Here is a 102,380-nt window from a genome sequence, read left to right as displayed (position 1 = left end):
TCAGAGATTCAACTCTGGGTGTGATGTTGCCGCCACACGTCTCCTCCTCTCGAAGGAGAGATGGTTGAGATGGTTGTGTGAGCTTGACCTTCAAGCTTGTTAGCCAGCTGGCTCTTGCTACCTGCGCCGCCCGTTTGCCAGACCTGTAGGTGTTTTTGCTATTTAATTTCTGCATCATCGGTGGACTCCTGTTTGGAAAGACCCAGACAAGCTCAATGTTGAATGGAGTTGAGCCGTTCAATGGCCAAGCATGGAGGTTCGCCAAGGCCTCAGGAGGTTCGCCAAGGTTAAAGCAACTCAAATCGCCCTCTGTCATGAAACTACATCAAAAAATTTATATTCTAAATTAGCAACAAGCTAACAGTTGAAAAGCTGTGAGGATAAATCACATTCATTTAATATAGTTCAGCAAGAATATCTGCTTATGTCTGTTGGATGTTATTAGGGGAAATACTTTTTTTATTTTAACTGTGAACGATTCTTCTTGCACAAAGCAGCAAGCAGTACATTTTTGCATAAAACCGATTATTTGAAATCTTTTTGCACAAGAAAACATGCTAAAACACAACAGCAGACGCAATAATGGCAAGTTTCTGCTCTGCGTGAATAAAGGGCGTCGGGAGGCTGGAGCGCCGTCATCTGAAATATGATTTCCTTCAACTTTAAATGCGGATCGAACCCAGAATTGTAATTATCCAGACTTGGGAATCAAAAGTGACAGAAGCGCCATCTGTTTGAGAGTCAGTTTCTGCCCATGCATCTGTTTTCTCTATCAGCAGCGACGCCTCGCTGCGCTGCTGCTTTTGTTATGCTTGTTGACTTTTTCGGGCTTGTTTTGCCCAGCAACTTTTACAAGATGACTCACCGGAGGCAGCTGTTACGCATGACAAAATATACATAAAAAAGAAAAAGCCAAAGACTAAGGTGGAGCGAGCAGATGGCAGAAGTCAGATAAAAGGTGTTTGCGCGGGGGGGAGAGGCTATTTGAGACGTGCGAAGCTCCAAACGATGGCGCACACCGGCACCGCGCAGAGCTCCAGAGCGCTCCTCTGCGCACTGCTGCTGCTGCTCTCCAGCATCACCGGGGCACAAGTCTTGGTCACCGACTCCGAAGAAGAGCTGAGCCCAAGAGCCCTGCGGGACTTTTACCCTAAAGGTCCGAACCTGACCAGCGAGAAACAACTGGTAAGGTTTGCTCCTGGCACTTCTGGGTAAGCCTTTGATTTTAGATGCAGCTTCAGCAAACCCACGTGCGTATTAACGAACGTTTGTTGTGATAATGTCGATTAGATGAACTGCGTAAAAATCTCTCATCTGCAATTAAACAAAACTCGACAAGCCCGTTTTTTCTGGCTGACGTCCGGAATATTTATATCTTTACACGGAAGATTACATTTCTGAGATTTAAAAATAATAATAATAATAATCCACACTGCGATGTTTCCTTAAGCTCGGAGCTCTCCAAGAAGTTCTGGAAAAGCTTCAGGCTAAACGTCTGCCAATGTGGGAAAGGAAGTACGGCCAAGTCCCGACGGTATTGCACCCGGAGGGGTTTTAAAAGCACATATCTGGTGTTTTGTCTGTGTATTAAACTAATCCGGTGCTGTCGTCTCTGTCTCAGTGTGATGTCGGGGAGCAGTGCGCCGTGAGAAAAGGCGCTCGGATCGGGAAGATGTGCGACTGCCCCCGCGGAGCTTTCTGCAACTTTTTCCTGCTCAAGTGCTTATGAGCCTCTCCGAAGGCGAATGTAGAGGGTTGAGACGGAGGAGAAAAGAACTTGTCACTCGATTATTTTGTGATCAATGTCATATTTTTGTAGAGACGCGGCTTGAGGAGCGGAGCGCAGCGGTGCGGCGTCCACTCCACAAACGCAGGTTTGCTCTCGTGCTGTGAAGGACAGAGAAAGATTCTACCACAAAGTCCCTGTAAATATTTAAAAATCATTCCGTGTAAGGTTATAAATCAGCTCCGTCGGCTCCCACAAACACGCCGCAGATTCTTACCAGCAACTCCTCTGGTTTATGTTTCAGGTGAACGTTTGTTTGTGGTTTATGGACATGAATAAAGTGCTGATCATCTTTTATAAAGCAGCAGAGTGGCCGTGTCTTCTTTCTGTTCTGTTCTAATTGGCACTAGCTTAAAGACTGAAATAACACTAGTAGCTCAGACAATAGCTGCAGATTCACTGACGTGGGTCCCTCATTGGGGACTTGGTTGGGGTCCAGTGAGGCTGCATATGGACTTCATGCACCTCCAGTACCACGTAAGGAGATTTCTGACGTCACGAACTGGTCCTCGTGGCCACTGGTGTGTATGGAAAGTGTAAAAAGAGATGTTATGGAGGGTCCAGTACATCTATTTTTAATTAGCATCTATTAGCTGCAGAGTTCGATAAGTTACCTGGCTCTTTAGCCAACCTTACAGGAGTCAAAGCCAGCTCCACAACCCCTGACTGTGGCCCTAGAAGCCATCTGATGGTTGATGATGATCCTCTTCTCCCTGAGTCAATGAAGAAGAGAACAATGATTTACTGAATTATTCGCTTGTTTCTAAGACATTGTGTGGCTGCATTAGTGTAAAGGCATGTTCGGAACTTGTTTAATTTTACTGAAGCAAAGGGTCGAAATACCTCTTAGTTAGAATTATGACATTAATTTGGTGAGAAAACCCTCAGATTTGCCTAATTGATCATCTCCTCACGGATCGTCTGATCGCTACTGCTTTGTTGGACTCCTCACTGATGTTCCAGACTCTTTAGTCCACTCAGCAATGTCATGTTCTACATCGCTCTGCTTTTCTTTACATTCCCTGTTTGATCAATTATGGATCAAGCGGATAAAGTGTTGATGTGTGTCAGGGTGTGTGTATGTGTGTGTGTGTGTGTGTGTGTGTGTGTGTGTGTGTGTGTGTGTGTGTGTGTGTGTGTGTGTTCCTGCATTTGTGACATATTGAGTACCAAAATATATATTCTACTGGCAAACTGAGGACATTTTTGCTGGTCCTAACTGCTTCAGAGGACTGTTTTTAGGACTTGGTTTTAAGGTTGAGGTTAGACTTGGGTTATGATTAAGGAGCTACTTGTGATGGTTCGGGTTATGCTCAGGAGCTTAGGAAATGCATCACATCTATGAAAGTCCTCACAAATATACCATACAAGCGCGTGTGTGTGTGGGAAGAGTATTTTAATTAGATGAGATTAGCAATCAGAGCATGTCTGTATTTGCTATGACCTCAACGGCACCTTACCGTCTGGATCAGGTCAACTATTCAAAGCTGCACACACACACACAAACACACACACACACACACACACACACACACACACACACGCACACACACTCAGTGAGATTATGACTCATCCGTTCACCTTCTCGTCTCTCTACCCACTCCTTTCTTTCCACTTCACCAAACTCCTAAATTGAGCCCTTGAATGTTCAATAATCTTCCTTCTGAATGCTGTAATTTATTTTCTTCTACATGCAACTTCAGACTATCACTGATGTTTGTGCTTGATTTTTGAGGACTGCACTAATTAATTCATTGTTTTAATGTAAAACATGCTGAGTTGAAATATGCTCCATAAAGAAATTTGGCCTACAGAGTTAGGAAAGAGATTCTTGCTCTCCCCTTTGAAGCGATTCACTCTGCTGACGTAAATATTTCTAATCTGTTTTGAGCAAAAGGGGCTGAAAGAGCAAACACAGATCAACGAGACCGTTTTGTCGTAAGTCAAACTTTGTAAAAAAGAGAAACCCACTGGGCAACCAGGAACACGGCTGTTCATCTCGAGCAGCAATACTTTCTCCAGACAGGCAGGATTTACCACCAGCTCCTGTGGGAACGGCCTCCAATATTGAGAGAGATTGCACGCATGGATACCAGCCCCCCCCCCAAAAAAAACAACACATTGTGACAGCTCAGACCTGCAGCGATATGTCCGTCAGGAACGGTTCGTTGGGGTGTGATGATTTGACCATGAAGGGGGGAAATAGTGAGTGAAGGAGGAGAAAGAGGAAGAGGAGAGTGATGGATGGAGGTGCGGAGCAGGTGAAATGACACAATTTGGAGTACGACTGGTGAACGTTGACTCTTCCGAAAACCAGGGCAGCAAAGATTGGTGTGTGAATACATCTGCTTGATTGGTGAAGTGACAAATTTCATCACTGCTACAGCTAAAGAAATGAAAATGAAAACAGCCTGTTTGGGAACAACCCGCCTGCTGCTAAGGACTGATGATAGAATGAACCAGCAAAATAAACCAAAGAACTACCAATAATTATTAGGTGTCAGAAGGAATCATAAAAAAAAAAAGTGTCTGAAGAAGAGTATTGTCACAAAATGGGCCACAAGTGGACCAAATGCCACATAACGCATGAATTTGAACCCATAAAATGGTCCTATATGAGTTTCCCCAGATATTTTCTCCAAAGAATGTAAATTAAATGCCCTCATGGATGTACTTGAATTTTCCTTTAGCACCTCCCGCCAACAAAGGTGGTGTCGCAGCGGTGACCTCCGACCTCCAAAAAAATCTAACTTTGGCTCATGTATGCGCCTATTTAAAAAGAAAATAAAGAAATCATTCCTAGATCGTTCTGCATTTGTTCAGTGCGTCTTCGATTCAGAGGGAGACTCCGAAACCATGCTTTACTGCCGTATTATCATCTTGGGTCCAGAAACTCCAAACTACCAACTGGCCAATTACATTTACGTATCAGAACTGATGCAGGGCGCCTCGCCACGACTTCACTCTTTATTTCTAAACGAACCAGCCACTTGACATGTATAAAGAGAAATAATTGGTATTGAAAATTTAAAACATCATCGCCATCTAGCGGTGACAGTTGGGACCGCCAAGCCCGTCATTGGGAAACATGAAAATCCATGAAATGAAACCAATTTAACTTTTATTTCTTTTATTGTGTCAACAATAGCCAATGTGTTCTAAACATGACATTGAGGAAAATATCAGAGACATTTTTAATCCAGATATTTCACAATTTCAAGCCGATGAAGAAAAAAAATCAAATTGGGTGATATCTTTGAACATTTTAAGCCTTGGCCAAGAACAAGATGTGTTGAAAATGTGCTCCTACGACTGTCATTTCAGTATGAAAACCAACAAATGAGGATTTCTTACGTTAAGCATTTGTATATTTCTACAAGCGCCACCCTCTTTCTCCCCAGCTCAGGAACAGATTTTTCTGGCATTGAGAACGTCGGAGATCATCTCAGTTCAGCAGCAAGAGATTCAACCATCATTAACAAAGGAGCGGGTCGTTCAGTTGGCCTCAACTGGCACCGCTAACGAGAGCCAGAGTCATGTCGACGCGCTTCAACATCTGCCTTTGTCCTCCAGCATTGGGAGCTGGCGAGAGGTGACAGATCTCATTAAGCTGTGCAGGTGGAGACAAACTTTACTCAACTGAATAACGTTCCTTAAGAAACAGGAAAAAACAGGAGCAGTGATGAAAACACACAGGAACCGGGAGGGGTGGATGATAGCTCTTCAACACAAACTGGTTCTGTTTCAATCAGACCAGAAAAGGGGACAAAAGAAAGTTCCCAAACATGAAGCATCTCTTCCATTCAAAAACATCAGATGAAATAATGAAACCCTGAAAAAGAAAAAAACAACAAAAAACTGAGAAAAAAAAAATCAATTTTCAGTCCTGTCCAGAGCAACTAATGTCATAAAAAATACACTTCCATCAATGTTAAGGGCCATAAAATGTGAGCTTTATTGGATGCTATTAAAAATTAAAAAGGGTTTTTATGGCAAACACACAAGCCTGGCAGGGATTGCTGAGACTGTCAAACAGGCACCGCAGGTTGTCAACATTCTTTCAAGTACTGAATTAAAAAAAAAATTATAATAATAATAATAATAATAATAATAAGGTTTTCAACCTTTAAACCACCACAAAAGTCAAAGGTTTGTCCGTGGGAAGTTTTCTTTTTTAACCGATGAACAATATAAAGGAGAGGATGAAGAACAGATGGACTCAGGTGACGACAGGAATGGACAGAGGAAGGTACACACGGTAATCCTGATAAGACGACTGTAATGCCACCGATTCTTCTACAGTACCAGAACTATGACGCCTTTATTGGTGCGGTCAAAGTGCAGATTTAGGAGTCCTGCCTCACACTGAGGGATACGCTGATGGGTCAGGTAGCAAACACATTTCTAGGCTCCGTCTAATTCTGTTTACTTTTGGTCTGAACATTGTGTTTTCCAGCTGTATCTGTTCATCTTTTCCTCATCCAGAAAGCGTGGGTTCAGGAAAAGATGCTTTCTTCCCGATGCCTCCCAGAAACGAACCCACAGTGTGGCCATTCTGGGAAGTGCAGTGATGGATGTGGTCCCGATGTGGTCTTCAGTAGTTCAACATGTCTGTGCTCTCAGCAGGCAACCCAGCAGGTCAAAGGTCAGCATCAGTCAGGATTAGGAAGAAGCGTCAAGCTGCTCGTCCTGGAAAGGGTAGCTGATGGCGGGAGGAAAGCCCTGGCTCCGGGGCTGTTCATCCAGCAGCATGAGGTCTTCCACGTCCCTCCCTCTGTACCTCCGCCGGCAGATCTTTACAGTCACTTTCCTCCCCTGAAACACTTTTAAGGCCTCTTTTGAAGCCATGGCTTTAGCGGCAGACTCGTCCCACCCGTATCCGGTGCCCATGTACACAGTCTGACAGCGGATCTCGCACACGTGGCCGTCCCTCTGTGTTTTGCCAGTGGGGAGGCCCGCGATGTCCTTCAGTGGCACAAACACACAGGTCAAGGTCTGTTTACACGACTCTACGCAGCTACGGAGGATTTCGAAATGGTCCAGGTTGGGCCCGAAGCCTCCTGCCGACACCAGCTTCCAGGCCACGGCCTTGTAGAGGCGGTTAAAGAAGGGCTGGTGCTCGGCTGGGGCCTGCGGAGGAGGTCCCCACTTCTGAGCAGTAGGACGTGGAGTCACCTTCCCCGCAGGGCGACCCTCGGCCTCGTTAGGGTCACTTCTGGCTTTTTTCACGTTGCCTTCAACATTACTGTCTGAAACGGACAACAGATGGTAGAACAGCGGTGAGCGGCCAAAGAAACATCTGATGAGGGATACGGACTCTGAAGCAAGAGTGGGCGAGTGAAGCACACAGAACAAGGCGGTGATTACAGAGCAACCCTGAAATAAACTACTGCTGCTCAATAACAAGCAAGAGCACATAGTCCCACCTGGTTCGGCTCTCACACAGCTCGGAAGGAAGCACTTCACATGTGAAGGTTATTCCAGGTAAAGCTAAGCTACGAAAATGATGTGGCTCAATGCCAACATTCAAAACAAGGCTGAAACCAGTCACCAACTGGATCAACAAACCCGACACATTCAGCGAAGGTGCTGTGGCTAATGAGTGAGAGATTACCACTATCACAAATCTGACAGACCTGCTGGCAGCAGGACAAAGTCAAGATTGAACTACAGCTTCAGAGCCCAAACATCTGGCCAAAGTTACCGATTACTGAATTTAAAACCTCTGTTGTCAGAGATTTATATGCTGTAGTAACATTCATGGGCACCATTTATACATACATATACATCAGCCCATATGTTTTACTAAAACAAAAGCAGCATTGAATATATTTTAATGCTTTAGTCTTATTTCGGCAATGAAATGATTAGCACAGTCACTGGATGAAGAATCAGCGGTTTACTACAAATGCCGAGGGATGAAAATATTGGGGTGCAATAAAGCTTCAACATAATCACCGCAACCTCAAGATTCAATTATTCTGTGCTGGGGTGATGTTGGCATATGAGAGAACATAGACTCTTTTCTGTGCTTGTATCACAGAAAGTGGTATTTTCAGGGGGAATCAATTTATTTTAAGATTAAGGTGTACTTTATTCATCCCCGTGAGGAAATTGAATTTTTACCCAACATTATAGTTATAAATTAGAATCCTCCCCAGTGGGATGATATTACAGGACACAGTTCCAGGTTAAATAGTCAGAAATCCTGTTAGAGACATGTTTATTTTTTGGATGGAGCGGGACTGGAGAATTTCACTGTCATTGAGTGCTGCTGTAATTATTATGTACCGGTAATGACTATCACCAAACCATGAATTCTGAGTAAAGTTGAGAATTTTATAGTTTCTTGCTTATGATCACACGCATTCTACAACATATCACACATACAAATACTAAGTCACTTTCTTTTAACAGCAACATGTCAAAATATGCCTGTTAATTCATCTTCTTTAACTTATGCAGCATTTCTGTCCAATTCAAACTATTTTATCCATTCAATCACTTACAAGCAAAAAGAAAGCAACAGTTTTATAAAGCCCGAACAATGGTGTACCATTTGTGGCTGTCCGCTTTCCCTTGCCCATGACTCCATCGATGGTTGTTCTGTGGTCTGGGGCATCTTTGACCACGATCCCCTCGCCCATCTCCTTGATTTTAGCCATCACAGCTGGAGGATAGCTGAGAAAACAAGGACCCATTATCTTCATACTCTGACCTCTGCTGCATGGAGGTTATAACTGAGCTCTGATTGTGTGTCTCACCTGCAGCCCAGGAACACGTGATTGGTCCACACCATGGACAGAGACAGCAGCCTGTCCAGACTGTTGCTGGGCGCTCCTGGCTTCACAGTCGGGAAGTTCTCCATGTTTCTCAAGATAAACTCTCTCCGGGCAGACCACTGTTTGCTGGTTTCGCAGTAGCCCCTGAAGGTGTCAACCCATTGGGCCAGCTGCGGGTTCTGGGCCAAATATTCGGAAACAATGTCTTTATCGCTCCCCTCCCTCGCCATCCCTGCAATTATAAAGAGAATGTGCGTTCGATGAGGCGCAGTAGTTATTCAACGAGAGTGGCACCGAAGTTAGCTTGAATCAAGGCTTCTACTCCAACAAACTCCTTAGATACATTTGTGTAGTTGTAGGCAAACGCATCGGTGGTTTAACATCTAAGACTTGTGTAGTGGACTTGGCTTTAAATTAGAACATCGAAGCAAAAGAGTTGGATAATTATTCCAAAAATGCCATACACACATTAACTTTAGCAACTACCGTGAAGTGAAACAAACCAAATCTAATCGACTGGCGTTGTTAGCAATTATATCAGGCGATCATCACCACATCTGTTCAATACTAACGTCATAGCCATTTCGAAAAATGCCAATTAAAATGAAATTTAACTACTGTCAACGACATACCAGGCTGTCTTCGTTGCGATGTGTTCCTAGCTAACTACATGGTCGTCAGATGACGCACAAGAGACGATACATTGTTACGACTACATTTCCCAGAAGCGCAGTGGAACTGGACTGGCATGCTAACTTTCACTCGCTTCTGCTTGCATGTGCTCTACAGGCAATTGTATCCAGATAGAATACGTGAGATACATATAACATATAAATTATTGCAAAATTAAAATGAGTATAACTTTTAATTCCGTTACATTCCAAAGCAAAAGCAGCTGCCTCGTTTAGCAACTAATGCTCATCCCGTGATGCATTGCGTAAAAACGTAGTCAAAGTGCGACCTCAAGAGCGGTAATTTGTTTTGGTCGATGAATGGCGTCAAGTACGCTGTATTTTCCAATTACCGCTCCTAAATAATCCTCAATATGATTCATGAGCTGTTGCTGGCGTTAAGCGGATACCCTGGGACGATTTTCACATGGAACAAGCGAACAGGTTTGCAGGTAAAACAACCATTCAGCGCCACACTGACGCCCGCATTTTAACATTATTTTGCGAGATCTTACACAGGCTATGCTCTTAATGATGCATTTGTAAGAGTACCTTTTATCTATGTAGCGACTTAATTTAAAGTTTTACATTTTGCCTTCAAACTGAATATAATTCTGAGCTTTTACACATATAATTACTCCCACTGGATGGATTGTAGCTAATGTACAATGTCACAAACATTAAAAAATAAAAAGTACTGTATTTGAATAACCCTAACCCTAAAAAACCCCACATGTAACTAGTAACTAAAAGAAGATAAAATGAGGGCTGATAGTTTGGTTCCAGTATTTGTTGCCCATTTGATTCTGTTTACCACAGAAAAAGAGACATAACTGGAATAATATCACACATTTATTTAGTTTGAGTGTTGAACATTTTGTTTTCCCCACAGGTTTCCCAGGACTTGCCTTTTCTTCACCCCAGTGAGACCAGTGTCCTTAACAGGCTCTCTAAACTGGGTTCTGATTACATGCGCTTTACCGAGTTCATTGAACAACACACTGGCCATGTGCATCAACAAGTGAGTGGCTGTTGGAAGCTCTGGAAGTCAACATTTTAAATTCTAAACACAAGATAGGATTTATCTTTCCTACGTTTGAGTTTTCATGATATGCCCCCATTGAGACTGTTTTGCTCTCCACTGTCACACTGCAGGAACATCACATGAACCAGCAAAATCAGACGGTACTTCATGGGATTTATTTGCGGGCTTTCTGCACCGGTCTGGACTCCATGCTGCAACCATATAGGCAAGCCCTGCTGGACCTTGAGCGAGAGGTGAAAAGATGGTGTCGCTCACAGGGAACAATGCTGAAGCATGTAGAATAATCCTAACTAAAGGCTTGTGTATGTTTCAGTTCCTTGGAGATCCACATCTGACAATATCTCATGTGAATTACAAGCTTGATCAGGTAAAAGAGAATAGACAACAGCTGAAAGTCTTTACATGTTGATCTCACGCTTTCTTTTGTTTTAAGTTTCAGCTGCTGTTTCCTTCAGTAATGATGGTCGTAGAAACGATTAAATCTCAGAAGGTAATCATGGAATTCATTTTGCAAATACTACAATAAAGTCTAAGAAGGATAATGAGTGAATCTTTAAAAACTGTTATTGGTTTGAAAATTGGTCTGGAGTGAGACAGATCCACTGTTCAGCCATACTGATGCCACAGGTGTTGAGCACAGATGTGTCTGCTACATTAAGTAGATTAATACTGATCCCCTGCTGCTGAGAGGGGGATCTGTCCGAGACAAGAATCATGTCTGCAGTGAATTACAAGCCACTGACGTCAAGATATTGATTTTTATCATTTCCGAGTGTTTTCATCACCAGGAGCACAGAGGCTCCTGTCCAGCACTCCTCATCCAGATGTTAAACCACAAAGCTTCAATTACGTGTGCTGCTGATTACTCAGACAAAAAAAGACAGGAACATGAAAGAGTGTTGCAGAGGATGACACAGAGTTTCACTTTGTTTTCCTGTTAGATCCATGGATGTCAGATCCTGGAGACGGTGTACAAGCACAGTTGTGGAGGGCTTCCGCCTGTACGCATGGCTTTAGAGAAGTAAGTAACATTATGTTCACATTCTGAGAATTAGACTATGTGAGATCTGCCCTCGTCTCACTTTCCACGTTACAAAAGTGAGTGTGTGTTGTGTTTAGTGTGCAAACCTGGCCTGGAACAACTGAAACACTTTTTGGCGACTCATCATTATTGTTATTTATATGTTATTTTCTTTGTTTTGTATTTTGCAGGATTCTCGCTGTATGTCATGGCGTGATGTATAAGCAGCTGGCAGCATGGATGCTGCACGGGTTGCTGCTTGACCAGAACGAGGAGTTCTTTGTGAAGCAGGGGCCAAGCGCCGGAGGAGCTGCTGCCAACCAGGAGGAGGAGGAAGAGGACCTGGGGCTGGGAGGCCTGAGTGGGAAGCAGCTCAGAGAACTGCAGGACCTGGTGAGCATCCTGAGGGGGGCGCCGGCTGCATCGGGGGCTGTCCGTATCTTGACACGTGTTGTTGTGTTGTGGTGCAGAGGCTGATTGAGGAGGAGAACATGTTGGCACCATCTCTGCAGCAGTTCTCCCTGCGTACTGAGATGCTGCCTTCTTACATCCCAATCAGAGTGGCCGAGAAGATCTTGTTTGTTGGAGAATCGGTCCAGATGTTTGAGAACCATACCCACGGCCCATCTCGAGCCGGTAACCTAGTCTAGCACGAGTTAGGACTGTTTAACCGTCTGTTTATTCAAAGTTATTCTTAGCAAGATATCACAAATGTAGTTATGTAGTATAAAATTTGATTTCTTTTAAACTTTTTAATTCAAATGGTGTCCTTATTACATAGATTTTGATCTGAGTACCAAAGGCACCATGATGCTACAGCATCTGCATCATGAAAGAATTAAATGCATTGTTTATTTTAGGCTCCATACTGAAGCACCAGGAGGACACATTTGCCACAGAGCTGCACAAACTCAAACAGCAGCCTCTGTTCAGCCTGGTGGATTTCGAAAACTTGATTGATCGCATTAGGAGTACGGTGGCAGAGGTGAGCTCATGTGCTTTTTTTAAAACTATTTTACATAGCTTGCATTAGCAGTCAGCTAAAGTGAGACTTCCCACTCTTCCTGACATACAGCATCTCTGGACCTTGATGGTGGAGGAGTCTGATCTGCTCGAACAGCTCAAGGTTTTGCCACTGACCATTCTGTTCATAGGCAAATCAAGAGTAGCAAAATGTGTGAATTGAATGTTTCAACTCCTGACAGATCATTAAAGACTTTTACTTGCTGGGAAGAGGAGAGCTCTACCAGGTCTTCATCGACCTTGCGCAGCACATGCTGAAGACTCCTCCAACAGCCGTCACTGAGCACGGTCAGTCACGTTCTTATCCGTACTGAAAGTTTATAGAGCCAGAAGTATTTTTTACCATGTAAACTGATGTGATATCTCTGTTGTGCTGCTGGAGAGTTTACATTTGCCTATGAAAATCAGTAACTTCCAGTCATTCAAACATTCTGACCTGATTTATCTGTGATTTCGCCCCTTATGCAGATGTATGTTGACATTCTCACCTGTGCTTTGCATTTCCAGATGTAAACGTGGCATTTCAGCAGGCGGCTCATAAGGTTCTCCTGGACGATGACAACCTCCTTCCTCTGTTGCACCTCACCATAGACTACCAGGGCAAAGACTGCAAAGGTAAGAACTAAACGAGACGTTCATCTTTAGGTGGGTCGACCGCCACCTGGTGGATCTGTAGTGTAACTGAAACGACAACGCCACTATGTTCTGGTTAAAAAGAAATGTCGTTAATGGTTCCTCAAAATTGAAGATTTATTTCAGAATTTTCATTTACTTACTGTGCATGCAATGGACCAACAATTTTTGGAACGGTTCCTAAGATGTATATAGAGCTTTTAACACTGACTTGCATCAATATCAAAATTGCTGTTGGAATTTTAAACTTATAAGTCACAATTGTTGAGTTTAGAACCAGATGTCACAGATTTCCACCTGTGTTCTGGTGATCTTCTGCACATTGTGGGTTTGTTGTTGTTGCATTGCTAGAGGCAACAGGTCCCAGAGATGGAGCAACTCCACCACAGGACACATCTCCTCGTGAAGTCCCCCCCACAGGCTGGGCAGCCCTTGGCCTCACCTACAAGGTCCAGTGGCCACTGCACATCCTCTTCACACCTGCTGTCCTGGAGAAGTATGTCCTCGCCATCATATGCTCCGTCCAGTCAGGCGTTTTGGCTGTGCACGTCACCTGCTCTCTGCTCGTTGCTGCAGGTACAATGTTGTGTTCAGGTACCTGTTGAGCGTTCGTCGAGTGCAGTCTCAACTTCAGCACTGCTGGGCTCTCCAGATGCAAAGGAAACACTTGAAATCCACCCAGATGGACGCCGTGAAGTGGAGACTACGCAACCACATGGCCTTCCTGATTGATAACCTGCAGTATTACCTACAGGTAAGACTTTCTGGGTTTGCCAAAACATAGATCCTGTACAACAGCAATTGTGCATAGCCGTGTTAACAACCAACCAAAAACCAATAGATGGCTCCACATTGAACCTTTTGAAGACCTATTTATAGATGTCACTCTCATTTAATCAGCAACAGCTTTTAAAATCAGGACAACTCTTTGAAATCTCTCCACGATTTGAGTTCATCAGACAGGCGTCTGTTTGGAAGAGTCACTGAGGTGATCTGCTGCTGTTTATGTGCAGGTTGACGTGTTGGAGTCTCAGTTCTCTCAGCTGCTTCAGCAGATCAACTCCACCAGAGATTTTGAGAGCATCAGACTGGCTCATGACCACTTCCTGAGCAACCTGCTGGCCCAGTCCTTCATCCTCCTGAAGCCAGTAGGCTCCCTCCTCACCTGTTACACCTTACTGCTAAAGCTGCCGTTTGTCTTTCTGGACTTAATGAATTCTTCTCTACCCAGGTTTTCCACTGCCTGAATGAGATCCTTGAGCTGTGTCAAAGTTTCTGCTCCATGGTCAGCCAGAGCATGGCGCCACTCGATGAGAGGGGAACTGCTCAGCTGGACCTCCTGGTCAAGGTGGAGCCGCTCGCCTCCTCACCTACTTTAGAAAACACGAATGAGTATTTTTATCCGCAACTGTGCATTTCTAATTCCAGGGCTTCAGACGTCAGTCTTCATTGCTGTTCAAAATCCTCTCGAGTGTCAGGAACCATCAAATTAACTCAGATCTGGCTCAGCTGCTTCTGCGGTTGGACTACAACAAATACTATACACAGGCCGGAGGGACCCTGGGCAGGTAGGTCTCAGGTTATCAGAATCTAGAAGAACATTCTGATTATTTGGCACCACATATACAAAAAAAACCCAGCTTGAAACTGTTTAGCTAATAGAAGGTTCCTCTTTTTCAGCATTTAACAAGAGCACAAAGAAAAGAAGCAAAACCCCATCTTTCTTTCTGCCTTTCAGATGTTACAGTTGTACTTTAGTTGGTTCACTTGAAGTTCTCGTGCCTCACTTTCAGAATGCAGCTCATTAGGCATTTAGGGCAGAAATGAAGCTGATCTTGTATTAACTTGAACAAAGTTAATGATTTCAGCATTTTGAGTGTAACCAACAGTCAGAATTGCATGCAGATGCTATTAGCTTAGCATAATTGTGTTAATGTACAGCTACAGTAGTCGTTTCCATGTTGAAGTGGAAGATCTTTTGGGTGAAACTGACAGTTTCCTTGTAAAAAATCTGTAAATATTAAACCATTTTACAAATGCAGAGACAATAAAGAAACAAGTTAAAATGAAACAAGAGTCACAGTTTATTATCCATAAAAACAGACAGGATAAAGGTATGTACAGCAGAGGCATGCAACAGAACTAACGCGTGGAACATTTAACATGATTGAAGGCATTTTTGCAAACGTGGTATTGGATTATGACGCGTAGTTGTGGCGATACCGAGGCAGGCTATGGAAACCCAGGCACTCCCCACAGATCACACTCTGGATGAGCCACTCGGGAGACACCAGCGGCACTTCCTGTGATGCCATGTTCTTCTCCACTAGTGGGGAGCAGGTGTGGTCCGTCACCACAACGTCAAACTTGCCGGCAGGAATGTCTGAAAAGGAATAGAGGGACAGCTGTCAGAAATGTAGCATGTCATGAGGTGGAGCTGTGGGTCTGTACCTGAGGCGTCGGGCTGGAAGTGTCGTACGGATGAAGCTCCACCCATGGTGATGAGCTGGGCCCAAAGCTCGGTTGGTTTCTCAAAAACCAGAAGGATCCGCAGAGCCTTGAATGGGGTGCTGCGTGGGTGCCTGGTGAAAGACAAATTTGATCATCTCTCCAGAAGGAGGCCGACCACGGGATGATTTTCACAGCTTCACCAGCGTGTTTTTAAATCAAAGATGAAGGCGACTTCAACCTTAACTCATTAGATGGAGCCACCAACTTACCATTCTACAATGGCATCATCGGGTCCAATGCCAGCGGGCAACAGGTAGTTCCTGTAGTTGAGCAGCTTATTGTCTTTGCAGCAGTCTCGAACCCACAAGTGTGACACACAGGGAACGCCGCTGGCCAAACACAGCAGGTACTTCTGTGTACGACAGTGCTGGTCTGCAATCAGCAAGCTCTGATATGCTGCTTTACACTAGGGAGAACAAGAGGCATCTATTAATTGGCTTTTCAGCAGGTCCGGAAATAACCTGACATTTAAACACCCTTTGGTTGAGTTGACAGTTTCTCAAAGTCCTAGAAATAAATCACCCTCATATCTATGCAATCAAATAACAACCCCTTCCCAGTGCTTCAGGAGGGCAGATGTAATGCTCGGAAGATTGGATTCTGTCTTTTTCCAGGGTTTAATCATTTGGTTTCCAACTTTAAAATTACAATGCAAGAAAGATCTGATGTAAAACTAACTACCCAAATGCATCTCTTAAAAATATCTGAGCCAATTTTTTTCCTAGTTATCAGGTTCCTTCAGTCCACCTACTTGTTCTTCATTGAAATCTGGTAGGATGAAGCCTCCACCAGCCTGCAGCTGGGACTCGGTGTAGGTTTTGTTATATGGCCCCGTCTGCACATACTCTGTAAAAGAAGATACAATAATAATAATAATGCAGACATTAAAGGGAAGCTGCTCTGCGTGCACGACGTTGCGAACCTTCGTCTTCATCGCTGCTGAGCTTGTTGCTCAGACGGTCGCTCTCGCACGACGCCGTCATCATGAAGGCAAAACCCATGAACAGAGATGCATTCTGGGGCAGCGGGCCGTGAGTCTCCATCACATCGCTGGACTGATCGGGAAGATCTGTTCCGCTGCCAGAGGTGTTGCATATGCCGACCCGCTGCTGAGCTGGGGGGAGGGAGACTGGTGTTAAAATTTCCTGATGCGACCGTTAGAGCGTCCAGCCGAGCGCACCGACACCACACACCCGTGATGTTCCCTCCACCCGTGGACCAACAACACCGTGATTCTGGTGTTGAATAGTTATTTACCGAGTCGTCTCAGCAGCGGTCGTGACAGCAGAACAATGACCACACGACTGTCAAAACGTCTCAGATGTTTTCAGCCAAACAAACAAACAAACAAAACAAACAAGGATTCTGATGGATGATCGGCTGCGGTGCGTTCAAGAACACAAACAAATACGAGTTGTGAAAATGGACAATTTTTAAAAACATTTTTATAAAGTGACCAACAGAGAAGCAAATTTCATGTCACAGTTGAAATTAATTAAATAAAAGTTTACATGTTTGAAAAATGTTCCCTTGTTAAATGTGTAAAATCAGAATTAAAAACTATATTAGCTTCCTAATTCTAAAAGCTCTAAAAGTCTAGTCATAATACCGTTGCACAATAAAATTCAGTAATGGGTTCTAAAATATGCCCCCCCCCCATCCCTCCCCCCCACTAAGATGACATCATGGTTTTGGGGAGCAGGTCTCCGTACCGGCTCTGGCCCCCCTGCGGCCTCTCTTTGCTGGTGTCCTGCAGCCCTCCGAGGTCATCAGCTTTCTCTTGCCAGAGGGGCCGGGGGTGCGGGGGCTGCTGGAGGAGCTGCGGTTGGGGATGTTCTCAGATGCTCCGCTGCGCCTCCTCTTCCCCTCCACCAGGTTGTCTATCAAAAATAAAAACCACCACATTAATGAACCAAACCTGGATCCTTCTGCTCACGTGATCCAGGAACTCACCCAGGCTGATGTCAGAGGCCTTGGCCAGGGGGGTGGAGGGCTCGTAGGGGCCCAGGCTGTGCTGCTCCCTCAGCTTGTTGCCCTGCTCTAGAGACAAGATGACAGCCTTCCTGTTGTACCACTGTCTCTGACCATCCTTCTCCACGCTGTAAAACAGCTCCTGGCCCTCAGTTTTATGGCCCCTCACAACACCTACACACACAGAGACACGCTCTCGGTTAGAAACTCCGGCTGAATTGACCTTTTTTTTACAAATGGTGGCCTATATTTGAGGTTTGACTTGCAGCGAGAGGCTCGTGTTCCTCACCTATGCTGAAGTACTCGTCCTCCAGCAGAGCTGTGACCTCCGTCTCCAGCGGAATGGGGTCACACAGGAGGATATCCTTCCCGGCCACCTCACACTCGTAGCCATCATCGAATCTCAGACGGAACCTCCCCTCGCCAGCATCTTTCATGATGCGGCCTGAGTAGAAGTAACCGTTAGATGACCACTTGGCCACCACCCGCAGGCCAACAAAGCTGCTCCCGGGAGGGCTCCCCACCTCCTCTTCCTCCTCCTCCTCCTCTTCCGCTGACCTAAGGGAGTCAGATTGGCCCTGGGGTTCTGTGTCAGCGGGGCTTTGAGGGGGCAGCACACGGGTGTAGAGCTCATCATCTGAGGACGATGGCAGCTGAGCGCTGACCCTCTGCAGCGAATGCCCACCACCTCTGCTGACAGGGAAACACACACCCTGTTTAGGGAAACTCCTCTCAGCATCCACACTGGATAATTACCTCAGGTTCCACTTTTTTATGCAGTTGCAATAAATGGACTTCAGTATCGTTGATTATTTGAATCGCTTTAGACACCAAAATACTAATTAATAATGTTAAACGGATCAATCGATAATAACAGACCTGCCATTCTGGTGCAGGCCTGCTGGTAAGAGGAAGGGGTATAGCCCACTACAGCATTGGGTTGTTTAGGTGATTAGAAGTTAGAAAATGTGTTAAATGGGTGAAGAGTTATCAGATAGTTGTGATTGCCCATAGTTACGACTGCCTGGTCAGCCTCGAAGAGGACTCACCTGGACAGGCGGGAGCGGGAAGGGGGTCGACCCCTTCGAGCCCTTCCCCTGGGTCTCAGAGGGATGGAGGCCTGGGACCCCGATGTGCTGTGGCCTCTGCCCGCTATGACCACTGACCCCACCCTGTGAGCCCTGGGACCCCTCTGTGGGTGCCCACCTCCCCGTCTGGGACTGCAGACACACAGAGGGGACCAACAGAGCTGGTCAGGCCGTGCAGACACTAATCTGAGGTTACTGTCAAATCCAAACTACAGGAATGGAGATCAGACCTGAGGAGGCCAAGACCCAGTTTAGCCAACATATACTAAACAATTCAACATTTGACCTTAAAGATATGGTTCTTTAATTTAGTATAAACCTTGATCAAATCTTTTTCTACCAGTAACAGGTCAAATGTTTGCTCTGTTTTAGACTCAGATCATTAGAGTCCTAATGATTTTCATTATTCATCTATCTCCATCCCTAATGTGCATATGAATGGAGACGAACTAGCCTCAGATTTGTGTCTGTGAGGAGCCTGATGCAGGGAGGAAATCAGGCAGTCACAGAGAAATTAAGATGTTAGAAAGTCAGAGCGGAAAAACAGGAATCAGCATGCACCTACAGAGAGCTGATGGGGAAAGACTCATTGACCTGGACGTGAGGGGAAGGGAGGGGAGCGTTGATTCTCTGGAGGAAGCGGCGGTACCTGCTAGATTTGGCTCCTCGACTGGATGGCCTGATGAAATCTGGCCTGGTGAGGCCGGTGCTGCTGCTGGTTCCTCCTGAGCTGTGCTGCAGGCTGGAGGCCTTCGAGGACAGCGAGCTGATGTCACCCAGGTCACCCGACGTCAAAGAGCTGCTGCCTGTACGACACGGGGACATGTCACTGTCCAGCACCTGACAGTCCACCACAGGGTCCTCGCTCTCCTAGAAACACAAATATAACAATTTTAGGCTTGAATTTAGACTGAAAACGGTTAAATTTACATAACTGTGCGTGTGTGTGTGTCTGCTACCTCTGAAACTTTGCGCTCCACCTCTTTGCCATCCTCATAATAAACATCTGTAATGATGCGCGTGATGGTGGTCCGCACCTCCTTGATGGTGCGCACGTGCCTGTGGTGGGAAGGGCCGGGGATTCTTCTGGATGACGGAGACTCCGCTTCAGACTTCAAAGACAGAACAGGGGCGTTAACAGGACTCGTGGGGGAGGGTGGAACTTACACCTGAATGTTCATACCCTGGCAGCTGGTGAGCGCAGCCCCGGGGCGCTGAAGTTGGTCCGGTGACGGAGCTGAGATGGACACAGAAGTGATCAGCATCACTGAACTCCACGTCAGCACTCCGTTACATGTGATCAGAGGACTGACCTTGATGGGTGGACTGGAGGTGTTGGACTGGTCCAATGTCTGTCTGGCATTGGCTTTGGCCGGAGCCGTTTCTGGAGGTCTGAGTGGGCCCTGTCCATCCTCCGACGTTTCCACTGGGTCAGGAGGATCCTTCTGGATCTCCTGAGGCGATGCCAACACTTCCTGTTGTAAGACCTCTAACTGGCTGTTAGGCAGGCTGTTGCATCCCAGTGAGGAAGCCTGAGAACTCCTCTGTGGTGAAGCAAACAGCTCCCCTCTGCAATGATGAAAGATTCAGCCAATAGGAACACAGCAAAACTAGATGATGGAATATTGAAACCACACAATCAATATTTTGAATTAAAACTGCAAGCTACAATTTTTTATTGATTACGCGGTAAAGAACAGAATAACCATATAAACTATATGCTGGTGCAAGGAAATATTCACCCCAGCTTGGGACTAAAAAATAAGTCTCCTTTTGAATGCAGATGCAGTTTAGTGGACAATATCAGCTTCTGTCTACTGTAATAGGTTTGCTGAACACACCATTCATGCAGTTCAGACCAAAATACACACAAATGTAAAGAGAAAAATGTGTTTGTGTAACAAATGCTGCTGTCACTTGTGCACAGGATGTTAACATTTATTTGTAATTATAATTATAATTTTACTGACAAGAGGAGCTTGACAGTCATCTAGTTACTTAACTGATAAAGTTCAACTGATTATTGGATCACTGTACATCTTCACATTCAGCCATTTCCAATAAAGAGCCACATTTATTGCAATGATGAATTTTAATATGGAGCAGTATCTCTTTTAATGTGCAGAAATAATATCAAATGTTAATGTGGTTACCTGACAGACATGGCTTCATCCTCTTCCTCTTTCTGTCTGTGGACCTGTCTGACCCGGCTGAACACTGACGGACTGAAAGCCACAAGCGACAACACATCAAACCGAAAGGCTACATTCAAAAATATTTCAAGTTGTGGAGTGTTTGAAGTGTTTCAGGTTACCTGGTTACAGCACTAGCAACTGTGCTTTCCTTCACCGGGGCTCCATCTTCTTCTTGTAGGGACGGTTCTGGAAAAAGGTTATTGTCTGAGCATCAAGTGACAATCATGATGCACACACTGTGAAATGGCATAAAAAGTTGAGGCATTCAGGCATGTAGCTCTTACTCTGAAGGCTGAAGCGGTCCGAGTTGACCTCATCCACAGGGGTCACCAGCTTCATCCTTAAACTCAGCTTCCCATCTCCCTTATCTGCCGTGTTCTCCCCACTGTCTCCAGGCACAATGGCACTGGCTGCCATCACTACATCTGCGGAGACATCGCCTGCTGTGTCTGACTTTTCATCAAAGGGTGAAATCTCTGTAGAAGAATGTCATACAGATAAACAGGTTAGGCTGGAAAGGTTTTTTTGAAAATGATTTTGGGAAGCACACTTGACCCACCAATGGGAGTGCTGTGTCTCACTGTCTGTTTCAGCTGGGTGATTAGAGGGGGCGTGGCCCCAGTGCCAGGACCAATCAGATCCCCTTCTTTAGGAAGTGTGAAGTTAAAGGATATATCTACAGCAGAAAAGCAGTTACAATTAGATTTTAACCAATTTGATGAATTAAATGAAACGCTGGAGTTGTGTTTTGAAACCCATGTTCTTACCTCCTGAGCTCTCACTCAGACTCTTGTCCTTGAGCCCCTCTGATTCAGGCCCTGCCCCCTCACCCTGGGACAGCCTACTTGAAGCCATCTGCACCTTTGTGGTTGGAACCTGAGGTTCGTGGCCATTTGTGGAGATGAGCGCGTTGCCTCTGACTGGCTGGGAGGTGCTGGTCGTGACCTGCAAAGCAGCATCATTCTGCAGAATCTCTGGGTCTTGCTCACTGTCTGTAACCACGACAACACTGTCATCCTCCATTGGCTCAGGAGTCAAGAGCTGGCTCTGGGACAAAGCCAGAGCCACTCCTAAACTCTCTCCGCCCACTGTGCACTCCTCCTCCATCACCTCTTCCTCGCACTCAGCCATTACTCCCTGGTCATTGCCCTTCTGAGCGCCATCGACCGGCACACTAATTTGCGATGATGACTCCACAGACAGTCTCTCTGCTGGCTTTTCTCCTCTCAGTGCAGAACTTTTCATTGCATCCACAGTTACTGTCAGGGGGATCACAGACTGAGAGGCGAGACTGCGGGGAGGCGTGTTTGCTGACGTCTCCTGCACGCGGCTCTTCACAGTCACATCACAAGAGTCCTTCATCTCAGAGCAGGACACTACCTCAGCAGAGCTCCTCTCCTTCACATCTACTTGTTGTACATTCATACAGGTCTTCTCGGCACTTTCACTGTCAACTTTATCTTCCTCCGCAGAGGAAACTTTGGAGCTGGTGTTGGTTTGCAATTTTGGGACAGCACTGGTCTTGTTTGCCTGTTGGTGATGTGGTGCAACAGAATCACTGGTGTCAACTGCAGGAGGCTCCTCCGGTTCTTCAATCTGTGTGGCCTGGCTGTCCTCTTCAGCATGCTGGGAGTTCTGCAGGGCTGTGCTGCAACTCTCAGTGTTCACAGAAAGCTGCAAAGGCAATGAGAATGGACACGAGTCCAGACACTGAGATTCTGAAGCTGGTTTTTGATCACACCGTGAAGGTGCCTCCTGGCTCTGTGTCGGGACAAACACATTCTGAAAAAAACAAAAACACCAATAGAACATGGAACATTACAAAGTACTGTAACTATGGGCTGTGATAGATTGAGCTCCATCTACTTTCATGATAAAGAAGAACGTTTGAAAGATATTTAAGGTGAATAACAGCACACTGTATTTATATAGAACATTGAAACCTTGCTATTTATAACTGTATAGCAGCTATGCATCAACACTTAAACCCCTCTTTGATGCAGCTTTATGTAGTTTTACTAGAAGAAATGTTTTCTATCCCATCTGTTCAAGTATCGGTCAGTAGGGGGCGATAGAGCTGATCTTACCTTTATACAATTTATTAATAATACAGATTAAAAATGAGTACAAAGAAAATGCTGCAAATAAGCCAACAGATATAGTCATGAGTGACGAGTATGAGCAAATTCATTGAATGATTACCTGTTTAAAATATATACATTATAAGATTATTAATTAATTAATGCTATCACGGTTATCAGTTATAACTCAAGATGTGAGCTCCATCTTACTTAAATAGTTAAAATTAAAAATTGAAAAAAGGTACATACCTGAGAAAACTCAGGCTGGGAGGGCACAGAGGGGGTTTTCTCCAATGTGAAACCAGGGGAATTCTGGAATACAGGAGTGGAGGTGGACGGTTGGGGCTTGGAGACAGTCTCTGTGTCCATTGGTTCTTCCTTTTCTCTCACTTTCTCTTCTGGGGGCAGCGAGGTATCCATTGGTTCATCAATGCCTGTCAAAGCACATGAACTTCATCAGCTGCTCAGCGGTAAACTGAAAAAGTTCAAGAAACTCACTGTTTTCGTTCTCTTGTCCAGTAGGTGAGCTGGGAACAATGAATGGGGTGTTGGTGAAACTGTTTTGGCTTGGCGCAACAAACTCAATAGAGCTCCTCAAAACAAAAACAAGGAAAATATGGATTATTGGTGATGTCCTCTACACACATGTGCAACAGAACCAGCTCCAGAAAGTGCTGAAACTCACTGGGACAGACTTTCCTGCACCAATGTTCCCTGTCCTGACAGATGCAGCAGTCGCAGGCTTTGGCCCGGAGTCAGAGTAGGCTGACCCTCCTGCTCAGGCTCAGAAACGGTGCTGTCTACTGCAGCGCCTGAAAGACAAGAGTGTGAGAAGTGCACACAGAAAACACCACCAAACCAAAACGGATCCATTTTGAGGGGCACAACATTGAATTAACTGTTGTTGTGTTTCTATTTTTAGAGTGAAAGGAGCACTAAATTAGCTATTATTGGTAGGTAACCATGGAAACAAGAGTCGTCCTGAAGTAGTCTCACTTTGGCATATTTCATGTGGAGCTCAGCTGCTGGGTGTAGCAACGGTCAGACTGAGTTACGATCATCGCTAACAACAGATAATAGAAGGGGCAGCGAAAAAAGAAAGTGATGCAGTGTAGAGTGAAAAAAATAGCCCGGCATGAGTATGTTTGCATGCATTCACCTGTTTTGTCAGTTTCAAACAGGTCCTGTTGAGAAGACAGGATCTCACAGTCCCGCTGGTCCTGCTCAGACGTCTGGAGGCACTGAGAGTGTAGCAAAACCTGGACGCTCACCTGCTGAGCAGACTGAACTGGAGAGTCCAAGGAGCTGCTGGAGCTCACCTCTGCCCTGGAGGAGAAAAACAGACTGTTGCCAGACAAGCAGGAGATGATCCTGGACGCTGCCACCTTCTTCATTTCACCTCCTCTATAGGAACAGCTCATGCTGACATACCTAGCTGCTTTGTTGTTCTGACTTCCTGAAGTCCTGGAGTCAGAGTTCTGACCTGCAGGTGAGGAAAAAACACTTAAACAATAGCCAACCTAATAATCCCCACAGCTGAAATTCTTTACCATTTTAGCTTCTCTTATATAAAGATCATTGTTACTTTCAGGTGGTCTTTTAGATGATATATTAAATGTTAAAGCACAGAATACAATCTACAAACCTTTGAAAGTGATAGCAAAAAATACGGAGCATCTTCACTGAGCCATTAACTTGGAATCTCAGGTTTGGCTTTTAAGGATGTGCCTCCTAAAGCGTCTGAATTCACCTGACCCATAATGAGAATGACAAAAGCATGCGAGGAGCATTTATAATTACCTAATTTGGCATGTTTTTCACTATCTGGAGGAGGGATATTGTCTTCTTGGTCCTGGCAATTTGTCACTTCCCCTCCCAAGTCTTGACTCTGTGATAGCTCTAGAAAGTTAAACTGAGAAGTTCCACCTAAGACCAACAAAACCCACAGATCAGAAATGAATTCTGTTTAACTTGATGGTGCGGATGTCCGTTACCTTCGGCCTGGACACAGTGTGTTGTGGAATCGGCTGTAGATTCCATGTCCTCTGGTGCACACCTGAAAAAAAAAAAACAGCACTGTAAAAACATGATCACCAATGCAACGGCTTTACGTTGGCACATACTTTTTGTTGAGAGGAGGGCAAATGTTGAGAACTTGACTCTCCTGCTGAGATTCTGAGTTGGGATCATTCAGAGTGTCTGAATACAGAGAAAAAGATTATTCTTATTCTGGGCTGATTCTTATCAGTGTAGCTAATGCGAAAATAACCTGACCAGGTTTCTCTTGGGAGCTCTCTGACTGGCTGTCCCTCTGAGAGTTTTTGCTTCCAGGTGGAGAGGATATGAGTTCCTGACAAAAAGGAAAAATTCAGTTGCATTCAATTCAACAGAGTTACTGTCTTTAGCCAGGTTATGGAAAGATACATGATTTCAGGCAAAAATATTTTCAAGCAAACTATAAAATAATGCGAATAAAAATGTATACAGTGTATTATTAATGCAGTTTTCTTCAAATGGGAACAGTGCCTCCTTGCTAATCTCGACATGCAATTTAGGAGGTTGAATGCAAACTAGGATTATACGAGAAAAGTGCACCAATATATGCAGAAATCCTGCAAATTCTAAGATGCATGTTGATTTTCCTATGCAGCCTAATTTGAATTACGTTACTATTCCCTTTTTAGTACGACATTGATAATAAACCTTGGAAGCTCACCAGGACGGGGCTGCGGGAGGTGGGCTGCAGGCTGGACAATCGACGGGCCAGCAGAGCTCGGTAGCTGCTCTCGGGATCGTCCTCCAGAGCGACGCTGTCCGGCTGGGAGTCCTCTACAATCAGACACGGGTTCTCAGAATGAGGCAAGCTTGATTCGAGTTCACTTGCTCCAGGGTCCATGGCGTCAGGCCGCGGGAAAGAGCTGGGCTGTTGTGAGACAGCCAAGCAGCAGCAACATACCGCAGGCAGACATGTGAGCCGAGGATTGTTAGCTACCTGGAACTAGCAAGTGTTAGCATGTTAGCTAAAGTGTTCGACGCTCCGCCCCAAAACAAAGCACGTAGCTGGTGCACCGAAGCGCCGGAGAAAATACGAATGGCAGTCGGCAGAAACAGCACGTCGCTCGGCCAAAGACTTAAGTCAAGAAGTCAGTGTTTGTTAAAATCATCTAAAAGGGCAACTTTCCCTGAAATTACTGACACACTTTCGACGGCTCCATTCGGCCACTGGCGGCAAAACACGCCGGACGTGACATCATTTGTCAGGATGACGTAGAACGTGTTGCCTCCAATTCTTAAGAGCTGATGATTTATTTATTTATTTATTTATTAAATGAGGGATATGTAAAGGGCAACCTAAATACAATTATTTACAACAAATACTCATAAGGCACCTTGCATTTACTGTACAAAGTGTAAGGTGGACATTTTATTTCTTAAGTAAAACATATAAATGTTGCAGAAAAATATGCAGAAAATGAAAATTACATTTCACTTTGAAGTGAAAATGTCTATTTGCTTTTCTTCGATTAATTGAAGAAACCAAATTAGCATATCATACGTTTCATATTTTATTAATGCAATTATTAGTAATGAATTTTCTGAAATTCTATTCATAACTTCAGGCTTTCTTTTTAAAATGTTACAGTCTATATTAGTATTCAGTACTACGTTAATTACATAATAACTAAATTACTGTACCCTTTAATCATCAATGTGTAACTATAGTTAACACAGGTTTGTATTTTGCATATACTACAGAGAAGGACTACTCGAATTGGTGATGATGGACCAGGGGAAAGAGATAAATGTAGGCCAGCAGGTCCCACACTGGGATTTCGAAGACCTCCAAAGGTCCTTGAGGGGCTTCCTGAGACGCTAGAAAACTATAAATATAAATATACAGAAGGTTCACATCATTCCCTCAAGCTGAGTCAATTTTTATGTTCTTCTGTATTTTATCTCAAAGAGACAGTTTACAATATGGATCTTACAGAAATCTGAAAGATATATATATAATAATCAACCCCCTTGTGAGCAGGATAATCAGTAAGAATTGAATCAAATGTGCACACAGACTCCATTTTGTAATGATCTTCAAATGGGGTGATGCGAGCAACATCACTTTGTCATCATCATTTGACAACTTCAGTTTCCATGGAGACACCACGTTTCCTCTAACAGTGCAGTCTATGCAAATGCACATCACAGTAAAAATGTGTGGAGCAACAAAGCACCAATCATGTCCTGATGGAAGCTGCTGGGGGAGGAAAAATAGGGTTTCCTGCACAGAGAGACAGCAGAACCTGGCTGGAGCAAATATGGCTTTCAAGGTCCAGAAGGCCACATCCTTCACTTAAAACCATAAAACACTACAGACAGATGAGACTAAATTAAAAGCCACAATTAGGATTCTGGTAATTCATTTTGCAGTGGTAGCAGAATTCTGTTTTTCTTTTTGTTCCCAGTGCGACCTGTGTTTATTTGTGCATGGAAGAGGAGCCTGGCAGGCCTGGTACCGGCTCTGCTCAGGAGAGCAGCTTTGTGGTGGGGACATGCCGGCTGCATGGGGAACAATGCCATACCTGAGTGGATGAGCAACCGTGCAGATCTCAGTGTTCTGACGGCCAGTTACCTCTCACAGCGGCTACCACCGCAAAGTTCAGTCGTCATTTTTTTGCTGCCACAATAAAAAAAAAAGAACCTGCGCAGCTACAATTCTCCAAATCTTTCATCTTTAATCGCCTGAGACGACGCTGACAGACGCAGAAACGCACCATGACCGCGCACCGCACCGCTATTTTCACCGCAACGCAAGAGAAACAATAAAGAGCTTTACCTTTAATGGATCAGTTCTGGAGGTGTTCCAATTTGGTTTCACCGTCCAGCCGGATGCAGAAGGAGCGCGTCCAACATCGCCCGGTCCGTCCTCACCTCTGTTTTACCGAGAGTAAAGGGTGTGGAACGCACACGCGTGGCGCGTCAAGATGCAAAGGCATTTTTGTAATTTACAATCTCCTACCTCTCTCTCTCTCACACACACACACACATGCCTGTACACGCTAAGACACGCGCGCGACTGGATAAATACTAATTTAACATTTTTGGGGGGCAATTTTTTTTTGAAAAGTGAAAACAAACAAGCAGAAAACATCAACCCTCAAATAGTGCAGCACCAAAACGAGTCCGTGGAAGATCCACAACACCGTGAAGAGAGCTGAACTTAGGTGGTGGTGGTAAAGGGGGGGGGGGTCAAATAAAATTCACGCCACTGCCTCTTTTAAAGAGCCAGATCAGTTTTAAAAGTCAAACACGAGTTGACGAAGGAGATTCTTTTTCACTAAACTGACCCCTGATACCCCTGAATGTATGTTCGGGTTCTGCATCTGTTGAATCAGTCAGAGCAGAGTTCTTGAGTGCTCACAGGAAAATGCTTGACACATTTCTGGATTCTCCACTTTAAATATGGACACGAGTGCATGCCCTCCGTGGCCATAACAAAAAACGTTATTTAAAAAAAACCAAGCGGTTTTTATTGTGGCATGATTGTACATCACACCCTCCTGGTGTGTTTCTCTGTTGCGCGAGTTCACGTTTTTGGTTTTTGAACGGAGCCTTTTGAACGGAGCCTTGTGCAAAGTTAATAACGGAATCAGAGTTTGAAATGAGGGGCCCCTGCTGCTCTCCGCCCTGCCAACAGGGGGCAGGAGACTCCCTGGCCTCAGTAACAGTGCTGACTCACTCACTCACCCTCCTCATCCTCCAGAGGAGCATCATTACAGGCTGTAGTGGGAGATCACAGAGGCAGGATAACAGTCGCGACGCTGACATACAGTTAGTTTGATATCAAGCTGTGAGACTCAGAAGTTCGTCCAGCAATGAACCCTCTCATCCAAGATCTAAATTCTAATGTTCCGTCCGTGCCCATCACAGGCTGAGGGTCTTCCTAATTGACCCTGCAGCAGAGTCACATCAGCACTGCTGTTTTATACTGGTTTTAAGAACAGGAGAGGACATTTTAGCTGATTAAAATGAAGGTTTGGAAGTCTGAGATATCAATCCAACAGGTGAAAACTTCCGATGTCACCGTGTGGGAAAGGTTCCACACAAAAATGATTTATTTTCACACCATTGATGATTTTTGAGGTCAGTTTATCAAACTAAAAACTCCTTCTACGGGTGATTGAAGCAGCTGGTCTGTGTTGAGCAGTCGCGTCAGTCTCATCAGTGTCTCCATCGACACCCGATTAGTGTTAAAATGAATAAATTAAGAAGTTTGTCTTAAAAATGGGAGCACAAGTGAAAAGTATTTTTGTCCCGGGTCAATTTTTAGCTGCGTGTTGTCAAAATAAATCTGTACTCTGCAGAATGAGCTCAGCCAGAAGTGTTGTTGTCTAAAATAATGCTCGATTCCCTTTGTTTTCGGCCTCTTTTGGTGCGGTTGGTGCTTCTTTTTTTGGTCTTAATGGGAACAAAGAGCTGTCAGTTTAAGAAAAGGAGCATGCTGCCTGGTACGTGCTGTCACGGCGGTATAAATAGCAGCTTTGTTGTGCCACAGAAGTCTAATTTTTGTCTGTGGGGTTTGAACAGAAGGCTGGCGTGAGTGGCACAGATAAGACTTAGCCAACATAACGACGCTTTAAACCATTATAAGTGCTCATGCTTTCAAATCAGACGCTGCTTTTGTAATAAAATATCCTTGCTTTTCACTCTGGTCTCAGTGTAGTTCAGGAACTATGACAGGTGCTCCCAACCCTCTTTTCCTCACATCCAATAATGCTCTGCAACATCGACTCCTCTCAACACCTGCCAGCCAATCGCTGTCAGGGAAGCCACGCCCACCAGTCCTTCCAGCTCGTCCTGCACCGTCACGCTGCCATGGAGGCAGTTGTCATGGAGACAGGGGAGAGCGCAGCAGCCGCTGATGGCACTGTTACCATGGAAATCGCAGCAGCTGCCCCGGTGGAGCGAGCCGATACGGAGGTTCAGCGCTCCGGAGCTGCGTTCCCAGACAGAAACTATCGGATGCTGATTGTAATTGGCGAGCTCTGCAACAGCCATCACCTCGACGCTGTCAGGAACCAGATCGCTCAAGGTAAAACGTCTAAGGGGGCTCTGATGACCCGTCACTCAACCTTTTTAGGCATTTTCTTTCATCACAGAATATTCTCATCCACCCTCGTGTTGGAGTCTTTGAATCAAAAGTTAAAGAACTGATTGTGTTGAAGATTTATGTTTCTTTGTGTATCTTTTACATATATGTCCGCCCATTATTCTAATTTGGCGTTTCATGAATTTGACATTATGATTTTTCCAATCAAACCTTCTCATGCAGAGTCCAAACAGTTCTCTCTCCCAACATATACAAACTATTGGTTTTATAAGTTCTTCAACTATACCATAAAATTGGCATTCAATCATAAAAGTCTCATAAGGAAGAAAGATTTGCTCACTGATAATAGCAGAAGTATCATCAGGTTTATGATCTGTGTCTGCATTTGAGATGTTTATTGGATCAGTTTTTAGTTCTCCTCCTCGACGTGTTGGCTCTCCTCACCCAACATTTGTTTCCTGCATGTAGGAAAAGACAAAAGATAAAGCTGGAAAAAACCTTCAAACTGCTCAACAGTCAATGACGATGTTCTTCCACCAACAGCTTTGCTCTCCTGGAATGTTGATCTGACAGTGTGTGACCTGGACAAGGAGCTTCAGGTGTTTAAGGCCAAACACACTGCTCAGTTCTCCGCACAGGTTAAAGGTCAGTCCAATCGGCACACACAAACTCTCCATGTGCTCGTTCTCCTGTTGCTTGGAGACGATGTCACCGTGGTTCCTCAGCAGAGGGTCTGCGGGGATTTTGTGTGTCCGTGGAGCGTTTGAACACTTGTGTCCATCATCTGTTGAACCTCAGTCCTCAGCCTCCACATAAACAATCCTTCTGCAGGAGAGCTGACCTGTCAGTGTGTGTGTGTGTGTGTTTGTGTGTGTGTGTGTGGTCGGGGGAGGGAGGGGGGTCAATGAGGGCTGGTGAGAAACCTGTGACTGGGATGTTCCCACTAAATCATCTCGTTTTTACTTCTGTCCAGGTTGGACAAACCATTCCCAGAGGTTTCAAATCAGGCAGATCTCTGTGTGCTTGTTTCCGCCCCCACGGTGTTATGTAAAAAATAAAAACAGCGCAGAGTCTTTGAGTCTTATGATATATATTTTGAAAGGCACAATCAATCTGAGAAAGAGCAAATTTCAGTTAGGGAACCTCAGGGTACTGCTACAGCAGGATTTGGCTCATTATTCTCATATTTGACCACAAAAGCTGTAAAAAAAAAAACCAGCTTGTAGCCACTAGAGGGCAGAAGAGCAGGTTGAGTGAAGTAAAAGTAAATTTCGTCCATTTTCTGTCAAAATTAGGGCACATCCTTGAATTTTTGAATATCTACGTTCCTCTCAGATGGATTTATGCAGTTATTCAGAATACCAATTGCATATTTGGGACCGGAATTATATGAATAAGAATCTAAAACTTGTCTTTTGCCGTTTGTGACGGATTTGATAAACCCAATGTTGACTGTCAGAATGTGCTGGATCACACATTCCCCTCACACCAGCACGCGGCACACGTTTCCCTGCCGATCGGATGATTTCATGAATAAATCATGAGTAATTATCCATTTGGCTGATATATAACAACAATTATCACCAGGTATTTCTGACATTTCCGTTGTCTCACCCTCACCCCTCTATCACCCTGTTGTGTTTCTCTCCTCCTGCCCTCTCTGAAGTGCAGGAGGAGGTGGCTGAGTGCAGCTTGAACACTTTCTAAATGAGTCATATTCACTATTCTGTACTAAACATTAATTAAAAGAACATCAAAACCAGGCAATTATCTTTACAATAGTGGATTACATCCATTCTCCAAAGCTTTGTGGAGCTGCAACATGGCCCTGGCTAACATTGTATCGTTATGGTAACCATTCTGTTGAGGTCGGAGTTGATGACACTTATTTCTAATAGAGTCGTTGGGGGAGGGGTCACCAGTCCATCACTGGGGTCGATTCAGTCTCGGTGTCCCTGATATGCCTGTTTGGAGGAAACTGGAGTAACCAGAGAAAACTCACATGGAAAATAAACATGAAAACTAGGCCCAGAGAAACACCAGAAAAGACAAATAAAGGACAAGTTCTGACTTTGGGTGACTCGAGCACCAACGACTCCTTTTCCAATGGTTTTTCCTTTAAAAACCTTCGTCCAGCATAAGTCCAGTATTGATGGTGCCTTCACTAATGTGGATTTACACATGTGATCCCGCAAATGAACCAAAAGAGAAACAATGGAATGTAAATTGGGGGAGAACTCCGCCTTTGTCGCAGACGTGAGACATTTATTGTCTCCTAACGCATCTGAAATGACGATCGTCCCACGTCTCTGTTTAGTTTCAAATAAAAGTCCAACTGTGAGATCTTTGGCCATGATTACCTCAGCAGTTTATGGATGGTTGTATGTTGTTTTAATAGGATCCACCTTAGCTGCAGTAAGATAGAGTTGGTACTGTCTAACATGCAAATGGAGGCTGTTTTAGGAGTTGGGATTAATACTTCCAATGAATTATGATTACGTAATTATAATAATATAATTATGATTATGTTCATGTCAGAGGAACTGTATCGATCAGCAAAGGAATAATTAATGAAGCACATGCAGGAAGCCATATAAAACCAATGACTCAGCACTCAGGGTATTTTTTATATAAATATCGTTAAATGAAAGAGCAAAAGTTTGATTTGGTGCAATATGGATGTTGGATATGTTTGATTGCAACTTGGGGATAATTTGCGTTAGTGTTTCAGTGTAAATCAGAGGCAGCAGAACAAACAATAGCTGTGATCCTCAAGCAGTGCTGTCACGTTTGCTTTGTGTTGACGTGTTAGTGGAATAAAACTGAGGGAGGTGTGGCAGCTCTCAATTAACATTTTGAAGCTGGAGGCAGAACAAAAAGGCATATTTACATTTCAGGAAAGCGGAGGAACAGGCTGCAGTGATAGTTTGGCTCCTCTGTGTCCGTGTTGGGAAGCTGCTGAGAGCTGCTGAAAGAGTGCACAGTCATCCTGACCGGCAGAACAAGCATGATGAAAGGCATTTATGATCAAATAAGACCTTCAGACGTCCATCTCGCCGATGGTTCAGCATAGGAAATACGCTTACTCGTTTAGTCTGAATACACAGAGCTGAAAATAGAAACCTGTGAGCACCACATTTACAGTCAGGGCTGTTGAGTTAAATAAGATCCACCACTAGAACCACCCTCCCCGATTCAGAGGAATTCAGGCAGCCAAAACGACAGCGACCTCCCTGGTGAGGACATATGAGCTGAGGGATGGCCAACGTCCTCCGGCCTTCCTGAAGGATCTGCTCTGCTCCTCAGAGTGGCTCGCCGAACAATAACAGATGCAGCTCAGACACGCAGCATATGGGCGAGGCGGTTCAGGGGACACGGTGGCTGATTTCATCTGACAGTGGAACAGTTAAAGAAAAAAAAGCTTTTCTGTCAGTTTCAATGATTTACAGAACGCATCAGTGGATTCAGCCTGATAAATGCTGATAAAGACTCCTGTAAATATAAAAATAGAGGAAAGACAACCACACAGATAATGTATAAAATGAACAGTATAAGCAAATGAGTTGATGTATGAACCCTGAAGCCGGGGGTGTGGGAAGGCTCTTCATCAAGTCTTCTTGATAATTTAATGTTTGTGATTGTGAATTTTTGCATCTTAAACCAAATCCAGACTCATGTTCTTTGTTTTGGGCTACAGCAGCCTCATTATGCTCCCCTGACTGGCTCAGAGCCAGACGTTTGCCTGATAGCGTCTGATCACAATCACAATTCAGACGAGGAGAGGTGGTGGAGGAGGAGGAGGAGGAGGAGGAGGAGGAGTGAAGGTGTCCATGAATGCTGCTGCCAGTGGGTTTAGACTGCAGACAGCACTGAAAAGCCCAGTATCACCACAAAACACCTCGAGGAAAAGTGGTCAGTGGCTCAAAAGAGCAACGCTGTTACTGAGATGGAATCACAACCATTTTGATTCAGTATTTAATCTAATTAGCTTCACTGGGTGTGGAAACGCAATCATATGAGACACCATTAATTCCTGAATTATCCATAATTACAGTGTTGAGAAGATAATTTTGCATTCTAAATCAGATGCATTTTAAGCCACATGCTCTGTTCCAATTCTGAAAGAAATCCCTGTAGCAAAAGTGGGGCCGACACATTGCTGGTGCCCCCTGTTGGTTGGCTGCAGCATTCATATATTCGTACATTCGTCAGTTTGAATTAAAGCAAGATAAATTATTTTTAGACTAACCAGTGTTATATCCAGCTGGGTCCATAGATTAGCACCGCAACCCCCCCTCACATCTGTCCCCACATGGATCTGTGTCTGTTAATGGCAGGCGTGTGTGGGACCCACCCGCAGGCTTTACACATCTACAGAAAACAGATGATTGCAGAATGCGACACTGTCAAGCCTTGGAAGCTTTTAAATGAGTAAATGTGCATATTTTCCACTGTTGGGTTTGGTTTCTACGAGAATGCGAGCCGTTTAAAAATTCAGGAGGCAAGTATTGATCTGAACCAGCACTCCTCTGCAATAAGGGCCGGGCATCAGAGCCAGGAGAGCCCCTCTGCTCCAGTCCTTCATGTCACAGAGTAACGATAAAAGAAACAAATTAAAAACTCGTCTACGTTTCTGTCACACAGATTTGAGCTTTAAGATGAGACTTTTGATGATTCGCTGCTTTCAAGCTCATCGTCTGCGGGAAATTTCTGCTTTATTCTGGTTTATTCTCAGTGGTGACTGACAAACTCCAAAGAATTTCAAGCCTAGTTCAGCAGAATAATTCAAAGATGATTGAGGAAGATGGATTTCCTTTAAATCCTGTAGTTTCGGGTTCACAGAGGCGGGAGAGCTGTAGGGGCCTTTGGAACACTTCAGCCGTCGTCATGCTGTTTACCTTCCATCCAGGCCTCCTGCAGCCTCACAGGTTGTTAATCAGACTTAAATGGTTGTGGAGGTTTAGGTAAAACCAGCACACAGGTCAGGAAGAACAGAGTTGTCCTGAACGCAATTCTGCTCCTTCCCATCCATCTACGGAACCACCATGTGACCCTGCCCAGCTGCTGGGCGAGCCAGTGAGGATGACGTAATGGGTGGAGAAGGGAGGAGACATTCAAGGGAAAAATGACCAGCATGTCTGGACTGGGGGTAGGATGTGTGTGTGTGGGGGGGGGGGGGGGGATCAGGCGCCTTGAGAAGTGTGTGGCAGGCTGGTGTTGGATGGGCTGCCTGAATACATGATGTTGCATCACTGCTGCTCCAGAGATTATTAACAGATTTATTTAAAAATCTCCCCATAGGAAATTCTTCTGCTTCTGCACAATCTTCTCATTTGCTCTTTCCTGATATTTCTGTATTAAAGGCAATGGGATGTTCTTATGTCTCTCCCTTTTATGTTAAAGTTCTGATTCACAGTTTGTATTAGTCAGGCTGGCAGAGTTCAGGGTCTATTTCAGTTCGTCCCACCCAGGAGCAGCTGTTTGAAAAGTCCCTTTCTCAGAAACCACAATCCACATGTGAAATATTCCTAGATAATCCTTCTGATCCACATCCTCTCCGAGCTGCCCAAGTCAGACTTGAGTCAGAATCGTATGCGGTGCAGTGAGAGAAAGTTTTATTTTTGGTTTGTATGTTTTGTCTTAGTTCATGTTTAACCTGTTATTTTAGATTTTGTGAACAAAACACCCCGGCCTCACCTGTCTAATAATCCCAATATCCCACTAGTCTGCCTCCCTCCTATGCCAGATTGACTTCTGTACAACAGTCATTAAATAGAAATAAAGCAAGGGCAGTGTTCAAATTTAAAAAAGCTTTCAAGTTACGATTACAAACTCCAAAAGAACTATTTACTCAATCCCTTTGAAATAAACTTAAGTTCCACTATGCTGGATATGTGGCAGCTTTTGTGATTGATTGAACGTGAATGTTTAATTTATTTTAATTTTAATAGGAGTGGTGTATATGTAACATATGCATTTTGGCACCTTTAGATTTTATTTATTTTTTAATTATTTAGAGAATGTATCTACAAGAGTAAAAACATTGGGAAGATGCTATAAGCCTATTTTTGAGTAGACTCATCAAATCAGCCATTACATAATCTCGAGTTATTGCTTGACTGGGGCTCTTTTCTGATTGACTGGAATGCAGCTGAAGTCTACCACAGGTCCGTGAACGCATCTCGCCGGGCTGCTAGTGTAGGTGTGGATGAGGAGCAGGCCGATTCTCTCCTTCATCCTTCCTCCGCAGCATCCCCGCCCCTCCCTCAGCTCCAGGAGCGGCTATTCTCGGCTCAGAGCAGCCCTGCTCGTCTGCTCCTCTTCGGCCTCTCTCGTTTGCGCCGCCGATGAAGTAGACGGTCAAAATCTGCAGATCCGGAGTGCGTTGATCCCGTTTTGTAACCGCGCATCGTTAATCTGGAGTCAGTCTGCACGCAGATGCTCACCGGAGGAATCTGACCGCAGAGGACGTTTGTGCGGACTGAATATGTGAGTAGACTCATGACAGCCGGTTCACCGCATTCTTGTGATCATGACAGACCTGCAAGTGTGAGCAAATATAAACTAAAATATCTCTGCGAATTGAAACAGCACAGACATTTCACGCATACTGATCGTTTTTCCAGATATGTGGAGGTCATTACAGGTCCTGTTCCACCACAAGGAGGTCTATATTCATTCCACCTTCCTTTGATGTTGTTGTGTTTTTTTTAGTATTTTAAAATATAAAACTGCTCTGATAATCCAGGGCTGTTTTCATGTGGAATGTGCTGGAACCTGCAGCCTTGTCTTTAAATGATCTTAAGGAATGTGACTTTATTGTGACACTGGAGATATTTATGATCATAAAATCATAAAAAGGTCATAAAAATGAGGAGCTTTGAACCAAAAATGACGGCGGTGGCTGTGTGGTGGATGACTGGTGTTGTGGATGAGTGGTGTTGTGACAGCTACGAAGGCCCTCGGCTGCTCCAACTCATCTTTGTGTCAACAGTTTCTGCTCATTTCTTTCTCTCATTTCAGTCGAGTAAATTTTGGTGACCTGATTCTTTTATTGTGGGTTAAAAAAGCAGCATTCTGCACTGAAGTTATCAATAGGAGGCCTGTTGTGTATGAATCTGTGGTGTGATGAGGCTGCAGGACGGACAGGGATCAGATCTAAATTACCCCAAACTTATGCAACTGGCTAGACGGAATTTGTGTGTTTTGGAGGGGGGAAGGCACCAAAAGCTGTTCATCCAGAGCCAGATTTTTTTCATGTCTACTAACCTAATAGGCATTATTCTTTACACTGAATATCAATGAAATACTCTAAAATCATTAAGTCCAGCATTCCAAAGCTATTTAAATTTACTGCCACACTTTTTTTTTTGTGGCTTTATGATTTGGCTCAGCCCATTTTTCAGATATTTAGGGGGATGAGGCTAGTGAGATATGCTGCAACTGGCCATAGGGGGAGGGTGCATTCAGATGTTTTGTTGCAATATCAGAAACATTTTTAATGATAATCTAATTTATTTATTCTCCAGCATTGCCAAAAACTGGCAGATTTCATATCTAGCGGATCAGTAATTTGGCTCTTAGTTGCTGAAACTGAGACCTCAGACTGTGTCTTTACCCCTCAGTTTAGCCTGCTGGGCTTAATAAATGCCCCCCGCACCTCCCAGTTCAGCTCGGTGAACTCCCATGATGCCACAGGGCGGGTGAGGCAGAATGCTGAGCTCAGCGGGATGAGCCTGGTGGAGAAACTCCTGAATGATGGAGGCGGTCTTGTCTTTATTGTGTACCTGACTGGTGGGGGTGTTCATCCTTACTGGTGTCACACTGGAGATGAGAACAATATTACATTTGCATAAATGCTCAGCCAGCACCGGCGAGCCACACCACGTTGTGTTGGTTCTAAAATAACCTTTAATTCTGCTGCCCCACATGCTCATTAGAGCAGCAAATGCAAATTAATCCACCTCAGAAACTAGTCCTAATCAAATGTGTATTTTTCCTGCTGTAGATGAAGGGTTGTTTCTGGAAACAAGCCGTAGTGTCTCAGTGGATATGTGGGGGGGTCTACACCAGACTTGTCTGATGGGGACCAGTAACAGGATCTAGGTGGCGTAGACACACTGCAGTCCATTGATAGGTCAGCAGAGACACCTCACCTCTGTGTGACATGTGAATCTGTCCTGGAGGAAGAGGATGGAACAGAGAGAGAGATTACTGGGCGGTGTTCATGTTTCTATTTTTAGATTTAGCTTGAATGTCAGCCTGATGTGGCAACGCCATGCAGCCGTGGAGGCGCAGACCTTCTTTGGTGTCATGTTCCTGCTCTGTGTTAAGGCTGATGCTCCATCGCCCTTCTACCCATTTTCTGGTAATCCTTGCGTATTCCTTCCCATGAGGTTTGCTTTAACCTCTCCCAGCAGTAACTGGGCAAGAGAGAATGTCCAATTAATCATGTTTCTTGTCTGTACCTGGAGGTACCTCACAGTAGCCATGCCAGCAGGTCGTGTTTACTAGATTTTGTGCCCACAGGTATGGATTTTTGATTAACTGACTCAGAAACTGCTGCTGCTTTAAGAGATCTGATGTCCACAACATCAGATACAGTTTACCCTTATTTGTTTGGAGTCTTGAGTTAATGTCCCCCAGCAGCACCTTCAGGTTTCTCGACTTAGACCAGGGCCTAAGTGAGGAACCAGGATGCAGAGGTAAATTACCTGTGGACCAAAGACTCTAATACGTTTCACATCGGGTCCATCAAACAGCGGTGAAGAGATTTCTCATGAAAGAATGATTCTAAGGACCATTGCACCATTGATAGGACATAAACCTTTAGCTCCCGACAAGATGATGCTTCAGCAACAGTATCCCATCATCCCCTGAAATGGAAGGGCTCTACTTGAGCTGCTCGCCGGCGCTGATCCATTGAAACATACGATCACTGTACAGCCTGTTTCAGCTAAGTGGGTCAGTGAGCCACAAAAATGTCCAGTCTTTGCCGAGCACAGTGTAATTTATCAGAAGTAATCAGCAGTCGGATGGTAGCGTGTTAATAAAACAGCAGTGCTGGAGTTGCTGGTTTGATTTTAAGGCATCTGAGGACAGGCTGAATCATTCCACCGCTGCTGCTTTAATGTTATGCTAACATCTGCAGGAAAAAAGGAACATGTGTAGCACTCAGCAGCAACGTTAGATGAAAACAGAATGTTGCAGCCAGGATGTGAGAATCACAGTGATGTCCTTTCTGATTATCTCCTGGTCTCAGCGGGGCAGCCGTCATGACACCCCCAAGGAGTTTTGTTACACTCGGTGGAAGTGATTCATGGCCACGGGCCTCGTTCATGAGGTATTTTTATCCTCTGAATAAGCATGAAGAGAGTTGTTCCATGCAATAGAATGACACATCTGGAACACAGTCTGCTTCTTCCAGGAAGATCCTCAACGAACACAGAGTTGATCTCCTGCACTGGTGGCATCTGACGCTGGTTGACAGTGGGCTGACTGCCCTTTGAATTTATTATCTAATTAAACATCCTCTCATAGGTAAAGGTCACATTTTTTCAAGTGCCAAAGCTTTTTGTTTGGAACTTCTTTTTCAGCTCACTGACTGATAACATCAGTTTCAGATGCAAAGATTTGCATAAATTTGGGTTCACGTGATTAAATATTGGATTCATGTACAATCTAGCGCCACAAACAAAGAGGACTCGGATCCTGAGGCCTTAAAAAATCAGATCTATGTGATGTTTTTATAGGCATCTGGGTCATGATGCAAATGTTGTCCCCAAGCTGCTGTCACGACTCGTCTGTCGATTAAATGTTCATTAAATTTTCATTTCAGTGGTAAAATCAAATGAACGCTGGGTTTCTTCTGAGATGGAGGAACTATAGTGCATGTATTTTCACATATTTGTGAAGGTAAAGATGAGGTAAATATAGCTTTTTTGATGAAGGATGCTGCTGCTGCTGCTGCTGTTTCACCTCTTGTACCATATGAGCCTCCCCTCCCTCTTGCAGAAATGCTGCAATGCGTCTCCCTCAGCCAAGACTGGGTCAGCGTAACTCAGTCAGCAGCATCAGCCAAAGAAGCATCACCATAGCAACAGCCAACCAGGCTTGTGATTGCAGGATTAAAATTTTGCCTGTTATTGTTGAGATTGTGCGCGATTCTGTGATTATATTCATCAGGGGGTCTCTGGTTCAGGCCTGTGAGTAAATAAGATGGCACCAGAGGAAACCTGAGGATTGGGGTGGGGTTAGTATTTTACAGCTGCGTGTGTGATGGGAGATGTTCGGATCGGCCTGTTAAAGGTGAAAAATCAAACATCTGAAATACACAGTATTTAACAGAAAACACATTTAACTAATGGCATCTTTATAACCGTTCAACCGTATTTTTAATGCTTTTAAGCAAAAACCATTTTGGGTATATGTCAAAGGTTTATACATTTATAGGTTTGTACATTTCATACAAATTCCTCTCCTAAACCTTAAACCACACCGTCCCCACAATAAAATGGTTGATAATCTCTTTCCTCTGGGCTAAACAGAAAATTGTGATTTACATTAGCTATGATTCTGAATAAGTGAGGCTGAACATCCGTCTAGACATTAACGACACCTTCAATGGGTCAGGAGATCCACAGGTACAAACTGCTCACTTTTAATCATATTATTGTGCTGTGGACAGACATTGCATGTTTAGAGCTAAAACCAGCTAATCAGAAGAATCACCGATGTCGTCCTGATGTCATTATTGGTCCTCGGTGTCGTCTTATGGCCTGTTTGTGACCGCTTTTCTCCTGTAGGCCAGCGGGTTCTTCAGTATCAGAGTGATGTTCTGGAGACAGTGGTGTTGGTGAACCCGTCAGAGGAGACCGCTGCTTCAGAAGTGAGTCACGCCCAAACGTCACAAAGACCGACTCTGGGAAGTCCGTAGTTTAAATGATCTTCAGCTGCAGCCTGTTTGGGTTTACACCTGTCGGACTGCGCGTGATTTCAGCTATGGATTAATGATTGTCGCGACAGATCTAAAATTCAATTCGAATCAAATATGAGATATTTAGTCTCAGTTTGCTCTAACCTGTGTTTAAACATACTTTCTTCACTCAGATTCGCTCGCTGATTACAGACCTTTCTGGGAATAAGTTGCTGATACTGAGTGGACAAAGTTCTGAACAAGGTGGTGACATCTTACTCCAAGGTGGATCTCTGACCTGGCAACACTTCTATGATATCATTTCTGACCCTCAAGTGAGCAGATTGTGCAGCACTCCACATATCTTTACCATTCTGTTTGGGGGTGATAAAACTTGCCATGGCAATAACTATAGGTTCTTTCTTTTGTAGGTGATTGAAGTTGTTTCTGGGGCATCTTCATTGCAGCCATCCAGGCTAACATTATCCTGTCAGGGGGACGGAGGCTGGAGCTCTCTGGTCCAACTCCAGGAGCAGCAGTCAATCTACAACCTTCTGGAATATTGCCTGAATCCTGATCCCCACCTACCCAAAATGGACGGAATCACAGAGTTCACCGAGTACGTCTCTGAGACAGTGGACATTCCATCTTCCTTTGAACTCCTGGAGCCACCAACCTCCGGAGGTTTCCTCAAGCTGTCCAAACCATGCTGTTACATTTTCCCCGGAGGCCGGGGAGACTCTGCTCTGTTTGCTGTTAATGGATTCAACATCTTAGTGGATGGAGGATCTGATCGGAAGTCTTGTTTCTGGAAGCTGGTTCGCCACCTTGACAGGATCGACTCAATTCTGCTGACCCACATTGGTGCGGATAACCTCCCTGGCATTAATGGTTTGTTTCAGAGGAAGATTGCGGAGCAAGAGGAGGAGCAGAACCAGGGATCTGGCTCCAGTGGCAATGGTGACTGGATGAAGAACCTGATCTCTCCTGAGATAGGAATTGTATTTATCAATGTACCAGAGAAGCTTCGGATGCCGGAGTCCACTCTAAAAGTCAAGCGAAGCATTGAGGAAGCATCCCTGACGCTGCAGTACCTTAATAAGCTCGGTATCACACCAGAACCCCTCCACAGGGTGGTCAGCAACACCATTGAACCTCTCACACTGTTCCACAAACTGGGGGTTGGAAAGCTAGACATGTACGTCTTGAACCCAGTGAAAGAAAGCAAAGAGATGCAATTTCTGATGCAAAAGTGGGCCGGAAACAGCAAAGCCAAGACAGGAGTCACGATGTCCAATGGGAAAGAAGGCGAAATATCTGTCCCCTATCTAACATCTATCACTGCTCTCATTGTTTGGATTCCTCACCGCCCAACTGAAAAGATAGTCAGGGTGCTCTTTCCTGGAAATGCGCCGCAAAACAAAATTTTTGAGGGTCTTGAGAAACTGAAACACCTAGACTTCCTGCGATACCCAGTGGCTACGCAAAAAGATATATCATCTGGTGCGCCTCCTCCCATCATCAAGCAGACCAAATTACGATCAAGAACTGACAGCAAAGAGAGTCTCAAGTCTTCACCCAAACCCCACTCAAAATCAACTAAAAAAGAAAGCAGTGGACAAGAGGAAGAGGCCAAGGGTGACATCCTCAAAGAGAACAAACCTGAAAAGAAAGAAGAGAAGAAGCTCAAAAGTGAAAATCTAAAAGCCACCAAGCAACAGAAAAACAGCGAGGTTGCCCCTGCAACTGAGAAAAAGTTAGAGAAAAAGAAAATATCCAAGGAGAAAACAGTCAAACAAGAAAAAACATCCAAGATGGAGGAGAAGAAAGACAAAGAGAAGAAGGAAAAGAAACAGAGCCGCGAAGGAAAAAAAGATGAAAACATAAGAAAGGAGGAGAAAAAAGAAACAAAAGCCAAAGATGACAAAAAGAAGGACCCAAGTAAAATAGAGTTGAGAAAAATGACTAAACCTGACCTAAAGCCCCTCACCCCAGAAGTGAGGAAAACTCTACATAAGGCTAAGACTCAGTCCAAGCCCAAGACAGACAAGAATAAAGTCAGTAAAGAGGAAACTGTGGAGAAAAAAACAGCTCAAACCAACAACAATGTCCCTGAACAAGCTGCAGCGGCTTTGGCAGATAGGTCAACAGTTTCCTCTCCAGAGGATCTCACTGATGATTTTGAGGCTCTGAAAACAGAAGAGATGTCCAAAATGAAGAATATTCCTCCCCAGAACGACGTGCTACCTGAGCATTCAGAAGCTACGGCCACATCTTTAGTTTTCCCTGATAAAAAAGTAACATCTGCAGCCACCATTTTAACATCTGCTTCACCTAAATCCCCAGTCACACTGGAGGATGAGAATAAAGCCAAAGGAGCATCAGAACAGGTGGCAGCGAAAGAAAAGATGGAAGCCAGCGAGAGCTTTGACAAGAAATATGAAGAGGAGAAAATGGAGAAATATAACAGATACCCTGCAAAGGATGATGTAAAAGACAGATCAAAAAAGAGTGATAGCTCAGAGGAGGAGGGTGACGTAATTGAAAAGGCTGACCTGGAAGGGACCGAAGATGACGAGGTCCTGAAATATAAAACAGATGAAACCAAAAAAGAAAAAAATGCAAAAGACTGGGATGCAAAGCCAGTGGAACAAAAACGATTATTCTCGGAAGCCCCGCTAGGGCAAGGGCCAGTCACGGCCTCAGAGCAATTCTCCTTCATCCAAGATGAGACCATTCCCGGATACTCAGAAACTGAACAGACCATCTCCGATGAGGAGATCCACGAGGAAACAGAAGACAGGATCCCGCAACTACGCTACGATGTCGCTTCATACGACATCTCTGTCCCTGATGTTCCCGGAACATTTGACCCCATGCGTGGAATAACAGAAATGAAGCCCTCTGTCCTAGAAGATGTCATGGATGTCAAAACCAAAACCTTTGTGGGAGGTCAAGACCCTGAGCTTGCTCCTTACCCTGCCGTTATTGCCGCCCCACTTGCAGAGGAGGAACACATTTCCTCAGCAACATCCATTACAGATTATGACAAAATGTCATCTTTTGCCACATCTGTAGCTGAAGACCAATCTGTAGCTTCTGTAACTGCACCCCAGACAGAGGAAGCCGGGAGAAACACTCTTTTCCTTGATGCCGGTAACAGTGGTCCATTGCGCCCAGAGACCATACATGGGAAGGATTACCTTCACTCAGCAGGAACCATTTCACCCACCTCCTCTCTGGAGGATGATAAGTGCTTCAAGTCCCCTTCCTCTGATGAGTACCAGCCCAATGTTATGGAGATGGAGAGTGAGGCAAAGATCAAGTCAGCCCACGAAGAAGAGGAAGACGAGGAAGAGGAAGATGAAGACCAGACTCCAAATGTTGACATCCCTCTAGGTAAACTCCAAGAAGGCTATGAACATGCCACCTCCATCATGCTCCAGGAGAAGGAGAAGTCTCCTCCCGCCATTTTCTCTCCCCCACCCATCTCTACCGGTCAATACTCCCCAACACAGGCTGTCAAGGAAGAGCATCCCCTCGTGAGCACTGAGGGAGTGAAGGCCAGTGCTGACATAAAGCTTGTTTCACCTCCTCCATCCTTTTCACTTTGTTTAGACTCCCAATCCAGGCAGGAAAGTGAGGAACGATGCTTAAGTCCAGATGACAGTACCATGAAACTGGCTTCACCCACACAGTCTGTGCCCACCAGCAGCGGCTACTCGCCTACAGAGGAGAAACCCATTAAGATGGAAGAGAGAGAGGAGGTGGGTAGAGACGCTCAAGTCGATTTGCAGAAAACAGATAAATCAGTCACTATCTCAGACAACACATCATTCATCAACCTGCAAGCTGACAAGACGACATTTGATGAGTCTGAAGACTCCGCTGAGGAGAGCGAGGGTGAAGATAAACCTTACGTCAAAAAGGATCTGCAACCCACCATCAAGGCAAAGCTGATGGAAGCCAACGAGGGCTGCTTTTTGGATGACTACTCATTTGAGGCCAAGTCTGATAAAACAGAATCAAAAGTAAAGGAACCAGACACAACACAGGTTTCTTTTGGTGTGGAAACAAAATCACCACCTCACGTGATATTCTCAGATGATGAAGAAGAAGAAGAAGAAGAAGATGATGATGATGATAATGAGGAGAAAAGTGATGATTTCCCATGTGAGTTCAATTCCAAACCTTCACCTACAGATCAGAGCAAAGCCGACACGAAAATTGAAAGCACGGAGAGCAAAGATGCCACCTTTCAAGAGCCGGACAAAAGTGTTCATTTCAGCCTCTACGAATTTCCCGAGAAAGAAAGCCGAGAAAAAGCCATGTACATACGGCAAGACACGCCCTACGTGCACGGCAAAACATTCTCCTACGGTGACATTTACGACAGCAAGACAAGCTCAGTGGACTCAGACTCATATCATCAAGAGTCTGTAGATAAAACAGAGAAGGAGCTTAAAAAAGGTGAAGTGGGTTTGCAGAAACAAGAGCCCCGGTCCCCAGTAATGACCAGCGTGTCTACAAAAGATGGAGTTTCCGTCCCCGTTGAGAAAGAGTCCTCTAGCTCACTACTGCTTCAGTCTGGGAGCTCTTCTGCTGCGCCACAACTTGAAAAAGATGTTAAAGTAAAGGAGTTGTTTGAGTACAGCGCACTCAGCCACTTACCTTCATTGGCTGACAGACCAGAGGCCTCGTCTGTCAATTTATCATCAGAAAAAGAGGCTCTTAAAAACCAGGGTGGCGGAACAGCTGCCCAGCTGTGCACCTCGAAGGAAGCAGTCAATGTAGCTCAACCTGCTCCCACAAGATACAGCGATGAAGGGACGTGTCTGGAGGTGGACATGAGAAATCTGACAGCAAGGGATGAGGAGGACTATGATGATGATGAAGTTACTGAAGAAGAGGATGAGGAAGATGAGGAGGAAGATGAGGAGGAGGGCGATGAGGTTGCCCTTGATTCTGATATAGAGAAAGGTGCCAAGGAGAAATCTGAAAAGGAAGTAAAAAGTCCAGTCACTGAAATGTTTGTGTCAAATAGGGCTGAATTCATGGGTTCGATGCCAGGATGTGAGAGTCAGGGGAAGATCGGCGTTAAAGAAACCTCTGTTTCACTCATACACATGGAAGACAAGACAAACAGTGGCTCCTTGCCTGTCATGAAAAAGTCAGCTGAGCTAGGAGCTACTGGCTTCTCTGGCTTCTCCTCTGGGTTTGAGTACTCATGTGGAAGTGGTGAGAAAGACTCCTTTTTAACAAGTCAGACCACGGAGAAGCACAAAGAGGATGTCACTTTTAAATCAACGCAGGACACCTTTTACAAGGACGACGGAGCTGATCCAGATTTTGAAAAGCAAAATCCAGCAGAGCTTTTCAGTAAGACATCACCAGACGCTGGCCTTCAGTACACCACCACAGCCGCCACTGGGTTCTCGTCCTCTTCGGCGTACAGCTACTCCTCCTCGACCTCTGGCTCCTTCTCTACCAGCCGTCAGTTTGGAGAAGACTTGGAGACCCCTGCTGAGCATCTCTTTGAATATTCCAGCTTCAAAGATGAACCCTCCCTCATCTCTCCCCTTTCCAGTTCTGCTGCAGCTAAAGATGACTATCTCGAAGTGTCTGAAAAACAACTGACCACCAAAACCACACATGATTCCACCTCCAATATAACTCGCTTCTCACCTGTTAGCCCCTTCGAGGAGGTGAAACACTTCCCATCGTCCACTGCTTTTGTTGAGACCAAGATGGAGACCAGTACAGCTTCTTTAGGTGGAGTCGTGGACAAAAGCCCACAGCAGGGCTGCTTCTATAAGCCTGCCTGGTCTGAAGAATCAAAGTTGGACACGGCTGTTGGGTTTGCGGCCTCTGCAGGACCAGACTTCTTCAAGGATAACGAAGCAGCCAGTGCTGCTCTCTTTGGGGTGACATCCTCACCACGGCCAGACGTAGAGGGAAAGCACTACTTTGAGGAAACGGACAGCAGCGAGGAAGAAGACGAGGAGGCTTATATGCGTGAGATGTCGCGGAGGTCGCCGTCCAGTGCTCTAGCTGGTAGCCTATCATTTTCAGAAAAGCCTGGGATTCCAAATGTGAGTGAGAAGAAAAGTGGTGGCTTCCCTGACGTTCTTGGTTCATACACTCCTTCACCACTCCTGACAGGCAAGATGGATACCACCAATGGACCCACAGAGGTGGCCTCAAACACTGCTTCCCTGGCTGGAGCAGTAGCCAGTGGTGTATGTTCAGGTGCATCTAAAGTGGAGTCCAGGGATGGAGCAGCAGGTTACCAGAGCTCTTATGAATGGGAAATGTCAAAGAGTCAGATGAGTATGGTACCTGGAGACTCCCCTCCACATTACCGTCATGATGATGAGTTTGAGGAGGAGTGTGAGACAGAGCCGGAGCACCCCACTCGCCCACTTTCACTAACTTCTGCCGATCAGCCGTTCCGTTCGTCATTCTACGCTGAAGAGTGCAGCCGCGGGGCCCAGGATGACGACGACGATGATGACGATGGCGCTCAGGACTTTGCTGGTCATGTACCTGGGGGTGCAACCTCGTCTTATGCCAGCCGGACCTCTCCTGGATATTCCTCTTCCAAGAGTCTGCAGCGCAAAGACGACCTCTCGCCGTCCTTCATAAACCCGTGCATGGGGCAGGTGTCCAGCGATGAAGACTACGATGAGCAAGGAAACCACAGCGACCAGTCGCAGGGTGACGAGCATGATCTGTCGGTCAAACGGAGGGCTCAAACAGATCAGATCAGCCTGCACAAATATCCCAGCAAGGACAGCAGCTCTGTGCACCAAGCTGGTGGGATGTCAGCAGGACTGGGTCTGGCCGTTGAGGATACTCCACCCACCTCCGTCAGTGATTCTTTAGCCTCTCAGTCAGACTCCGAAATGCCTCCAGGTACTGAAGGATACCCATCTGCCACTGGTAAGGGCAACTTTGACTCAGATGAAGATGCAGAGTACATGCCAGTTGACAAACTATCTGCCACCGGCGTAAGCAGTCACCAGTCTTCTCAGAGGTATCACGACCCTCCTCCAGCTCCTAAAATGGACCCCTACCCTCATCCACCACACCCCGACGTTTGCATGGTTGATCCAGAGTCTTTAGATCGGGGCTCTATTAAGAAAGAGGCAAAAGCCAAAACCTTAAAGAAAACGTCTGGGAAAACAAAATCAGCGTCTCCCGCTAGGCACAAGAAGTCTGCCATGCCCGCGAAACAGACGGCATCGCCTCGCAGCGCCTCACTGAAGAAGAAGGAGGCAGACAAGATCTCACTCATGTCACGTCTGTCCGACGGACAGGGATCAAAAGACGATGACCTTTCCCGATCGAGCTATAACCCTGGCAAGGGCCTGACAAATGGAGTCAAGAGCAGTTCAGGTGAGACCCTTTTCTTTATAAACCACTTTAATTTCTAAGGAAACATGTAGTCGATCCCTTCTTGCATACGCTGACACTTCTTTTTCTGCCCTTCACGCTCAGGTTCTCAGAAGTCTGGCTCCTCGGCCTCGTCTCCTATTTATGTGGACTTGGCTTACATTCCAAACCACTGCAGTGCCAAGAACGTGGACCAGGAATTTTTCAAACGCATTCGATCCGCGTACTACGTGGTGAGCGGTAATGATGCCGCAAGCAGTGAACCGAGCAGAGCCGTCCTTGATGCGCTGTTGGATGGCAAAGCTCAGTGGGGCTCAAACCTACAGGTAGAAGCGGGTCACGTCTTGGGTTTTAGCATTTCACTTGGCTCTTCTGTTGTGTGTTGTGTTAAAACCTTGGGAAGAAATGAAACATTCTCGCAGCTACAAAATAAGACTTCTAACCTGCCTCTTCTCCAGGTGACCCTCATACCAACCCACGACACCGAGGTGACCCGCGACTGGTACCAGCAGACACACGAGAAGCAGCAGGAGCTCAACATCATGGTCCTGGCCTCCAGCAGCACCGTCGTCATGCAGGATGAGTCATTCCCTGCCTGCAAGATTGAGTTTTAGGATCCTATCCTGCCTGTTTTACTGTCAATCTGTTTTTAATCTCTCTTCTCTAGTCTGATGTGTCAATCTTCTGTCTGCTTACTCTACGCGAGACTGACTTTTTATTTTTACAGTGGTCATCCACATTTGTATTCCCCGTCAGCTGTGTCTCTACATTTGACAACATTATTATTATTCACCTCCTTGTTATTTCTCTCGTGATATATTTTTTTCCCCTTCAATTCCAATCATACTGTAGAAAAAGGCAAAAGAACAGATGAGATGGGGAGCAATATAAAAGCGAATCGTGCGATTCCGCGTCAAATTGACCTGATTCTGAGCACAAGTCTTGGGCACTTTACCGTCAGCTTCGATCCTTCCATTGAAACAAACACGCTCAAAGTGGAGGTGATCAGTAGGAAACGGTGATCGTTTTTACCTTTCTGTCTTGTAATTGTGACCTCCTGATGACCTTGTGACGTAGATTGCGGTGTAGACTCCAGTGGTCCTTTCGACTCGTCCATTGACTATATTTGCTGTAGCGTAGAGAGAACCATACTCAACAATACGTATTGTAGTGATTAACGACGCTTCTACAACGAGAATCAGTGGCTCGAGTAAATATTTCTTTGTGGCTGTTACTTCTTTCGGGTGAATCCGTTTCTTTAGAATCGAGTATCAAGTCTTTATCGTGTGTTTGTTGGTTTTTTTTCCCAGTATAATTCCAGTTAGAGTATCGTGGAGGATAAACTGAAGAGGACGTGGTTATATACAAATTAAAAAACAAAGCAACCTGATCTTTAGATCAGATGCTCGATGTGTCCGAAATTCTCTTTACACAAATGCAGAGCTGAAGATCGAAGAATGTACTTGTACAACAGGAACATGTGGTTGTGAGTGGAGATTTGCGTATGTTGACGTGGGTTGGTTGGAACGATGCGGTGAGATCCACATGTGCCTTTCTTTGTGAGACTTGTGTTCGTTCAGTCCGTTGGAGTTTTCCGGCGAGCTTGCGTCGTCTTGTGTTGTGACCTTTGTTTTAGACTGCGCACAGGTGGTCTGAGTTGTACGCGTTGAGTGTAAAACGGCACTTTTAAAGCATCGATTTGATGCTTTTCTTTTTTTAAAAGAGATTTCTGCCACTGAAAGAAGCACAAATGACGGCCAGTGTGCTGAAACAAATTTACACTTCACACCTTCTTTCTGGTTCATTTCGACATTGGGAAAGTTCTCTCCAGTCACCTCAACATAAAGAGACAGGTCACCTCTAATGAAAACTACAGCACATGTCCTCAAAGGGAACTCCCTCATATCTACATCCTACATCCTTTATTTTAGAAGAAATACAGCAGAATCGCTGAAACACACAAACTGCCGTCTTAAAAACAACAGAACTCTTTGGGGGGTATTTTCCAACCTCGCAGCCGTCCTGTGGTTCCATTATTCTGTAAAGGTCAGAAACTGAGCGACGCCAATAACAGATAAGGCAAAAACCTTCAACTTTATCCTTTCTGCATTTTATTTACCTTCAGCGTGGTGACAAATGTGGACGTCTTATCGTTCGATATCAGTAATTTTATACTTTGATAACTACGAGTAACACAAGTATCCAGATGATGACAGTATTCCAAGGATCCACAAGAAAACAAACAGCTGTTTCCTTCATCAGTTCACCTGCAGATGCATGTTCATACAGGTGCTGAGGGATGTCAAGTACAGGTAGAACTGGGCCGCAGCCCACACTTCACATGAATGTGATGCAGAATACCTTTACGTTCTCCGTGGAGGACTTAGATCTCCTGGTTGCCTTGGTTACTGTGCATCATTAGGTGGCTCATGGGTCACACTGGCATCAACCACACACGCGACACATCCGGGCAGGTTAAATCCAGCACAACATCTTTCTAAGACAGGAAACACTTTGATGATGTGCCGATTCCTTCGGGTCGGAGAATAGAGACTGGACTCTCAGCTTCTCTAATCAGACAGGGTTGACCTTGCTGGGTCCGCCTCCAGTTTTCCAGTTTAATCTGCAGACATATAAAACTGCCTCACACTAATAGTAACTACTTCAGCACTTCTCACATATATGCACCCAAAATCCAAACTGCCAGACACAACAGACTCCGTACGTTGTTCTATAGAGGATCTCCTATTCACAACATCCCCACCATTGCTGTATTTTATCCAAAAATGATTAAAAACCTACAAAAAAAAAAAATAAATAATACAATATCTGTGATGAAACAAACCATCATAATGTTCTCTGGTTTTCAGTTAGCCCTGCTTCTATGTGCATGTGTGCTGTAATTTTGAGTTAGATCATAATAGCTGGCTGACTTATAGAAATGCTATTTTAACAGCTGTTAAACATGTGGCGGGACTGTAACCTGACTGCGCTGTGCTGTAAGGAGGCATTGTGACTGTTTTGGGTTTTCTCTCTGCTCCTTTCTGCTTCATGGTTCTTCATCCCTTGTTTTAGTGCAATATTCTCTTTCTCTCTTTAAATACTTTAAAAAAAGGTAAAGTAGGAAAGCATATTTATGGATAAAAGGGGGAAAGTGTGAAGATATAATAAAACATTTACTGAAGACAAACATCTCCATTTCTTGTGCGTTGCATTAATAATAATAGCTGATAATGCTGCTTTCATGGTTGATATGTGTTTCCCATCTTGACTGGGGTTATAGAAACCTGTCTTATTTACAGTCTTTTATAAATGTACTCTTCTGTAATCAGTGATAGCTGGTTGTTGTGTTGGGTGCAGGTGTCACGCCAATAGGTGGCAACACTGAGCAAAACAAAGTCTACGGGTGACTGGACTTGAGGAGTTTCACCTCTCAACTACTAGTCTTCCTCAGGTCTCCATTCAAATAAGGGATAGAAAACAGGCAATCTAGTCACTGCGATGATGTACTGATGGATAACAAAAACACCCAAACAGAAAAGCCTAGAATATATTTTAAATTTCTTAAGGTTGACTCTTTTATTGACCTGGTTCATTTAACAGGACATAAATGGTTTAAACAAACCAGAGGAGAACCACAAATTTACATTACATCAGCTGATTTTGGTAGTTCACTAGTATGCATTACAGTAGTTTGCTGCTACACGCCACACCCCAGATCCCAGAAAAAAAAAAAAAAAAACCCAGAAATAAATGATTTAGTTTCACCTGTGGAGAAACAAAAAGATGCTCTGCTGCGTTTTAATGTAACTAAAGTAAATATAAAGGCAGAAAAGGTAACGCTGTAATTTCACCCATCAAGTCAAAAATGCACTTTAAGCAAAAAATGTATTGGAATAAAAACAAGACTGAAAATAACCCCCTTAAGGGGGGTTGCAGTATAAGACAGAAATGCCTCCTCCCTCTGTCAGCAGAGGGAAAATAAGCCAGTTTATGTCACTTCTTCACCTCTGCCCTACAAACATGTAACAAGTCAGGCCCACGTCAGCAGGAATTAGCCCGCAACGTGGCACCAAAATGGCTGCTGTCCAAATAAACTACTCCCCACCTGATATTTATGTACACTTGCTGCTCAGTTTGTTCAGTGATGCCATGAGTTTAGCTTTGAGCGTCCCAAATTTTGAGTTGAGTTTACAAAAATAGACACGAGTTTGTGTGGTACAACGACATCGTCCGTCACGAGGGTATAAAAATACCAGGTTTTCTTTTTAAATGGCAAGATATCGTTTCAAAATAAATATTACCTCATATATTGATTCTCAGTGATTATATTAAATCTTCAACAAGGCTTCACGACTTTTTTAAGCAAAGTAAAGCACAGACTATATTTTTCTGTCAGTATATTTTTAAAGCAGGGCTGACACAGACACGTGACGAGCTTTGACGCAGCAGCTTAACAGCGTCTGTATCCTGTAACAAACACAAGAGGGTGACTTCAGCGTCCCGATCACCTGATCTTGCCTATTGGCATCACTTCACACCTTGTTAAATACTTGTTGGCCACAAATGTATGAAAGATTTTCCTATCAAATAGCTGATGGTGGATGATTTTTGATTTGAAATATTGAAGTATTCTTTCACATATATTTTATGTCGCAGCTACATCCCATTCGATAATTAACCCCTAACTCGGTCTGACAGGAACAGCGATTTACTGGTGCTGGTGTTCTTCGCAGTGATTTGACGAAAAACAGCTTAAAATAAAAGGGACCAGTAGACAAACACACACTCCATCAGGAGGATAAATTCATAACAGCTTTCTCAAGTAACAAAGTTAGGCTGCGGTTATAACAGCTTGAAGACAAGGACTTGTGTAACAGCTGTTAAGTGACAGTAACAGACCTGGTAAATGTCACCTTGCAACTTTTAAAAAACACTGAAGAAGTCTGTCAGGAGGTCACGGTACTGATAAAGGCACCAAGCAGCCACTGAGGGTGGGATTGTCCGATTGGCCAGCGTTCCTACTCCTGCGGCTGTGCTGTACCAGCGTCTTTGACCTCTGATGGTGCTTCAGGACAGGAGGGGCCCTCTGGGCTGTCCAACCACACTTCCATTGATTCCTGAGTATCAAAGAACTCGTCGGGCCCGTCAGGAGACTGGGGTGTCTGGGAGCTGGATCCTGCCTCGCTGCTGCTCTCCCGGAGCTCCAGAAGTACGGGCAACGAGCCTGGGAGACAGTATCCCTCCATTCGTCCCAGCGTGAGCTCCGCCAATGCCGAGCAGGGTGCTCGGAGAGTGGGATCATCTGCAGGAGCAGGAGACACCTCTGGCACTTCCTGTGGGCCGTGAGGGCCATCGCCAGGCTGGTCAAAGGCGACGGCGCCGTGCTCTACATCGTCATCTGGTGAGTTATTGGGGGTCAGGGGGATGACAGCCAGACAGGCTGAGTCCTGAGGAGCCGACACATTCAGGGGCTGAGAGGATGTGTTGAGAACGGAGTGAGTTTCCTCGCTGCTCTGAGGAGTGAGAGACATTTTATCGCTGAAGCTGAAGCGTGGCGAAGTGTCGGCCGTGGTTGGGGAGGACGGTCCTGCGCTGGACACGGTGCTGGATGGCCCGCTGCTGTCTGCAGAACCAAAAACAAACAAGCCCCCAGCACCAGGATTAGAGGGGGTAACAAGACATATGGAGATAAAATAAACCTCATTTAGGGATACCAGCAACAGGACACGAGCTACCGAGTTCTGGGCTTTGCCTAATACGATCAGGGACGGGACAGTTCTGACTCTGCTTTATTCAGCGGCTACTTTATTGTTAAATTAACACAACAAACCAGTCGGTTTACCGGATTCTGCAGAATAATGCGTCTGAAAACATGACGCAGCAAACAGCATCATCAGAGAAAGAACTGAGGGAGACCAACCCAGAAACGTCCTGTCTGAGCAGGAGCGCGGAGATGAAAGCATACTCACACCATGGAGGTCTGTCAGAGCGAGATCTGAGGGAGGATGAGAGGACCTTCTGAGGGATGTACGAGTCCACTGACGGATGGTTGTGGGAGGCAAACATGGCGGTCAGGGCTGCAGGCAAGAGAGTCACTTGATTATTGTGCTTTATTTGTTTCTTCCTTGTTTCCTAGGGTCTGCTGTCCGTTTGTAACTGTCAGAACACCCACAGGCTGAATTAAGCTACTGATTTTTTTTCTTGCCTCTGGTAGTCCTGGTGTGTTGATCTCCTGCACTCTCACACACGGCGCTGAGGAACTCGTTGACCTGTTTCAGGGACAGCGAGTTGTGCAGCGTCTCCAGTGGGTAAATTGAGGGCACCATAGAGCAGCCTTCAAATCCTGCAGCAGAGCAGAGGGAACACGATGCCCAGAGGCACATCAGATGAGGCTTCGAGCAGCAGGAAGCACCCAGGAATCCAACATCCCAAAGCCAGCCAGCTTCTACACGTCTACACCTCATCGGGATGCTCTCGCAGCCTTCTCCTGCTCCTACAACTGCCACAACCTTCTTGCAAGTCTCTACCACATGTTTCCAAGCAGGCAAGGCAGAAACCATGCTGGACACCAAGACGTCATAACGCCCACCGCCAAGTGCCGCCAAGTTCACACGGCGTAGACGTTCCCAAACCACACAACTACAATAATCACATCTAATTGTAAAAATATTATTAAATCTATGGCCTTTTATCTTGGTGAATCCCAACACATATAGAAGCGCCGACGGCAGCACAGTGTCTCGGACTGCAGCTCCGCTTCAGTTAGACAGTTTAGTTCACGGCTGTTACAGGCGTCGTTTAGGGGTCAACGCCTTCCGATGTTTTCACATCTGTAGTCACCAGCTGGAGCAGAATGTGAGAATATGAGAATGTACAGCAAACAGGCAGGAGTCACATGCTGGTTATAGTCAGGGGAGAGTTAAACATTCAAGACAGCGCAGACATGACATGATGGAAGGACACCAAAGTCTTCATGTGGGAGACAAAGCCAGGCTGGCAGCGATCTGAACAACAACAGGACAGTTTCAGTACACACAGGTGCACAGTGTTAATGTTGATAGACGATGAAGCAATGAGGAAATATTACAAATACAGGTTTTACCTCAAAATTACCACCCCCCCCTCATATGTTTTAAGAGCTTTTAAAAACAGGTTGTAATCGTGCAGAAATAACTCTGAGCTTCTTAATTTAGATCAGCAAAACTCTGATCAAAAGAAGAAAGAGACTTTTAAAGTGTCCCCTCGGATGGTCCAGAGCCGTGTTGTGATTTCTGATGCCATTTGCCTCTATCGCGACTTTAACGAGGTGAAACTGTCATTGTGCCGCGTGCTATCATTTCCTTTATCTTCAGCCTTTCACTTTAGAAGATCACAACATAAATAGCACAGATGTTCGAGTTGGGCTGATTTTAATTCCACAAAACAGAGCATTTGCTCATTTTCATGGTAGGAATGTAGATATTCTGAAAAACTTAGCAACCCCGTCCCTACGAGGTACAAGCGGACGACACCAAGCGCCCCTATGATGATCGTCTGCTGTGGACTACTTTGCCACAACGTGCACTGCTAGATGTCCCTGGATGTCCTAACTCCTCCACTGCCAGGAGATCAGCAACATCACCCTAAATGCCCACACGCTGCTCCTGAGGACCTCCTACTGGATTTAGACTGGTTGCACGAAGCACGCACACACACACACACGCACACACACACACGCACACACACACACGCACACACACACACACACACACACACACACACACACACACACACACACACGCACGCACGCACACAACTCCTTTAGCTCACTTTACCCACAGTATTCAAACAACAAAGAAAATCTGAAATATTTCTGTGATGAGACAGGTGGACACGTGTTCCAATGAATCACTGTATTGTGTATTAAAATATATGCTGAATGAACCATTATCTCAATTTCTTTTATTTTCTTCCCCCGCACATTCTCGGTCTTTTATACCGTATCCAACCAACGGAGGAATTGTTTCAGATTCTGTGTTTAAATGTCCTACCTTTTTTGCATTTGTTTTTGCTTTGACGTGAAAAGGGTCAGAAATGGCCACGATAGTGCACAGCACTCCAGCGTGCAATCTGCATGACCAGAGAAACAGGCGCGCATGCAGACACATCAAGAAAGCAAAGCGGGAATCAGCTAAAGAACAAGCACAAGTCCAACTGAGCCAGTGACTGAGCAGGGTGAGAGGATGAGGGCGTGAGGGGCGGAGCCAAGCAGGCTAACCGTAGCGGTATTCTAGGGGGTCCTGGCCGGAGATGAGCCAGTTTCGGAAGAGACGGAGGTGGTAGGAGCACTGGTGGAGGTGGTGGGCCAGGGCCCCGTCCAGACAGAGGTCGCAGCCCAGGCTGAGGTCGGTGGAGAAACACCTCAACAACTGGGCCACATGATGCTCCTCCAGGGGCTCTGAGGAAGAAGAGGGAGGAAGGACAGGGCAGTGGAGGAGGAGGAGGAGGAGGAGGAGGAGGAGCAGCAGCACAGAAGACATGAAACGACTGAACAGGAGTGGAGGTGAAGCAAGAGCTAAAGGTGGCTGCACAATCACACAGATGAGGAAGGAGAACAGGGAGGCTTGGGTGGTTAAAAAAGAAACTGCAAGTCATCATGAGAGTTTTAGCTTCTGATCTTAAACTCGTGTCACAAAACAGCCCTCATTTTTTTACCTTTAGTTATTCATCTTGAATTTCATTGACACGGAAAACAAACTAACCAGAATAACAAGTTGGTAGCAGATTAGCTATTCTGTAATGACTTACAGGAACTTTTGTCACACAGCGGAAATGGTAAAAATCAAAGTTTGGAGGCAAAGAAAAGGGTACAGAGGGTGGAAATGGAAGGAATAGATTGTTCTGCCCACCAACCAGCCCCTCCCAAAAGCGCCACTTTCTCCAAACGTTGTCACTTTAGCGCATTTCCCTGCCAATCTAGGAGCGTTTTTGGAGTGATGATGTCATTTCCCAACCCGCCAAGCTGCTGGAGGGACGTGTTGACCGTAGGCAGCTGCCGCCTCTCCAATGTGCTGATTCACAGAAACAAACAGACCATCGTCTTCCTGCAGCATTTGAGCTAAAAGCGGCATCAGTGATGGTCCTGAACCGCCTGCATCAGGGGCAAATCAGGGGCAAATCAGGGGCAAATCCTGTATGATGGGATAAGACTGATGTCTGGGGCAGAAACGTTTACCTCGCCTGATGACTGGAATTACTCTAGTGACTCATGGTCATTTACCGACGCACAATAACCTCATCAGGCAACACAGACAGTCACAACTGTCTCAGTGAGCTTTAAAAGGTCACGACTGGCACGGTTTCCTTTATTAACTAACAAAAGAATGACAAATAAAAGCAGCAGATCTCCTAAAAATAACTTCCTATGTTTCTATTCTCCCAGAAATCCTGTTATGAAAGAAAAAGGTCAAATTTTGAGGTCACGCTGAGGGTTAAGGTTCAAGAAACATGTTATACAACTTTTAGAACCGACTGATTAGTCAATGAGAGTCGAAGGAAAATCATCATTCTTCTGAATGCTTGAACAGACCGGACACCAGCACAGAGACAGACAACAGACGAGTGTTTGTGCTCATGAGCCAAAGCCAGAAGAACAAATGTTTTGGTCTGAACAGATGGAGATGAGGTGACCTTAGAAAGCTTTAACCCTTCTCCAGGTGGTTCGCTCACAGTTGCCTGAACCACCTTCATCTGTCAGAAGGATTCATTCATCTGCTTCTGATGGGAGTCTGACACACACACACACACACACACACACACACACACACACACACACACACACACACACACACACACACACACACACACACACACACACACCCTTGTGGATAAAGGCTACATTATTGGGTAATAGTGATCAAATTGGGAAGTGTGTGTGTGGTGCGCTAACAGGGTTCCCACCCTTTCTTCACACGTCTGCTGCTTTCATTTTGAACCTTCTTTATTTGTTGCAAGTCTCCAAACTTTTGCAGTGTAAAAATAAATTTAAAGGGATATCAACATCCAAAAGTTCATTTTCCAACAGGCAACAGAAAAGCTATTTCTCCAGGTTTTCTTTCAATTTGGGTCTTAGATGGTTTGCATGGGTTGCTGGTTTCTTGCATCATTTTGAGAAGTAAACAAGAAACCATAGTCGACATTGGATCTTTTATTTGGAAAAGTGGCCCTTCCTGTCTTCTCAGTAGTGCCCTGACCAGTTTGATGAGTTGAAATTGAAAAACCTCGCATTTTAGAAACGGGACTAAAGGGGAGAATAGGACTAAATAAATTAAACTTAAAATATACAACACAGAAAAAACCTCAACAGTAATGAGACATGTACATAAACATGGTTTGGTGCACGGCACGTGGACCAAAAAATACTGATCTACAGGAACACAGACATGAAATATAACCGTTCATATGGAACTGAACTCTTTGGGTTCACTGACGTCTCTGAAAACACAGACAGGTTTATGAAATATGCTGTAGTTGCTTTGACTGAACTACAAAACTTCTAAGCTTCATTGGGGCCGGGTCAAAGGGCACATTGTTAATCTGGTGTGAAAAAAGTGGACCTCTGCATAATTGGACAATGGAAATGACCGATCAGTGTACGTTAAACGTTTGAATATGAAAATGTCCTTCCACAACAAGCGTGGGTAAAAGAATGCCGTCATTTTTCCACCTGCTCTTTTCTAACATATGACAAGTGGGAACCCTGGTTAGAGATGCAGTGTTAGAAAAGTAAGAATCCAAAAGCATATGGATAAACAAACACAAGAAATGATTAACTGATTAGAAAAAAATATATATATGTAAAACTGGAATGCTGGAGGGCCATGTGGGGGGAAAAAATAACCCTAAATTAAATGAATAAAAGTTTGAAGACATGCAGAACAAAGGGAGGTGAAGTGGAAGAATACTTGAAAGAAGCAGACGTACCATTAGTCGGATGCTTTGCAAACGACACAGAAAACCGTTTTACTGCCGGCATAGACAACAACTCTGAGGAAATAAAACAAAAATTCACTAGAGTTACTTCGAGCCACACTTTGGGGTTTATCATGTTTCAACAAATCACTGTTCTGTAACACCAGAATCAGAATTATCTGATCCAGCTCATGAGGGAACCCTGACTCAAACTAGTGTCTCTGACAGTTGATGTCTGAAGATGTCTGACATGAGGCAACGCTGGATGGAACATCTTCTGATGAGATGGATAAGTGCTTTCAACTTAGGAGGTGAAGGCAGCACACAAATATAAATGAAATCCCAATCTTTGTCCTTTGCTGTCACCTGACCACAACAACCTAAACAACAGAAGCACTGCGCTGTAGTAAATATTGATCATCGTCGTCGTCAGTCCCAAGACCACACTGGAATGCAGCAAAAGGTGGACACGATGAAGAGGATCAATATGTGCTGTATATTACTACCGGTAAACAAAACCCTGCTTTCAGGGGTGGAGGGTGTATGAAATGGCGGGGGTCACATGAATTCAACGGCATTGAGATAAAGATGCTTTAGCCGAGTCCTGAAATGAGGTGGAACAAGATGGATGACACAAGACCAACAAAGCTGCATGAGAGGCAGCCAGCAGAGGACTGCAGTGGTACCACAGGGACACCTACTGGACACCATGATGCCAGACAGGGACACAGCATGAGCCATCATCACAGACGGTTCTAAATTTACCTCCATTTAAATCTGTGCACATTCACAGCTCTGGACACATTTATGCAAATAAATGGCTGACGAAAAGAAAAATGTGTGTTTCTATCAAAAGCCCCTGTTCTTTCTAAAATTAGGGCTCTTTTTTCATGCAACAGTCCTGCAAGTGGGATTCATCTGCAATTATTCAAAGGTTGTTCCACTCTGAGTAATAAGACACAATGAGGGTGTGTTAATAAAGGCTGGATTTCATTTCTATCTGTCTCTAATGAACAAAACTTGAAATGTTAGAAATTGCGTAGGAGCCGTGCATTGTTCAGGTCAGCTCATCTTTATTTGCTTTGCCTTTTTCACCCCACTAACTCCACTCTGGTTTGGTGATGCTAACGGGAGCGAGTGGAGCTGATCTGACTGGCAATGAACTGAAGCAGCTGTGAAAACCTCTTCAGGTTTATTTCGCCCCCCTTGCTGTTATGCTAAATCTGCGTTAAAATTGATATAATCCAGTTTGAATTTCTACAAAATGAACAAAACAAATGGTCTGGCAACAAACATACCAACTGATCCACAAGGGAAAATCCCCAGTAATTCTTAGAAAAATGATTGAAATGATCGTGTTGAATTATGTAAAACTCTGACAATGAACAGACCGTAGAGCGAAGTCATTTATGGATGATGCATAAATGGGAACCTGACTTTCATTTTTCAAATATTAACCCCAACTCTCAAAGACATACTGATGATGAACAGCTGCACCATACATGCAGAACTTTTAATGTAAACCCAAACTAGAAATGAGTCACTAAACCTTTTGCTCCATTACCTAAAAATGACTTCAGGGAAACAGCCAAGCTCTATTTCATTAAATGTAACATCTCTTCATACCGAGTTTGGAGGATCGCCTATGTGAGCTTCAGTCAACTGTTTAGCTTTAAACTCAACCATCTTTTCATATCAAATATTGATGACAGAGGTGTGAAGAAAACAAAGAAACAGATGGTAAAATTCAGTAATGATTTATGTGAACGTGGAGTCAAAATTAACTGTATGGCAGGAATGCAGACATGATGTTCCTAAATTCTCACTTTTCCCACCAAGTACAAGCTAAACTAGTATAAATATACTCTGCACTCTACATTTCTACCTCTAAACATTTCTACTGGATAAGACCTCTAACAGCTTTGGGGCTTTAAACATGTGAGCAGTACATGTGTGAGACACTGATCTGCTGGCACCCAGTACAGGAGCGCCATCTCGAACACATACCGTCTTTGTAGGACAGACTGCCAGAGGAGAATTTTTTGCGATGCGCACGTGCGTAGTCCTGCAGGTTAGGGGCACTAGAGGACCCACCTAGGACAGTGGTGCTGAAGAGCCCGGCACACTGAGAGCCTGCGAGGGGGGGGGGGGGGGGGGGGGGGGGGGTGTGTGGTGGATTAGTTACCACTACACATCATGCTGCTGCTCAAAAAAGAATAATTTAAAATTTACTAACTTAAAAGCAAAAGGTGGGGGAAAGAGACAAAGAAAGGAGGACAGAAAAAACAACAGCCAGACACAACAGACCAGACGTCTCCTCGAAAGTTAAAAATAAACTACTGCGTCATTTTATGCGGCTGAAAGGAAAAATCCACCCTGGAGTTCAGGTCAATTTCTGAAACAAGTCCAGAACAGAGTCGACATAAAAGAAGAAGAAAAAAGCAAGCAAAATAATAGTTTGGATGTTGAAGCTTCCCGATACCGTCTCACCCCATCTGCTGCAAACTCAAATGCACCCTGGGGTGGATTTTTCTTTTCAGAGCCATATTATCAAAATCACTTAATATCTGCTGGAAAGAAAAGGGCAGGAAGACATTAATGATCACATAGCAGAAGACCTCTGACATGTACAGCACATGCCAGAGATGCAGAAAGGATGACCTTCAATGCCTGGTTGGAATGAATATCTGACCTCCACAAGAAAAGCGTGACTAAATACTTTTTTAAACTCTTGGAGCTTTCTACTAACAATTTGCTTCTCCCTGAGGAGAAATCAGTTATCTGGGTGGGCACAAATAGATTCCTGTTGCATTAATAATTATATCCTCCAGAACAAAAAGGCAATGAAATTCTTTACGCCCTTCCCATCCTCACCCGAGCAGTTTCTTTTTTAAGCACAGTTTCCATGGTAACAGAATTAAAACACCTACCTAATCCACTTTGTTTCATCTCGGGAGACTGACGTGAGCAGAGGGAGAAGAGCCGATAGCTGCCAGCCTTGAAGGACGAAGATTCTGACAGAACCTGGTGGAAAAACCACAAACACAAATCTCAAGGAAAAACTTCAGCGCAGCTCGAGAGAGAAGCTCTGAAGACCATGATGAAAGATTGTAGGACGGAAAAAACAACAAATTAGTGGCGATAAACGACTGGAGGCAGGATGTTCCAGAAATGTAAAATCACTCAGCTTTACCTCCATGGAGCCAGTCTTGTGATTGCGTATCAGCGGGGACCTCCTCTGAATGGTGATGGGTTCGGACAGAGGCACGGCGCGGTCCGTCTCATCTCTGGACAGGTCCTCCAAGCTGCCGGGGTCCGTCTGTTTCTGCCCGTTCTGGGCGAGAACATGAGGAGGGAGAAAGAAAAGTGCGCGCTGCTCTCCATCAGAAGAAAACACACATCCGACGCTGCTACCGTGCTACTACCTCTGCAGAAGCTGGCCTGAACCCAAAGCCAGTCGGAGCATTCTCCTCCTCCTCCACACCTTTGACGCCCGGGCTGAAGTGAAGCTCCACGTGGAAGCGTTCCTCTGACGAGAGGTCCTGTGAGGAGATGCCACAAAGTATTTCCAGAGAGGGAAAACAAACTGTTGTTGACAAGGGTTTCAAAATTACATTCACAATGTTGTGTCCAAATGTTTCTGATTAGACGAGACTGTGCATCACCACATATTATAAAAAATGAAAAAGAAACCTTATTGTTGTCCTCATAGAGCATGATAACAATCTGAGTCATGTAGTTGAGCTCAGAGACGGCGCTGAGATAGTCCATAGCTCGCTTCCATTGAGGATCCTTCTCTTCCTGTTGCAAAACCGCCACACAGAAAAACATGAATGCAACCACACTACTGGGTCTGCAGTCTGTTGCTCTTTAGAACGTCTGATTAGTCACTCACATCCAGCAACCCTCCGTAGCGGAAAATGCTGAGCAGCGAGTGGACGTGACTTTCGCTGGTGAAATACAAACGGGTCCTGACGTGGCGTCCAGGGGACATGACTCCTCGAGAGTATCTGGAAATGAGTCTTGATTATCATGATGCTCTGTCCCATCGGCACCGCTGGGCTTTATTACACATCTACTGTTGAAACTCACAGAGGGTGCAGCTTGTTGACAGACTCGTCCTCGTGGGTCCTCTGCAGGTCCATCTGGATCTTTCTAACCAGTGGGAGACAGTAGCCATATGCTATGTCTAATTTCTCCACGTTATTTATGCCATATTCCTGTTAACAAATAAAGAAAACCAAAAAATACCAAAATGTGCCTAAAATACAAGAGAACAACTCAACAGGACAAACTCTTGTTCATGCTAATGGGCTTAAAATCAAAAAGACAGAAAATTTTAAACAGGTGGGTTAAGTTTTGGGCCTTTTGTCTATAAATACATAAACTGAATCATTCTTTGACATCACATATATTTCTTTACAGTACAGTATCAGAAAATCTTTGACAAAGGAAAACAAAAACTGAATCTTAGCCTTTGCTTAAATATAGTAATGCTCTCTTGCTGTGTTTGAAAACACCGTCCATTTCTTTGCCCCGTCTTTTTAAAACTCACCTGAGGGATAACGATGTCTGCCAAAGCTCGAGACAGTCGGAACAACTCCAGCGTGTCCTCCAGGCCCAGAGTGGCGTTGTGAATGACGTCGTACTTCACACAGTCATAAATGTCTGGAACCTTACTGATGTCATACCGGCCATTCTTCATGCGGAAGTCTCTCTCCAGTTTGGACCAGCGCTGCAGCATCAGCTCCAGCGTCTCACTGTGGTACAGCTGCAGGTCTGGTGAGAAGAGTTAGACACAAAAGATCTTTTGCCAGTTCCAGAAAAGGGTGGTTTCATCTTAAAAACGAAGGACGGAAAAATATTGAATACCTGCAGACCAACACACTGAACTTCTGTTTTAATTCAAATAGATAAATAAACTCGTATATCCTTGCAATGTTCTGACAGCTGACTTTTTTTGCTTACCGGCGGACTTTGGGTCCTCCATCCTCTTACGGATTTGGGAAGTGAGACTCTGAATAAGAGTGTAGACCAGGTCACAAGTGGCCACTGGGTTCTGGACTATCTTCATTGAATTCACCAAAGAGGCACTTTGTGATGGTGCCAGCTGTCACAAGCATTGAAAAACAGGTGAGCATTCACAATTCTTTTTTTTCCCCCTTATCTCTATTAGAAAATGTTAATAACTTATTAACTGCATTTTATGACCTTTCAGACATTAGAGGGTCAGTTTTCAGCTTTGATTTATTCTTCAGATATTCACCCTGTCGTAGTCTTCGTCGATGAACTCCCTGTCTGTCTGCAGAATCTCGTGGAGTCGAGCCTTCACGCGGTGTTGGCAGCTGCTCAGAGAGTCGCTGTCGTTGTCCAGCAGTCCGTTCATATTGGCGCTCTTCACCATCTGCACCAGGATGGGCGTCAGCTCGCCCTCCAGAGCGAGCAAGCCCTACAAAATGACAGGGTGATGTGACAGACGCCTCACAAACAAGCATGTGGAAAGATGCATGATGGATGGAGGAAACTGCCAACCTTGGCGAAGGCTGCAGCTGTCATCTGAACCCTGCCTTCGTCAGACGCATATATCTTCAGGTCATGTCTGTAGGTGCTGTGCAGCCGTAGTAAACCACAGCCTGGAAAGCCAGCATAGTCTCCTACAACAAAAACGGTACACATCTGATAACCAGAATCAAACAAGCTTCCAAGTTTTTGACTGCACGAAAACTGACTGTGAAATCTGCGGGATGCTAGACTATGCTAATCTGCTTCTCACCTTGTCCTCCGGGGTACATGCAGCGGAAGGCTCTTCCCAGTTCCTCTGCCTGCACCCGGCCAGCAGGGGTCAACTCTCCCCCCCACTTCAACACCAGCAGCAAAGACGGACCCTCCTTACGTGTGTCTGAAAACAGTCCACATGAGTTCAGCTATGCTGGACTTGCAGCCATGTTTGGAAAGATGAATATCTCCTACCTTCCTCCTCACTTGAGGTTTTGGGCTGCCCATGGGGCAGGTATGTGAGCTGCACTTTCCTGTTGATCCCAGAGAAGTGGCCATACCTGTATTAGAAAAATGAAATTGAAAAATTAGGGAAAAAACAGAAAAGAAAATTCATCTCCCACCTCTGATAGTGGTAGTGCTCACTGAACTCAGTGGAAGCACTTGCAGTTTAAAACATTATTCGCCTACTTTATCTCACAAAATATCACAGATAGTTCCACCTAACAACCAAGAAATCCTTTAAAAAGGATGAGTTTGGGGACGGCAAGTTTGCTAAGTGGGTCAGTTTATTTGAAACTCACATTTCCAGAACAGTTTTTAGCTGCTCCAGTTTGGACTTCTTCTCTTCTATCTCACAGTCATTGTGCTGTCCCAGTTCTGCCAAAAGCTGTCGGGTGATGTCCAGCACCTCCTAATGAGGTTCACAGGAACAGACCATCAATAAATTACAGACACACACACACACACACACATGCACACACACACACACACACACCCACACACACACACACACACACCTCCTGTCTGGGTAAAGTTACCTGCAGTTGTTTTGGCTTCTTTAGCTTAAGTTTCCCTGTTTTGTATCCACCGTATTTTTCAAACAAATCAAAGAACCTGTTTGAAAGAGAAAATTCACTTGAAATAAACATGTTGCAGTAAAGAAAGATGTTAGTGGAAGAGAGAAAACGCACATGGGGTTGCGAACTTCCATCTTCATCTTCTGCTTAGGCGTTCTGTCTCCGTGACGGATGACCGCAATGACGCAGCGCAGCTCCATCCTGAATAGAAAAGGAGGAAGTTAACAACAGCAGCAGCTCATAACTCAAAGCTTCTGCCATCAATCAACAATGTCTCAACTGCTGATGACAGAAAGTTCAATATAGTAAGACCACAACAGCAACAAAACACTCCGAAGGCAGAGCTACACCTGACTTCATCTGTACAGTGAACTGGTTTGACTGTTTAGACTCACATGGTCCCTGAAGTGGTGGGAACAATGGGGATGTCCTCTGCCTCAGTAGGGATGGACCACGGAATCTGAAACTGTGGTGCCAGCTCACGCATCACAATGTTCCTGAAGAGAGCCACACGCTCAGTGAGCAGATGTAAAATAGGCACAAATGCAGAGGGTTCAGGGATGGCTTATAAGAAACAAACGCGGTACCCGAGGATCTTGGCACAGTCATCGTAGTACTTCATCGAGTTCTTTACGAAGCTGAAGCCATTGACGTCACAGACATAGGAATGACCGTTGGCCCGGAGAAGATCGAACCCACAGACAGTTTGCTGCGGCGAAAGGGGGCCGTCAGAGGTCATGCACATCAACAATTCAGAACCAGATGTTACGAAGTGAATACCTTGAAAGCCAAGCAGACCTTCCGGGCTACCAGCTTCTCCATGGCAGAGAGCATGACAGGGTAACGCACTTCTTTCCCCTCACTGTCGCGCTCCACCTTCCCATCCAGAGCTGGAGACTTTCGGGCCTCAGCGTGCGCATAGTCAGGCCCGACAGTGTAGACCTGAGGCACATGCACACGTTTTCAGGCTAGAAGACTGTGTTATGGGCTGGACTAACACTATCTGATCATCAATAACTTGTTAAAAGGCTTCAGCATTTACAAATATATATATATATATTTTTATTAACCTTAACATCGGTGCCATCTGTTGGCATGAACTCTTCATATATGTAAGAGCCTGTCTTCCTCACACTGCTCTCTGGTGAGTACACACTGCTCCGGCTCCCAATCTATACAAGACAATCAAGGGAATGATTTTTTTTTTTTACTAAAATGATGACGAGTTGACTGGAAACACAATAATGGAACGGTCAAAGATTGGACCTTCCTGAAGAGTCTCTGGCTGCCACCTCCAGCAGAGGTGGGGTAGTAGATGTAGACATTGTGGTCCTCAGCACAAACAGGCTTCTCAACGAAAGGTTTCTGGAAGATCTCCCCATTCACCTCCACGTGATCTTCCCCCTCCACCAGGTTACACTCTGAGACCCACAGAGAGCAAACAAAGCCCAGCGTCATTGCCTTCAATGATGCACACGGCTCCGCACCATGTGACCTTCATCGAGGCCGACAAACGCGCTCATGACTTCATGCACCATGTTACTGTAAAGGTGCTACATACGCAGCTGTTGCAGAAGGCTTACTAAAAGTATTCAGAAGAATCTAAAGCAAATTTCAGTCACCAGGTTTTTGAATCTGGTGAGATTTATTACTTTGTGCCAATTCTAACAAAATGAATTTAAAAAAAACAGGACATTTTTGGACTTGGATAATTTTTCAAGGATCTGCAGTCAGGGTGATGATAGTTTCACGTGGATTTGTAGCTGTAAAGACAAAGAATGACAACTATTGACTCCTGGCAGACAGGCTGACCGTCTGGCTTATCTGGGTCACGGTTCAGGACTGCATAGCGTGGCAGATCTATGCCCTCCTCCTGCAGAATTCGATACACCTCTCTCCTGTGAAAACAAGAGCAGACCCATGAACTCTTGTTTTTGTTGACCTCTCACTCTGCTTTTAGCAGATACTGGAAACACATGTATAGCTATGGTACCTGTCCTGGATGTAGTACTGCATGTTGAGGTCATTGATGAGCAGAGGGTTTCTCAGTGTGGCGTAGCTGACAGCCTTATCCAGTGGGAATCCTGGTGCACATGAAAAAAATGATTATTACACAGAAATTCGTGGAAATTTTTTAACAGAAAAATGGAAGACAAGTTCAGCGTCACAACTTGCTGAGATGCTGTTAGCTAAAACAACACCCCAATGAAAACCTGGGAGTGTGAACAAGAGTGGGGTTCTTTCATTTGTAAATAACTTACTCAGATGAGGGATAAGCCTGGCTTTACAGAGGTCCACAGAGTGTGCAGTGAACATATCAGATAACAGAAGCACAGTCACCTTTGGAGTGGAAAGAGATGAGGCAGTCACACAGAGGCCATTTGTCTACGGGCTCGTTGAGGATGACATCCTCTGGGAAGATGACCACAGTGATGTACTCGAACCTGCACAGCCTCTCCAGAATCTGGGTCATTGGCTTTGACTTGGATTTCTTCATCATGCAGCAGATCCCCACCACAATCTGTCGCTCTGCGGGCTGAACAAAGAGGAGAACAAAGAAGTGTAATTCTGTGTCACGCTAACACATAATTTATAAAGAAACAACATCAATTATTTTGACCCATTTATAACAGAATAAGTGTAATAAGGGTGTGGTGGGTTAGGAAATAAGGCTCCCACCGAGTCTGTGTCTTCGTCGTCCTCATACAGCTCCATGTCTGTCCTCATGCTATCATCCAGGGCCTCGCTCTCATCGTCCTCGTAGCCCACGAAGAATCTGGGAGCGCCACGCCGGCTCTCGCCCGGGCTGTTGGTCTCTGACATCACAGTCCCCCACGGCAGCCCTCAGCTTCCCACCGCGCCATCGTACACCTACACACTGCCAGAGCGGGCTGCCGATGGGGAGGCAGTGAGCATAGGGAGAGGGATGGGTCCTCTCTGCCCGGGCTGGACGGCAGAGCTCCAAAACAACGATGCAAGAGGAAGAAGAGCACAGCAAGACCGACGGCGCACTGCTCAACAGTGAAAGGTTTTAGAAAACCTGATGGAGCTCATGAGCCCTCTGTCATTGTTTGCATTTCTCATCATCTGGTCGCAGTTTTTTGCCCATCTATATGCAAGACAATAGGAAGAAGAAGAAAGAGTGGCATCCTTGAGAAATAATTACCACTTATTTTACTGTGTAATTGTGGTGATACAGAAGAACAGCAGTTCTGCTCCGTGATTCCGTAATTACATATTAGCCAGAATTGTGGGCTGTCGGAGTGGTGTTACATGTCTCCCTGCTCATCCTGTCATGACAGGTTTATTGTTTCCTGGCACGCTATGATTCCCATCTGAACAACTACTTTACCACCAGGCACAGTCAATCGAGGATAAGAATGAGGATGAGCAGCCAGAGCTTGATGCATTTAACTTAAAACACGTGCCTCACATACAAACACACCTCTGGATCTCTCTTGCACCAGCTTTTGCGTTCTTGTTTTTTTTGTCCTATCTCACAAATTCCATCTTTCAACCCCACCTGAACCCATAAGTGCCACAGTGTAGAGCTCTCGACAAACATACTGTATTGTCACTCATGTGTGTCAGAACTTGTTTTAATAAGGCTATTTCTGCCTTTAATCTAACTGGCGTGACAACCTTGATTACTTGAAGTTTATTAATAAACTTCGAGTAAACACTTTATAGCCATAATCATGGCTATAAAGTTTTAACTATCTTTCACCTTGACAGATGCTAAATAACGTGTAGACAGTGTGTGGAACAAGTAGGATTTTGCGCAAAATCCTGATTTAAATTGCCGAATGCATTTACTAATGTGCAGTCAGTGATGGAAATAAAAGTGTAATGTATAGGTGGCAATAAGAAAACTCAGCAAATATTACATGACCGTTAAAAAAATCGCTAGCAAAAGGGACTTTTAAAAGCAAACTCTTAGTAGTTAAACGGTAACTCGAGCAGGTCAATCTGGTAATACAGGGGGTTGTTGACATCGTTAGTGCAGCAGACGAAAGATATACAGTAACCGTCTTAAAAGCAATTTAACTTTTGTGAAAGAAAAGCTCTCTGCCCAATAATGTGTGACTGTAAGATATAAAGGAGGACTGTGCGGAAATCCGAAAATAAAATCAGCGATCTCTCGATTTTTAGCAAGAGAACATTTGGCTACATTTCGGCTAAACTAGCGTACAGCAGTCAGCCGTTCGTTCACGAATGTAAACAAGTCTGATGGTGAAATTCAAAATTGGCAGCAAACAATTGTGCACGAAAATGTTCCTATTGAAGCCGGAGACGTCTCTGTATATGTTAAACCAGCTAACAATAAAAGTGTAAACTCACAGTGCAGCTAGAAGGTCTGCATCGCAATCTTCAATCTACTCTTGACAGCTTGCGAGTGAAACCAACCTTAGTTTTACATTTATGACGCAAACGGAAAGTAACCAATAGCAAAAGGGGATATTCCGAAAGGGGCGAGACAAACGCGATGTCAACCAATGGCAGACGAGGAGGGCTTTGTGACGAAAGAGCGACGTCTAGTGGAAATTTCCATCATTGCTGCGCTTCGGCTATTAAAGTACATTTACTTGATTAGGTTTAGTCTAAAATCTTTAAAGTATTGTTTAAAATTCTTCCCTCAAATATCGTATTTTATATATTTGTTTTTGAAAAAAGTAAACAGAAAAATTTAATCAAAATAACTTTGCTATGACGTTTATAGACTATGGAGGTTCTAAAAAGACATCACTTATCTCCAGAACCACAGTTGGAAAATGAATTTGAACTTTCAGATTACAAGTAGCCTATGATAAAAGAGATCACGAACTATCAGGACAAAATCTACTCATGCAGAACTACAGTATAAAGTGAATCACAAAATTTGCCATTGTATCTGCTAAAATATTACATTTTACATTTGATAAATGATGAATGATGGGCAGTTTTTCTGCCCCTAGAAACATGTTTATTTAAAATCATCATAAACGAGTTATTTGAGTAATAATTAAATACAGTACTGTACAATGTCTATGTTATTTGCCCCAATTACCCCCTCCACGCTGAACCGTTTCTGTCTGCATGTGCTGCATACATCTAACATACAGGAAGGTTTGTCGCCAAGAAACTCAGCATTTATTCAAAATGTGACCCAGCAGCTCAAAGATGCTTCTTCTGTTGCTGACGGTGACGTCAGCCTCTCAGGCTCATACGAACCGCAGCCACCCTGATGGCTGCATTCCTGAACCCGTCCCAGGTGGAGCTGCTGCTGCTGTACTTTATGAAAAGAGCATTTTATCCAAGCAGGGTGAACAAGGCTCCTCTATAATCCAATACAACACACTGGACACACCTAGATATTGTCAGTGGATCAATTAGGAGTATTTTCCTCATGTAGACATGATGTATCTGAGAAACAATGCATTGATTTATACTAAACTCAAACATGCTTTGGAAACAGAGAACCAATTGTGAGATTTCAGTCAGATTTATCTCAATTATATTTGAGTCTCTCTCCCATTTGGACCCCATGACAAAGACCCTCTATGAGGAGACCCCCTCCTGCCCTCCAGACTCATATGGTTTCCATTTGCCTGTGCGAGGCTACAGGTCAGAGCAGGATAAGGAGCTCATTATGGATGCAGTTCCAGGCTCGGCTGTCTCCTGTTTTTCAACCTTGTTAACATATCCGTACAGTATTTTTCAGTATAACAAGATTTCATCATGTTTGTAATGATCAACTAACTGAAGAAATTGAGGTTTATTCACTATGGAACGACATGGTTGGTTTGCTTAAGAACCAATCCAAAAAACTTCCATGCATGAGGAATAAGATTTACAATAAAAGCAGATCTTGTAGTAAATTAAATTAAGTTAAATTAAAGCGTTAATGGTTGTTGAATGATTTAATTTCAAAGAATTTCAAGAAACCTTAAATTTTTTGCGAGTTCTTGCTTTAATTTCAGTTTATTTGCAAATTAAAACATGATACTTGGCTCTGATGCGGCATCTAATCTCTTAAGTATCTAAAAATCCAACTTATTAACAGAAAATGTGGACTTTTGACTTGTAAATGTGGAAGAAACCTAAAGTAGCAGCAAATTGAGGCTTAAGTGCTTGAGTAAATAGATTTAGTTACATTTCATCACAGGGTTGAGTGAAAACCTTTGAAAGATCAGGTTCTTCAGAATGTGACACAGAACAGAGAAGACTCTCTTCTTTCTGAGCAGACGTGGAAAAGGCGGCCGATCAAAAGACGCCCGGCGTTTGCTGGACACCCACAGCCTTTAAGTGCTACCTGATGCAGTGTTGTGACACGTGCTGCCACCCTCTGAAAGAACCCTGTTTAAACACTCCTTCACGACACACTGAGCTGGTTCCAACAAGACATGTTCACATGAAGTCTTAAAACAACTCCAAGCTCCGGCAGCTCCTGTTTAAGGGGAATTCCTTGAGGAGCTGTAATAACTTACACCCTCTGTGGGCAGCTTTGTTTCCAGAGGCAGTTTTAAGGGTTCGTTTTGCATAAGACTCATCTGGTGAAAGAAAAAACGTGTCATATAAATAAATAAAAACTGTGTCACCACGGAAACAAAATATTGCAAAACTCAATTCCAGCTATAAAAGAGTGTTTTACAAATGGCTGTAATACATATACTAGGTCAATAGGTGGCGATGTATAATGCATCAGAGAAGGAGGATATGAGTAAATTAGACCACAAAGAGTAACTTTGCTAAGGTTACTGTTTTAAAGTTGAATTTAGCATTCAGAATGTTTTGATAAATCTCTAAAAACTACATATGTTCATTGACAACGCAGCTATAGAAGGAGGATATCCTTGGTAAGTTCCTTTTTGTCCAGGAGCAAATGAGATGTTCTTAAATGACACTGCCACCTGGTGGCCAATCCAGCCGTGCAGAAACATTAAAGCTCTCATCAGCTCCAGATCTCAGAGACATCAAATGATGTTCAATAAAGTACAAACACATTCAGGATTATGAATTTATCTAAACTCAGATGAGGTGGTTCACGTTCAAAACTCAGTCTTGATAAATGTGCCATTGATGCAACAGCTCTGAACTGTTCTGAAAAACCTGTGATCACACATTTGAGGTTTATTATTTGAGTAAAGATGTTTTCCTTTGCTGACAGTGTTACTGAGGTGGAGCTCAAATGAGCTCAGGCGGACATTTTAGTCACTGAACCCAAACCCATGTGAGACATAAACAGAGCCGCCATCACACCTCTGTCCAAAAATATTTTGCAAATATTCCAGAAGTAGAAAGATCTCAAACATCTCAGAGGAACGTGGAACTCGCTGACACCGTCTCACTGTATAGAAATAGTGCACATGCCATAAAAAAAGATGCCTTTCCCCCAGACAGACCGAGAGTCTTTGAAATCTGGTCTGAGCAGCAGCTCAGTTACACTATTCAGATTTAAATCCAGGCAGACCCAGAGCCAAACTCATAACGCTCAGATTCAGCACCATCACCGCTGAACATGTTCTTGCTTTCACAGTCCAGGTCATGAGCCTAAAGTTGGTTTTTGCAGCTCAAAACTCATGGTCAATCATCCATCACATAACTTAATAGGAACTTTACTGTCCCTCAAACATTTCTAAACCTTTTTATATGTACATTTATTCTGGGATTTTGAATGTGGCGGTTTCCTGACAGACCGCTCAGTGGGCTCAAAGAGCAGCTTTGTGTCCAGTTTTAGGTGGCACATAAGCTATAAAAATATTACACTGACGGACATAAAGTCGGCCATGAGCTGAGGATGTAAAATATGAGCCCCTGGACAATAGATTTTATTCATGTTTCCTTTAATCTTTGGTGTGATCTATCAAAGCTCATCAGTGAGAAGGCAGAGCACTACACACCATCCTGCCTCACATCCAGAGACCCCACTTCAATCTTTCCTTCAGAATAAGAGGAGCAGATTCTGCTGTGCAAAATGTCAAATCATCTCAAAATAGATGCAAATGTTAAACTCATGTGATCATATGTACAGAAATTATATTTCTCTTAAAACTAAGGATGCTTTCAATCATTAATGCTTAGGCGTCCACAGACGCCCTTCATGTCTTCATAGAAATAAACATTTTTTTGGCTGGAATTTCCTGAACAGACTTCTCTCTGAGGCGATGTCTGAGCAGACTCTTATTTTGAAATCCATGACTGATGACAGGCTTCAGTCTGAGCACCTCAGTGTTGCTGTTTTTTTCCAGGTGAGGTCTGAAAACCTCTCCTGGTCCAGTCTCTCAGCTCTGCACACAGACGTGCATTCAGAGCTCTTGCTCAAGTGGACTCACACTGACGCCACAGAAGAAGAGGTTGACAGCTTCACCTGCACTTTTCTACACCAGGTACGTCTTCTGCCTTCGCTTGTTTGAGTTTATAATCAATAATAGTGATCGCTAGAGAACGTACAGATAACCCTACAGCTCAAATAAATATTTAAAAAACATCATCTTTCAAAATAGTTAGTTTAGATCAGAAACATGCCGTCACATATAAATATGGTTATGCTTGATTAAAAAAAACATAATAAATAGACTGATATTACAATTTCTTTCCTGACAAAATACGATATACTTACTTGAGGTAAAGTATATAATAAAGGTGAAATTTTAGCTTTAAAATAAGGCATTAAAATATACAGTGAAGTCAATAGTCATTAGTTAAACATCATTACAAGATACTTGTAACTAAAAGTACAAAGTAAACATTTATGCAGTAAATGTATCCATCATGCATGGAGAGGATGCTCTGCATTACCAGTCATACACTGTACCTTTATCATATTCTTCATCATGGTACTACAAAAAAACGATATATCTTTATTGCTGACCATACAGTTGTAAAGTGCAATAAAGAGATGTTTAAAAAATACTCAGGTGAGGATCAGAGCCTGGTCAGACCACACCTTGTTCTGCTGACTCCTCCCGTCCTGTCTCACTTTTCCTGGCTCTCCGGGCTGAATGTTGGCAGTGTTGAGACGTGATGGAAACGGCAGGACTCTGGAACTTACGCGGCGCTGTTTACATAGGCCCCGGTGTCGTCAGAGCTGCCATAATACTGGTTTCAAGGGGGAACAGATCTGGTCTTATGGGGCCCTGTGCTTTACTGGGAGTGAACCTTAGCTGTGGCTGAATGAGTTCAGTGTGAAGCTCTCACACACACACACACACGCTCTCACACACACACATGCACGCAGGCACGTACGCACGCACGCACACGCACACAAGCACGCACGCACACACACGTTGCAACTTGGACACTCTATCCAGGTTCAAAATGAAAATTTTATTTTTTCTTTAAAATTAAACTTAGAGTTAAAAAAAATAATGATCTGATCACAAAACAATTATTCACAGCCAGCTTTAGGACAGATGTTTGAGCTTCTTTTTTTCTTTTCTTTTTTACAGTGTTGTAACCTGAAGTCTGTTTTCTGTCCTAGAAATGCAACCGCATACGAGTGCAGATGCAAAGCAAATTCCACCTAATTGCATATAATATTTCCATTCTTCTTCTTTGCAAAGGCAAGCCCTGAACTTTGTCTCGGAGGTCTGTCGAATATCTGTGGCTCAGAAAAGTTTGCAGCCGCTTGTAAAATCTCCGGGAAGAAGCCCTTCCAACCGCAAACCCTAAGACATTTAGTCTGCAGGTTCCTGTGAACTTGATTTCATCTGTCTGTCCTCTCCAGGGTGTGTGTAGCTCAGGTCAGGGGGGCAGGCGGTGACACAGCAACTATCACTAGGTTCTGATTCAAATATTGAATCTCTAAAGAAGGTTTACTTCAGTGGAAATGAGGGCAGAGTCACAGCTCTGACTCAGGGAACGGTCACCCTAATCGAATTTCTACCATAGAAATCACTTTCTCCCATTTTACCCATTAAAAAGCATGTGAAAGGGCATCTTGTGGTAATTCCTCCAGTGATAGGGAGGCCGGAGGTAACAATTTGTCACATTTTGCACCTTTGAAAATGCACCTTTATATGTTCCTACAGCAAAAATATTGAACGTTAATATGTATGATTATAGCAGAAAAAAGAGAAATAGTTTTCTTGGACGAGAGTTCTGGGAAGGGAAGCTGAAATGTGTTTGGGGACAAACCTGTACGTGGTGGAAAAGGCTTTTCATGGCAGAACAAAGCAGAAATAGAAGAGGGACTAACAGCTTTGGAAAAAACCTGTGTTTTTCCTCTTGAGAAACTAAGAAGCTGCCGTTAGAAATAGCGGGTACTCATCAACAAGGAACGTTAACATTAGGGACACAGCTTCTGTTAGATGGAGTCGGTGAATCATCAGAGAAACTGGAAGGCTTTTGTTTGGATTCCAAGGATTCAAAAGATGCAGCATCTCCTCTAAAAGCCCAGAACATTCGCACCAAATCGTCCAAGTGTCACTTGAGGGTGTTGCAATGTGTGTTTTTGAAAGGCAAATTGATGGTATTTTAATAAAAATGGATAATTCGCTGCGGGGTTTAATAGAGTCTGTTACAGCACCTGTGATCAACAACTCAGGGCTGGACTGGAACGCACCACTGGAAGAAGCAGTCCTTTACTTTCAGTGATAAACGCAGGCCTGTTATTTCAAACTATGACCAAATCTGCCGGGTCAACTTAACACCAAACCTAATATTTGCCTGAGGTATTCTGACCTCAGTCCAACCTCCACCTCCGAGATGAAAACATCTCCAAGCCACTGGGAACAGTTCCAAGAGAACAGTTTTTAGATCAATACTGACCTCAGATGATATGGCAACAATTAAAGATGAACATGTTTCATTTGTCCTGAAATAGGTCAGTGTTTTATCTTTGATTGCAGGTAAACCATGTTAAAGTGGGTCGTGTCGCTGACTTTGTGTCTACATGTCATCTCAGCATCATTCGATTATGTTTATGATGAGCATTCCTTAATGGGTAAGAAATTACTTCTTCACGTACTTCCACATAATTTAAGGAGTTTAAAGTTTTCTTGACATTTTCATTTTGAATTTAAATAACCAGAAAACACCTTTTGATCTTTGACAGACCCTGAAGATGTGCTCAGTGTCAGTATTCCTCTGGAGGGACCACAGCGTCCCCTACTTGGAGGAACAATAGTTCTACCATGTTATTTTGAGGTGTGTGATTCTTTTTGATTTAAACTCCTTTTTTAACTAACTTTTTAAAACTGTTTTTAAAATGTAAATTGACTTTTGCATTTTAATTTGCATCATATTATAAATACTCAATTTATTTATTTTGGTGGTTCTAATTCTAAATGTAATTTCAACTCTTTTTTTGGAAATTATATTAACTATATAGGACCACACGATTCCGGACCCTGGGGCTCCCACCATCGCGCCCCTTTCCCATCGCATCAAATGGAGCCATGTGACCAAAGATAAAGTCACAACTATCCTCGTAGTCTTGGAAGGACAGGTCCGTATTGCCGAGGGATATTTGGACCGAGTTCACCTGCTGGGCTACCCTGCTACTCCTACAGATGCTAGCATAAAGTTATCTGAGCTGAGATCTAGCGACTCTGGGGTCTACCGCTGTGAGGTTCAACATGGCATCGAGGACAACCATGACATCGTTCATGTGCACGTTCAAGGTATACAAATGAGTGTAATGTGACCATGTAACACTGCAGCTCTAGGAACATCCCAGAGAATAGCTGTTCACTTTCACTAATAACTCCTTATGTTATCACAAAATGCTTGCTCTTCTAGGACTCGTATTCCATTACCGGGCCATCATGGGGCGCTATACTTTGACCTTCGAAAAGGCGACAGCAGCCTGTGGCCAGAACAGCGCTGTGGTGGCTTCAGCGGAACAGCTCCAAGCAGCCTTTGACGATGGATTCCACCAGTGTGATGCTGGTTGGCTCTCAGACCACACTGTCAGGTCAGTATTACAGTTTATTGAATAGCTAAAATCTTGAGCACAAGGAAGCAAACAGCACGTTTACAAAAAAATGTAATTACGATGTCAACAGTTTTAACATTGTTTTGAGCCAATGTTCCAAAGGTATCCCATCCATGATCCTCGTGTCAACTGCTATGGTGATAAAGAAGAGCTCCCTGGGGTCCGAACATATGGAGTGAGGGACCTTAACGAAACATATGACGTCTACTGTTTCACTGAAAAGATGACAGGTACAAAATAAAAACGTCTCTGTGTTTTGTTTTTTTAAATATGAATTTCAGTTTTTACTGTAGCCGAGCTTCTGTTATCTAAAATAGATAAGCATATACAGTAGGTTAAGTTGTTTAACAGTGTTGCTGCAGCGGCTCAGATTGACCCTCCATCTGGCCTCGGAACTTCATTGTACTATCATGTATAATGACAAATAAAGTCTATTCTGTTCTCTATTTTTTCTATATAGGGAGAGTTTTCCACACTACCTCTGCTGAAAAGTTCACCTTCTCTGAGGCTGTCGTGGCATGCTCTAAAAGAAGAGCGCAGCTGGCCAACACTGGTCAACTGTACTTGGCCTGGCAGGGTGGGATGGACGTCTGTAACGCCGGCTGGCTGGGAGACAGGAGTGTCCGTTATCCCATCAACATCCGCCGGCCCCAGTGCGGGGGTGGTCTTCTGGGGGTGCGGACTGTTTACTTGTACACAAATCAAACTGGATACCCACTTCCTGAGTCCCGTTATGATGCCTTCTGCTACACAGGTAGGCCATCATGTAGCTAAAGGGCTTTTTTTTGTTAACTTAAGCAGTACGTGACTGTAACAGGTGACCATAACCTATTAATGTTTGTTTTACAGAATCATTTGAGGTGGAGGGTTCAGGGTTCGATGAAGAAGGCACCGATGTGCTGAGTGTTACCAAAGTGACGCAGAGTCCGGAGGTGTTCTTCAAGACTACGACCACAGAGAGTGAGGCGGTAGGAGAGGTGGAGACTCAGCAGCCAACTGCCGTGGACTTCACCTTCACAGAGAGCCCCACACAAATGCCCCTGCCTCAGCCGCCAAATGATACAGAGCTAATAGAGGCGGTTACTGCACAGCCTGACTCTGGCAGGGAGATCAACAAAGGATTTGTGATGACTCGCACCGGTCAGTGGTAGCTGGGACTTCAAGTCGAATCTTCCACCCTGAAAAATCCTCCCACTTACAGCAAGGTCTTGTTTGTCCACACAGGAGTGGTGTTCCATTATCGTTCAGGCTCAAGCCGCTATGCCTTTACCTACATCGAGGCCCAGCGGGCTTGTCAGAGTGTTGGAGCCTACATTGCCACAGCAGCACAGCTGCAGGCAGCATATGAAGCAGGATACCACCAGTGTGACGCAGGATGGTTGATTGACCAGACTGTCAGGTAAACCTTGATGCTGCATTCATAAAGCGATTCTTTTACCAAAAGATGAATTGTCACATGTTCTTTTCAAGGTATCCAATTACTTCCCCCCGCGATAAATGCGCTGGAGATTTGGACGGGCAGCCTGGAGTTCGGTCCTATGGTTTGAGACCAGCCGATGAGAGATATGATGTATACTGCTACATTGATGGTCTGAAAGGTAACTGGAAAAGAAGCACTTTGACGGCAAACACCTCCATTTTCCCCACATTCGTAGTTTAGCATACAGTATATATAGGCAGTAGGAGGCAGGAGTACACAATGGGAGAAAAACCTCAGAGAAATAAGTAGCAATTAGCTTCAGATGCACTCTGGTTGTTTTGTAGGCTTGGTAACCTGAATAAATGTTGACCATGTGCATTAAACATAAACCTCCATAGGTGAGGTTTTCCACGTGGGATCGGCTGAGGGTTTCACTTATGATGAAGCTGCTTCGAGCTGTCAAGAACAAGGCGCTGTACTGGCGTCCACCGGTGAGCTCCATGCCGCCTGGAGAACTGGCTTTGACAAGTGCCGTGCCGGCTGGCTAATGGATCGTAGTGTCCGGTATCCAATCAACAATCCCCGTTCTGAGTGTGGGGGTGGGAGGCTGGGAGTGCACACCGTGTATGCTCAGCCTGAGCAGACAAGCTTCCCATCGCTGGATTCCAAATACGATGCTTACTGCTTCAGGGGTAAATGTTTGGCAGCATTCATTCATTCATTCATCCAGTCATCCAGTCATCCATCCATTCATTCATTTATTCATTCATTGTAACAGTGGACCTTCTGATCATTGCAAATGAAACTGGACTGAACATCACAGATATTCAAGAGGCCATCCTTTTGAAGCCCAGTAAGATACTTTAATCTTCTTAACAAATGTTGATAATGTCATATAATGTCGTCACTCATTGCTAACTTCTCTTTCTTTAGTTGGGTCTCCGCTCCTTCCCCCTATCATCGTGGAGACCTCAGGCTCAGGTTCAGCTGATTTTGGCTCAGGTTCTGCCAAAGGAGGTGATTTTTCTTCCTCTGGAGATCAGTCTGGTTCTGGAGACCAAGCAATATCAGGCGATCAGTCTGGTTCTGGAGACCAGGCAATATCAGGCGATCAGTCTGGTTCTGGAGATCAGGCAATATCAGGCGATCAGTCTGGTTCTGGAGACCAGGCAATATCAGGCGATCAGTCTGGTTCTGGAGATCAGGCAATATCAGGCGATCAGTCTGGTTCTGGAGACCAGGCAATATCAGGCGATCAGTCTGGTTCTGGAGATCAGGCAATATCAGGCGATCAGTCTGGTTCTGGAGACCAAGCAATATCAGGCGATCAGTCTGGTTCTGGAGATCAGGCAATATCAGGTGATCAGTCTGGTTCTGGAGACCAGGCAATATCAGGCGATCAGTCTGGTTCTGGAGACCAGGCAATATCAGGCGATCAGTCTGGTTCTGGAGACATATCTGGGTCTGGAGACCAGGTAACCTCCGGAGATCTGTCTGGTTCTGGAGACATATCTGGAACTGGAGGCAGGATAATCTCTGCAGATGTGTCTGGCTCTGGAGACATGGCTGGCAGTCCAAGTGCTGAGCAACCAAGTGGGGCATCAGGTTTGAGCAGCACAGATGATTCTGGGTCGGCTGTTGATGCAGATGGATCCGGACTGAATGTTGTGTTTTCAGGTATGGACAGCATTTTATCTGCAGATGGCTCAGTTTCAGGAGGACCCCAAGAAGCTGAAGAGGGGAGCACAGTAATCCTAAACATCCCTTTGTCTGAAACTGGATCTGGTGTACTGAGTGGCAGTGGGGACATATCTGGATCCGGTTTCAGTTCCTTCGAGAGTGGCTCCTCTATTGACACCTCTGGAGAAAGTGGACAATTTTCTGGAATATCATCTGGTTTTATTAACAACCAGGACCTTTCAGAGTTCAGTGGTCTCCCATCAGGATTTGCTTCTGGAAGTGCAAGTGGACATTCAGGAACATCTTCTGGAAGTGGAGACACTCAGATCTTACTTATAGATGGTGAGCTGATTGATGAGTCCATATCTGTCACCCAGAGAGAGTATGAGCTTGGTGGTGGCCTACTGGAGTTCAGTGGCTCTGGCGACATTTCAGGATCTGGGATTCTGAGTGGAGATCATAGTGGTTCAACCTCTGGAAGTGGCTCGGGGTTCTTCTCACGTGTGACATTTGTAGGGTCAGGATTCACTGAACTGATAGGGTCAGCCTCTGGAGAGCAGGAAACCTTGGGGTCCTTGCTCTACAGTGGTGAAAATTTGTCTGGGTCTGGAATCTCAACATTTATCTCTGGATCTGGATCAGGAACAGACTCAGGATTCGACTCTTCGACAAATGAAGAAGGCAGCGTTACCTTTTTGACAGAGGATCTTTTGACAGAATCATCTGGAGACACATCCCTGTCTTTGGAGCTTGGAGAGGGATCGGTGGAGTACAGCGGGGAAGGAAGCAGCGGCAGCAGTGGTCTCTACTCTGGCAGTGGGGATAGCCGCATGTTCACAGGCAGTGGAACTGCATCTGGACTTTCCTCTGGAGATCTTCCACAGCTGCTGCTTCCCTCTCCAACCTCTGAGTGGGCACTGACTGAGGGAACCACCAGACCAGCAGAGGCACTTGGCGAAGCCGTCCTGTCCCAAGTCTCAAGTGGGATGTATGCAACTCACAGCTCGGTGTTAGCTCCTGCAGGTCTGGCTGCTCCTGCCACCGCGGCCACACCAGCTTCTGCTGGGGCCCCCGGCATAGCAAAAGAGACAAAACTGCTGCAGGGTAAGTTCACAGTATATAATCAACTGCTCTGACACTAATTTTCCTATAAATTCTAGAGTTTCATCACATCACTGCTCGTAGCCGTTACACAGTTCATAAGTAACACAAGATCTTTGCATTTTAATGAGTGTGAGTAAGGCAGATGTGAATGGTCACACCTGTAGAAGACAACATTTCTCTCTGCCATGGTAAGTTTCAAAACTGTGCAAGTGATGTCCCCCCTATTTTTCTAAATTCTCAATATGGTGATGACATTTGTTGTGCGTGTCTCTCTTCAACAGCTTTTAAGCTATTTATTTGCACTCTGATTCCCAGTTACACATTTTCACAATATATTTACACATTTTACTGCTGATAGTTGTTTTTGTGGCTCACCAGAACTCTTTTATCTCTCCCTGCTGTATCTCTGTCCTTGTTTGTTATGCATCGTGTTATTGTTGGGTTGTATTTCGTGTGTGTCTGGCTGTCGGTCTGTGTTTCATGTGGCAGATTTAATGTTTTGGTGCTTGTGAAATGCAGCTCTGCTCTGAAGGCGTGCAGCCTCGGTGGCATACGTGTCGTGGTGTCTGTAGCCAGTCTTTATGTTGGTTGTGGTTTGTTGTGTCAGCACGCTGCCTGGGCTCTGCTGTCTGCATGCTAAACTCTGCTGCTCTCGCCCTTTAATGATTCACTGATTCTTTTCTGCAACTAACGACAGATTCACAGCTGTACTGCTGATATTAACATTGCTAAACAGAATTAGCAGAATTCCGGTGCCGCCCCGGAACACCTGAATATTAGAGCCAGAAAACAAGCTAATTATTCAGGGTTCTGTTGGGCCCAATCTGAGGTTGCACCAACATCAGTTCTGTTGACTAACATCATTCCTGAGGTGTGATAGGCTTCCTATCGCATCACAGCTCCTTACTCTGCTGACACCCTCCACCCCGCCCCCAACCCCATCTCATGCTGAAACAGTAGTGTCACCTGGCCCCTTTCTTGCAGAAGTAGATGTGTGCCACTCCAACCCTTGTCTCAATGGAGCCACCTGTATGGAGAGTGCAGACTCTTACAAATGCTTATGCCTGCCGAGCTACGGAGGGAGCCGCTGTGAGATCGGTACGAGATCAGCTTCAGCTAATGAATACTAACGGCAGCCTCTCAGAAAATTACCAATTAGAGATGCTAAATGCCACAACAGAAGAGCATCGTCCTGCAGTGCTGCAACTCTGGGAAAGTATGGAAGTGGTGATGTGTCCCTAATGGCCCAGCAGCTGAAGATGAATCACATCTAGATGTTCTATCCTGTGTTTCTCTTATAAAATGGGTCATACAAGTTAATTTGGTGTAATACTGGTAATTACACTATTTACCCAAATGCCTTCTTTTCTCTTAGTCCATTTAAGGGATAGAATAACCGTCAGACATTCTATATCCTTTTTCCCCAGAGCGGCATAGATAAGGGAACCAGACCATTCTCAAAGGTTTATTAATAATATGAATATCTTATCCACAAAACAAAATGAATGAAGTTTTATTTAGGTCGACAGACCTTTTAATTAAATTCAGCATCTGCAAAAAAAGTGAAATAATTGGATTCTCCATCCTGTTGGATGTCAACATGGAAACAAATATGCTGCTCATTTACCCACAACACAGCAAAACTAGACGGCTAAACGAGTAGTTCCCTCCACACTAACATCAGGCCGAAAGAATGAAGAGCTCAGCTTCATCGCCTGTGCTGCTGCTTTGCTGTGGATGCAGATGAGTTTTAGAGAATCTCCTACTAAAGTATTCAACAATCACGCATAAAGAGCTGAAGGGAAAGTCAGGGGGCAGATGTTGAATAATGTCACCTGTGCTGTTGCGGCTGCAGATGAGCAACAGTGTGAAGAAGGCTGGACTAAGTTTCAGGGGAACTGCTACCTGCACTTCTCTGACAGAGAGACGTGGCTGGAGGCAGAGCAGCGCTGCCGTGACCTGAACGCACATCTGGCCAGCATCATCACTCCAGAGGAGCAAGCGTTTGTTAACGGTGAGCTCAGAGCGTGTGTGTGGGTGTGTGTGTGTCATGCAAGGAGGTCAAAATTCACGTTTGTCTGTTCTCCCACAGCAAATGCCCAGAATTACCAGTGGATCGGGCTGAATGACAGGACGGTCCAGAACGATTTCCGCTGGACAGACGGCACTCCACTGGTGAGTGTTTGTCCTGTTTCTCCTGGTGTGTTATCCTGTTCAGTGTAATTTTAGGTTTCTTAAATATTTGCTGCAGAGGTTAAATCGCAGAGGTTTGTACAATGAAGATGTGAACTGAAACAGGCACAAGATAATCTGGTAAAAACAAAACTGACGTACAAAAAATAAATAAATATCATTGGTTGGGCTATCATTCTCAATATTTTCTTCAGATAATTCTGGTTGGTTCAGGAAGGTGACACAGGTCCAATTTGAAGAAAACAATGAGGTGTAGCACTTGTTTAAAATAATGTACTTGTGTTATGACATAACTTCTTCAGCAATATGAGAACTGGAGGCCAAACCAACCAGATAATTACTTCAGCTCTGGCGAAGACTGTGTGGTGATGATCTGGCATGAGAGGGGTCAATGGAACGATGTGCCCTGTAACTACCATCTGCCCTTCACCTGCAAAAAAGGCCCAGGTGAGTCCAAACCAAACAGCTGGGTTTTCATAATAGTGAACAGGTCAAAGGCCAAACATGAAGCCTTTCAATGATATGATGCAAACCTTTCTGCTCTCAGTGTCCTGCGGAGCCCCACCAGAGGTGGAGAATGCGCACATGTTTGGTAACAGAAGGGAGGAATACCCTGTTAATTCCATCATCCGCTATCAGTGCAACCCCGGCTTCACACAGCGCCACCCACCTGTGGTCCGCTGTAAAGGAGATGGGCAGTGGGAGAAGCCTCAGGTGGAATGTACTGATGGTGAGAGCGTTTCCACGTGTGACGGCGAGATTTCTATTGGATTTCAGGTGATTTTAAACTGATCTCTTTCCCTCAATAGTGAATGCCAGACGAAGAATACGTCAAAGGAGCAGGAGAGGCGTGGCAAGAAATGGCAATCTCTACTAAAAAACAGAAAAAAGAAGATTATATAGTATTAAAAGGACAATTGAAGAAAAAATAATGAAGATAATTTAATTTGTTGGACGCCCGGGGTGAAGAATGCTACAGTGTGATAATGTAATTTAATCTGTCCCTTCCCATGCCTCTATAAAAAATTTAATTATATACGATAATTCTATTGATCCGAGTTTATCTTTTATCATGTGCATTTTAATATAATCATGTTGCTGTTTTCCTGCGAGAAGATAGCATACATTGGGAAAATGATACTTTACAGTTTGGATATTCTCCTTCAGATGGCACTTTGACAGTTTAATGAAGGCAAAAATGGAGAGAAAAGGCAGGAAAAGAATAATAATGTTGAGGTAAATCATGTGACTAAATCAATCAGTCTGGGAATCCACAAGTAAATCGGTCCAGTCTTGACTTAGTAACTTATTAATATCAATGCTGGCTGTGGCCAGTTGTAGAGGGGAAACAAAAATATTGGCAGAATATTGAATATGAGCATTTTTGAGCATGTGTGGCTGTTCTACCTGAGTAGTTGCAGCTCATTTGTAAGAAAACAAATATGTGGATTTTCAAAAAAATGTATAGATAAGAGAAACTTCCAGGCTGAACTGTGCTTAGAAGATTTAATAAATAAATTTAATTTAACAATAAACTTGAACAGTCAAACAGAAAAGAACCACCTCCTCTCACCACAAATCGGTGAACAGAATAGAAGAACTTTTACTCTTTCATATTTATGCTGAGGATGATTCAAAAAAATCTTTCAAGCCTGACAGGAATGCTGGAGTGTTTCTTTGTTTTCTGTCTTTTAGCTGTCAAAGTGTTAGGCGAGGCTGTGCGGTGCACACTGTTGTTGTCAGTAAATGTCTGTTTTCATGTTGAAATTGAATCCAGCTCGGTATGAACATTCCAGTGTGAGGAGCTCAAGGAGCTGCTCCATTTCCATATTGTTTTGTGACGTTGTTGCTGTATTTGGAGGCTGTGCCTTCGTGTTGTCAATTGCTGCATCACAAACCAAAGATAATACTCCATACTTCCACACTTATTCAGTAATGAAAATGTTTGTCAGCGTTGTCTTTTTGTTCATGGTACCAAATCCGACTGGCAATAAAACAACTTAATAATGCAAATGTGCTGTTTTGAGTTTATCAGGTCAAACAAATGAATGTGAAAGGAACGTTGATAGAATTTAATGATATAGTATGAGTTGGCATGCTTTTGAATGCAGATGGAACTTCTATAAAGTGATAAATAAAATCTAATAGGGTAAAACATGAGGAAACTTTGCCTTGTCATCAGTCCTCACAAGTGTGATTTGATTTTTTTTGTATAGTTTTACCAAAACTGGTGCAGGATGAACTCACTCTTGATGTTTAATGTCGTGACTAAAACCAAATAAATTATTTCGGTTGTTACCTCACTGGATTCTGGTTTGATGAGCAGTGCAGCTCCCGCAAGATATTATGAATAGAATGGAAAAACTGTGTACCTCAGAGGGTCACTGCACCAGATAATTAAGTGAAACAATCGCGTCTTTCACCTTCCCTCTAGCTTTCAGTAAGTGCTGTGTTGCCGTGGCAGCAACTAAGGTAAATAGGATACAGCACAAACATGCAGAAATAATATAATTACAGTAATTTTCTATTTGGTTAACATGGGTGGATTGCAGATGGTGCCACTATTCCCTGGTGACTGAATAGGGCCCTTATAAAAATCCTTTGCATCCCACCCTCCAAACAAACAGGTTCACTTCTCTGGCCCAGGCCTCCCAATGAATCGTGTCTCTCTGCTGTCAGCATGTTTTGCTTTTATTAATTAGTAAAAACAGAAAATGTTGTGAAAAAGAAAAAAACATATACTGTACACACAGAGCATTGCTAATACGTATGGTCTGTAGGGGACTGGGCTGAGAAGCAGAGGGTTCTTGGTTCAAAATTAAGTTGGGGGAAAATAGTTGTAAAATTTGCTGGTAGCAGAAAAATTGACAGGACAAGGTTAGGGCACCGTCAAGGTGCAAAGTATCGAACCCCTAAATGCTCTGATAGGGTCCTGCCATGAACTCAGGACTCTCGTCCGAGGGTGAAGCACCCTGCCCCTTGCCCCAAAAGGGGAATAGCCGTTAGCAAAAAATAAAATAAATAAAAGTATGTATGATATGTATAGTATATACACATAGGAATATAACTCTTTTACTTAATAAAGCATGAAGGACAGGATGCAATAGATGCATACCTTTAAGTAGTTGTTTTCAAATGTAAGGGTGGCCCAGGAATGGGAGGTTACATCCTACAGATGGCTTTTTACTATTGGATACCTTAAAAACACCAGAGGAAGGCTGTTTTAAAATTTAAACAAATCACAAACATTTTTTCACGTGGCACGGACAAGTTTGGCACAGGACTATCAATTAAGCATAAAAAAGCATGCGATAGGAGGCATGTGGCAGGACGAGGAACGACTCGGACAGAGCAGATGGTTTGGACGTCTTTATTCTGCATCCACCAGAATATACTCAATGGCGCGTCGAACAGTGCATCAAATCAAGGGCTAACCACGCCCATCACCCCATGCATCACCTGGGTGTGAGATTACCTCTATGTGTCCGCCACAGGCACGCCAACCATTAAAAAGTATTTTGTTTTATTAATAACCTTGGAAATTGATACAGAGTAATAATAATATCGTTTACAAGGTGTTAATTTTTTCAACTGCAAAAGTGAAAATGTATCTGTTGTTTTCAGAGGATGCCCTGCGCTCTTATGGCGGAACTTAATACATCGGGACATTTTCACAGCCGGACGATAAACGTCAAGGACTTCCGGCGTCGTTTTATCTTGGATATGGATAGCTTTCACAGAGTTTACATTTATGTACTAAAATACACTTACCTATTCAAATAAAACCACCTTTATTCGGAGTATGTACACAATTAATTTTACTTTAAAATGATGTAGAAAATAGCTATTGTCGCGTGTTATCTTTTTAGTAACTAAACTTTAAGTTCTCCTAGGAAACTGCCGCTAACGGTCAAAGTTGATTGTTGAAATAATAACTGAGGCAACAAAAGATACATTCAGCTAAAATTTAACGTGGTCGTTTAGGAGCGAACAGTGACAGGTTTTGCAAAATCTTTTGTAAATACCTAGAATTACCTAAAGAAGTATCTTAAGCTAACATTCCAGTTATCTTGATTGTTGGCCAGAAATGTATTTGCCCTGCGTTAGTCAGAGACGAACCATCTTTGTAAAAGAAATTAAAAAAAAAAAAAAGGTCTGTTTGACAGATTGCAATTATTTATACTGCCTAAAAAACTAACCTGAATATTACTGCAAAGTAATATGTCAAGCATATAAACAAATGCTAAATGTGTATATCTGCTGCTCTTTCAGTTAATGAGTATTCTCCAAATTCAGGAATGAGTTCTTTTTGTATGTATTTTTCATCATAAATGTCTAAGCTTTTGAAACAATATATATATTTAAAATTATTAAATAAATTGTGCCCTTGGTGTTTGTTACCAAAAGAAATCCATTCCCAGAAAAAAGTGTCAGCTGTATTTTGTTATAATTATCTCTTCAGATTGATGGCCTCCCTCACCCCTCCGCTCCCGTCTGCTCTCACTTCAATTCTGTCAACATTGCTTCCCTGTGGCTTCGCTGTGGGTCCTTCTAGGTTCTGTGAGGGCAGACTGGGGCTGTGGTGGGTTGGCTGCATGCTGAAACCTGGATCTCTGTTGGGGAGGGATGGTGACCTAAGGTCATCATCGGTTCATCAGAGTGAGAGGAGGAAAAGTGAAGCCACAGTGTGCTGTGACTCCAGAACAACCCAGACAGGTTGCACAGAGGAAACAAAGGCAAGTAAAAATTATATATCAACATTTCTTTTCATTTCACTATGTCAGTGAACTAAATTACATCTTTAATTTCCCTATACGTTATAACCATTATGAATATGGTCTTTAAATACTTAGAGTAGATAGATTGTGAAGTAGTTATTAAAGTCACCAAATATTCTAAAATAGAACACGGCCAACAGCATCAACATAAACTGGTTTTCAGGCACACTGTCGGAAGTCGGTTAGCATTCAAAATACGGCGTACACTGTGGTGCATAATTAATTTAGAGAACAGAGTCAGGCAAATCATCACTATTATGAACATCAGTGTAAGATTACAGCTTGTTCCCAGTCTGGAGGATCACAATGGCTGACAGAAAATGATTACAACACATCCAGAGGCTCAGAGTATCGTTCGAGCTGCCAAGAGTGTTTAGGCTTATAAAACCACAGTTAAAGTTTTAACATGTCATTATCTATTAGTTTCCATACAGGAGTCTCAGTGACATCCACCAGTACAGCAGATTCCTGAAAAATGTCATCCCTAACCTGTTCAGCAGGAGCTTTGATCCCACATGGTTATTCTCTTCTCTCTTATAGGAACTAATGCTGATGGCAGCAAATAAAGAAGCTTTGCAACACATGTGGATCAGGTACGTGTCCCTTGAACTGATGAACGATTCTTAGTAAAGTAAATGAAAAAATAATAAACAATTTGAAGACCTCTAACCGTCTTGTTGTTGGTGTTATTAGGCACCAGCTCTTTTCTAATGTAGTACCTCAATGTAATGTAGTAATGTAGTACTTCATCTGTGCATGTGACCCCCCCAGTTTTGCCTGCCAGGTGCAAAGCAGAGAACAACAGAATGTGGTGATGCAGTGTGCCTGCGGAGAGGACGAGTGTGTATGCGTGCGCCTGCGTGTCTGTCGAGACATCCATCCTGGAACTGAGCTGCTGTTGTGTAGAGACACTGTGGGAAAACTTCAGGCAGGAGATGAAACTACAGTCCTGGACACAAACAAAGAGTGTGGTGCAGGTACTGTCTGAGGAGCAACACACACAGAACAGTTGAATATATAAAACTTTTGGTTTAGAATCACAATTTTGGGCCTTTTCCCCAGCCTGCCACCCCATTAAGTCCTTCATCAACCAATCAATGAAGGTGTGCTATGGTTTGCTGAGGGATTCCTCTGCCCCTTCACTTCACTCCCACCAACTTTCACTAAAATCCAGCAAATAAGTTTTCTTTAAAAAAAAAAGCTCTAAAAAACTCTTTTGCGGGTAATTATCTAGCTTGAAATCCAGAATATCTGCGACTGGATATATTTGGCATCATCACCTCTCATATAGGTTTTATTCAGAGTGTCGTATTCCCTCACAATAATTGTACATCCAATGGAGCATCGGCATCTCAGTAAAAGAGGAATGCTCAAAACACACAAAATGCAGAAAATAAAGCACAGTTAGCTGTAAGAAAATGAGGAATGAGATCACACGGTTTCTGACTCTCATCTCACAGAAATGATTGGATTAATGCAGTCCGAATCCGAATTAGAATGATGCTTTTAATCCCTGATGTCCAGTCAACCTCTAACTGATTCTATTTCTCTTTCCTTCATCAAAATAGTATTAAAACACAAAAGGCTTCATTGAGGTATTGCTGTGAAACCAGGTTTACATTTTAACATGTGGAAGTTTCTGACATTTACTTATTGTCCACCTGAGGGCGCCAGAGTGACGCCTCGCTGAGTGCACGTCAGCAGCATCAACCTGCTACAGAATCCACATTAGTTGGTTTCTATTAAAACCCATGTAAAATTCTATTACTTCTATTACTTTACCCCTTTTCACCTTTTACCTGCAGATGAAACATCAGTTTTCTGGCAAACTTTAAAAAAACACTAACCAAACTCTGTACACACTGTTTGTTATATAGGAATGGTGCGCTCTCCAGCACTCCTAATCCTTAATTATTTCTGGATTACGGAGCATTTATGTGCTGTGATTAATGGGATATTAAGACCTTCTTGCAGAAAATACCCTGGAGCATTAGAGCAAGACTGTAGCTTGAGTCTCAGCGCTGATGTAAACTGACTGAGGCTATAAATCACGAATGAGACTTCAAACAATTAAAATGCTAAATGAAAAAAGAATGCAATAAGAAGCATTTGAGCCATACTGGCAGATTACATTGTTGTGTCTGTATGTGAATTCGATTTGGAGAGAAGACAGCATGCTGTTGACCACTGGATCACCTCTGTGGATCTGCTGCTCACAAAACCTTAGCGTTTATAATGACATTAGTATTACCGGACCAGCTGATCTCTCTCTCTCTCTCTCTCTCTCTTTCACACACACACACACGCACGCACGCACGCACGCACGCACGCACGCACACTTTTACCTACTCCAGCTTCACTTGTGTGCCTTAAATTGATCTACTCTCAGTCATATGATTGTTTTTGGGTTGTTGTGATAATTGGCTGTCGACTCATATTACTCATGTTGCTGACAACATTTGGTGACCACTTTTCTCAAATTGAGCATCTAAAGCCTTTGTGTACAATATCTGTTTGGCCAGGTAAGATGGAAGCAATAAAAGAGCTGCAGAGTGAAGTCACCAATACATCAGCAGAAGAAAATATCACAGAAGAAGAGAAAGGGAACAAACAAAAGAGCCCACGAGGGGAGAATCTGCACGGAAAGCAAAGGACAGCCTTCAAAGGGAGTCAACCAAACACCGACGGGAAGAAGTGGAGCGTAGGCAAACGTACTGAAACCCAATCTGAGAGAACATCTTACCCAGCAGCGGGTCGTGTGGACAGGACAGGTGATCAGACAGACAGCACAGGGGACAGAACAGGTGTTCAGAATGAAACCAATGCGTCAGGTGGACACACAGACAGGACTGGGTGTCAGCGGGACGTCCCAGGTTGTCATAGGGACAGTACAGGTGATGCAGAAGCTGAGGTCAGACAGGTCTGCTCTGCACCTCCAGCTCTCCGCTGCAGCTCCCGTCTGGCCGCGAAACCACGACGCGTCCACCGGATCAAAGGCCGAGCAAACCGAGACCCGGCGGAACAGACGGGGGGGCGGAGCCTAATCGCCTCTGAGGCCACCACATCTGCAGCGGGCCCCAAGGTGGCCCTCACACCTGACGGAGAGGGTGGAGCTGAGAAGCAGTCAGAAGTCAGAGAGAGGAGGCACAGGTGCTCCAGCTGCGGGAAAAAGTTCTTCCAGATCGGCCACTTGAAGAAACACCAGTTCAGCCACACAGAGGAGAAGCCGTTCAGCTGCAGTGAGTGCGGGAAGAACTACACGTCTGCAGAAAGCTTCAGAGCACATCAGGTGGGCCTTCGGAATGGTTGCAGAGCCCAAATAACTCTCCTGATCATTTTGTTTGTCTGATGATGTCAGCTCTTTTCTTTCCTCAAACAGATTAAAACATTCCTTCTTCTCATTCAGAATATTGGACTGAGCAATAGTAAACATTCAAAATGGGTGTTAGCTGTTATTCCTGTATCACTAAAGCGGAATCTTTAATCGCACTTTTTGACGCAGAACATCTTTATTATTAGGTCCATTTTCCTCTTTGCTTTTGCTTCACAGGGTTAAAACCAACCGCTTGACAAACAAATGGTGGGTGTGCAGATGAGGGGAGTTGTTGTTTTTCTGACTGTTCCCTTGTTACTTGTGAGCTTAGTCATCCCTTAGAACTGCAATTTACTCTTTAATAACAGTCCTCATGGGAGAATGCTGTGGTTATCTATAGATGAGTCACCGCGGCGAGCGTCCATTCTCCTGTCCTCATTGTGAAAAAACCTACGGCCTGAAGCGGGACCTGAAGGAGCACCTGGTCCTCCATACTGGAGAAAAGCCATACGCATGCGACCACTGTGGCAAAGCATTCGCACGCCGGCCCTCGCTGCGCATCCACCGCCTTCTCCACTGCAGCAGGATGACCTACACGCAGCCTCCGAAGGTACTCGGCACGCCTACGGTCCTCAGGAAAGCAAGCCTAAAATATCAAACCAATTCACCTGATGATGGCCGATCATTAAGGAAACCTGAGGCTTTGTTTCTGTGTCTGTTTAATGGTTGCAGCTACAGAAGGAAATAATCCAAAGACAGTCACAGTTGGGATTCGTTTCTGACCTCTGTCTCAGAGCGGTGTCCCGTGTGGACACTCCGGCCACATCGATCTGTCTTTAGCTGACTGCTCGCTGTGTTCCCCTTCAGTTTTCATATTGACTTTGCACTTTTGAGGTTCGAGCGTTTGAACGGAAACAGCTGCTGGAGTAGTCGGAGCAAAAGAGGAGCTGAATTAAATTTGGCTGGCTGACTGGTGTAATACATCAAAGCTACTTAAAAATATCGAATGAAGGTTAGACTCAATGCTGCTCATCCAACACAGTACAGCTGGCGTTTGGTTTAACTGGGTGTAATTAGCCACCATACAGTTTCACCTTTGAGCGCTCGCTCGTCTGAAACGCCGTTAATGAACTGCACTTGTTACTAAGATAGATGTTCTGCTCTTAATTCATCCATATCTCACGTGTTTACTTTCTTCTGAGCTGAGCTTTCAGAAAAATGGCTCTGTGAATTTTTCAAACCTTTCCTCCAACATCTTTCCACTTCCACAGGCTGGGGGTGATTTTTTTTTATTTCTTTATTTTTTTTTTATCCTCCTCCCTGAGCTGCAGATTGATTCGTAAATTTAAAATGTAAAAGATTATTGTTTGGCTTTCCTCCCACAGATTCAGTGCACCCTCTGCCCAAAGTTGCTGGCGAACTCCGGCTCTTTGAGGAACCACATGAAGCTTCACACCGGGGAGAAACCCCACGTATGTCAGCACTGTGGGAAATGCTTCAGTCAGAAAGGTAACTTCAGCAGCTAAAAACACCTTTAGCTGGAGGGGGGCTGTGAACTGAGGCAGGTTCCTCAGCAGCCTGAGCTAAAGAAATAAAACGGTGTCGTTTCTAAAGAAACAAACAGTACTGTCTCCGACATAGTTTTCCTCATAAAATTCTTAAATCAAAGACATTTAAACTCAGCTTTTAATGGCTTTTTATAGTCTGAACCATTTGAAGGTGACTCGACTGTTTGCCAGAGAACTGGCTCGTCTTTGTTTCATGTCTGTGACATATTCGTGTTTTAATCTCAGGTTGTGTGATCATTATTTTTTTATTTCGGACCTCCATTAGCAGCAGTACAGGATGTCCTTTCATTATTTTATCTTGATTGTACCAACTTCTGAGGTGTGAGGAGGCTTTCTCACCTTAAACATTATGAAAAATTATACTTTTTGTCAGTTTGTCAGTGCTTTTGAGGACATTTCCCATCCTTTTTGTTCATATCTTTCCTCTTGGCTGTAGCTTCTATAGGATTATTATAGAGACTGCATTTTTATCCAAACTCATGTCTTAATATAGTATTCCTGTTAGTTGAGGTGAAAAAGAGACACAAAGAAGATCATTTCTCTTCCTTTCACATACATAATGAACTCACAATAGGGGGTTTCACACCCTTCCTGGTGATTTGGTTTGACTACAGCAGCGTGTTTGTTGACCTGAGACCTTTTTCACACCAACCTGGTGTCACTCAAGCAAAGGGAGGGACTTGAGACTCTCCACAGAAAGAATAATCACTCTTTATGATCATTATGAAATCTTCACTTTCTCCAATTTTGGATTTGAAAAAAACAAATCCAGAAATTCAGTTAAATCTGAGATTGTTTTTTCCGCCATTGGAGATTGTTGCTATTAAACCAGTTTGATTGTTACAGCAGAAACACAGAAGAAATACAGAAAAAACAAAACCCTTTTAGAAGGTGTTGTTTAAAAACTGGAACGCATTGTCGAGTTTTGATTTCTGCTCCAACCCTTTTAGAATCACTTTAACTCTCATTTGCATTTAAACCCTCTCCGTAGGAGGATTGTGTCTTTCAAGGACAGAAGTCACTTCTGGACAAATGCTCTATTTACCAAACACAGAAAGCTGAAAATATTGTTTCCTGTCCGGCCTTCGGTGAAAACAGAATTCACCCTCCTTATTCTTCTAACCATGGACTTGTTATGGGGAACGAATATCACAATGATTTTTCTGGCTGAACTTCTATCAATTCTTGCTGTTAATGTGTTCTTAGTTTAAATTGGCCTCATCAGATTTTAGAGAGAAGCTAACCTGTTAAAAAAAGGACCATGACGGGGTGATCTGTCCTCCTGCCTATCAGGGAACCTCGAGAGCCACCTGAGGATCCACAACGGAGAAAAGCCGTTTTCCTGCACAGAGTGCCAGCAGAGCTTCTCCCAGAAGCCGGAACTCCGGCGGCACATGTTCTCCCACACGGGCGGAGGCTTCCTCTGCAGCTACTGTGGGAAGTCGCTGAGGGATCCGCACAGCCTCAAGGCGCACGAGAGGCTGCACACCGGAGACAGGCCCCACCGCTGCCTCGTCTGCGGCAAAGGTCGGTACGCAGTGTCAAAATTAAAAGTAGGAATAGGCCCAGGTAGCGCTCAGAGAAAGGGAGTGAATCATTTTTGCCAAAGCTCCATCCGTGATGTTCCAGCTGTCTGCCTGCAGCCTTTATCACTCTGCCTCAGCGTCGTTCTCCCCTGAACAGACCCCGCAGCCTCCTGCTATAAAAGAACTTTTCACAATACTCATCCTCCCTTTTATTACAGAATCGTGAGGCGAGAGTTATTTCTTTCATCAAATAAATCTCCTTTGTATGCGTCTGGTAACTGTGGACTATTAGCAGATAAAACAGCCCGGTTCACCTTCTGGCTTCTGACTTTTATTGAATCTCTCCTATTTGATTCATCTTTATTGATATTTGTTCTGTGACACACCGAATTGTCTTGATAGGCCCGTTACATAAACCCAGGAAAAACTGCCTTTTAACAGGAGGAATCCTTGAGCAGGACCTGGCTCCTATGGGGGGGACGCTCCTGCTAATGGCCACTCACTTACTCCGGTAGTCCAGAAGTGAGCCGCCGTCTGTGATCGTGCATCAAACCAGAGCCAGTATTTAGCTCCTACTGTAATCTTAACCAGACAATCTGGATGGTTCTTGTCTCCAGGCAGCCTGATTGAATTTTAAACAGCTTAAATGAAGTCTCCCCTGCCGTGGCTGTAACTCTGCCCTTTTTTTGTGCTGTTTCCTCTCAGGATAGGCAAAGGTTGTCAAACCACAGCAGATTATTGGACCCTTTCTTTTTTTTTCAGGCTACACGTTGGCCACCAAGCTGAGGAGACACATCAAGTCCTCTCATGTGATGGATAAACCTTTCAGCTGCCACTGTGGTGCCTCCTACAGCGTGAAACAAAGCCTGCTGAGGCACCAGGCCCAGCACAGGTCTGAGGGAGGAGCACCGGAACAGGTGGTGATGGAGGCTGCCCCAGAGGGAGGCACCGATCACCCCAAGCCGATCAGAGGCCGACCTAGAAAGAAGCCACTGCTCCAGACGGATGGAGAGCCCCGAGTGGGTCGAGAGAAGCGGAAACAAGCACGAGCAAAGGTGGAGGTGAACGTCGAGGAGAACTACGCGGCAACACGGAGGGAAGAAGGAGAAGATACTTTGGAGGACCGCATCCAACATGCCGTCGTTTATGTTCGTGCAGACGACCCGTCCGCGCCGGGCGCCGACCCTCTGCAGCTGGGCTCAGAGAGGCCGTTACCAGCTGGAACGGGGCAGGAGCTGGTGGAGGTGGTGTTGTCAGAGGGACAGGAGCAGTGCATCATGGTCCACGGCCAGCACCCAGTGGGGGAGCTGCTGATCTTACAGGAGGATGAGAGCGGCCTGTGTTCTGTGGCTCAGACTGTGGAGATAAACACTGTGTAGGAGGAGGTTTATGTGGGGCTGTCGGAGGTCCGTATGTTCGGATCTCATGTGTTACAGCACCTGATGAGCAAAAAAGGAGTCAGCATAGTTCCTGAGACCTTTCTCGTGTTAATAAATATTTCCTAATTTATGGTCACACTGATACAACTTAAATCCACGTCCAGACAACTTGATGGGAGACAGAAATAAAGATGAAGGGCCCGTTCTCTCCCTTTTTTGTGTCTCGAACATGTTTCAGTTTTCTCTTGTTTGACCTTTACACTCATGTGGGACCGTGCAAATGGAGGTAAAGCTCCAGTTCTGGGTCAGGAGCAGTGTGGGGGCAGGGCCAAAGCAGAGTTCAGTTTGAGCCTTTTGAGGAGTGGAACTTATGAACTTTTCTGGAGTTAAAGCAGGTTTATTGGTTTAATCAGAACCTGCAGCTCAATGTTTATTCATGGATGGAAAAGCCTTTTTACCATTAAGTGGAGATTCACTTCGCAGTATTACAATATAAAGTGTTGGCGTCCCAATGGCTTTCAATCTGTCTGCTTTATGTCCTCTCAGTGTCGAGAGAGCAGTAAAATCCTGACATAAGAAAAACCTTTGAAATCAGAAGGACAAATGTCAGAACATAAACAGAATAAAAATCTTCACTCCTCCACCACCGAGCACTTTTGGCCTCCCAGACTGTGTCTTCTAAACACCTGATGTAGTTGTGATTCCAACCATCTACGTCACCCATAATCAGAATGTTTATGTCTGAACGTTTGACTCCGCCTACTCCCTTATGGACAGTGTCACTGTCCCATGTCCATGTGCTAGTCTTGCTCGCACCAGCATCCCGTGAACCTTTTGTCCCACTTTAGGTGATATTCTTCATCATGCTTTAATGGAAAATGAACTCTCGTTTTAACCACCATCTACTCCCGGCTGTTTATGTGCGAGAAGTTTCTCTTTTTCCCGCCTTCTGTCTGTTTGACTTTACTCTGTTTTTCCATCCGAACTAAAGCCGTGACTTACCCAGAGGGTCTACATCGCTGTCCTCGCTCTCCAATATTAAAGGAAAAAAGAAAAGAGAGACGAGGTGTTCTTTCTCCCGTTCCTCTGTAACATCTCGGTGCGGCTCTAGCTTGATTTGGCGGTGCGGCGGCGGCAGGTTTCCTCTTAAACAAGTCCACTTGTTCGCTATTCGGACCTGCTTCATAAACTCCATGTTTGATTTCAGGTCACTGCCTTACCTGTAGTCTGCAGCCTCCCACCAGAGGGCAGTCAAGGTGTTTTGGCTTCACCTTCAGGGAGCCACCACTTTGAGCCTCTTTGCAAACAATAACGCAAGAAACAAGTTATTAGCAAGTTAAAGACTGTAGTTTTCAGCTCCTTCCAGCAGCTGCATTGTGACGGACAAATGTTTAATCAACGAGGGCTTGTGTATTCGCGTGGCTGAGCTGGACCGTCTGTCTTGTTCGGTTCTCTCTCCCCAAACCAATTTACTCAACATTACCTCTGGATTAATCTATCTCTTTTGGGATTTGCATCATAATGCCACCTAATCACCACGTATTTCTGCCCATTCTTCACACAGCAATCAAAATCCTCTCAGTAAAGACAGTGCTAATACGCAGAGAGGAGGTCGCACACAAAATGTGCTGAGGCGCTGCATTAATAGAATAATTACAGCCAAGAGAGATATTTTACCTCTGACAAAGAGAAAGGATCTGAAAAGAACTGCCGATGTAGAGTTAGTCTGGAGCAGAAACCCAGCAGCTTCTGAGCAGCCTGTTCTTAGCGAAACCATCTGGGTTTTCAGAATTCTCACTCCCTCTAAACTCACATGCCTCTTACGATCTCTCCCGTTGCTGACGGAGGATCGTGCAACCATATGATTTCCAGTGAAACACATGTAGGTGTGTACTTTAACCACGGTGAAGCCAAGGCGGATCCCATCAGGGAGCCGGTTCATCCTGCTGCCCACAGCTGTTCCGAGTAGCTCTCTTTCCAAACCTGGTAAATAAAAAGGCTTCATTACTATTATCAATGGTTTTGCTTTAAAATGAGTACAATTTGTTTTGAACGCACCGAGGCTCCCAACACTTGGGGCAAGTCTGTGTTTATGGGCTGCATGTTGACGAGCCTTTGAAATCATCTTCCCGTATGGAGACCCACCTGCCCCAACGGTCGGTATTTCTGCTGTTGCACCAGGCGTGAGCGCTGTAATCACTTCAACAGTTCTCCCGGAGAATAGGCAATAAGTTACATCCTCCTGGAATTCAGACAAGTACACATCTGCGTCGGCTCACAGCTCCCGAAACACCGACACCAGATACCATAAAGCAGAATACCGCACCTGTGTGTGTGTGTGTGTGTGTGTGTGTGTGTGTGTGTGTGTGTGTGTGTGTGTGTGTGTGTCCTGTGCGTACTGCATATTGAGCATCAAAATATTCATCCCAAGGAGCCGACCTGAAGCCTGAAATCCTGAGATGTGTTGATGTTTATTCAGGGCCGCCTGGCACTAACACAGAAGCGGTAGTGGAGATCCATTGTACCCTGATCTGATAAGTCTGCCTTCCGGCTGCAGCGCTGTGGGATTCGGACCCTCTGGCTGGGCGTTCTGGAAAAGTTTGTTCCCTCTGAGTTTCATGAAACCTGCGAGCGCTGTGGGCTGTAGTGGATTTATTCTGCCTACGCATCCTCATTTCGTTAACAAAGCTGATAACAGAAAAGATTTGCATTTAAGAACTAATGGTACTGTGATCAGTTCTACCAACAAAGGTGCTGGTTTACTAAATTATTACCCATTATGGCTTCACATTTATGCTGTGAATGTCTATAATTCCAGCCTTGGGTCTTCCCCAAGGCCTGGCAGTTCCTCCCTCTGCATCCTTGTACTAACATTTTCGTCATTCCTCCTCTGGACATGTCCAAACCCTCCCGAGCTGTCCATCTACCTGTGAGCTGCTGCTTCCACTTAGAAGTCAATTCAGCTGTTTCCAGCCTTCTTGGCTCTTGTCGTTCTCCATCTCTCTCTCTCCTTGTGAACACACCTCCCTCGCCCCTGAAGAAGCTGCATTTTCCATTTAAGATTTGTTCATTCTTAACTTCCTTCTAGAAGTGCAAACAGCAAGTTTTTTGTGTACGACTAGAATATCTGTGAAAAATGAACAGATTTTTTTTATTCTGCATGCAGAGTGTGAACACACTTCATTTATATTTTATATCGTTACCATTGAAGGAGCCCTGCTTCCTTCTTAGCTCTCATCCTCCACTTTTCGACGTGCTTATCGTGGTTTATCCTCCACTTTCTCCCCTGTTCCTCGTCTATTTTATTTCATTTCTACCTCCGGGCTCTACTTTACTTTATCCTTCCGGATCCATTTCTTTTCCGTTCTTCCATTTGTCCCCCTTCATTTTCTTCTTATCACCTTTTCTTTCCTCTTCTCGGCTCTCTGTTTGCTTGTTCTCGAGCCTTTGCTCTCTTTTCTTTTTTAAGTCTCCCTCTCTCTCTTCACATCTTTTTTGTAATTTTAAAAACATTTCCATTTATTTTTCCTATCAAGGGGAAGGAAACAGACATTCATCTTCCTTCTAGCTGTAGAAATGGGTGATTTTGGAAACGTGTCTGTCATCTTCTCCTACTTTAGTCTGTTCTCGTGTCCGCTGTGTCCCCTCCTGCTGCCCAACTCACTTCATGGCCTCCTCACAGTGATGCTTTATTAGATGAAGGTGAAGAGTCCCCCCATCGATAGAAAATGAGCCTGTTGGCCAGAAGTATGCGAAAAGATCCTCAGTTGTTCCAGCCTCAGGTGTTCCTCCGGTGTTGATGTGGACAAATCAGCTGTCTGAAAACCAAAGATCTTCTCTGTGTTGAAAGGACGGATAGATTCTTCTATCTTCTCCTGCTGATGAGGAGTCGCAACTGTCTGATATTAGAGGAGAACTTTGCTGTGACTGGTTGCTTCACGCGACTGATGGACCTCGAGTTTGACTCACAGAACAATTAGGAGACAAAGATCTCAGTTTTCTGGGTTTTTTAATAACAAGTGCTGCTGAGCAGAGTTTGGGAAGTTTTTGTTTTTTTTAAATTCTCCCTCTCTACCCATGTTTTCATCCATTTTTCCATCTTGCCTTCTTTCTCTGCCTGCTCTTCTTTATCTCAGCCCACTATCTTCTTGCTTCTTCCCGGCCTCGTCCTGTGTGTTTGTTCTTTTCAACATCTTCTGCCCTCGTTTCTTCATCCCTCATGATTGCTTCTTTATCTCCTTCCCAAATTTTTTTGACCTTATCCTCCCACATGCCTCTTTTTATAATTCCTCACATTTTTCTTCCACTCAGACAGTCCGTACATCTCCTACACTCTTCTTTCATCTTTTCTCTCTCTCTCTCTCTCTCTCTCTGTCTCTCTCTCTCTCTCTCTCTCTCTCTCTCCTCCTCCTCCTCCTCCTCTTCAGTTTCCAGCACTAAAGCATCACTGAGCAGCAGGAGCTGTGTCGCTCAGTGATACAACGACGGGCATCAAAGTGAGGACATCCGCCTTTTCTTTTCTTTTGCCTGTTTCCTTTTGATCTTTTTCGGAGAGCAGCAGGATGAAGGTAGCATGAATTCCAAACTGGGTTTGTGTTCCGTCTCAAGCTGGCTGGACATAAATAGGACCTGCTTGTAGCTTCAGTACCAGACCGCTTCAGCAGCTGTGATTTGTTAAATCCTCTCATTTGAACCATGTAGATGTTTCTAGTGACACAAATTTTCTGGTGACACTATTGACAGATTTCTTTAAAAAAAAACAAAAAAACCTTGAACTTTGAATGAGCTTTTGAATGTAAAAACAAAGTGTTGGCTTCCCTGTGAGGGCATTTAACCAGGATGGACTTGTCGGATATATTCCACTCCATATCCTCTTTATCACTAAACTCTTCCCTGGAAAACAACCAGACCGCCTCTTCTTCCCCGAGGTCTCCTCCTCTACCTCCTCACACCAAAGTGGCATCAATCTGCATCGTGCTGGTGGTCACCATCATCATCCTGGGCACTGTGGTGGGCAACGTCCTGGTCGTGGTGGCAGTGTTCACCAGCCGGGCTCTGAGGGCACCACAGAACCTGTTCCTGGTGTCTCTGGCATCTGCAGATATCCTGGTGGCAACTCTGGTCATCCCCTTCTCCTTAGCCAATGAGGTGAGTTTGTCACAGCGGCTAATCACATGTTACAGACCAGATCTGATGTGGTTTGAGTATCAATAATCAGCAGTTAGACTGTTTAAACAAGAATTATTTAACACAGGATGCACAGTAATGAAAAAATGCCCATCCCAGATGATATTAAAAGTACATGTATTCTAATATTGCCATAGTTTTAAGTTGGAAGACCTTTGATCAGGAATGGAAACACTTTTCATGTGTGGCTCATGCAGCAGCCGACCACCAGGGGGCTAGCCTGGATGTTTTCCTTCACTTCATTCAGATCCATTAACTCTATATACACTCATCTGAACTACATTAGCCACAAACACACCCCACACTTTGAAGATAGGATGAGAAGAAACACTGAAGAGTCCTCCAAGGATAATCAACAGTATCTCAGATGGAAGCATATTTGAGCGAAGCATTTCTCAGAGAAGCAGTCTCGCCTGCCGCTCTCGTGCTCCTTTACTGCAAACAAAAACAGCAGCCTGAGAAGCAGAACAGACATCAAACATGTTTTACCACGCCGTTAACTAAAGCTTCAGATGCAGACCAACTAGGTCGTTTAACTGGGTTACACTCTGTGTCCCAGTAC

The 102,380-nt window shown here is 44.4% G+C and overlaps 9 protein-coding genes across 26 annotated transcripts in view; 6 read left to right on the top strand and 3 right to left on the bottom strand.

The window, feature by feature from the left end:
- The first annotated feature begins 530 nt into the window (after window positions 1-530).
- cart3 (cocaine- and amphetamine-regulated transcript 3) lies at window positions 531-2,090 on the top strand. 2 transcript variants are annotated; one of them, XM_029846754.1, is made up of 3 exons: window positions 531-1,211; window positions 1,451-1,534; window positions 1,622-1,680. In XM_029846754.1, exons 1-3 carry the CDS (start codon window positions 1,009-1,011, stop codon window positions 1,647-1,649), a joined length of 315 nt encoding a protein of 104 aa, XP_029702614.1. In that variant the 5' UTR covers window positions 531-1,008; the 3' UTR covers window positions 1,650-1,680. The 2 variants fall into 2 exon arrangements, with proteins under 2 accessions (XP_029702614.1, XP_003969792.1); XM_003969743.3 differs by having other exon boundaries at window positions 921-1,185; window positions 1,622-2,090.
- A 2,802-nt stretch (window positions 2,091-4,892) lies between these two features.
- On the bottom strand, window positions 4,893-9,332 carry cdkn2aip (CDKN2A interacting protein). The gene is made up of 4 exons (XM_011609824.2): window positions 9,201-9,332; window positions 8,551-8,800; window positions 8,343-8,467; window positions 4,893-7,035 (listed from the first exon to the last, which is right to left on the bottom strand). The coding sequence occupies exons 2-4, from the start codon at window positions 8,796-8,798 to the stop codon at window positions 6,449-6,451; spliced, it is 960 nt and encodes a 319-aa protein (XP_011608126.1). The 5' UTR covers window positions 8,799-8,800; window positions 9,201-9,332; the 3' UTR covers window positions 4,893-6,448.
- A 172-nt stretch (window positions 9,333-9,504) lies between these two features.
- tubgcp4 (tubulin gamma complex component 4) lies at window positions 9,505-15,027 on the top strand. Its single transcript, XM_003969741.3, has 18 exons — window positions 9,505-9,691; window positions 10,132-10,260; window positions 10,395-10,517; window positions 10,598-10,651; window positions 10,718-10,774; window positions 11,226-11,305; window positions 11,497-11,698; window positions 11,776-11,941; window positions 12,166-12,290; window positions 12,381-12,431; window positions 12,511-12,616; window positions 12,836-12,943; window positions 13,313-13,457; window positions 13,538-13,715; window positions 13,975-14,109; window positions 14,193-14,309; window positions 14,390-14,529; window positions 14,642-15,027. Exons 1-18 carry the CDS (start codon window positions 9,614-9,616, stop codon window positions 14,646-14,648), a joined length of 2,001 nt encoding a protein of 666 aa, XP_003969790.2. The 5' UTR covers window positions 9,505-9,613; the 3' UTR covers window positions 14,649-15,027.
- A 6-nt stretch (window positions 15,028-15,033) lies between these two features.
- tp53bp1 (tumor protein p53 binding protein, 1) lies at window positions 15,034-27,985 on the bottom strand. Of its 6 annotated transcripts, XM_029845825.1 has the most exons (29): window positions 27,642-27,985; window positions 25,524-25,730; window positions 25,082-25,157; window positions 24,931-25,006; window positions 24,802-24,863; window positions 24,608-24,733; window positions 24,239-24,290; window positions 23,967-24,133; window positions 23,493-23,619; window positions 23,306-23,400; window positions 23,057-23,241; window positions 21,494-22,508; window positions 21,286-21,402; window positions 21,011-21,202; window positions 20,846-20,912; window positions 20,685-20,756; window positions 19,845-20,100; window positions 19,715-19,768; window positions 19,491-19,643; window positions 19,181-19,401; window positions 18,493-18,663; window positions 17,733-18,136; window positions 17,426-17,617; window positions 17,185-17,352; window positions 16,395-16,586; window positions 16,224-16,318; window positions 15,682-15,878; window positions 15,413-15,543; window positions 15,034-15,344 (listed from the first exon to the last, which is right to left on the bottom strand). In XM_029845825.1, exons 2-29 carry the CDS (start codon window positions 25,701-25,703, stop codon window positions 15,160-15,162), a joined length of 5,028 nt encoding a protein of 1,675 aa, XP_029701685.1. In that variant the 5' UTR covers window positions 25,704-25,730; window positions 27,642-27,985; the 3' UTR covers window positions 15,034-15,159. The 6 variants fall into 6 exon arrangements, 5 of the variants coding, with proteins under 5 accessions (XP_029701685.1, XP_029701684.1, XP_029701686.1 ...); XM_029845824.1 differs by lacking the exon at window positions 27,642-27,985 and having other exon boundaries at window positions 25,524-26,054; XM_029845826.1 differs by lacking the exon at window positions 27,642-27,985 and having other exon boundaries at window positions 17,733-18,133; window positions 25,524-26,054.
- Window positions 27,986-29,563: 1,578 nt separating this feature from the next.
- map1aa (microtubule-associated protein 1Aa) lies at window positions 29,564-50,749 on the top strand. 3 transcript variants are annotated; one of them, XM_029845726.1, is made up of 7 exons: window positions 29,564-29,897; window positions 30,459-30,560; window positions 40,721-40,803; window positions 41,025-41,165; window positions 41,262-48,228; window positions 48,331-48,551; window positions 48,684-50,749. In XM_029845726.1, the coding sequence occupies exons 1-7, from the start codon at window positions 29,579-29,581 to the stop codon at window positions 48,837-48,839; spliced, it is 7,989 nt and encodes a 2,662-aa protein (XP_029701586.1). In that variant the 5' UTR covers window positions 29,564-29,578; the 3' UTR covers window positions 48,840-50,749. The 3 variants fall into 3 exon arrangements, with proteins under 3 accessions (XP_029701586.1, XP_029701587.1, XP_029701588.1); XM_029845727.1 differs by lacking the exons at window positions 29,564-29,897; window positions 30,459-30,560 and adding an exon at window positions 36,034-36,404 and having other exon boundaries at window positions 41,246-48,228; XM_029845728.1 differs by lacking the exons at window positions 29,564-29,897; window positions 30,459-30,560; window positions 40,721-40,803 and adding an exon at window positions 36,034-36,404 and having other exon boundaries at window positions 41,246-48,228.
- A 1,025-nt stretch (window positions 50,750-51,774) lies between these two features.
- On the bottom strand, window positions 51,775-70,165 carry ppip5k1a (diphosphoinositol pentakisphosphate kinase 1a). 5 transcript variants are annotated; one of them, XM_029845729.1, is made up of 31 exons: window positions 70,095-70,165; window positions 68,433-68,862; window positions 68,094-68,289; window positions 67,747-67,837; window positions 67,566-67,651; window positions 67,020-67,174; window positions 66,824-66,925; window positions 66,534-66,695; window positions 66,341-66,462; window positions 66,149-66,250; window positions 65,868-65,954; window positions 65,715-65,790; window positions 65,478-65,587; window positions 65,149-65,234; window positions 64,952-65,077; window positions 64,711-64,832; window positions 64,445-64,627; window positions 64,147-64,288; window positions 63,734-63,957; window positions 63,271-63,398; window positions 63,074-63,188; window positions 62,872-62,979; window positions 62,604-62,720; window positions 62,372-62,512; window positions 62,109-62,202; window positions 61,186-61,311; window positions 59,191-59,253; window positions 56,486-56,665; window positions 54,434-54,571; window positions 54,198-54,305; window positions 51,775-53,851 (listed from the first exon to the last, which is right to left on the bottom strand). In XM_029845729.1, the coding sequence occupies exons 2-31, from the start codon at window positions 68,574-68,576 to the stop codon at window positions 53,247-53,249; spliced, it is 4,239 nt and encodes a 1,412-aa protein (XP_029701589.1). In that variant the 5' UTR covers window positions 68,577-68,862; window positions 70,095-70,165; the 3' UTR covers window positions 51,775-53,246. The 5 variants fall into 5 exon arrangements, with proteins under 5 accessions (XP_029701589.1, XP_029701591.1, XP_029701590.1 ...); XM_029845731.1 differs by lacking the exon at window positions 56,486-56,665; XM_029845730.1 differs by lacking the exon at window positions 59,191-59,253.
- Window positions 70,166-74,015: 3,850 nt separating this feature from the next.
- On the top strand, window positions 74,016-86,080 carry LOC101078700 (aggrecan core protein). Of its 6 annotated transcripts, none has more exons than XM_029846644.1 (20): window positions 74,016-74,119; window positions 76,583-76,677; window positions 76,789-76,880; window positions 77,065-77,356; window positions 77,475-77,649; window positions 77,773-77,900; window positions 78,131-78,424; window positions 78,520-78,810; window positions 78,895-79,069; window positions 79,141-79,268; window positions 79,489-79,782; window positions 79,869-79,943; window positions 80,024-80,151; window positions 80,188-81,874; window positions 82,859-82,972; window positions 83,730-83,888; window positions 83,967-84,049; window positions 84,370-84,514; window positions 84,615-84,797; window positions 84,877-86,080. In XM_029846644.1, the coding sequence occupies exons 2-20, from the start codon at window positions 76,590-76,592 to the stop codon at window positions 84,942-84,944; spliced, it is 4,599 nt and encodes a 1,532-aa protein (XP_029702504.1). In that variant the 5' UTR covers window positions 74,016-74,119; window positions 76,583-76,589; the 3' UTR covers window positions 84,945-86,080. The 6 variants fall into 6 exon arrangements, with proteins under 6 accessions (XP_029702504.1, XP_029702505.1, XP_029702506.1 ...); XM_029846645.1 differs by having other exon boundaries at window positions 80,024-80,449; window positions 80,522-81,874; XM_029846646.1 differs by having other exon boundaries at window positions 80,024-80,695; window positions 80,768-81,874.
- A 1,344-nt stretch (window positions 86,081-87,424) lies between these two features.
- znf408 (zinc finger protein 408) lies at window positions 87,425-97,593 on the top strand. The gene is made up of 10 exons (XM_011609814.2): window positions 87,425-87,580; window positions 87,692-87,867; window positions 88,530-88,803; window positions 89,386-89,438; window positions 89,617-89,822; window positions 91,368-92,134; window positions 92,559-92,768; window positions 93,544-93,667; window positions 95,020-95,253; window positions 96,015-97,593. Exons 3-10 carry the CDS (start codon window positions 88,534-88,536, stop codon window positions 96,629-96,631), a joined length of 2,481 nt encoding a protein of 826 aa, XP_011608116.2. The 5' UTR covers window positions 87,425-87,580; window positions 87,692-87,867; window positions 88,530-88,533; the 3' UTR covers window positions 96,632-97,593.
- Window positions 97,594-101,059: 3,466 nt separating this feature from the next.
- LOC101078477 (alpha-2Db adrenergic receptor) overlaps window positions 101,060-102,380 on the top strand; it is a 3,055-nt gene continuing 1,734 nt past the window's right edge. Inside the window, exon 1 of the mRNA XM_003969736.2 lies at window positions 101,060-101,779. Coding sequence (XP_003969785.2) covers window positions 101,471-101,779 — 309 coding nt within the window. The 5' untranslated portion in view covers window positions 101,060-101,470. The remainder of the gene's footprint in view (window positions 101,780-102,380) is intronic.

The sequence above is a fragment of the Takifugu rubripes genome, chromosome 13 (genome assembly GCF_901000725.2).
Source record: "Takifugu rubripes chromosome 13, fTakRub1.2, whole genome shotgun sequence".
Taxonomy (NCBI): Eukaryota; Metazoa; Chordata; class Actinopteri; order Tetraodontiformes; family Tetraodontidae; genus Takifugu; species Takifugu rubripes.
The sequence above is the reverse complement of the archived record's forward strand: the minus strand, read 5'-3'. Positions and strand labels throughout refer to the sequence as shown.

Coding starts and splice junctions, on each gene's coding strand:
- znf408 (XM_011609814.2), top strand. CDS start 88,534: ATGGCCTCCCTCACCCCTCCGCTCCCGTCTGCTCTCACTTCAATTCTG. Junction 92,135..92,558: donor AAAGCTTCAGAGCACATCAG/GTGGGCCTTCGG, acceptor GGTTATCTATAG/ATGAGTCACCGCGGCGAGCG. Junction 93,668..95,019: donor GAAATGCTTCAGTCAGAAAG/GTAACTTCAGCA, acceptor CCTGCCTATCAG/GGAACCTCGAGAGCCACCTG.
- cdkn2aip (XM_011609824.2), bottom strand. CDS start 8,798: ATGGCGAGGGAGGGGAGCGATAAAGACATTGTTTCCGAATATTTGGCC. Junction 8,468..8,550: donor CACGTGTTCCTGGGCTGCAG/GTGAGACACACA, acceptor TTGTTTTCTCAG/CTATCCTCCAGCTGTGATGG. Junction 7,036..8,342: donor AAAGCGGACAGCCACAAATG/GTACACCATTGT, acceptor TGTCCGTTTCAG/ACAGTAATGTTGAAGGCAAC.
- tp53bp1 (XM_029845825.1), bottom strand. CDS start 25,703: ATGGACCCTGGAGCAAGTGAACTCGAATCAAGCTTGCCTCATTCTGAG. Junction 19,644..19,714: donor TGCGCTCACCAGCTGCCAGG/GTATGAACATTC, acceptor CTGTCTTTGAAG/TCTGAAGCGGAGTCTCCGTC. Junction 15,345..15,412: donor CTTCCAGCCCGACGCCTCAG/GTACAGACCCAC, acceptor ATTCCTTTTCAG/ACATTCCTGCCGGCAAGTTT.
- tubgcp4 (XM_003969741.3), top strand. CDS start 9,614: ATGATTCATGAGCTGTTGCTGGCGTTAAGCGGATACCCTGGGACGATT. Junction 12,432..12,510: donor ATCTGCTCGAACAGCTCAAG/GTTTTGCCACTG, acceptor AACTCCTGACAG/ATCATTAAAGACTTTTACTT. Junction 13,716..13,974: donor ACCTGCAGTATTACCTACAG/GTAAGACTTTCT, acceptor GTTTATGTGCAG/GTTGACGTGTTGGAGTCTCA.
- cart3 (XM_003969743.3), top strand. CDS start 1,009: ATGGCGCACACCGGCACCGCGCAGAGCTCCAGAGCGCTCCTCTGCGCA. Junction 1,186..1,450: donor TGACCAGCGAGAAACAACTG/GTAAGGTTTGCT, acceptor TGTTTCCTTAAG/CTCGGAGCTCTCCAAGAAGT. Junction 1,535..1,621: donor AGTACGGCCAAGTCCCGACG/GTATTGCACCCG, acceptor TCTCTGTCTCAG/TGTGATGTCGGGGAGCAGTG.
- LOC101078700 (XM_029846643.1), top strand. CDS start 76,590: ATGTTAAAGTGGGTCGTGTCGCTGACTTTGTGTCTACATGTCATCTCA. Junction 76,678..76,788: donor TGATGAGCATTCCTTAATGG/GTAAGAAATTAC, acceptor GATCTTTGACAG/ACCCTGAAGATGTGCTCAGT. Junction 77,357..77,474: donor CGTTCATGTGCACGTTCAAG/GTATACAAATGA, acceptor TTGCTCTTCTAG/GACTCGTATTCCATTACCGG.
- map1aa (XM_029845726.1), top strand. CDS start 29,579: ATGCTCTGCAACATCGACTCCTCTCAACACCTGCCAGCCAATCGCTGT. Junction 30,561..40,720: donor GTTCTCCGCACAGGTTAAAG/GTCAGTCCAATC, acceptor TTTCTCCTGTAG/GCCAGCGGGTTCTTCAGTAT. Junction 48,552..48,683: donor AGTGGGGCTCAAACCTACAG/GTAGAAGCGGGT, acceptor CCTCTTCTCCAG/GTGACCCTCATACCAACCCA.
- ppip5k1a (XM_029845729.1), bottom strand. CDS start 68,576: ATGTCAGAGACCAACAGCCCGGGCGAGAGCCGGCGTGGCGCTCCCAGA. Junction 63,399..63,733: donor CAGACATCGTTATCCCTCAG/GTGAGTTTTAAA, acceptor ATTTGTTAACAG/GAATATGGCATAAATAACGT. Junction 61,312..62,108: donor GATGAAACAAAGTGGATTAG/GTAGGTGTTTTA, acceptor CCCCCCTCGCAG/GCTCTCAGTGTGCCGGGCTC.